Genomic DNA, 130,546 nt, shown 5'->3' on the forward strand with positions numbered 1-130,546 from the left:
TGCACAAAGGTCATGGGAATGCTCGTTGTTTATATGGACAAACTAAGGTTAAACTAAGGTTTTTTCATTGTTGTTTTTTGGATCTTTTGTCAAATACAAGCCAAAAGCATTAAAGGGATAGTTCACTTTGAAATTAAATTTTGGTATGTTTTAGCTTACCTCAAGGGCATCCAAGATGTAGGTGTCTTTGTTTCCGCAGTAGTTTCAATTTTGATATTTTTAAGTCAAACTGTTCTTGTCTGTCAGTCATATAATGCAGGTCTATGGTCACTATCTGAAAGAGCATGCACAGAGAAGTCCAAATTAAACAATTCCCCATTGTAAGTACACATTGATGGCCTAAGACATGAAACGAGCGGTTTGTGTGAGAAAACGAACAGTATTTATATCGTTTTTACCTCTTGTACACTTTCCGGCGCTTGCGCAGACTAAGCCAGAATGCGCGAACACGTCACACGCCAGGAAGCGCGCGCGCCCTCATATCACTTGGACGTAGTTGTGTAGAGGTAAAAACTATATAAATACTGTTTGTTTTCTCACACAAACCGCTTGTTTCGTGTCTTAGGCCATCAATGTGTACTTACAATGGGGAATTGTTTAATTTGGACTTCTCTGTGCATGCTCTTTCAGATAGTGACCATAGACCTGCATTATATGACTGACAGACAAGAATTGAAACTACTGCGGAAACAAAGACACCTACATCTTGGATGCCCTTGAGGTAAGCTAAAACATACCAAAATTTAATTTCAAAGTGAACTATCCCTTTAAGCCGCACTTAAAATGTATGAATTTCATTGCATTCCATAACAATATTTCAAGTGGCAGCTTCAAACAAATGATGCTAGAACTAACTTCACCTTTTACTGCTTTTTTTCTGGTTCTAAAGTCTCTTATGTTCAGCAAGGCTGCATTTATTTGATCAAAAATACAGGAGAAACAGCAATATTGTGAAATATTATTACTATTTAAAATAACTGTTTTCTATTTTTATATATTTTGAAATGTCATTCATTCCTGATGGCAAAGCTGAATTTTCAGCATCATTACTCCAGTCTTCAGTGTCACGTGATCCTTCAGAAATCATACGAACATCAAGAAACATTTCTTATTATTATCAATGTTGAAAACTGTTCCTTTTCACACAGATGTCCTACAGGTAACTACATATTTAGTTTAGCACATTATATGAACATGATCCACTAACATCTGACTACCGGAAAATGTCAGAATATTTCAAATTTTGAAAATGATATCTATTGGTTTGTAATTAAAACCAGTTTTTGTGAAATGTTTTGCTTCAAAAGTGTGTGCTGTCCGTCTTTAAAATAAAGGACACTTTGTATTATATTTTGTTATATATATATATATTGCAAAGAAATTTATACATTATTAAGTGACTTACATTACCAAATACATTCTCTGACCACTGTATTTTTCAAGGCTGTTTGATGGTCATGCATTTTAAAGAACATGAATTTTTTTATGAATTTCACTCCTGTGCACACACACACGTGTACAAAAATGCTTTTCCCCCCCCAGAGAGCCTCGCAGCAGAATTCCCAGCAAAAGTTAACAGGCAAATTCCAAGTACAGGCTGAATGAAATTCCCATGTCATGTCCTGTTCTCTACTAGTCGTCCAACCATCCCCCTCCTTCTCCTTCTTTTCCAGACTCCCTCTCTCTCTCTCTCTCTCTCTCTCTCGCTCTCTCTCTCTCTCTCTCTCTCTCACTCAGTCTCCCAGACCTCCCTCTTCCCCTTTCTTTCATACTCACTGCTCTCCAGAGTTTCATTCTGACTGGTCTGTGTCTGTCAGTGGTGAATATTTCTGCCTCCTGCCTTCTCCGTGTCACATTCCAGCTTCTAGGGCACAGCGTCCTCCTGACATGGGTTATAAAGAGAAGCACAGCTCTATGCATCTGCACTCGGCGCTATGACCACCTTTTGCCACCAGTGAAGTTTTTGAATTGTTTTGAATAGGCAAACAGACTCTCCAGGAGAGTTTACCTTCCTACTTTTTGCTCCCTTCTTTGAGACCTTTTGGACTTGTATGGATTCTCATTTATACAGAAAGCTCACTTATGCACAGTGGAATACTCAAATGAAACAGTATTTTACGGCTTCAGCTGAGATGTGTGCATGGACTGAATACAATGGGTGAGTTTGAGTGGAACTGTATGATGATCATGTTGCAATTGTGGGTTTGGCAGTTACTGTTTAAACAAAATTAAATGTCACACTTATTTAATGCTTATTAAATAGTTAAATAATTCATAATAAATAATAATTTAATAATTTGATTTAATAATAAAAAATAATACATATACTTATTTAATATATTCAATTATAATTGTTTAGTTTTACAATTAATATTATAATATTTAAGATATTAAATATTTTCTATTATTTTTTATAATTTTTTACAATTAAAGTAAATAATATATTTTTTATTATCAGATAATGTAATATGAGCTTATTTATAGGTGTTTCACTGCCCTTTTACTTGAATGTTTTTATTTCATGTTTTAAGTGAAATGGCAACTAGGTATTGACTATAACTGTAACATGAATATATAATCAGGTCATATTTCCCATGTCTATGGCCATGTATACAGATATGATCTATATCCTTTTATCTGCTGAATTAATATACTCTGCTAAAGCTATGAATTATGAAGGTTTGCATAATGTGGTTCCGAGCTCACTTTAAGGAAGACATAATAACACAACGCGTCATTGCAATTGAAATGACTATGCAACTAGTTTATCCACCCCTTCCAAAAAAAAAAAAAAAAAAAAAAGGGAACACCTTTGCTCTCTGTGTTAAATAAAAGCTGTTGAATGACTCGCAGGGGTTCTGGACTCTGTTTGAACAACAGCACCCTCGCAGGATTTCCTTTAACACTTCACATTAGATTGATGTCTTTTCTCTGCTCAGGAGGGCCAAACAGGGTCAACATCATCCCTCAAGCACAACCAGACACCCGCTGAGCCCAGAAACAAAACCTAAATGTTAATTATGGCTGTTTGACACAATTAAAGCAAGTTTAAGATTAATAATAAGGTTTGGTTTGTTATCAGTTAATGCATTAGGTATCATGCATTAACAATAAACACATTTTTTTTTTACATCACTTATTAATCCAGGTTAATATACAAATAAAATATTGTTCATTGTAATTCATGATTGTTCATAATATATTAACCAATGTTGATTTACACAACTTCAAATGTTAAGAATTTATTAGTATATGTAAAAAATAACATTAGGCTAGATTAAATGCTGTAAAGGTATTGCAATTTCATTTTAGCTAATGCAGTAACTAAACTTGACATACTGAACCCAACTGTAAAGTGTTAACACTTTTTGTTACTTGGTAGAGCACGCACAATTTCAGGCCCCAAATACCTCAATCAGGTTTCTTAGCATTATATTCTTATCTAATGGCATCATTAACAGGAGTTTCTCTGTGCTGAGTGAGGAGGAAGTGTCCTTTAGTCATACCTCTTATTTTATACATCCACCCTCAAATACACAAAGACCTCAATGTCTACACCATAATTGAACTATTAGCTAATAGCTACCTAGCCAATTGTTAGAGTGTGATATCCTTGTGGCCATAGACCTCATGACTAGAAACAATACTTTCCCTCACCTTTAGAGTCTGTCTCACTTTTAGAGCCTGCTGTCGCCTGCTCTGGTTCTCGAAGGTCTCTAATAGAAGGACCAGATGTTGGCAGGACTTCCTGCAACTCTAGTGGTCTTCGACAGCTGCTTTGTGTCAGCTCCTGTCCCGGTTCCCGCTCCTAGAGCAGTAACGGTGGGGCCGATGGCCCTGAACACACACAGGGCGGCATTGTTCAGTGAGACAGGCCGAACACACAGGATTCAAACAGGTCTTAGTTGAAGTAAGTGTAGTGGCCAGAGACTTCAAACTGAATGGCCATGTTGTTTCAAACCTGTATGAGTTTTCTTTCTCCTGTGGACACACAGCACAAAAAGCAGATATTTAGAAGAATGTTCTCGTTGCTTTTTTCCATTCATTGGAAGCATACAATAACTTGCGTCTCTCAAGATCCATAAAGGACAAAAAGCACCATAAAATTACATTCTCACTTGAAAAGTAGTGTCACAATGAATAACATTTTATCATCAGCACATGTATTTACATATTTCCTGAAATCTTTTAATGACCCTGCTGTTGTTCATTATGCTCCCTCACGTTTTTTTCTTTTTTTTTCTCCAGTTGTTCTCCAAACTTAATTTAATATTTTTGGTTTGGCTGGTTGAAGTCACAATGCACTGTTATAATGTAATTCCACAAAGTGGAAAAAAGCCTTCTGTCCGTATGATTCAAGCTCAAAAATACACAGGACCCTGGCAGGGAGCATGTGGTATTTTATGAGCCCCTGTGCCATTATACTCTGGGATTTGCCTATGTTTTGTATGAGATATGTGTTTTGTGCAGCATTACGGCCAGCCTATCACATGCTTTCATGATTCAGCATATATCAGCACTGCCAATGGGGTGCAGTTAAGCAATTAAAAAGAGAACAAGTGGCTATGGTTAAAAAGAAAAACGCAAGGAAACAAACTAAAAACAATGGGCCGTTGTGTTGTCTATTTTAGGGTTATGTCATTTTAAAGCAAGCCTGCCACAAAACTGCAATATTTACCATTTTCAAATTTAAAGTCATACTCTATAATGGTAATAAGGGGCCATTCACACAGAACACGTTTTGCATTAGTTTTTGCATTGTAAACATAAACTTTTTTTGAACCTCGCAGTTTTTTCAATTCCACTGCCCTTCATCTTGCATTTTTAAACTCAAAAACAAGTTTTTGCATTCTACTCCACTGCTTTTCCATTGTTTTTTAATGCAAAACACTCTAGATGGATGTAGTTGCGCATCTCATGTCATATTTAGAATGTAGAGTCATGTTAAAGGGATAGTTCACTCAAAAAATGAAAATTACCCCATGTTTTACTCATCTTCAAGACATCCTAGGTGTATATGACTTTCATATTTTAGACGAACACAATCTGAGATATATCAAAAAATGTCCTGGCTCTTCCAAGCTTTATAATGGCAGTGAATGGAGGATGAGATTTTGAAGCCCAAAAAAGGGCATACAATCCAAGTAATCCACACTGCTCCGGGGGGTTAATAAAGGCTGTCTGTCGGAAGTGTTAAATATGGATATTTTTCTTACTCGAAAGCATCGCTTCGCTTCAGAAGGCCTTTATTAACCCCCCGTAGCCGTGTGGAGTACGTTTATGGTGGATGGATGCACTTTTTTTGGGCTTCAAAATCTCATACTCCATTCACTGCCATTATAAAGCTTGGAAGAGCCAGGAACTTTTTTTAATATAACTCTGATTGTATTAGTCTGAAAGAAGAAAGTCATGTACAGATAGAATGGCTTGAGGGTGAATAAATCATGGGGTAATTTTCATTTTTGGATGAACTATCCCTTTAAAAGAGGTTCCTTTAAAAAAAAAAAACAATGGAGATCTTGCTTTTTTTTTTATTCCACTGCCCTGCATCTCAAAAAGGACACAAAGGGACTATAACTAGTACACCACAAAACAACAACACTGGATGCATTACAGCAAACATTCCAAATCCATTTGTCCTGTTGCCAGAATTGGCACAAACACAGGGAGTACCTCACAAATAGAACGGAGCATCCATTTACTGTTAGCCACTCAATGCATGATAAAGTGATGCATCTAGTGTGGACATCAGACAGTTTTTAACACAACACAACATGACGCGGTGCTTATATGCAAATATATTACAAGTCTTCTGAAGCCATTTGATAGTTCTATGTTCCATGGAAGAAAGAAATGTTTACAGGTTTGGAACAACATAAGTGTGAGTAAATGAAAGAATTTTTGGATTAACTAAACCTTTATATGCCTTTCATGCCTTTATATGCTTGTGTGGTGAACAAGTTCAGCATAATAAACCCAAAATACTTTTAACAGTTCTGTGGCAGCCATAAATTTTAATCTGCATTAGAAGCTTGATCTTGCATAAATATGGTAATAATTAGCATCTGTCCACACAGACGGTCTGTTTCTTTCTCAAATAAACTATTATACTGCAGATCAGTTAATGTCTTATGTTAATAGAGTTGACTCTTTGGCCTATAATTATGGAGTTGCTAACTGTTTAATTCTGAGCCAGGTGTGCGTGGCCTCAAGCAGATCAACTGAGAAGGCAACGTTTCAGCTGTTGCAGGCATGTAACCATTGCCATTACACAATGGCTTCCTTTTTTTTGTTGAGATTATTTTACACCCATGTAGCAAGTGACTTCGACCAGCTGTTTTGATTTGTTGGGTCTTAAAGGTTAATCAATATTTTTTGGAAGCAACTAAAATGTGAAGTGTATTTTGCTTTGTAAGACAGAAATGAAAATGAAATAAATGATCAAGTCTTCAGAATAGTCAAAAGGGCCTCTCAGGTACCTGATCAAAGATGATACTGTGTACCATGTGCGTTACGAAAGGCAAGAGGCCTGGCTGAATGCTTGTTTGTTTATCCTGTGGGGTCTGCTCTGAATGTGTGTGTGTGTGCTTCCATGTGTGTTAGTGTGATCTGTCAGTAAGAGCATAATCTGGCCTCCGGCTTGCTTACGTGGTAAAGCTAGGTCTGTGTTCTGAGAGACAGGACCTTTGTGAAGGACAGTGGAATGGCATGAATTTTACAAGGTTTCCATTAATACTTCAGTGTGAGTATTAATCTTTTTTTAAGGCAAGCATCACGTTTTAAAAAAGTACAATATGGCTCAAGAGCCTCTGGATATACGTTTCTGCCTGAGTTGTACATTCCAAGGATAATTACCCATGACCCCAAATTTAAAGAAATGTTCAATGGAGAATAGGATTCAAATGGGAATGCTATGCCAGCCAGTTACACTCTTAAAAATAAAGGTTCCTTATTGGCATTGATGGTTCCATGAAGAGAGTTTAACATGCATGGAACATTTCCATTTCCATTCAAAAGGTTCTTAAGATTATTAAAATGTTCTTCACAATAAGAAAAAAAGGTTATTTTAAGAACCGTTAACAGAACGGTTCTTCTGAGAAAGCAAAATGGTTCTTGGTATCGCTATGAAAATCCTCTTTTGGCATCTTTATTTTTAATGCACACAGACACACCAACATTGACATCCCTTGGGACATCCGTTTGAACATAGTTCTCCACTAAAGCGCTCAAAAAAGGTGATTCTACTAAAACATTCTTTAGCTGAAAGCTTCGTTCTGTTTCCAAGAAGCCAGACCTAAATAAACTCATCATGTTTTTCTTGCCGTGACAGCAAAAACCAGCAGCATGTTAAACATGGTTTTCGTAAGCATCCAAGCCTCTTTTCTCTCATGGTGGTTAAGGGTCAAAGAAACTGGTGCTAAATCAGTACAAAAGGGCAACATCCTTCAACAGCCCATTGTTTTTCATCCAAGTAAATCTCTCATCGTGACAATAAATGGTTAAATGTGGTATTATAAAAACATTTCTGAAAAATAAAAAAATGGCTATAGTGACGTTAAATAATAGTAGTCTCTCGTCTTGAGGCAGCTGAGGTATGGAAAAGCTTTAGTTTCCCCATCTGTGTGGGGTTAAGTACATTTAAGTCCTCCAGCTCCACTGTTCTGCTTCACTGAGCTAACTCTCACTGAGTTGGAGAGAGCCGAGACTGGCCCTGCATTCTGAAACCTAATATTAGAGAAGAAAAAAGCAGGGGAGAAAGAAAAAAGGAAGAAAAAAAAAAAAACACAAGGCAGAGAGGAAGTGTAGCATTAAGGTTGGCAAATGAATCTGCCCAAAGTCATGTTTTGTGATTATAATGAGGGTGAAGCGGTGTGGTGCAGGCAAATGAGAGTCAAATAAATCATGGCTGTATTTAGGATCTCAGGCTCTAACATGAAATGCTCAGTGATGCAAGATAATATCTGTTAGATCCTGTGAAATCGTAACTGGAGTTTAGTATTTGTAGTCTTTGGGTTTTTACTTTGGATATGTTAGTGTACTCCTGAAAGTTAATTCATGTTTGAATGAAAATGTCCCTCCCATAAACCATACAATATCACAGGGAATTCATTTATAAATGTACAATTTAAATAAAAAAAATATATTATGCCCAAAAAATATTAATGAAAAATTCATTGTTCAATAATGTAATATCTCCCGTGCAATCAATCAATCAATCAATCAATCAATCAATCAATCAATCAATCAATCAATCCATCAATCCATCCATCTCACAGTATGTTAAAAGCTTCTCATTCTGTTCTTTGTTAATGAAAGTGTTCCTGTAAATGTGCACTCAGTATGTCTATAAACCATGCAGGCTCATGTTGAATTAACTAAAATGGATTATTAGAAGAAGTCAAATGTGTATGTGGGATTATGTGATCAGACATAGACATCTTGAGCATTCATTATGCCATCTCTCCTAATCTTCCTTTATGAGGTGTGAGGAGATGGAGTGGTTTGTGGTTACAACCAACTCTGGATGGGATGAAAATTGCATGATACAAAAATAAAAGAGTCATAAGTAGAGGGAATTCAGTTTGCTTTGCGTCCGATCAAATGCTCATTTAAATCTGTTTATATTTGAGGGGTTTGATTATAGCAAAGACATGACTAGCTGAGGGATTCCATTGTTTTACACTCTCTCCGTCTTATTTTTCTGTATTGTCATGCACCTTCCTTATCTTTCTCTTAATGTTCTTTGACCATACTTCCATTTTGCCATTCCTTCTGATCAGAGACAGCTGCTGGAAAACTGCGTGCAGTCCTCTATTTTTAAACATTTCTTCTAAAAATAGAAATCTGAAACTCCCCAATGAATCTTTTTCTGTGATGTCTAGTATAATCTCTCTCTCTCTTATGAAAACAGTGATGAAGTCTTAATCATTCCCTCTGCTCTTTCGCTTCTCTTCTGAATCTCATGAGTTCACGATAAACAGACCCCTGTGAAAAGACATATTTTCATAAGGCCACTTGCAGTATCAGGCTCCCTCTGATATTTAACGACTTAAATGGTTTTGTGCTGGTATCCCAATCCTCTGACGAAAAAGTTTACGTAATGTTTTTTCACCCCCACAAAATGTGGCCCGTTCTTGTTTATTTTGATACTTGGAAGAAATGTTCGTAGGAAAGGGAGGCAGTTCATTCCTTTTAGCAGTCAACATTTATCACAGGGCTAAGCAGGTTTTTGTAAACAATCAATGTTCTTATAGTAAACTGCAAAATGTTTTTTTGTTCAGTGGAAGTCAATGGGGTCCAATGTTGTTTCGGACCTACTGACTTTCATCGTCTGGACAAAAACATAGGAAACATTCTACAAAATATCTTCTTCTGAGGAAAACATTCAGATTTCCAATGACATCAAAAAAACATCATTTTTTGACATTCAAAAAAGCACCTGTTTACCATTCCACCTGTTTGTTTGTTCTTGAGGAACTTACATAGATGGCACAGAAAAATGCCTGACCAGCTAAAAGTGACCTTCTTGGTCAACAATGCAGGCTGGTTGGGATGCTTGTGGGAGGTCTAGTTGACATTGACTCATTTTAACCCTGGCTGTGAATACTAATGACAGCAGATGTCCACCCATTATTGTCTCAACTTAAATATCATGTTATAGTTGAGAAACAGGTGCTTGAATTCCTGTTAAAATGATTAGATCCTGGAAACACTATGTAAGTTTGTTATTTGTGACTATGCGCTTAAAACGGGAGAACAGCCATGCTGCTTAACTTATTCGATGAGGAACAACATCATTTTAGAGTTACTCGTTTGCTGTACTTCTATTTGTGAAGTCAAATGAAAGGGTATTGGCTTGTGCCAGCTTTGAAGCTCAGGTTTGGGCTTAGTTTGGCTCGGTGTCTGATTAAAGCCAGGCTCCGTTGGTCCGGGCCTTCAAATACTACAGGCTTCTGGCTTCAATAAAGTCCTGCCAAAAATGAGCTGCCGCTTTCCTCTCTTGATTGCGGTGCATAACAGTGGTTCCATTTAGAGAACAACGCTGAAAACGTTCTCAAAATATTTGTAATAGACAATTCCAGGGAACATAGTAAGCATAATTCATTCAAGAATGTGATGGGCCTTATGACAAATCGGTGTTCTCATATTTACAACAACACATTTGACAATGTGTAGTTTCTGTATTTTGCCTTTGTAGGCTAATGCATTTCATTGTTATTATAGCCTGATAGAATTACATCTCACATTATTTTGTCTAATATATGCTGTGCTTAACTTAAACTTAAAAAAACCTTTACATCAGAGTTTTGAATTTTGAAGGACGTCATATAAATGTTTTTGTTTTCTTTGAATCTGAACATATTTACGGCATATAAGATAACCAATTTCAGTCATAACGTATTAATTATTTAAAGGATTAGTTCACATAAAACATTAGAATTCTGTCATTAATTACTCACCTTCGTGTCGTTCCAAACCCGTGAAACTTTCGTTCATCTTCGGAACAAAAATGAAGATATTTTTAATAAAATCTGAGCCACTTCTGTACTCTCCATTGACAGCTACGCAACTACCACTTTGATGAGACAAGAGATCGTAAAATGAATCCTAAAGCACTCAATTCATATGGATTAGTTTTACGATCTCTTTAGGGAACTTTTTGAAGCTTCAAAGTGTCAGTTGCGTAGCTGTCAATGGAGGGACAGAAATCGCTCAGATTTTATTAAAAAGATCTTCATTTGTGTTCCGAAGGTGAACGAAAGTCTTACGGGTTTGGAACGACATGAGGGTGAGTAATCAATGACAAAATTTCCATTTTTGGGTGAACTAGTTTAATAATATTTATTATTATTTATAATAATAACAAATTTAATACTTTTGACAATGTGTAGTTTGTGTATATTGCCTTGATGAATGATGGGATTAAATTGCTTTTCTGTGATCTCTCATTATTTTGTCCCATATATGATTTTTTAATGAAAAAAACTTCACTATTGAATTCATTTAAATAAGATGATGTAATCATCCTTTTCAAGCTTTAAGATTAAATTTCTGGCCTCTTTTAACCTTGTATTGACATTGGAAGAAGCTAAGCAATTTAGATCTATTTTAATATGATGACCGGTTAAAACCCATGAGATTTCTGTGGGAAAGAAGGACTTGTCCTGCATGGGAAAAGTCAAGTGAAGTTTTCCAAAAACATTATATACCACAAGAACAACAATTTACTGTTTTCCCAAAGTACAGATATGAAACCACTAAACAGATAATATTTTTTCACTCTGTTACATGCAAAATTAGAAAGGTATGATCACTGACTAATCATTTACCACCTACTGTATGTCATCTCTCTATATATTGCTCTCACACCAAATCCTGATATTCGCATTGTGACCAAGTTTCATTCTTAAAAAATCACGTCATAATTCAGTACGCAGAATTTGAGGTTTTACTCATTGTGCCTTTCAAATAGTAAGATAATTGGCCCGTCCCAAGCGAACTTTGTACAACTTCAACACGCATTATTTATTTTTTTGTCTAGTTAGGGAGGGTTTTGGTCCTGACTAATCACTGTGGTTGAATGGAGGAGTGTGTGTACAGGAAAAGGACTCATAGTGATACTATGTGATGTATGAACTCTAAGTTTGGGAAAAGAGCGTTTTTCCACTGAAGGTCTTATCATAGCACTGAGGGGGCTGCTCTGTTACATAGATCACTGTGACTCATACAGTAGCCCTACATTTTTTTTCTTTTGCTTTGTCCATCAGTTTTGAAGAGCCAAAGGGAGGATGCTGAAGTTTCTTTCTCATTGTGTCTTGCTTTCTTTTGTTCTCTGTTCTTTGCAGTGTGACCTTAAAGTTCGCATAGATGGACCACTATGTATCGACACACTCCAGGTAAGACTCTGCATATTAAACTTCTCATGCTATCCTGTGTTAAACAGGTAAAAAGAACCACAAACATGTCGCTGCAAAACAATAACATCAGCAGATCAAGAAAGACTTGAGCATCTGAGTATTAATAACAGTAATTCATTTGTGTTGCTGTAATTTTTGTAAAAGTACAAGCATCACAGACAGTAGCACTTTGCAAAAGGTTATGTGATTGTCTTGCATGGAGGCTTCACATAGCATTTGACTATTTACACCTGAAAATACTGTTTAAACATCCAAATTATGGTGCAGAGCCTGGGAGATATTCATAATTATAAGATAGTAATGAGGGTGAATGAAGAGCCTCATCAGACTGCACAGACTGAAAGACTCAACAGTTACATTTGCTTAGGAGTGCTGGGTATTTTTAACAAGTACTTTCCGTGTAAATGGTACCAATTAGGGCTTTAAAAACATGCAGTTAAAAATTAGATTCCCAAGAAATTAAACTGACTTTTATACAAGTGGTTTTATTGTGTATTAATTGTATTGTATTTTACTAAGTATGAGTATAAGTATATTTTACTAAGTATAAGTAACTATGCTTTTTTGTTTTTTGTAATTTTCTAGCAATACATTTTTAACAAATTTAGAAAATTTAAGTCCTAAAATTTAAGATTTTTGTTTTGAAATAAGTTACTTTTATTCCGAAAGGCGCATTCAATTCATTAAAAGTGACAGTGAAGACATTTATGATGTTAGAGACTTAAATTTAAAATAAATGCTGTTCTTCTGCACTTTCTATATATTAAAGAAGAATGTTAATTGTTTCATACATTGTTTTTATATTGTACGAATACATTTCTGAAGAATCATGTGACACTGAAGACTGGAATAATGAGCTGAAAATTCAGTTTTGCTATCACAGGAATTATCAAATTTTAAGATAAATTAAAATAGAAAACAATTATTTTAAAATGTGATAACATTTAATCATATTTCTGTTTTTGATCAAATAAATAAAGCCTTGGTGAATAGAGAGGCTAGAAATCTTACTGATCCTAAACTTTTGAATATCACCATATTAAGTAAAAATGATGACACTGTTGTCATGTAAATGCCTCTTCACACCAAGAACAAGTATAAAGACAACTATAAGATAACTATATTAGTGTCCACAACCAATACACAACATGTTTATTCTAAGCATGCGCTGCAGTTTTGTCGTCTGCCGCTTTAAATGCTCGAGCTCTATAAAGCAAGATGGATTCTGATTGGCTGTCAATGTTTCTATCGTTCATCAGCTGGAAAAAATTACCGCTCTGAAAGTGATTCCAATAATATCGTTTCTCTGTGCTGTTATCATTATAGTTGGGGTGTGGACTCTGCTATTCTTTTATATTTAGAACGATGTGAAAGGGCCTTGGTTTAATATGGATGCAGTCAAGAAGGTCAAGAACTCTTGAGGTGGGGCGAAATCACAATTTTAAGGATAACGTGCACCTATATCTGTGTAAAGTGTCAACATTCTGAAAGAGCAGCCTGTCTTCCTCTAAGTGAGACAGACCGAGACTCTACATTCCATTACACCCACGTGAATGACTGGCTCTGAGTGCCGTCTACCTTCAGCCCAGCCCCAGACTATACTGAAAAACATTTACTAACCCAAGCTTTCTGTCCAACCATCCTGCCACACTGACTCAGTGTTGTTTGTGTTCAACCACCTTTGTTTCATTACATTTGATTTCTTCTTTTTAGGATGAAAGACAAAAAACAGTCAATATGTCCTGGCAATTTGGCAACAATTTACGGGTAAATCTTCCCAGATGCCTAGAAATGGTTTTACGAGAGAGAATGAGAGAATGTCAGGGGTAGGATGGCATACTATAAATAAATCTTTCTTTGTGAAAGGTTATAATTTATATTATGATTGTCTCAAATGCAGTCATCAATCACCTTGTCAGTGAATAATAATGCATATGTTGGATCAGAATGTCTTTTTTGTCTGATCTTGTGTGACAGTTTGATGAGGAGAAATTAAATTTTAGGTTGTTACAATGTCTGTGGTTGCACAGTAATATAGCATGATTCTGGTGTTCGGAAATTTCCAGCCTGTCTGTAAAAATAGTTTTCTCAGCACATGAGGTTATGGTACAGCCTAAATGTAGGGAGAAATCCCAATATAATTACACTCTTTAAAACAACATCATTATAAGCTATGGTTCAGTGCTTCCCTTTATAGGGATTTTAAAAAATGAAGGTGGGTTCAGACTGGTTTTAACTTGCGGTATCTCCCTCTCTTTTTCTCTCTTTCAGTACCACAAAATAACTGATCCATAGAGTGTTCGTGTATGAAATGGTTACAGCTTTCCTCAATGAAAGGCAAGCCACTACCAAGGAGATGGCTTTAGTGAGCAATGCACTGGCTGCTTACTCCTTCATAGCAGGTAAAAACAAGTTTGGTACACTACTACTACCCTTACATCCCCACTATACCCTGTACAAAAACTGGCCGATTCATTTTTATTCTATTTCCAATTACAATTTTGGTTTCAAGCGATTATGAACACAAGATAATCATGTGCATAATTGCAATTTTTGCAACGGAACTCCAGCTTTTGTCTTGTTATAAATACACCCTTTTCCTTTACAGAGGCAAGTTTTTCTGCCCCTCCCTAAATGGATTTTTATATACTTTATATGCCAAAAATATTTTTATATTGAATACGTTTAGTACTTTTCAATGAAAACTGCTAATAATTCATTCTATATATAAAAATGAATTATACCAAAATAAGCTAGATCAAGGACTAAGGAAGTGCAATATAACAATTTATAGTTCTTAAGTATTTAAAGCTAATTTCTTTTCGTTTATTATTTATATTGTATGTATTATATGTTTTATTTTCTATTTTATTAAAATGTTCACCCATTTTAAATTGTTTTTCAATTATATTTAAAGTTCAACTGTTAAAAATTACTGCATGATGTTTCCAAAGTCAGTGAGTAATGGTGTTAAATAATCTAAAACCGCTGTATTATGCAGCCAGGCCAGTAGTTGATGCCACTTTGTGAAGAAACACTACACGCCTATAGACTGAACATCTAATAGAGTGGTGCAGGTATGACGTCACTTTGTAGGCCAACCGGGTTTAGGTTTGTAGGCCAACCTAAAAAATAAGGTCTGTGATCAACAAAAGTTTATGATACTTGCACGTTTTGTCCATCAAGATAATTATCACAGATGAACACAACTTTTATGAATTTTGAAGCCTAAAGGCCCTTGCACACTGAGTCCGAAATTCGCGTCCGAAATTTTCGCACGTTAAAAAATAAATACGACCTCACGTTATGTCATCACATTTGCACACTGCCTCCGAAACTTTCGTCCGTCAAAAAAAAATCTAATCGGGTTCGATTTTCTGCGTTTTTCGCATCCGTAACAAGGGTTTGAATGGTGTTTTGACAGTTTAGAGCCACAGAATGACGGACACGAAAAAACGCATGCGAAAATTTCGGATTCAGTGTGCAAGGACCTTAACTGCAGTCGGTAGAGTAGGTTATAAACGAACTACACCACAGTCCCATGACTTCAACATCACCTTCCAACAACTCTTTCAGTTTTTATCTAAAAACATTTTCCCAGAAAGTTTGAGTTAGAATAGTTTATAAGAGCATGATTATAAGCATAATGAGGCTGTAAAAGTGGACCGAATTTACCTGTTCGGTGTGATAACGATAACGTTTAATGTCGCGCCAACAGCCTCTGTCTGTAGTCCCATTTAGCCACTTGTTAGCAACCGCCTTTTTCAAGACGCGTAACAGCTTCAAAAAAATCACGAGACGGTAATATTTATGTATTTTATGTTGTAGAATAAAACGTGAAAGTGTCTTGAGCTTGTGTTAACCGCAGACCTTATTTCAGACATTTAACCAAAACCCCATTCAAAAAACCCATTGACTTCGGGACAATGGAACCGCTAAAATGTTAACTCTCTTCGCGTTTTGGCCTTTTTTTTTTACAGTCTATGGTTTTGGCCTAGAGTGATGTCATACCTGAACCACTATACGCACACATGCAACTGACATCACCGTTTTCCCAAAAATAAAATATGCTTTTGTGTATTTTACACGATAAAATAACGGTATCATTTTCAAAAACTTGCATTTTGAAACACGTTTTCAAAAGTGTTCTCGGGCCCCCAAAACACTGTTGTCGTGTAAAAAAAAATGGCCAAAATGCATGAAAAGTTCTCCATTTAATAGTTGAAATGCTTTCCAAAGCATATGGGGGGTAAAACAGATGAAACACACTGACATTTTTTACTTAATGTTTAAAAAAATATATATTATTTAGAAATTAAACATATCACCAGAAGCATAAACTGCATTTTAGATATTTTTTACTTTAATTTATCCGGACACAATCAATTACACCAAACGAATGCAAATGTTTCTAACCTTCTGAACTTTTCTGCAGATCACCCAGAACGGGCGGCACTGTATTTTGTGTGTGGAGTGTGTTTGGGACTGGTTCTCACTCTCATCGCGTTAGTGGTGCAGATCTCCTGTCGAACCGACTGCAAAAGGCAGCAAGCGCCCAGGAAAACAGGAAAGACTGCGGAGAGCACCAGTGACACGAGCGACAGCGATTCAGACTGGGACAATGCCTCCGACCTGTCAGCACGCCGCCACCGACGCTTTGAACGGACGCTCGGTAACGTGTTTACCTCCGCCGAAGAGCTGGAGCGCGCGCAGCGATTGGAAGAACGCGAGCGGATTATACGGGAGATCTGGATGAACGGACAGCCGGACATGCCGGGCACACGCAGCCTGAACCGCTACTATTGAAGTCGTTGTAGGTTTGAGGAAATATTGAACTGTATAATAGCTATTACACTTTTGGGGGATACAGTAAGGGACTGAGACATGAGCGTCGCCAACATTTACTAGACGTCTAGGAACATCTCTTCTGGTGGCACTGGCACTCGTGTTTTTAAAGGTGCACTTAGTATATTTTTTGTTTATGTTGCGCTGATATACTGACCATATGATACTGACACTTTTACTGACGCCTAGTGGCGTGGATGAAAAAGTTATGTTTTTAGTTACTGATGACAATGTAGAAATGTACACCACTTGGAGAAATTGGTAATTAATTACCCATTTATGCTTTGAAGTAGGCTATTCAAATAATGATCTGGTGATATTATTTTAAAACTCTTCAAATAACAAACAGGCATAAGTATTTAAACACAAATACAATAAATCCAAGCAGCATGCATTGAGGAAAAAAAAAAGGTTAATCAAGTAATTAAGACAGCTGCTTAAAGATTTTTATTTTTTTAAATGCCACACACTTGGAGCAACTTCAACAAATCTACATTTTGCCCAGCTCCAAGAAAAATTAAACAGCTATTCATTTCATAATGAGGAAAATTACTGAGTGCACCTTTAATGAAAACTTGTTTTAATGAAGAATTCACCATGAGATATAAAACAGGTGGAGGAATAATAATATGCTTGAGCTTTGACTATGCTTGCCTTGAAATATTGTGTTTTTAATTGGAATGAATTTTGTCTGAAATTAGTTTTAGTCACATGAATATTGGACAGTTCAGACACCTAATTTTATTAATATCTGAAACTTTAGTTGCCTGTAATATAATTTTTTTATTTAAGCAAAATGACTTTCTGTTACAAACACTTTTATTATACAAAAGCTTTGTCTTGGAGCTCAGGGTTTTCATGACCTCTGTGAAGGATTTCTTCTCATTTGTGAGATATTTTGTAAACTGACAAAACAAAATGATTGTCTGTGCCTTCATTTTCGAAAAATTTGTTGTAAAAGTAAAAAGATATTAAGGTGGAGGATTTACAGACATCTAACATAATCTCTTCATTTTTACAGTGTAGGGCTTTTTCAAGCAAGTATTAATTATGCATGGAAGACAATCACCTCTATTTGTACTATATTTTTCACAGGAATCAGGATAGTATGAATTTTCAACATGGTGCTATAGTTCAAATCCATCCATGCATGAGCGCAGTTGAGCAATCCAACTATGGTCCAGAAAGGTCAGATATGTCCTCAAATATGTCCCTGTCCTTATTTCACCCTTTGGTGTTCAACACATGCAGCATTTTAATAATGTAACAAAGAGGCTCACATGCTTCCACCGTCTCATTCCACATCGATTTAGTATAAGTGTTTCAAAAATATTTTCATTTTCATAAAAATATATGGATTTAGGCCTATTAGAAAATGATTTTGTGAGGAATTTGCATCTGGTTGTCTCTTCTTTTTTTTTTTTTTAACATGGTTGTTTTTAATGTGTTTGAGGGGGAGTAATGTGCCAAAAGTTTGTCTGTGGATCCAGTCAATACATCTTTCCATAAAATAAAAAACGAAGCTTTTAAAGCGATTTGTTCATGCCATTACTTCTGTAACCACACTCTGAATGTCTCTTTACACAAACTTTTACTGAATGTATTAGTGCCCTCTGTTGTCTGATGAGAACAGGTGTTATGACAGAATCCAATATACATTTGAAAGATTTTTATTCCAATATTAGGCCATGTAAATGAGTAGACGGACAAAAAGAACGAAGAAAGAGTAGGTACCTAAATAACCTTTTATAATATTAACTGTTTAGACTGAACAAAGAAACAATATGGAAATCTATGAAGTAGCATTTAATGGTACCATAATTTATATTAGTACAAATGAAAACAAGATAGGAAGTTCTGAAAAGCAAAAGGCAAATTTGTAGTTGTTTTAAAAGGTAGGCCTACACCACCTAACTTTTGGCCCTCTAGCGGTTAAAATAACTTAAGACATTTTGCGGAAGAACATTGTTTTGGCATATGGTTCTTGCTCTGTGACTGTGCGGATGAATATGGTTATACTGCTCACAAAACATTCACTAGCCTACTTGACTTAAGATGGAAACAATCTCAAGCTGACTAGCTGAAGAGTTAATGTAGCTATAGCCTACCTATTATTAATAGTAACTTACCTTGAAAATAAAATTCCAGCCACAGTGCTACAACCATAATAAAATGACCCCCTCACAATAGATAATGCTTGAACTCTGTTAGAGAGCTAAATATGGCAATACATCTGTTCAATAAAATACCTTACCTGTTGAGTAACAAAAACGCCATCTTTGTCATCATTGCCTTTAGAACATTTCAAATCCATCAGTTCTCCCAAGTCAAAAAATCTCTTTTAATTACTACTGTCCCTCAGATTGCGTTATCTATTTGCCAGAAGACTCTCCTCTGTTCTGCGTTTATTTTAAACGGGTGATTCCCGGAAGTTCGAGATTTAGCGTGTTCCATGTCAAGCTTTTTCTCGCTCGTTGTGAACCTATGCCACTCCCACACCATACACGCACGCAGTTTCCCGCGAAAACCATCCCGTCAGGTCAAATAATTAAACATTTATATTAAATGCCTTACCACAGAATCAGGCTGAGGCAAAAACATGTTTTGAAATAAGGATTGATAATGTATTGACTCATTATTTAAATGTTAATCTTGAACAAAACAAAAAAGTTACATATAGAGTACCTGGCTTTAACCAATTTTATAAATACTTATTTTGACAATGAACTATAAAATTATATTAAAACAAACTTTTTGTCTCCACAGATTAACCAAAAACACAACAATCTATATTATACCTGATAAAATATAGATATAGAAATGAGACAAAATATAAAAAATACATGAAATATAAAATTAGATGGTAAAAAAAACAACAACATAGAAATGTATCAAACATTATGGTACAACAGACAAAAAAAGAGCAGCAAGTAAAATTTGTCCATTTAACTTAATAGTAATAAAAGTAAACTGATTTTAATTCACTAAGCTTACAAGTAATGGTAACAAACTGCAGATAAATATAAGATGCAGCTTATAGTGGTTAATATGTGCTAATAATAAACAGATAATGTTTACTAGCTTTATCCCAAATAATTCACATATTTTTATGGTATGCCAGTTTTAATATTAAAACTGTACCTGTCTTCGAGCCCCTGCTAATCGAGGGCTTGTACTGTGCATTGTTTTGAGGTCTTGCATTGGAGTTGAGGTATAACATGGGTTCCTGTTCAACAGCTGTTTAGCAGTCAAGATCAGTTCAGCTCCATTCATAATGGGACTGATCACAGCCATATACTCTTTGTCTAAGGTAGAATCGCTGACACTATAGGAGGAGTGGGGTTCCGCACTAAAGTAAACAGTACTACTGCAGTCTGCGGGACAGGTGTTATACACCGCACCCTGCTGTCCGACTTCAGCACCAGAAAATCCCTCTCTGTTTTCAACCGGACAGCTTTCAGAACGTTCACCTGCTTCCACTGATGGCTGGTTACAAGGGTTCCCTTCAGCATCCGTGTCGGGTGCATCATCATTCCCCAGGAAGAATGAAAGCCCTCTGTCTCCATACAGGCAGTTGATCTTGTCTGTGTTTCCAGTTTTGAGAGCCAGGTGTATTAACATACGATGATGGTGCCAACCGCCCTCTAGAGGCTGAACAGAACAGCCTCCTGCATCCTTCACAGGAGCAAAATCGGTCACTGAGAAAGTGCCATGATTGTGTGTGGACGATTCAACTGTTGTGTCTTTGCAGTGTCCATCCGTTGTTCGGTCAATAGTTGTCAAGCTCATTTGGAGTTTCAGACTCTGGAGGATCTCAGTGGATTTTGGATGAAGAAATCGGTAGTAAAGAACCACAAAAATGACACCTAGAAAAATAGAGACCAGAGAACATTATAATTGTAATTTGCAACATGTTACATTACACTATGTGAGCTTTTTATGTTTTTATAAGAAAAAGTGATTTCTAGGAATGCAAAATACACTAAAGAAAGTGGCAAATGTAAAAAAGAAGCATAATATGACCCCTTTATCAGTATCTGGATATTTAATTGTACGTGCTCATTTCCCCTATTTTTCTATCCAGATCACCTTGCTGTCATCTAACGGCAATCTTTAAAAACATTAATAATTTAATAACAATGTTAAATAGAATCTTTAGTAAATCTTTTTTCATACTTTACATTATATGGTTGTGATGCCTAAATTCACTTGTAGCATTTTAAACAACTGATTTTTATTTTTAATTTAATTAGACAAAATAGTGTAACATTTGAATAATGGCCATTTAAAGGTTATTGGCCATAACATGAAAATAATTATCAATATCAGGATTTTTTAATATCAGTGAATCCATAATGTTTACCGATAAAGAAGCTGCATAAGACAGCCACAGGAATACTCATGCTGTCCCATGAAGGCCCTCTGAGTGAGTCTGACGCCAGAAGCAGAAGGAACGTGTTCTCCAGCAACATTAACTGTAAAATCAATCAATAAACAATAAAAAAAAAACAAAGATGTTAACAAAGCTATTATTCTTGAGAGAGGATTCACTAGATCTAAAATGGTCATCAGCATAAAAGTCAACACAACCTTGCAGCATTTCACACAATCTGGACACAAACAGTCCAGACAGTTTTCCAAATATTTTGCACAATGTTACAATATTCTGCTGATTTCCCCATTCACATTTATTACTGACAGAGGAGCAGTGTTTTTTTGTTACTAAAATTAAAACTATTACAAATTTATTAATTAAAAATGATTTTTTATTTTTATTTTTAATATCCTTTTTTTATTATTTTTTTTCAATTGAACAAAAATATGAATGAAATTAAATAAATTATTATATGAAAAACCTAATTAAAAAGTTCTAAAATGACAAACTAAAACTAAAAATTTAAATAAATTAAAGCTAAATAGAAATAAAAATGTACAAAAAAAATTACAAAAGCACATAAAATTACTAAAATACAAACTGAATATATAACGATAAAATCTCATATAATTCAAATTATATTTACTAAATATTATACGACTAATGCAGTAAAGTGTAAGTGTAAAATAACACTGCTGTGCAGAGAAACCTACCAAATAGAACCCAGTCATGCGGTACCGCGAGGGACTGTCTTTAACGTTAAAAAACAGGAAAATGTGCAGTGCCCCTAAGATGAAGTTGAAGAGACGCCAGGAACTCCGGTTAATGCAGATGTCTGTCTGCTGGGACACTTGCCAGAATGTCATAATGAGCCAGTGGAAACCTGAGCAGCGATTTAAAAAGACAATCACAAAGCAGCCATTTATTAACAAATCATCCTTTTCCAGGTAAGAGTTGGGCAATGACAAATTACCTTAAAGCCCTCAAGACTGTCACGCAAACTAACTGTGAAGACTTTTATGTGTAACACAATGTGTTTGTCTTTTATGTGTGTGGACACAAGGCTTGACTCACCCACGACTCCAGAGAACCACCAGTGAAACGTGCTGCAGAAGAACATGAGGCTGGCCACCCTGGCACCCAACATGCCCCCTCTCCATACGAGCTGGCACAGCATTGCAGCAGGAGTCATGTGCAGGTGACCAGGACGAAGCAGAAAGCATGAACGGCTGAACAGGACCAGAAACCAGGACACATTCAGTAGGCTCAGCCCGACACATAAGACCACTGTAGAAAGAGATTCAGGGAATAAACAGTTTATGTTCACACTTGGCAGGTTTGATTCGATTAAAACGAACTCTGGTGCGATTGCTCTGTTAGTGCGGGACATTTGAATAAGTGTGCATGCGATGCATTGATACTGTGGTGATGCGCATGTCAGGTGAGTAAATTTCCCTCTCCACTTCAAGTGAAGTATTGATTAGTCCCGTATTCCCGAATATGACGATGATTATGCGCCATCTACAGGTGTTTCCCTGAACAGCCACACAGCTCATATTTTATTTATTTTTGATAATTATTCTTTTATTTTAGTTCGTTTTTCAGTAACTGTTGTTAGTTTAGTTTTATTTTTTCATTTATTTGAATTCTTTTATTTTATTTCAGGTTACGAAAATGTTTTTTTGATTAATCGTTTTAGTCTTTGTTTCAGTTTTCGTTTACAAAAATAACCATGGTTCGATTGAAATATGAATGCAAAACGGACCAGACACCTAAACGAACCAAAAAAAAGGATGAGAAGATGCAACCCTATAAGGACAGAATGCTCAAGGATGCCTGCACTGTAAAAAATTATTGTTGATTTAGCTTTGAAAAAAAGAAACCTGGTTGCCATAAATTTTTAAGTTCATTGAAATAAATTTTTTTATTTAATACAATGAAGGAGATTAATCAACAGAAACTCAAAATAGTATGTTATCGGAACCACATAAATTATCTAAGTTGATTTGACAAACGAAAAAATGTTGTGATAAAACAAGAAAATATTTTTTTACAGGTTCTTCTCGACATATGCGCTATATTATCATTACAATTTGGTCCAGGCGTCAGAACCACGTCTACTTGCAGCAGGTCTTTGTTTGTGTGCAATAGAGGAATTCCTGGCACTGTTTTGACTACACATATATATGCACATACAACAAGCACAGCACACAGCATTGTTTTAGATGTTTGATATGTTCCATCTCAAATATATGTAGTCATAAAAGCTGTCCAATCAGGTTGTGACCTTATCCCTTTAGTTTCGTATCTTTAGGTTCTTTGTTAGAAATGACAGTGTGAATGCTAAGCGAACTAGGAGTAAATGTATAATTTTCTTTTTTGGTAGTGTGCACAGCAAAAATTATTAATGCTGTGTCTCATTTCGAAGGCTGCGTCCTCCGGAGGTCACATTTGTTGGCTGCATACGTCATTGAGACTGCTTCATTTCAGTAAACTGACTTATTTCATTACTGAAAACTGAAAACTGTTGATGTGAAGCTAGTTCTGTTCGTGCCAAAAGGGAAGTCACATACCTGGTGACAGAAAGCCGGGGTGAAGGGTGAATAAACTGTAGGTCTGCAGTAGACTTTGAGGCAGGCTGAGCGTCAGGGCCTCGATCAGACACAGAGCAGAAACATCAGCCTGTTGCATTAGTAATGCAACAAACTTCAGCTGCCCACCTTGAGACTTCATGCAGCGCCATAACCTGCAAATATAAAACATATACACACATCTTAGAAATCAACAGCAGCCTTTTGTGTAATAAATAATATTATTGGGTGAATCCAGCTGTCATGAACATGCAAAAGTCATATTTCACAAAATTAAAAGAAAGGAATAAGAAATTACGGTAACACTTTATTTTACAGTGTCCTTGTTACATGTACTTACCATAGTAATAACAGGAAATTATGCATAGTTACATGCAACTAACCCTCAACCAAACCTTAATCCTATAGTAAGTACATGTAGTTGCTTAATATTACTCAATACTTAAATATATAATTACACTGTAACAATGACACCTTAAAATAAAGTGTAACCGAAATTACATAACTGTACAATATTTTGAGATTATTATTACAATTTATAATAACTGTTATAAAGTTTTCAGCATCATTACTCCAGTCTTCAATGATTCTTCAGAAATCATTATTATATGACGATTTGATGCTAAAGAAATATTTTTTATCATTATCAATGTTGAAACCAGTTGTGCTGTTTAACATTTTTGTGGAAATCATGATACATTTTTTTCCAGGATTCTTTGATGAATAGGTCAAAAAAGTTATATTTATGCTTACATAACTTAAAATATCATTGTATTAATGTAATATAGTACAAACATACTGTATTACGGTAAGGAAAAGCAAAGTTGAGAATAAAGGAAATTACAAAAAAAAAAAGTTTAAAAACTAAACAATTTGAGGATGTGGGGGGAAATAAAAGCCTAAACTAAATCTGTTCATCATATAAAGCGATCGAGTCTCTTAAGAAAATTTTGACTAAAAACCCCTCAATTCATATTGATTACTTTTTATGATCTCTTTATTAACTTTTTGAAGAGTCAAAGTGGTAGTTGTGTGGACTGTCAATGGAGGGACAGAAATCCCTCAGATTTCATCAAAAAGATCGTCATTTGTGTTCCAAATATGAACGAAAGTCTTACAGGTTTGAAACGACATGAGTGTGAGTAATTAATGACAGAATTTATTTTTTTGGGTGAACTATCCCTTTTAAGTGTCACAAAGCATATTGTCACAATGCAAAAAAACAACAAATATAATAATATAATATAATATAAAAAAAAAAAATTTAAAACATCTTTAATGGTCCTAAAAATAGGCTTGATTTTATTTAAGCAAAGTACAACCTATACATTTTTTTTATGAATTCACCGGATTCTAGAGTATATTATACAGTTATTGTATTGTACAGTAATTTACTACAGTTTTCCACCTCACTCTTTATAACTGAATTACTGCAGTTCTGAATCTAAACGATATAGTGTTTTGACCTGTGATAGATGCCCAGATGAAGGCAGTGCACAAGGATGAGTGAGGGCTTGGATCTTTCTTCCTCATCAGTGATGTACCACCTCAGACTGAGCAGCTGCACAGCAGTGACAGAAGGCAAGCACAGACCCAGTGTCAACCAGGCCAGCAGCTCTTCTCCCATCCAGAGGTAGTGTGTGAAGCACAGTACAACTGATGACAGAAACGACAAAAAAAAGTTAAACAACAGAGTCCATTTCGATGTTGATTTGTTGGTGCCCTCTTTCTCTTCTTCTCGGGCTCTGTCTCTGATATGAAGCAGCTGTGTGACAGAACACGCCCCCTGCTCGCCTTTCATGAAAAAGGCGCTCAAATGCAGTGAGGAAACCATAGCAGCATTGTAGTAATAATGTGCAGTAACACAACTGAACTCATAATAAAACAAGCCCGAACTGGCAGAACCCACATCCACATGCCGAAGCAGCTGCCAAATATGTTTAGTAAGCACAGATAGCGGTTTGGGAAGGAATGATTCAACAGAAAATAACTTACGTGCCGCTTTCTCCAATAGAACAATGACTCCTGAAAAAGAGTAGAGACATACGTGACTCCATGTGACTGCACTTCCCTTTTGATTCTGCATCGTTGCACTATACTGTCTTTTTTCTAAGTTTGTGGTATTCCGTTATTTAAGGACTGAATGGGGTGCGCTTTGTGTGACTCTCTCTGAGTCGAGTCTTTCTGCTCAGTTTTTGGAGGCTGCCGCTCAATGTGACGTCACCCACCGAGCAAATCTGAAATAGTTCAAAACCATAGACATAATAAATGTTCAAAACAGCTTCGTTCATGTAACTAACACAAAATACTACTTGATAAACTAAATTGTTAAACACAACTGGAAAAATATCAGACATAAAAAAACTCTTTCATGACAAATAATCTAATTCTCAAAAAGGTTTCATTAATATTTAGACACAGGCCCATTTATGGTAGCTTATATTCACCATAAAATAAAAAGTAATTGTGACTTTTTATCTCACAATTATGACTTTTTTTCTTGCAATTGAGAGTTCACATTAATTCAGAATTGTGTAATATACGTAGCAATTGCGTGTTATAAAGTCGCGAGTTAAAGTCAGAATTGTAAACTTGCAATTGCAAGTTATAAAGTCAGTTTATTTCTCAGTTTATATCTCAGAATTCTGAGGTTTCTCGCAATTGCGAGTTTATATCTTGCAATTCTGACTTCTTTTCTCAGAATTGTGAGATATAAACTGTGAGAAATAAACTGATTTTATAACTTGCAATTGCAATTGTGTGATATAAACTTGTAATTGCAAGTTAAAGTCAGTTTATTTCTCACAGTTTATATCTCACAATTCTGAGAAAAGAAGTCAGAATTGCAAGATATAAACTCGCAATTGCGAGAAACCTTCAGAATTGCGAGAAAAAAGGCAGAATAGCGAATAGTTTTTTCTCGCAATTGCGAATTTATATCTCGTAATTCTGACTTATTTTTCTCAGAATTGTGAGATGTTTACAAACTCGCAATTGCAAGTTATGTCCAATTCTGGGTAATTTTCTTTTCTTCTCTTTTTTTCTCAGTATTGCGAGTTTATCTCACAATTCTGACTTTATAACTTGCAAATGCAAGTTTATATCACGCAACTCTGAGATAAAAAGTCAGAATTGCAAGATGTAACTCTCAATTACCTTTTTTTATTTTTTATCCTGTGGCGGAAACAAGCTTCCATGTATGACTTCAAAATAATGAGAGAAAGACAATTGTTATTAGATAAAAGTGGCACGAAATTATGACAGAAAAATTTGAAATTATTGCTGCGTTCCAGGCAGGTTTTTGAGCACGTAAATCACGACTTTAAACCACGACTCACGACTTTGTAGCGTTCCAGGCGACCTGTAACCCGTGTTTTTCCAACCTTATACCCGTGAAAGTGCACCGGAACGGCAGTCAAACCCATGACTTCCCACCCGTGAACTCGTAGCCTACTAGATCGATGTACTCCCAGTTATGAGTTGGAAAAACACGGGTTACAGGTTGCCTGGAACGCGGCATAGATACCAAAGTCATATTTGTGACATTATGAGATTTGTCAAAATTATGACAGAAAAAAAATCGAACCTTATGTTTAGGACTTTTATGATATAATTATGACCTTTTTATATCATGATTTACCAAGCATGATTTTCTTCTTATGTGGTGGAAATTGGTTTCCATACTATTCATCACATTTACATATGAAACTAACAAACAGTACTGTGATATAAACTGATTTGATCACGTCAGAGTCAGCAGACCCACGAGCACATGACTTATCATCACGTGATCTCTCTTTGCTTTATATAGCCATCGGCGTGTTCTCCGCCTTTTGTTTATTTCCGCCCAGTGGAAGTTTTGGGGAGCGAGACACACTTTCTAACAGCACAACTGTCAGCAGACAAACGACAGGTAAGACTGCTATATTGCTCAAATCTGAATTTAAATCACGAGACTGTCGATCATTTTTCTTTAATTTGAATACCAAAGAGATATTCAAAAAGGTCATGGTGATATAGCAGCGAATGATAACTTATCAAACGAAAATTATTGTTCAAAACAACATTTATCAAGGAATGACTTCATCTTTATCTGTGCAACGGCGCTTCCTGCTATCAAATCTAAGCTCAAATGCTTACAGGCTTCTTCATTTGACCTTAAAATATGGACTAACTGTTGGTTTATGTAAACAAGGCCTGCAGTTAAAAACGAAAGTATGAGGAATAGAAACCAGAGCTCGTCTTTAAACGCATGGGAATGCTTCAGTAGCTCAAGTTGACATTACACTGCTAGTTTACTTGCAGAGACACTATTGTGTTTCAAGCACGAACAGCATCAGGCAGTTAATGGTCTTGCACTTATCTTAAATGGCAACCCCCAAATGCAGCGAACAATATTTCATATTTGCATTCTTGACTACATAATTTGCTTCTGACGGGGTTCGTATCCCTCGTTTTTGACTACTAGTAATCGTCCAGGTTACCCCTGGGTTTGGGGTCGAAGTAGGTTGGGTTTCCATTAATCAGCAAGTTGTTCCTGTAAATTGCGCTGACTCACGCACACTTGATGTCATCATATGCCTATTAGAGGAAGTGCAACCCAACATTAGGATATTTGTCATGACTTTTCGCTAAGACTCTTATCGCATCTACAGATTTTTCAAAATTGCGTCTTAATAATTTGGTTATGTTTTAAAATAAAATTAGTTCCTTAACTACTGCTACACCACTGAGGTGGATGCCCCTTTTATAAATAAGATTCCTGAAACCTAAACCTCATACCTGAGTAGCCTAGTTGATCAAGGCTTGTTTGTCTTGTTCCATAACCGTTAAGAGGTTAAGTATGTACATCTTAAATGTCTAGAGCTTTCACTTTTGCATGACTGCAGCCTAAAGATGATACTACTGTAGGCAGTCAGTGAGCCGTTTCCCCTGAAGATTGAAGTGACCTTGATGTGCCACATGACTCTCTTTGGTGTTTCAGACTATGTCCTGGTTTCACAGACAGGGCTTAGATTAAGCCAGAATTAGGCCTTAGCTCAATTAGGACATTTAAGTAGCTTTTATAAGAGTGCCTTAGAAAAAAAAAACATTACTGGTGTACATCTTGAGACAAAACAATGGCACTGACATGTATTAAGATATATCAGAGATATCAGTATATATCAAACATGCATTTTAGTCTTGGTCTAGGCTTAAACCTTGTCTGATTTCAAGTGGGATTGATTGAGTTTTCTTGTTTTCAGAATGTGGCGACTGTCTTTCCTGTGCGTGATCTCGGCCCTTTCAGTTAGCTGGGCTCGACCTCGCCTCGCTCCCCTGTCCCATGAGATGATCAATTTCATCAATAAAGCAAACACTACTTGGATGGTAAGATGGTGTTCTACTCTGATGCTCTAAATTGCATTCTAGTGAGGATGACTGAGCTGGTATTGAGAAACCATTTGTAATGCTGTTTTCTTATGCTTCTTGATTGCTCTTTTTAATTTAAAATTGAATGCAAGAGTCTGGTGTTCTCCCCTGTAGGCTGGACACAACTTCCGTGATGTTGACTACAGCTATGCGAAGAGGTTGTGTGGGACCTTTCTGAAAGGACCCAGACTCCCTGTCATGTGAGTGTAATTGAATGTGGTTTGAGGAAAGAAATGATTGGAGAGTTTCATAGAGGAAGTGCAACTTGTTATCTTGGCAGTCATGTTGTACATATGACTTCTTTGTCATGTGATTTCGTGCTTTACGTAGGTTTCATCATACCTATTTTTTTCAGTTCTGCCTTTTAGGTCTAGTATACAATAGTTTGCTTTGTTTTTAACCAGGGCACAGTATGCGGGTGAACTCAGGCTCCCCACTAACTTTGATGCCAGAGAGCAGTGGCCCAACTGCCCCACTCTTAAAGAGATCCGAGACCAGGGTTCTTGTGGTTCATGCTGGGTGAGGTCTTCTCTCTGGTGCACACAGTATGAGTTTGGATTGCAATTTGTGTTCGTTTCATGTTTTTACTCATGGTTCCATTGTTTTACACAGGCATTTGGGGCTGCTGAAGCCATTTCTGACAGAGTATGTATCCACAGCAATGCCAAAGTGAGTGTGGAGATCTCTTCTCAGGACCTGCTTACCTGCTGTGACAGCTGTGGCATGGGGTAAGTTAGAGTGGGCTAGTGCCAGTCTATATGACAAGAACAAGACTTAACAAACCATTTGTTTGATTTCATCCTGCAGTGACTGAGATCTGTTTAGTTAATACCATTTCTTGAATAAAGTCTGGAATGCACTGCATGTTTTAAATTTCAAAACATGTTTTGGCGTCATATGCTTACTGACTTTGCTAATGGTTACAGAGGAAAAGCTGGGTATCATACACTAAATTACACACTGCCAGACTTTCTGGTTACAAAAACTCATGACAAAAGAATTTGTTCTAAAATTGGATTAATTTCAAAAATAGCCTTGATTTGTCCAGACAGCAAATTGGGGCAAACAGTTGTTCAGAGGTTGTAGTGTATTCCAGCCTTGATGTTTGCGTTTTTATGATGTTTTTAGATATTACAATACACAAGATGCTAAATCAGTGTGTTTTGATCTCAGATGTAATGGTGGATACCCCTCTGCTGCTTGGGACTACTGGAGCTCAGAGGGTCTGGTCACTGGTGGACTCTATAACTCCCATGTTGGTTAGTATCTACCTTTGTTTTTTTTGGTGAGCATTTTAAGTGAGCTTCAACTGTGTATTAACAAGATGAGTTTTTAGGCTGTCGTCCATACACCATTGAACCCTGTGAGCATCATGTGAATGGCAGTCGCCCTCCTTGTACCGGAGAGGGTGGTGACACTCCTAACTGCGAGATGTCCTGTGAACCTGGCTACAGCCCTTCTTACAAAGAGGACAAACACTTTGGTAAGAACTCAGGGAAACAAATTGGTTCAGGTCACATTTCAACCTCATTATTATAGACGTTCATATTCACTTAAGTAAATTTTGAATTAAGGGGGCCATCTTGAGGCCCCCTTGGAGGTTTGCTGAGCTGCTCTAGTGGGCCTCTGCCTCCTGGTTAAATGGGATGGTTTAGTTAGCATAGTTTTGAATCCTGCAAGATGTGAATTCTTTAATTGAACCGTTCTTGTTTGTCATTCTAGGAAAGACGTCCTATAGTGTCCCATCTAATCAGAATGCCATTATGCAAGAACTCTTTAAGAACGGCCCAGTTGAGGCAGCCTTCACGGTGTATGAGGACTTCCTGCTGTATAAATCTGGTTGGTTTCAGTCTATTCATGTGTCTTTCTAGAGTACTAATGCAGCATGGGACAGTTAAAATTATCTTTTTCTTTTAATAGGTGTTTATCAGCACATGACTGGATCTGCAGTAGGTGGTCATGCTATTAAGATCCTGGGCTGGGGAGAGGAGAAAAGTGTCCCCTACTGGCTTGCTGCTAACTCCTGGAACACTGACTGGGGTGATAATGGTGAGGGTCATTTATTTAGTATCAAGTCAAATTTTATTGTCTGCAGTTTGTAACCCAGCTGATTTTACACAACGTGCAGGCCTTTCCTTCATCTGCCCTATTTTCTTCTGTCGCCATTTCAGGATTTTTCAAGATTCTCCGAGGTGAGGACCACTGTGGCATTGAATCTGAAATTGTTGCTGGAATCCCAATGTAACCACAAAATGGCAAGAGCTGAAATGAGCGCACCGTTCAGAACGTGGACATTGAATGTCTTCAACTTAAGCTGGCTGCCATCTTCCATGGCCATGGTACAATAAGCATTGTTAATCAATGATTGAGTTTTATTAAGAGTCTTTTTAGACGGGGACCCCCAATCGATATGTTTTGGTGTATTTCGAATTGGGGAGTGACATTTTTATGCACCACAAAATGTGTAGTCCAGGTAATTGGAGTCAGTTTTAAACCACTGTCTATAAAGTTTTAGCACATCTTGATGCCTCAGCCACATTTTCAGTATGTTTGACTTTTAAGTTGCTTTTTAGGTTGAATGATTTTTACTTGATTGTGTTTTAATGCATTTTGTCAAAGTGTAATAAATATTAAAACCAAACTGTTTTGTCATGACTGCTTTTCACTTGCAACATCTTTATCCTTAAATGGTTTTCTTTCCACCTAGGTAGAAAGTGTAAAAGTATCGGACAAATTGTGGTTTCTCACATTGTATAGAAATTCTCAATGCTGAGGCTTGATGGTTCTGAGAAATCTCTACTGGAAATTGGGCATGAGTGAAGCTTTTGTCTCTAGAAGTGCAATACAGCACTTCACTAACTTAAGCTTTATTTATTTTTTTTAAAGTGGTAAAGCACTGTTAAATTGTTCACTTAAGCAGTCTATTCTGGTCCATCCAAATCCTCTTTTGCACTGAGGCAGAAAAATGAGAGCAGCTCAATTTTGAACTGTTTAATTCAAAGATACTTAACCCCCCAAAAAAGTGCAGTATAGAAATATGCCAAGAGTTGGGTACAAACCCTAATAATAATGGTTATTAGATCTTGGCTGTGACTAGATTTTTTTGCATCAAATTTTCAGTAAAGGTTTACCTTCTGAGTTTGCATAGTTTAAACGGCACAAAAAAAGATGAACCGATGGTTGTGTCTGAATTCCACATCTCTGGAAATTTCTGTACAGTTTAGTGGTTTCACAAACTGTACAATGATGCAAATATTAACATGTTTTTAGACTTTCAAAACAACTTTTAGTATCCAGCAATAAATGTGTCAGTCACAGTACTGTATACGCAGCAGATGAGGGGTTTCCTATGAATGGCTGATTTGTATCTGTTTGAGAGGTGTCTTCAAAAAAAGAAAATCAGTCAAATGTTGCACTTCATGCTTAATTTGGCATTACATCTCTGGTTGCTCCTGATGGACTGGCATGTTCTTCTGCTCCTGATGATCATTTTGCGGCTCCTGCTCTTCTGAAGGCAGCATTTCAGGTATCTGGTTATGATCTACAGGCTTCTCTTCCTGTGTGTGTTCTTTAGCTGGGTCTTGGGTCTCATTCTCATGTTCAGACTCTTGGTTGACTTCTGCATCTCCATCCTCTGATTTCGTATGTGTTTGCTCTTGTTTTAAGGCCTCGTCAGCTGGTGGATCAGGGAGAACAATATTGTTTTCTTGATGATGGTCAATCGTTGATGATAATAACAGCTCTGAAGGAGCCAGTAGTCCATCCTGGTTCAGATCCTGAGCTTGTAGCAGGTAATCCACCAAAGATACAACCTAAAATGTAAATGAGTTTAAGTCGTAAAAGAACTCGAGAGATTACTTTCAATGTTATGACAAAACTAAACAACACTCACAGAATCTGTTGACTTTGGCATAACTTCATGATAAGTCAGGAAATCTGTCAGAAGTTGCATCAGTTCAAGGCCATCCATCTGCCCACTTCTATCATAGTCATACAAGGAGAAAAGGAAGAACACTTCTGCGACAAGAGAACAAATCATTAATAAGCTTATAAAAAAGAGATATACACATATGCACACGATTATTATTATTTATTTTCTATATACAAATACATTTCAAAGCAAGGCATATACAGTAGTCCAGGGGTTCCCAAACTTTTTAGCCCGCGACCCCCATGATAAATGCGATGCTCCCCCGCGGAATTAGCTTAATAGAAAATAGAAAATCTATGCAAAAGCACAAAGGAGTGAAATAAAAGCAGTTCTTTGAGAGATCACATTCACAATGAACTATTAACCTTGTTCCCTGGTGTTCAGCTCTGGACTGTTCTGTCCTTCCTTTAGGCTGCTCTTGATGTAGCTTTGCAGGAGCCTGTCATAAAGAATCAAAGATCATTGCCCACTTTAGTTCTGCCTTATATGATTACAGTATTTATATAGGGAAATGAGCATGGGTCTGAATCCATTCAGTATTTTTCCATGTTGAGACATTAAAATTTACACTTTAAAAATAAATACTGGCATAATTGTGCTAAAAATGCACTGTATAGAAAACTGCATAGCTTTTCTCTAAAATATGTTACGACATTTTTTAAATAAGCAGGAAAGCACAATAAATAATTTTGTTTTTTATCACTTTTTTTATAGCTATTGCTTGTTCAGCATGTGTCAGCTGTGGATATCTCAGCATTATCTCTGATGTGAAAATGGACTCTGAACCTTGGGGCAACTGTGCTACCTTGTTTGATCAGGTAGGTTTACATACTGTAAAGTTAGATCAGGGAGATGTATTCAAAAGAGATAACCTGCGGTTTTCTTCGCTGGACCCAAAAGGATTAGCCAGGTCTGGTGCAATGATGCCGTCGCTAGAAAAACTGAACAAAGCATAAACATCAGAAGAAAAATAGGCCACGTTTATTATTTATTTCCAATGTCAAGAAAAAATATGTACAAATGTTTCACACCATCTTAATGCCAAGATTCTGAATCTTGACATGTTTTACAATTGGATAATCTATCCTAATCAAAATTATGTGGGTGGGTGTTTGGAGGGATGCTGTATAGTACAGTCATAATACAGAACAGTACACAAGCATGGCGTTACTGAGGCCTACCTGCGTGTTTTCTGGGCTTGTGGAGCACACAGACTCAGCGAAGGGAGGATGAGCAAGAACAGAAGCCGTGTTGTGATCATATTAACTGCTCCACTGGATCGCTTTGGCACACCTGTCACCACAATCAGTCCAGACGGTCAAAGAAACGACCCATGAATCATTAAAGAAAGCAAAAACGCCCTTTACAGGAATCGAACGTTCAAGAATGATACAGCAATTTAATGTAACGTTACTGTTTGAATTAAACACGGATATGAAGAATCTGACTGTTGACCCAACATCTTACACTGCAACAATGAAGTCTGTTCTTCTCTTGCCTTTCAATTTTATTTTATGCACTGTACTAATAAATGCTAGTATAATAAATGAATGACTAGCAATGCTAGGAGTGAATTGCGACTGTAACGTTACCTTTCGCAGCGGCTGTTAGCGGTCGCTCCATGATGAAACCCACCCCGGCAGAATCTGAGGAGAGCAGCACAGCCCCGTGTGTTTGCACCAGTGACGGGCTACACGTGGATTCCGTGGACGTGTCGTGTCCCGGATAAAATCAGCTCCTCCTCGAGCTCTCCACGTTCCGCCAATCCGCCTTCCTCCGGCATCCATCGTCGCCACGTAGAGTCGCTGACACTGCATTCACAACGTGCAATTCCTCCGCATGCACCACCTATTATGTGTGCAGTGTCTTATCCGTTACTGGGAAGATCCTATTAGCAAATATCCCGTGTATCTATAGGTAAGGGCTATTTCTTATCGTAGCTTTTCGAGAATATAAACACAGTACATCAGCAGAATAGGTCTGATTTATTTCTTGCGTTTAAAAGTGTGTATTGAGCAAATGTTTCTTACAGTTCTGCTGCTGACATGGCCATGCCCATTACTGTTTTTTTAAAAAAAAAAATCAATGTTTGTTTGTTTTTCCGTATAGGCTATCGCACTTACACATATTCACACCGATATGTGCAGTAGATGCATTACAGTGCCGTCAGACCATCAGACAACACGTCACGGTCCTTCAGTGACATTAATTCAAGTTTTGCACAATTTGGCCACAAGATGGCACGCAACTACAATGGTACAGTGAAACTCACTCACCGTCACTTATGCATAATAATAATAATACTGTTAGAGAGGGATACAAAAAATGGTAGGTTTACTGTAAATGAGACACAGAAATGTTTCACACAGTTTGGCCGCACGATGGCGTTCCTACCGCTTTAAATGCTGCGACAAAGTGGCCTACTACTACAATGAAAGCCAGTTTTCCCTTTGTTGAAAGTTTAGTTTTTCGCGTTGGTTATCCCCCCCCCCCCCCCCCCCCCCCAAACTCATTTAATTACTCTATGTAAATTAAATCAAAGTGTGCAGATATTAAGTCACATTGTGAATCAATCAGGCTACCTATGTCTGACAGCCTATCTATCTATATCTATCTATCTATCTATCTATCTGTCTGTCTGTCTGTCTGTCTGTCTGTCTGCCTGTCTATCTATCTATCTCCGTCTGTCCGTCCCAGACTTCCTTGTCTTTAAGCAAACTAGCCTAAGTTTGAAAAAGAAATCAAACCTGCTGCAGGTTATGGATTTTCTTCCTTTATCGGTTGAACTGGGAGAGCCATGATGTGTCTGAGCCAGCAAAACACAGCAATAGGATCACCTTGGCTTGTAGACACACACACACACACACACACACACACACACACACACACACACACCAATCATAAAAGTCCTCTTAGAGTTAGTTAATTAATCGATTCACTTGTTGTTGATCAACTCAAAGTGCATAAACCTAGTTTATAGAAAAGAAATCAATACCTGCCTCCCCCGTAGTCAGTCATACTGTAAGGTAAATCTAATGTTCATTGAATATTTCTTCTCATTGTATATCATCTGCCTAGTTCAACATTGATCTCTGTAGAGGACAGGGGTCCTTAGGAGTGTGTGTTCTGTCTGAAACACATGGATGTAAGTCTTTACATCTCTATCAGCCTATCTGCTCCATTTTCAGAATAAACATTAGATACGGTTGTTTTTCACAGGTTTGAAAAGATAGTTAGTTGCATGCATGATTATAAATCGATCAGCTTTCCTCTCATCCATATATGTAAATCTCACAAGTGTGTGTTGTGTGGACGGTGTTCCATTTCATAACAGCTGTGTCTGTTTCATGCATTTCTTTCGGTACCATCTGTTCTTTCCCACTGCCAGATCAGCCAAAACGCTATTGTGTCTTCACAAACATTACAAACATTTTTATGCTAATCCTGCTAATCCAGTGCTTTAGCAACCAAGCTTTCCCTTATAGTTATATTCTATTTGTTTATTAACCAACGGCTGTTGTTAGTAGGTCGTAGGGGCATCAGGTCAAAGGTCAATGCTGACATTGCTGATGTAGTGTCTAGTAAATGTATTTATGCTACACAGTGGCATATCTAGAATATATTTTGTTAACAGCTGCAGTACTCTGTATAAACAGTAATTTATGTTTGCAAAAATTTAAAGGATAATCTCATAGTTGAGATTAACCATGAACACTTGATTTTTTGTAAAGCCTAATACAGCAAAGTAATGTGACAAACAATGACAAAATAAACACAATTGCAAGGAATGATGAATTTATGCAAAGTTATAAGGTCAAACAAAGTGGTCTATACCTGGAGAAAGGTTTGCATTCTCCCTCATCTCATTGACACTTGTGTGTCTGGTGCAGGACCCCTGAGCTGTAAATGCCATGTGACTGATCAATCTATATAGTAGACACGGAAAACATGAGTCTATTTTAGACCAAGAGCCATCCAAAAATTATGAAAGTGTTACTTTAATATACTGTTAATAATGCTATTTTTATTTAAACCAGTAAACCTTAACACTTGAGGTCAAATAGAAGAGCTTACCCACTGTAACCAACTTAAGTCAGTGTGTAACTGTTTTCAGATTATTTTGGGCGGTTTGGGAAGTCATAGGAAGTTAGACGTGTTGTATGAAGACGAACCATGGGGTGCACAAGCTTACAGCAAGATTACAAGCAATTGAAACGTGCTTAAGTCATATTTAATTAAAAGCATTTCATCTTTATGCAATATGCTAGTTGATGATACTGAATCAGGCTATAAATAAAATTATTATCTATTCAATATGATACTAAATTAATGACGGCAATAAGATATGCAGATATGTTTTTAAAAGCCTGCGCAGAGAGGAGCACTAATGCACTCCTTGTTTCAAAAGGAAATTAGTGCCAGTGATAAGTAGAGCATGATAAAGATGATGAGTATATTCTCACTGTTCTGACGGGTGTGAACAGCCCTTCTGGATCCGTACACTATGCATGAGCTGCTCTTTTCTAAGCAGCATCAGTGGGTTGAGCCGCACAAACAGAACCCGTCAGAAAGTCCTGCCGGACTGGGACAGACGGGTTTCTCCCAGTCATGTCACCGTGTAATCGATGTTAACTGGGTTACAGTCAGGATCTTTTACAAAATGTAGTCATCCTGCTGAATAGGCACACCATTTTAAAAAACACATTGATTGCAGATTAAAGTGCTATGTTTAACAACAGTATAATCAATAATCGGGAAGTTTATTATCGAGGCGGCTACTATTTTTAGTCACATTGATGAATGATTAGATTATTAGAGATTCTTAGCTTAGACTTTCTCAGTCAACCGGTCTCAGTTGAAAGACTATACTTTTGTAAATTCAACCAGCTAAGATTTTACTGGTTAACATGATACTCAACCAGCACCTAACCAACACTAACCTAGCAATTCATGCTTATCTAAACAGTTATTTCAGCTTATTTTAAAAAGTCTATATATATATATATATATATATATATATATAATTTATGTTAGATTTTCATAAAAAAATGAAAAACTATTAAATAAAACTATTCAAAAAACTTTTTTATCAATAATAATTTATATATATATATTACAATATATTAACACACTAAATTAATATAACAAAATATGAATATTTTATAATAATAACAACAATGAAATAATAATTTCAAGTATTTAAAGGGAAAAAAGATCTATTTGCAGGTCTATTGTCACAATGGCTTTCCTCATGAAGCCAGTGTGTGAATGTTTTGCTTTCTCACCAGACATCACCTTTGGGAAAGTGAGCTGTGTGTGTGTGAGGAAGTGTGTCGCTTGGCTGTCACTCAGACTGTGGATTAACTGACAGCGGAGGTTTGCTGCATCATGGGAAGCTACTGTACAGGCTGTCTGCCTCAATGGGCATCAGCTCCCTTGAGAACCAAACGTTTAATGAACAGATCGACTAGTGGGAACTGCCGGAACTCAGCATTCTCTGGGCTCTCATTAAGGGAACCGCTCACTATAGAGGGAAAGTAATATTGGATTTTGTGTGTGTGTGTTTTATCGATCAAAACTGTATGTGTAAAGGGTTTCTGAATCTTAATATCTTATAATATTGCTGAAGTCAGATGATATGCGACTATTAATAACGTTTGCCAAGTTAGAAGCTACGACATCAGATTGAAAATATCAGGGAAATATTAAATTAAAAACTAGCAGTTTTTTTGAAAGACCTGGACACTATAACCCTCGGAGGCGTCCCATCGATGCTGCATAGAAATATCCACACTTTAACTCAAGAGGCTTTTTCCAGTGTGCAGTGTGCTGGGAAAATCAAACATGTAAAATCTTACATCTTATTACAATCTTGTAAATAAAAGTTCTCTCAACCTCATGACATGACCCAAGACTGCTCTTTTTTTTGTCAGCAAATTCACCATGGTAACAGTTAAAAATAGAGCAGTACAATAGAAGCAGAACAGACCAGTTAACAAAAGGTAGAAGGTACAGAGAACAACGTTGTGTAAGAAGCCAGCAATTAAAATTTTACGATGTAGCCTAGTATGCTAACTTCCACAGCCAAAAAAGGAATGTAAATCACAATGAATCTCCACTGGCCAATCAGAGATGCATCAATTGAAATAAAATAAAATACTTTATAAATAATATAAAATATTGGGGGTGAAGACGTTATGAACAGTTATGATTTTACTAGCCTTATGTAAGTGTGCATGTAAAAAAAAAAAAAAAAACATCCTTTATGGGAACCGCCAGTGTTTATTAAATAATATATTATGACATTTAGGCTACTTCCCATTCTGAATTATAAATGAGAACAAACACATGTTCAGTTTGATATTTAGCAACAAATTTCTCTCAATCTTCAGTCTTCAGCAAATATTTTTCCCTGTTACACGATATGATATTGTTCGAATAAACCCAAAAGTAAAATTATGTGAGATAGATGGATCAGTTGAATCTGAGTTCACACAGGTTGTGTTTACAGATATAAAGTCTGGTGTTGTTTTTGTTCGGGATGTCCTCTGCCGATTGACCCTGATGAGACTAGCAGGAGGATTTAATGAGTGGAAATGTTCTTTCACACAGCGGCTCTTGTTTTCTTTGGATGCTCAGACATGCTTACATAACATCTGCTCATGCTTGAAGTGCACAGTCCTGATTGGCTCTTGATGACGGCAAGATTTACCGTCAGCTTCCGACTGTATCAGCGGCAGAGTTATGGGAGAAGACTGAGAGCATATCAATCAGTGTATATGTGGCACATGTTTACGGTAGCATCGCCCTTTCCCACAAGGACTCGATCCAAGGGCCTAGTTTCCCACAAAGGCCTGATTAAAAGGTCTTCAATTCGGGAACAATAGAATTTTCTAAAAACAATATGGCAAGTTGCAATTCTATTACACATAAAAAAAACTCAATCTCCTGAAGAATAAGAATATCGGTTTGTTTATTCTGCTTATTTAAAAGCAAAGCACCGAGATGCAAAACTGTGTAGAAACATCACAAATAATGCTCATAAAAATGCTGTTGAAAAAAAAATAAAATACAAAGCTATTAGCATATGAAAGATCCAAGCTTAACAACCATGACTTCTAGCAGTTTTCAGTTTAAATGTTGAAGACAGAGCAAAGGCAAGACAAACATACTGTTACTACAGTTACATGGCACTGTTCTTTTGACAATCATCTGACAAGTGTTAAAATCTAGGCAAGAAGATTGTGAAAAATGTGTGATTTTCCAGTGTCTGTGTTCTTAAACCAGAAAATATCATGACACTGAAATGCATATATCTTGTTTGAATAAACCTCATTTTTACATTGAAAAAGTGTAATGAATTGGATGTTAGCTGGTGTTGAAAATCTTTCCATTCATACCCATCACTGCTAACCTCACAATACACTATGAGGAAATGCCAAAGGCTATTGTATGTTTCAGCTGATGCCAGTGTCAAAAAAATAAAGCTTTTACAATATTAATGATAATAATAATAATAATAATAAAAACCTGATGAGTTTGCTTTTCTCTCAGTCAGTCTACTGTAGGTTGTCTTATGCTTTTCTATCATTACGGTGTATCATCCACTCAGCATTGACACAAAGCCTACATGGATTTGACAGAACATTCATGGTAATTCTGTACATTTAGACCTCACAACTGCACATTTTGGCAAATGTATGCTATTATTAAAAACATATGAAAAAATAGTTGCTTATGACAAAATAGATTAAAACTGAACAGTCTGAAAAGTCATAGCTTTTTTTCTAAAAACACATTTCTCTTTGGCCATTCCTCTGTTTACTGGTTTCCACAGTCGTTACATTTGGCTTTAAATTATATGAGTTTAAAGGAAAATGTCTCACCCAAAAAAAAAAAAAAATCATTTAATCACCCTCATGCGGTTCCAGACTTTTGTGATTGAATCTTAAAACCGATTTACCAAGATCCAACTCAAATGAACTAAGATTTTCAGTGAATTTCCAACATTCTTTAAAATTTCCCCTTTTGAGTTACACTTAAGAAAACCATAGATTGGGAACGACATGGCGGTGAGTAAATGATGACAGAATTGTCATTTTTGGGTGAACTATCACTTTAAATCATGTGCAGGCTAAAGGAAAATATAATGCCATGTTACATTGCTAGAAATATATTAATGCATTGCATTACCACACAACTTCATTCAGCAGTCAACAAATGATTATTGATGTAGCTGTATGTCCACTTACGACCGGTTCTATCAGAAAATTTGTATTTGCTTACAGAATCATGCTATTGGTGCACATCACATCAAAAATTATACAATAAAACAATGTGAGATGCTTCGACCCTGACACTGTTTCATGTATTTTCGGTCACAATTGCTCTTAAACAGAATGTGAATGTAGATTTTTTAAAAATCAAGATATAAACAACTGGTGAGCCACCAATCACATCTGTCAGCATCATAAACGCTCAACCATTCTTGCCTGATATCCTGTAATAGTTTATTAACAAAATGCTTACACATGCTGGGTTTGCGATACGCATCAATAAAACAAATAAATTTGTCAGTGTTTGGACAAGATTGGTGGTTCATCATCTAAAATAATACATTTCAACTGTACGTACTGTATCAGAGTAGCAGCTTCTGGGAAGTCTATAAGGCACAAATATGATTAATTGGAAAGTAAAAGCTGTTGTCCTGTTCTGCTCAAGAACACACACTTCATCTTCATTCCACAGGATAATTTCGCTGGCACAAGGCATAAAGTCCCCTTCGCATTCCAGTACATTGAAAACTGTGATAAAAGCACATCCATATACATCCAGGAAAGATGTAGACACAAATGTATCTTCCTGTTCTTCTTTATCAGTGTTTTAGCATTTGAGATGTTCAATGATGGAGATCTCGCCGTGATCGTGGCAGTCCGGGGTAAGACCGTTCAGGTACAGACTGCCATTTTTGGTCAGGGTCGGGAGACCTTCTTTCTCTAGTTCATCTGTGTAGTTCACGGACAGGGTCCTCCTGCATGGCATGTCCTGACCTGGATTTTGTCCCAGCTCTGACGACAGCTTGCGCTTGATGTACGCCGCCCGCTGAAACTTGTCGTAAACTTCCACGCTCAGGCGGCGCCGCGTCTCTTTGAATTCCGCCGACACATTAGCCGTCCATTCTGCAGCGTGAGCGCGGAACTCTCCCACCTGGAACACAAGGGATTGTCAGTGGGACCAAACGCAGTCAACTGTCATTGTGTGTTTAGAAGCATTTAAGAGGTGTAAATCAGAACTTCGAAAATCTGTTTTCTGTGAAAATGTTTCAGCTCGAGGGAATGAGAGGCATGTGGGCTGACTCAGCTGGGAGTGTTAAAGAAAGTAATTCGGGCCTGGTGCTATAAGACTGTACAACTCAACCACAGTGTGGATCCGTGCTATAGATTTTTAGGACCCCCTCATCCCAATCCATAGCTGTTATTGGGCTTATCATGTGATACTTAAAAACATTTGTGCAATTTATTCCAGACCGCAACAGTGTCGGCCCAGATCCGGGCCACATCTGGTGTAACAATAGATTGGCATGTTGGTCAAACTATAATACAAACCGTAATACAATTTTTACTATTTTTGTGATTACTCTTTCCAATATTTGTGTATTGACTAAAGACTGTAAAGACTAAATTCTATGTCAAATAATCTTTCTATTCATCAAAGAATCCTGATTTTTTTTAAATCAAAGTTTCCACAAAAATACTAAGCAGCACAACTCCTTCAAACATTTACAACAATACAATGTTACTACTACTAAAAATATTTCTTGAGCAGCAAATCAGCATATTAGAATGATATCTGAAAGATCAAGTGACACTAAAGACTGGAGTAATGATGCTGTGAATTCAGCTGTGACAACAGGAATACAAAATTTTAAATATATTTAAAATAGAAAACATGAAACATTATTAATAATAATAATAATAATAATAATGTTTCAAAATACAAGAAAACTGATGAATGAAGTCCCATTTTCAGCAACCAATATTCCAGTCTACTGAATCCACAAGAAAAACCTGTTATATTAGAAATCATATAATGTGCTGATTTGGTACTTACATAGCCCATAATAGTATTACTATTATGATTATTATTATCACAGTTGAAAATGATTGTGCTGCCTGATAAAGTGTGGAAACAGTACAGTGTGTTTTTCCATTTTTAAAACCAATATTAGACTTGAAAGCGTACAGCGACCTGCAAATACTTCAGCAATTGAAAAAGACAAAGACATTTTGAAAGTGCTGCACTGTGGGAAACCACTTGGATGAATAAGCTGCCAATTCTGCACACAGACAGAGCGTTTAAATAAATACAGCATATTTTGAGAATATAAATAGTCATTTGTTACATTAAATATGTCTTTACAGTATTTTTGGATCAATTTAAAGCATCCTACAGTGTAACTGTCTGGCTGTTGATGCACTCCATCGGTTCCTACCTACCAAACCTCTAAAACATAGTACAGTTACACAAAAATTACAGTGTAAGACTATAGTCTCTAAATGTTCTCAGCCTTGTGCTTGAGATTCTCCGGATGCACTATTACCAGAAAGCCCCTTAAAATATATTCTAACTTACCACTTTAATTTATTCAGGAAGAAATAGTTCACTATAAGCCAAGACAATGTCAAGACAAATTGCATGGGTCGCCTTGTAGTAGGAGTTGTAGTAGGAAGAAAACTAATAAAAGAGTAACACCACTGAGAAAATCTGATACAAGTAAACAAGGAACATTTGCTTTCCTCTCTAATGAGGTCATTAGATGGTAAGTTGGTCACAGGACTCTTGAAAAGTTCTAATTTGAGATGATTATTCAGAAGAAAAGAAGATTGTGTGCGCTACACAACACCTTTACAGCACCTAAAGGAGAACTCCGGTCAATTTTAACATTGAGCTCATTTTTTTGTAAATTTGGAGTGCTGTCAGTACAGAGAACAACGACAAAAATCGGTGTTGCCTACACCGTGTTATCCTCTTTTTAAAATGTGCACCCTGTTGACTTAAATGGGGCAAGTTTTAAACCTGCTTTTAGCCTCTTAACATCCTTGATGTGTCATTACAAGTGCACAGCCAATGTGAGTGATTCCTTCAGAGTGAACACGGGTGAATCTGACTGCAGTAGATGTGAAAGATATGAATAAAAATGAAGTTAATTCGGCCAGCGCACATACCTGTATTTATTTCCTGTTTTCGGTCGAAGTCCATAGTAGTCGATTGTCGAGTTCACGCGCGTGATCATAGGTAACTAAGCAACAGTGGAGAATTCGACAATCGATTACTGTGGACTTCGCACTTGTAATGACACATCAAGGATGTTAAGAGGCTAAAAGCAGGTTTAAAACTTGCCCCATTGAAGTCAACAGGGTGCAAATTTTAAAAAGAGGATAACACGGTGTAGGCAACACCGATTTTTGTCGTTGTTCTCTGTACTGACAGCACTCCAAATTTACAAAAAAATGAGCTCAATGTTAAAATTGACTGGAGTTCTCCTTTAAAGGGACACCAGGCAAGTCTGAGTGTTTTTTCTCTACGAAGCTCCCCCTACTGTCTGGTAGTAAATGCTTTCAAACACTCTGTCGTAAAAACGAACTGTTGTCCCTCCCCCCTCGCCACGAGCAACCTAGCTGAGCAGAGGAACCGGCTATTTCAAAACCAGTTATGTCTACCGAGGCAAGTAAAGCAATATTTTATTTCCAACTGATGGCGATTTTTTTTTTTTTTTATTGTGTTGTCATGCATACTAACGTTAGTATTTTTACCGGGAACGAACGATATGAACGAGGCGAACTACTGCTTTCGTGTTTGTTTGTTTTTGGGAGAGTGGGCATGAGCATAAATATATATCGGAGGTTAATATTTGTCTAAAGTTATATTAGCAAGGTCTATAAGTTCATCTGGTAGAATGACGGTTTACCTTTGCTTGTCTAAGAAAACATCAGAACGTTTTTTCTAGCTCGATCATGATATGTGCAACATGTTTATTGCCTATTATCAGACGCGTTGACTTAGTGACATAAAATAAAAGTGCAAGTTACACAAATAAAACCGACAGAGGAACGGCCAAACAACTACAGAAATCAAACGTGTTTGCTAATGACAATGCTAACATCAAAGTTATAGTATCTAGCGTACTAGTAAGCCCGTAACAGACAGCGATCATAATAAAAACCTTTACAGACAATAGCAAACATCCTGAGGTCACAATTACTTGAAATTTAAATATTAAACAGTTTATTCCAAAGATACTTGCAACAGCAGCCATGTCAGCATCCGTTTTGCAGGCTTCTGTTTCTCTCAGTTCTCGCCATTCTGAAAAAGCCGGTCCAATATTTACTCGAGTCTGACTTCTTGCTCGGTCAGCCTCCCGTTTCCTCTTTCGTTGGTCCTCCGACAAAGATTTCCTAGCTTTCTGCTTCTTTTTTACAGGCTCAGCCATAACTCAATCTATCATTGCCCTTCGCTTATAGCTAGCCGGTGCTTGAATGGGGGCGTGTACGTGTGCAGTGCCGTCAAGCAATTCGTAACATTGCGAGACCTGATATCACGCGATACTTCCTGACGCCGACCCGCCGGCCCAAAGTTGCAAGTGAGTTTTTTCCGCTCTCGGGCACCAGGGGGGTGCGAAACCACCACCATTCAACCCGAAATACCGACTCCGAAGCTGTTCAGTTAAGGTAAAAAAGTTACCTAGTGTCCCTTTAAGAAACCCTGACAGGTGATGTATTATGGATGAGAATCAGGTAGCAGAACTGGGTCATTCAGACCTTTCATTCACATTAATCCTGCACTGCATTTGCCTTCTCCTTGATTTCCAGTAAGATGTGATAATGGACTTCAGTATATACATTTTCAGGTTTAGATTTACAGTTTTCTGCTGCTTCACACAGGGCTGAATAATACTGAGGCCTACATTCTGCTTTTTGTGAGAATTTCCGTACATGTTCTTGTAAAGGACGAATCCCAGCTCCTAAACATAAAACGAATTATGTCTTTTGTGATGCTATAGACTAGAGTATACCGTCATGGGCACTTTTATCATCTCATCATATGAGAAAATGTCTCATTATGTGTTTCAGAAAGAGCAAACCTGTTCCGGCTAATGCAAGCACATAATTCTCCAGGCTGAAGCTCATTCGTTTTATACACTAGAGTAAATGAAATCTAAACACAGCGCTGATCTGTGATTGGCCCCCGACACATTGGAACGTTCTGCTGTGAACTACATAGCAAACAAAGCCACGATAACACACAATGAACTCCTCGACATGACCTTGAAGATTTCACACAGGCCTCATAAAACATAATCTTTATAGAAATGCTATACAAGTAATAAAGTCAAATGCCTCTTTCATATTGTGGAGAATACAGCTCAGTAGACATTAAATCAACTGTACAGAATTTTGCAGGGTACAGTTGTGATGGAAAACTTTGTGATGTAACTACTCAGCAAATATTAATAAGTACAGTCAAGGGTTGCATTGCGTGTCATTCAGCATTTATTATGTTTGAACTGGGAATGCCCTCATCCACATTTCATTTCTGAATTGGAATTTAGGTTGCAAACAGAATGCATAATTGAAAGAAGTTTCAGCAACACTTTACCTAAAGCCCTTATGTATAATGCATTATATCTTTTCATAAATAATTGTAACCAAATTTAAAGTGCATTATAATATTTGCAGATTCTGAAATTGATTGTTTGCAATGCGATTTAACTTTCTAAAGGTGTATTCAATGATTAAATAACGATTATAACTGTGGTTACAATTATTCATGAGACTATACAATGCATTATAAGGTACATTACAACACAATTACTACATTAAAAATACCTTTATGTATAATGCATCATAAAAGTGTTACTGAAATTTCTTATGCTTACTAACCAAGGCTGCATTTATTTGATTAAAATATCCTGGTTTGGTGCTCAAGAAATATTTCTTATTATCATCAATGTTGGAAAAAGGTTGTGCTGCTTAAAATGAGGATTTTTTGTTTAATAGATGGTTCAAAAGAACTGCATTTATTTAAAATAGAAGTTATTTGATAGCCTGGTAATACCAAACTCTGCTAATTCGCTTTGCTTCGTAGACAGAGTCTGGAATGGCATAATTGAAAAGCGTTTTCTTTCTCGCGGGGGGCGCTTGTCTGAAGTTTAAAATCATTGGTTACCCGTAAGCCAATCACATAACGTTTGGTTATGGCGTGTGTTATGCGCATGCTCAGCCGCATCTAACTTCCACTGTAAACACATGTATGATGCGAAAACAAAACCATCGAGCGAAATACTGGAGTGAACATGGCTGTGAACGACTTTTGGAGATTATGTGAAGTAAATCTACGCATCCACGGTACAATCAGCGTCTACGTCACGGCTCTCAGCACGCCCTCTGTTCGTTGATTGGCCGGCTGTTTTGAGGCCGGAGGAAAACAGGGAAAACGGTCGCTATCTCAGACTGAGTACAGAAGCGAACTGAAATTGAGCGGAAGTACGAAGTCTGACGTAGTTATTTGAATCATTATAAATGTCTCAACTGTCCCTTTTGAATACAAGTATTATTTTATTTAAAAAGAAAAACCCTACTGACCCCCAAACATTTGAACAGTAGTTTATAGCTAAACATGTTTTCATGCACTCAGCATATGTATTTCCAAAAAAGGTTATAATATAATAATATATTATTAATATCACTGAAATTGATAACATACATGAAAACATAATTTCTGATGATAAAATGGGTAAATATAGCCATTATTTTTTAGAAGCCATCAGTTTTAACACCAGTTTAGGCTAAAACTGCAGATTATCAGATTTCTATTTGTTTATTTTTTGTTCTCAACAACTATTGTATAATTATAGTTAATAATTATTAACTAAGAGTAAATAATAGTAAAATGACTAGTTTAACCAACACTTAGAATCAAAATTTGTATGTGATACTGATCCTCCCAATACACCATCACTATCAAAAGTATTGATATTTATACTATGTGTTCATACTTAACAGGCTTACATGGTAGAGATTTTAAATAACACCATCTGTTCTAGCCCAGACAAATAAAACTCTTCTGCTGTGTGTCTGTATTGAAGTGCAATACAGTCAATTTCCTTTCTAATATATTTCCCAATTCAACATCCTGTGGTTCATAACCAATTCACACTGGAACTGAGAGGGAGCTAAAATTCTGAAATTCAGATTTTTGCTTAAAAAGCGTGGAACAGAAGTGCCGCTCTCACCGTGGGGTTGCCTGAAAGCATATCAATAAGCACATACCTCCTCTTTGGTTTTCTTGGAGATGACCCGGAGCCAGTCTCCAATCATGCTGAGAACTGCAGCGAAGTAGGCAAGACCCACCAGGATCCAGAACCACACCAAGGGCTTATAATAGTCCAGATACTCGATCTCAGAGCCTCCTGAATGAGATAAATGAACCCACATAAACCCACCGAACTCATGAATACACTCGACTACTTCAGTTTGAGTTGTTTTCAGGGTATTTGTTTGCTGTCAGAAACTAACACAAGTGCTTGAAATTGAGATTGAAGGAGCAAAATAGTGACTTCCTTCACCTGCCACAAAGTCTCCAAATCCAATAGTGGTTAAAGTGATGACGACAAAGTAGATGGCCTCCAGAGCGCTCCAGCCTTCAATGTGTTGGAAGATGAGAGCGGGGAGAGCCACAAACAGCAGGCACCCAAACAGGATGAACAGGACTGTGGATGTCACACGGATTTTAGTTTGGCTCACGTTCCATTTCTATAAGGAGAAACAGATGCGAAGGGAGGTTGAGAATGACGGGTGGAAAAGACAATTAAGCTCATTATAATCACTGTTGACAGACGTCCACTATACTTAACTAGAAACCGTCTGAAAACATTCATTCTTATGCAATGTCTGGCATCTAGTATACAATGTCACACATGAGACAGAGAAGCTACCACTACCAGTTTGGGATCGGTAAGATTTTAACGTTTTTTTAAAGTCTCTCTTGCTCACCAAGGATGCATTTATACGACTAAAAACAGTATAGACAGTAATATTGTGAAGAATTATGACTGTTTTCTATTTTTTATATATTTTAAACTGTAATTTATTGCTGAATTTTTTATCATCATTACTCTTCAGTGTCACATGATCCTTCAGAAATCATTCTAATATGCTGATTTGGTACTTATCAATGATCAGTTGCTTAATATTAATATGTATTAAAATCTTTTGTAACAAATGTAAATATCTTTACCATTACTTTTGATCAATTTAATGCATCCTTGTTAAATAAAAAACTATTAATTTCTTAAAAAAAAAAAAACTAAAACGTACAAACCCCAAACTTTTGAACGGTAGTCTACATACAAAGAAAATAAAGTAAATTAATAAATAAAAATTACAAACAAATAGATTTGAAATTTAGTGAAAGTTATGAAAATAATAAATCAACTTCCAATGACATTTCACACCGTTACCTGTCATTTGATACTCCCACACTCATGGAAAACCTGGAAATATCAGGCAATTTTAAAATGTAATCCAATCTTAAAATAAATTATTGTGAACATACATTTTTAGAATTGTTCAGCTGTAAAATACTTCATCTAGATAATTGATCTTGAGTAATGCCATAATGATGTCTATTTTCTGATAAAAAAAAGTGCAGTTGAATCATATGTTTGAATTAAATTAACATTTTTGTTTTACACATTTACTCAATTCACACAAAAATGTTTAGAAAGTATTAAGCGCTATTAATACTTATATCAGGCTTTATTAATAGACTGCATTAATATACATTAATTAGCCAAGCATGTACAGTTATTGCCTAATCTCAAGCCAAATATACTGTGACGAATGATCAGTCTGGCTGAAATACTGGCCAATCACTAGTTTAAAGACCCCCTCAAAATGAGAGCTTTATGGCCTTTAGTCAATTTGTGTTAGCTCTGAGTACACCTAGATGGTAGGGTACTACAAAATGTTGACATTTTTAGCATATATACACATTTAAAATGTGCAAAAATAGGAACAGGACCAAAATATAGATTATAAAGAATGGATGAAGGAAACTGATTTTTCTCCAATCAAACGCTGCAACCAACCGGCATCATGAATGATGATTCTTGATGTAACTCAAAGCAATAAAATGTGGAAATATGTCGTCACAGGACAGAAAGCTGCACTGGACAAGCAAATTCATTGATTAGAGTTTGTGAAATAAACACTTGCCCTTAGAAAAAGATATATTTTTTCTTTCAGCCTTCAGCCTAATTGTGTTTATTATGTGGTACACAAAAGAATGAATGCACCAGCAATAAATAATTCACTATGCTGTATTGACTTCTGACAAAAAATGCTCTTCATTGAACACGTCAATGTTCCAAATTGTTCCTGTGCCAAAACACAAAAGCTCAGCAGAAAAGAATGTTGGTGTATGTGCAACGAGTGCAAACAAGATGGCCACCAGAGGCACTTAAGTTATTACAGCGAATCATTAAAGTGGCCGAATGTTCTGCAGCACCAAACAAGGCTATTAGTAGCAAGCAAGCATTTCTTCAAAACAATCAGTATTTTATAGCTGAAGGGGATTTATTGAGCGAAGACAATAAAGTGCATTTCTGATAGAAGGGATTTGAGGTGCAAAGCCTTTTTTTTTCTAAATCATATAATATTGTTTAGATGTAATCTTTTGACTTGCCATGGTGGTTATTACACATTACGTTTTTATAAATATTTCACAGAATTGGTCTAATCTGTTGTTTTAACTTGAATAGCTATATACATTGTTCCAGGTCAACAGTTCTGGAAACAAGTTAGCATATATGTATGATTCTAGAAACTGCTGCACAAGTAAAATGATTATAATGATAGATTATAATGTGAATTAATGGTAATGGTTTTGCTAGTTTTATGTTCATGATTTTAGCTTAATTTTATCTCACCACAAACATCTTTTCCACTTTGGCGATTCCTTTGCCAAATATTGTTCCCAGCTGATCGCCCACTCCTGCCAAGAGGAACCCAAAGAGTGGGATCCCCAGTAGTGCGTAGATAATGCAAAAGATCCTGCCACCTTTTGTGTGTGGAGAGACATTTCCAAACCCTGCAGAAAGAGAAGTCCCAGACATTATGTGTAGGAATGATCTGCAAAAACATACAGGTCCCAGCTAACAGAGAATGTTCTTCAACGCTCTAGCAAGGTTCTCTTAAAGTTATGAACAAACGTTCTTTCAGTAACATTAATAGAATGTTTGTTCAAAGTTGTCAGGTCTTTAATTATGCTCTCAAAACATTAGCACCAAAACTTTATTTATACATCATTCATGAAATGTTTTTCTGAAACTTTTTAGTTGGATGTTAGTCTAATGTCTTTTAAAGGGTAAGTTCAGTATTTTACACTTAAAGCCCTGTTTACAGATCGTTTCTGATGAAATAGAACGGTTAAGATTAAAATTTGGACACATGCTGCTGTCCCGAGAATTTTAGGTTTATTTCGCTTTCCCCAAAACCTCTAGAATGGGTGTATAGGTGCACTCGAACAATCCTTCATAAAACGCATTAAACTTTCGTTTACAAAGACGTGAAACTCACCGAGTGGTCAGGGGTGTTCACTGATATGCTCACACAAAAATCGCTGCAAAAGATGCTTTCCAACAGGTGTTTTACCATTCGTTGTAAAACTGTGGACCTATTTTTCCAAACGTCTCACACCCGTAGATTCTTCCGTTGAGAGCTTGAATAATAGACTCCAGCCCAGTTGGTGGCGATAATGCACCTTTGCCAATTGCAAGCAAACCGCTGGCATTTGATTGAATACACAGAAGAAGCAAAAATAAAATTAACGAAATAAACCTAAAATTCTCGGGACAGCAGCATGTGTCCAAATTTTAATCTTAACCGTTCTATTTCATCAGAAACGATCTGTAAACAGGGCTTTAAGTGTAAAATACCGAACTTGTCCTTTAAATGTTACTACTCGCTACTTTTTCAGATAATTCAGAGAACATTCAAAGGTAACGTTCCCATAATACTTGCAAAGTGATAAATTAGAAAATACATTAACTTAACGGTCACCAAGAATCAAGAAAAGAAAAAGAAAAAAAAAAAACATTTTTAAAACATTTGAAAAAACTGCCCATTTTGAATGTTCAGAGAACATTCAGAAACAACGTTTTCATAATTTAATGGGAATGGTCACAAAATGTTCTTAGAACTCACTTTTATTAGCTGGAGTATTACTGTGCTTTCTGAAACATTTTGTTGTTTTCTAAAGCTTGTAAGATGTTTTGTTGACCATTTTCTTGAGTCAAACCGATAATTAAGAAAATTGAGAGGGCCTGCAAATCTCCAACCCTCTTAAAAAAAAAAGTTACTGGTATCAAGAGAGAAGAGAAGAGAAGCTTCTCTGAGGCTGTCTCAAAGGTTCCTCCCGACAACCCTAAAATAATATAGATCCCATGAAGGAACCCGTGGTCTGCAGACAGACCTGAGCCTTCTGACACCTCGTAGGATGCGGGAAACCAAGACATGCGACTTACAGAAGCCCCTTCAATGTGAATGTGGCAAGCCGAAATAGCAGCAACATACTCCGTGGTAGCAGGGGATAGTCCTGCTGAGAGATGCTCTTGAAGGAACTCCAGTACTGAACCAACCAGGCAGTTAACTGGGTTTAGATGACGCGGTTCACACGACGCGGTTCACACCATGATGAAAATATACCTGTCGAGAGACCAGAATCTATAGGCTGGTAACACTTGGAGGCCAGGAGCGGAGCTTTCTCACTGAAAAGCCATTGGAGTGAGAACAGTCAGCTCCCTCAAGAGCTGACCTAGCATGCACACAACACAAAATTATTGCCCGTCACCCTCAGAAATATATATTGGACATGGCAGAACAAATATCCTACACTTAAGCCCTATTCAGACAAGATTAACTTTACAAGGGTGGATGGAGTAATGTAATTTTACCACAGGACGTCTGTAATATTAATGGCCAATTCGCACAGGATAAGATATCTCAGTAAAACTAGCAGAAGTGGGAGAAGTAACTCGATTTACACAACGCCATTTTACATTGCTTCCTGATATCACGTGCGCAAACACATAACCTATTATGTCTGGTCAAACGATGTATCAATTAACTTCAGATTGGATTGTGTTGGTAATAGGCACTTACAGTACCTAACTCTAAAAGATGTTTCATGCCTCTAACAAGTGCTTTCGATCTTCTTTCTGATCTGAAGGGTATGTGGAAAACACTAGAGTTTTGCCACAGACTTGTCCCAGCATCTAGAACGCAACTGAATGCTTTTTCAAGCGTCTGCATACTTGGAAAAACAGTGGAAAACTACTTTTAAAAAGGAAATGACAAAATATTTACGTACATATTTACAGCGGGTCTATTCGCACGGGATTAGTATTACCTGAGGTCATTTTTCCGGACCTTTTTACTGAAGGTCAAAGTCGCCGTAATATTTACTAACATTGTCCATAATGATTACTGGCACATTCGGACGGGACTAAAATCACAGAGAAGCTCTGGTAATTATTACTTTACCCCACCTCTCCATGTTAAACTAGTCCCGTCCAAATAGGGCTTTATTCTCCGTTTTAAGTCAAACTCTTGCTCTAAAACACATACACTGTGACGAACTATACAGACAAGCGACTTCTAAACACAAGGAAGCTGGTGATGCTGTGTCAGGCGACATTTTATAGACACAACTCACGTAATGCGTAGCGTCACCTAACTTCATACATGGCCAATGACATTGGTGCATGTGTACACATGATTCAGACTCCGGTCACGCTGACAAAATTCCCATAGCGTCAACGCAATAACGCAGCGTCGAAGTTCGCTCGAAAAGGAACCGATTCGATTATTTTTTCACCTATTAAGCCCTGGTTCAAACCAAATCTACCAAATCCCTTGGTTATAACTCAGATTATGATTTTGCTCTAGGAGTATGAAGAGAATGTAGCATTTAGGAAATTTCCTTTTAAGTCTGAAATGCATTACATTATGCATTTACAAAGACATACAAAAACAAACAAGCTTTGAACAAATAATGATTAAAACGAAATTTATTATTTTTTTGACTCATTTTGTATATTAAAATGTGAGAATACAGCAAGAATACCAGTGGTTGTGGTGTGTGTAATACTACCACAACAGGAATTTAAGCAATTACAAGAGCAAAAAGCTAAGCCACTGGACAGGCCCACCCTGAGTGAAGCACATCAGTTGGGGGCATTTCCGCAAGAGCCTCCATCCAATTACCTTTCCTTTTTCCTTGAAACTCAATAACTGGGCTCAATCACTCCTCATGCCCTCTGTCCTCTTTTAAATCTAATTAAATCAAAAAACCTTGAAAGAGACATAAAATGGTTTCCTACGAGACAACCTTAATTACACACGGCACAATGGAGACGAATAACTGTAATGTCTTTACACATATCCTTTTGGAAGAATTATGCACATATGTTCATGGTTGGATAATATCATACTTGTTCCAGCAGATTAACTATGAGGATTTAAGTATATAAAAATTTATAATGCGTGTTAATGGCCTCAGCATTTCTATTTTCTCCTTATACAAAAAAATACTGTGGCCAGACACTTCATTGTTCAGATAGATAACATCATACTTCCTGACCTTAAATAGAAACAAACAACAAGTAATTACTGTAATTTGTCATAGACCTAGATAAGAACACATACTGGTGACCAGTGGGCCAAAACCACTCTGCCAATCTTTTTTTTTTTTTTTGCAGCCCTCAATTGATTGAATTGATTTTTATAAAATAGCTGCTCTAATAAAAACAAGTTTCCCAAACATAAACCAGCTCTGTTCCGATGCACATATAATATATTAATTGTGTCATATGTATACATTTATGCAAATTACTTTGATGCAAACAAATCTTCAGATGTAAGAAAACATTGATTGCATTTGATGCAGTGGTATGTCAGCACATGTGTCTTGATCAATGAAAGCGAAATCAATGATGAAAACAGTACCTTCATAGAAAAAAAAAATTTATATTCTCTTATTCTCTTTGCTTAACCAATATATCTTGTTTGTTCTGTCTGCCACATGCAAACAGTCTCACTTTGTTTTGTTCAACATACATTCTCAACCCTGAACATCGATTCAAGTTAAGTCTGTATTCACGCCAGTTGTCACAAAGTCTTACATTTGTTGATCACTTGTTGAATTTGTAAACAATAGCTTTGAAAATTTAAATAAAAACACAATGATAATGTTTATCAAAACATGTTACTTTAGGGCATCAAGTCATATTTGTTCTCCAGGTAGTCCTTTTGAAGAAATTTATGGACTGTACAATTTTTTACTGGATACCTACGACTATTTTAACACCAAGTTTTCATCTGAATAATAATCATAATGATAACAATGAAAATAAAAGTACCTAAAAGTATTGTACAAATGTACATAAAAAGTAGCTGTAGTCCCAGTATTGAAAAGCACCATGAACACATTCAGAACACCTAAATGACTGAAATTATGTGTTAAAGCAGGATAATATCTGTTCTCAAATCGGATGAGAAATGAATGTCATGTGCTGTCTTAGAGCACAACACAAGTCAGTTTGACACAGGGAACAAAACCATGTCGTGCCACCCTCATTAGAGAAGAAGCACTACTTACTGGAAGACTGACGCAAAAAGAGCTTAATGAGCACACAAGTGTGTCTTTTGAGGGCTTTAGCTTTGGCAAATACTCTGCACACATGTGCTGATGCCTGTTAGCGAATGTGATGCCCTCACCAACAGATGAACGCATAAGGACACTACAAAGTGAGTGCATCCTTGCTGATGGAGGTAGTCAGTAGGAGTTGAAAGGTTTTCGTCCAAATGGCAAAAAATAATAGGTTAAATAATAGGTCACCTATTGGAAAACAAATTAGCAGTTGGAGCTTTAAAGGCCAAGCCTATAAATTGACTCCCTTGGGTGACACAAACACATTATGGATGATGTTGATTCATGCAAAATAATACAACAACATTAATAAAATAACTCCAAGAAACCGGTTTTTAACAGAATTGTTAAAACAATCTAACTCCCGCACATGCACACACATGCTCATGAAGGCTGCATTTATTTTACCATAAAATGGGAAAATAATATATTTGATCAATTATTCCTGATGGCAAAGCTGAATTTTCAGCATCATTACTCCAGTGTCACATAATCCTTCAGAAATCATTCTAATATGCTGATTTACTACTCAAGAAACATTTCTTATTATTATCAATGTTGAAAACGGTCGTGCTGCTTAATATTTTTGTGGAAACGTGAAATTTTTTTCAGGATTCTTTGATGAATAGAGGACAGCATTTATTTAAAATAGAAATCTTTTGTAACATTATATATGTCTTTACTGTCACTTTTGTTCAATTTAATGCATCTTTGCTGAATAAAAGCATTAATTTCATTAAACAAACATTTTTAGGGCCCCCAAACTTTTTAACATGTACATAAAACATGCAGATGTGATGTGCAGCCCCAAGAAATCGGCCTCTTTCAACTGTATAAAAGGTCAAGCTGTCAGACCTGCTCAGTTCATTAATTGCAATTTATACTTCGCAACCTAAGTAGGGACACTGGGGGGATTGATGAAGGGGGGCTTGCTCTTTAATCCACTACTTGGCTCCGTTCCAGCAGGTTTCAAAGGTGTCTTACACATGTATTCAAGAACAGTCAAAGCTGTTGAAAGGATTAGTTAAGGTTCATTAATCAAGCTTATTAAATTACATTAATGCAATTTCCTACACATCCTTAGTGATGAAGTCAAAATGAAAAATGCAGCTGCTGATTATTTGCTAAGAAATGAAGGTTACATTTTATTTTAAGGTGTCATTGTTACAGTGTAATTATATATTTAAGTACTGAGTAATGTTAAGCAACTACATGTACTTACTAAAGGTTAGGGTAGGATTAGGATTTGGTTAAGGGGTTAGTTACATGTAATTATGCATACTTGACTGTTATTACTATGGTAAGTACATGTAACATATGTAACAAGGACACTGTAAAATAAAGTGTTACCGAAATGAATCGATAAAATGCTGAGTGTTCAGATCATATGTAAATATCCTTGTCGTGGTTAGGGGACAAAAATCATAAGTTGATTATTTCCCTTGATATTTTAATTGCAATTTAAATATTTTAATTAATAGAATTTACATTAAAGTGTTAATTTTAGTCGTTAATGTCGTTTCCTTTTCGTTTTCATGAACTTTTGTATGTTCCTGTTCTGATTTTCATCTAGCTTAATTTTTCCCTGCCGAAAACCTCTGCTAGGTCCTGGGATATGGACAGTTTTTTTAAGTTTGGAGCTTTGACCATTTGAGCTTTGAACAGAAGGTTGAATTCCAGAACCGGTGGGAAATGACTGAGATGCCCTTGAGCAAGGCACCTAACCCCTAATCACTCCCCGGGCGTCTGGCGCCACACAAAGGCTGCCCGCTGCTCTGGGTGTGTGTATCCACGTTTGCAGTGTGTGTGTGTGTGTGTGTGTGTTAACTACTCACTACTCTGCTCCTAATGTGTGCATTAACTTGGATGGGTTAAATGCAGAGGTCAAATTCCAAGTATGGGTTACCATACTTGACCGTCACGTGTCACTTTCACTTTCACTATGAGATCTGTGGGTCATGTTCTGACAGCCAGGCCCGGGGTGGGTAATCGGGAGAATTCCCGGTGGGCCGCTTCACTTTTGGGCCGGTCGAGGATTTTTTTTTCTTTCACATTTGTCATGTTAGTTACATTAGGCTACACACGTTCCGCATTCGTACACCGCAGCGTGCAGCCTCTGCATGGGTTGTACCATGTGAGGGAGTTCTCCCCTCCCCTCCTATAGAGTTGGTTGGGTCCATAGCCCGTCTTTTCCAAAACGTTTTCTCAGATGGCTACCTGATCGCTACCGATAGCTGGGCCGGCCCTACCGTAAGGGTACATGTCAGGGAGGATGGATGGGAGGAAGAGGCCAGGAGGTATGGAAGCTTGTTTCCGCCACAGAATAAAACATTTTAAAAGATAATTGCGACTTTTTATCTCACAATTGCGAGTTTACATCTCGCAATTCTGACTTTATTTCTCAGAATTGCGAGATATAAAGTCAGAATTGCGTGAAATAAAGTCGCAATTGCTTCTTATAAAGTCTAAGTGAATTATTATTTAACCTTTACATTATTTGTTGAACCATGGTATTAATACAAACTACACAATAGTAAGAGCTGAACTGTTGCTTCATTTATCCAATTTGGAAAAAGTGCTAATTTGGAATTCCACCATGGAAAAAGTGGGCCGGTCTTGGGCCTGAAACTCCCGGGCTGAAAAGTGGCCCCACTCCGGCCCTGCTGACATATAAGGATGCCCCAAGATGATGGGATGCAATGGTGAGGAGATGAAAAACAGGATAAGTTCCTCAGTATGAAAAGTCAGGAGCTTAATCAGACCCGTTTGATGAGTGATTTTTCCCTCCCAAAGGGTTTGTCATCAACTGCCGTGATATGTATGGTGGAAAGCATTGCACAGTCGGGAGTTGGAATTTATGAACCAGTTGCTGAAATATCAAATTTACTGCAGCTCCAGAATCCACTAGGGCTGTTACACAACAGGTCTGATTAGATATTAGTTAAATATTTTGACTGGTAGTGAGAAATTGAGGGAACATGAGATTAGGCTCGCTTTGGTTGTTCCACCCTTGTCTTTAATGGGCAGGAGACACACTGATGACCAGGTTATCCACAGTAGAAACATACTGTAGATGATTAAGTAATTGGCGCTGGCGTTCTTCGCCTAATTTGAATAGGTTCAGGAGATTCATGGGAAACATGACTGGATAGCTCAGTGGTGGGTTCAAATTAAACTGTCAAGCTTGATTGCCAGATAACTGTACTGTGAAAGAATTAAGGATTCGTCTTTACATGCCAGTTCCCCTTGTAGAACGGGATTTAATCCCTCACGGAAAACTGTTTTTAAAGGCACGCCGTTCCATCTGCTCTGTGGTGCTAATGTGCGTAATTTAGTGGCATTTTCAGCTGCACTGGATTGGCCCTGGCGTAGGTGTAATAATTGGAATGAAACATCTTTCCCACCGGCTGGATATTCAAACACATCTCGTATTTGTTGCACAAAATATGTGAATGAACTACGGATATGTAAATCATTATCCCAGACAGCAGACGCCCACTCTAGCGCTTTGCCTATGAGAAGTGACATGACGAAAGCACACTTGTTTGACTATGGTATGCATCAGGTTGATGTGAAAAAGAGACTGAGCATTGATGTAAAAAACCCAGACATTTATCTGCAGACCCAACAAACTTATCAGTTAAAACCAGCCTTACCGGTTCGGTTCTGGTTGACAGTAGAGCTTGAATATACTGAGTTAAATGTTCATTAGTAGCCAGTAGTGCAATTAGCTGTTCCTGGTAGCCCTTTAGCATCTCGCTCTGAAAAGCAAAAGCCACTGGTGGCTGTGAAACTCCTGTTGGATTCATGTCCAGCGAAGTATTCTGTAACAGATCCACTTCTGGAGGCATTTTAATATCCATTTGCTGGAGTTTATTAAACAAATCAACAAGTCCAGAGCATACAAACCAAACGTTAAACAGGTAACCATAATCAATGTCCAGGCAGAAATCCAAAAATCCAAATAGGCAGTCCAACAGCAAACAAATCCAAAAAAGATAACCCAGAGAACATTGAAAGGGTCATGCTCAAGAGACAAGATAGCAGTAATAGTAACACTTGGTATGCAGGTGAACTTGCAGTATTTCTCAAAGATGGCTACTGAGAGCATGGTTTAAATCAGAAATTTGGAGATATGAGGGTACGTGGCTCTACCATTGGAAAAAGAGTAACGGCTAACTTGGATTGCATGTGCCTTGATTCACAGCTTTACAGCTCAGTCACTGTTTGTGGATACCATAGAAATGAATTATAAGTGCCGTAAACTGAATCATGCCTGTCACGCCTGTCCGTGACTTCTCTTATTAAACAGGAAATTATTTTCAGTGTAAAATCTAAAAATAGATCAATACAAACAAATGTTAACCTTAAGAACAAAGATTAGACGAGGAGTTGTTGATTCATTAAATGATAATTTCCTCACAAAAGCAGTTTATTCAGAATAGTGAAGCCACTACTCCATTGAAACTCATTTAAAAAAATAAAAAACTGCCACTTGTCTCCTTCACTGCGTACCGCAGCGGTAGCAGGCATTACGCTTTTTTCGGCTAATGTGGCAGATTTGCCTTTAAGTGACTTTGGTTTAAATATCTACAAACAGGAAGTGAACTAGTGACAAAGGAAATGTAACTAGAATTCTGGTGATGGCTCCATATGGTGGAGGGATGTATGATCCATGGACGAAGACGCAACAGCATTACAGTTTCAGCGACAGCACAGATGTTCTTTAATTATAAAAAATGTGTCTTGAGCACCAAATCAGCATATTAGAATGATTTCTGATGGATCATGTAACACTGAAGACTGGAGTAATGGCTGCTGACAATGTAGCTTTGCCTTCACAGCAATAAATAACTAAACATATTGAAATATACAACAGTTAAATTGTAATAATATTTAACAATATTACTGTTTTTACTGTATTTTTTTATTGTAAAAAAAAAATCATACTGACCCACACATCCAATAGAAGCTGACAGACTCACAGGAGCACACCTAAAAATTAAGCTGTAACTGACACATTTCACAAATAATTAATTGTGAATTTTTCTTCATCAATTGTGCAGCCCTACTTGTGGTCTATTTATTTGACTTTTAAGTCCCTGAGTTAAACTCGTTTTACCAAGCACCTTTCCCCAAGTTGCTTTCATCACCTAAATGAAGTGATAATGAAGTTCAAAAAGTCACTAATCAATTAAAGAATCAATTAGGGGATTGATACCGAGTACAGCCGTTACCTATAGTGGTGATGACAGTCCCTGCAAAGAAGAAGGAGCTGCTGAGGTCCCACATGCTGCTCTCATTGGAGGGGTGACCCGAGGGATTGACCCCGGCCCGGATAGCAACCACCACTTGCTGCGAATGAGAGAACAGGTCTCAGGAATAATCTCCCAAAATTTTACGAATCACTCAAACCAAAAACGAGAGCAATGAACAGAGCAAACACACACAAAAAATAAATAAATAAAATAGTCCAAAAATGAAAAGTCATAATTTACTCCCTTCTCATACCTGTATTTTTTTTTCTTTGTGAAACAAAAATGTAGATACTATGCCATCCACAAAAGAAAGAAAATATTACAGTGTCAGAATGACATGAAGATTGAAAAAATGGCAAATTTTCATTAGGAAAAGTTGTTTAGAAAATGACAGCTATATTTCCAATTTACCTATGTTGAATCATATTCAGCCATGCTATTTCCAAGTATAACCCCATCTGCTATTGTGCGGAGAGATGTAACACGTTTAAATCTGAAGCAGACTGTCTCTGAATGAGCAGGATGGCTGGCTCCAATTGCCTACATTCAGGCCCTCAAACAAAGACACAGCTCTGTTCTTTATCAGTGTTCCACAGCATCTCTGGATTTTACGTCACACATTACAGTGTCAGCTGGGAGTTAAGACAGAATTTGTCCCGTAATTTCATTCACTGTCAAATCTGTTATAATATGGCTGCCTTATCAAATGTGTGGCCCTTTGTTTGTGCAGCAGGAATGATATTATACTTGTACTGTTTTTCAGACTGTGCCTCTTTCCTAAGAAGGGATCTTGGCATTATTGAGATCAATAATTTGCCTCTATGATCAGTGTGTTCCTTGAAGACCTAAAGTCACTTACTACAAGCTTGGATTGATTCCAAACTTAGGGAATGTGTAGTTCTTTAAATAGCTTTTCTTATTTTTACACTAGGTAAGTTAAAAAGCACTTTAAAAGGACACATTACTCAAAGAGTGAGTGGAAGGTCAAAGCTTTGCTGAAGTTGTTCTGTTCTCATTTCATATGTATGCAAACTTCAGAAACTAAAGTAAGTGAAGGGCAAAAGGTGGAGCTGTCCGTGGTCCTTAACTCATATCTCATTCAGTCTTTCTCTCATTACATGTAAACGAGGCAAGAAAGTAGTATGGCCATCTCTTATCACAACTGCGAGATAAAGTGAAAAGTTGCAACTACAAGATGTAGTCCAAATAATTAATTGGACTGCAATTTTTTTTTTTTTTTTTTTTTTTTGATGAGATTACAAGATGTTCAAATCTTGTTAAATGTCCAAATAATGGAAAATTGCCAATGCAAAAATACAATAAGTTGCAAATATAACATTTTTCAAAAACAAACGGAAAATTGAATTTAATAAAGTGGCAGTTATGAGATGTAATTTCCAAATAATGGAAAACTGCTTTGCAAAGATGAAAAATAAAGTTGCAATTACTGGTATACAATGTAAAAAAAAAAAAAAAAAAAAAGACTGCAGGAATTAAAAATAACTTTGCAAATAATGTCAAAATAACAAAAAATTGGTTTACAAAACTGAAAAATAGAGCTGCAATTAATGCCAAAATAACAAAGAAAAGCATTTCAAACATTAAAATTGAAGGGGCTGTTCACACAGAACGCACTTTTCCACTGTTCTACTTTTCTATTGTTTTTCAATGTAAAGGCGCTAGACGGACATCTTTAACTGCTGCACTCGCATCTCGCGTCTTTAGCAGCGTCTTGCGCATGACACGGCGTTCTAAAAATGCGGTGCTCAAGTTAAAATAAGTTCAACCTCCCCAAACAGTGATGAAGATGGGCCAAAAAAGACCCATCATTTCTTCATTTATGTCACACTGGGCCAATGTTTACTGCAAAACATTCAAGCACTAAGCATCCATCTCTTTTTTGAATCTGCAGTGGCTTGTGTCAGGTGTTGGGCCACCGGGGCCTCTGAGATAAAACAGTGGACCACAGTGGCCTGGTCCATTAAACAGCCTTGAGCTTCATCTTAAAGTCCAGAGAACTGTAGCGAAAAAAACAACAACAAAAAAACAAAAAAAAAACCTGGGCATGTTTTTACTAAGCAGTGAGTGAGCAGTGTAAACACTGTCAGAAACATCTGCAGGTTCTCCTGGCCTAAATATAGCAGGAGTCATGACGAGCCCTCAGTGTATCCCGGCTGCTCATCCATGCCTCCTCCCAGCTGGCAGAAGGAGAGCTCAGGCAAAAGCGAGAGGCCATTCTTTCCATGGGGAGGCTTTCCTGTTTGTGAACACCAACTAAGTGCCGTTACAATCACTACTGGGTTTAGGCTGTTGGCAGCAAAGCAGCTAGGCAGGAATAAACATTTGTTTAGAGGTGTGTGGATGTGAGCGTCAGAACAATAATCAAGAGATGGGAAGTAGATGAATGCAGTGTGTTGGGATGTAATTTATCGTAAAAGTTAAGGGGGAGGTGTACGAGTTGTCTCCTGGGGTTAGAAAATGTAGATTTATAGCCTGTCAGAGAACTACCGGAATATTTATAGGTAGGATGTTTAACACATCACAGCGCACAACAACCCAACCACACTAAAAGTGTGGAAATCAAATATTGAACTATTGTTCAAATTATTAAAATGATTATTTAAATAAAACAAAAGCAGAACTCCCATCCCATGTGTTCACAATTTTATGCATATTTAAAAAAAACTTTTTGCTGTTTTTTCCAGCATTTTAAAGCAATATCCTAAGATTGACATAATAATATGTGGATGAAAACACAGCTAATGACACACACAAGCATCCAGGACCTTTACACTGCTGCTAGAATTGCAGCAAACATTAATCTCTGAATAGAAAGTGACATTTCATAAGTGCAATCTACTTTTGCACAAAAGGTAAATACCATAGACTTCAGAAGGCACAGCTAGTGATGTAATGTCAAGAGCAGATGTTAACTGAACTCACTAAAACCAATTTCACGAGTTCACACTTGCATACAATTAGAGGGAGTAAAGTTTAATGCGTATTTGGCGTGCTGTCCGGGGGGAGGGCAAGAAGTGTGGAGAAGGGGTGGTGGAGGGATGCTGCTAAACTGTCAACAAATTGAGGTGAGACTGCTGAATATATATATATATACACATCTCTTATCGTTGACTGCCGAGTGCTCTCCGCTCGTGTTAATTACCTGAGCATGCGCCTCCCGAACTTTGTTAATAAAACATCATTTAAAAGAAATTACTGGCAGCAACCCCACTTTTAGGAGAGCAGATAAAGCGTATACAGTTATTAGCCATAAGAACATTTCATAAATACATTCAAGACAGAACAGACTGTTTATAATTTCAGCCAAGCAATCTTTTCCATCCCTCTTATTTCTAAGAAATATGGTTGCATCACACTTCAGAAACAGACCAGCATGTCTTCGGCTTATCAGTGTTTTCAGTGTCTCCAATTAATCAGATTGCACACTGTTTCTGACATCTTCAGAGCTGTCTGTATTGATTTTTGGCAAAGATTAGTCTATTCACTCAACGTACCTCACACAAAACCACTATGCTTTGAATCAAAATTAAAAAGGCTATTTTTACCTATACAAATAAATATTTTGAATTCCAATTTCAATCACACAGGTAAATGATTTTGTACCTTGACCAGGTCCTCCAGCTCAGAGGTGTTGACACAGGCATGTCTAGAGAGAAAGATCATTTTCTCCTGCAGGATGAGGTACTTCTGCGAGATCTCCTGGGGCTGTTCCAGAGCTTTGAACACCGTGGCTCCGATGATCAGGTACAGGACCACCAGCAGGAAGATCGCCAATACTGTTTTCCACTTCATCACGGTGGTTATGGTATCACAATCATCACCCGAGTTATACACAATGGGCTTGGAGGAGAACGACAGCCGTGGTTTGGTGTTGTGTGTGGCTGATTTAGGATCTAAAAGATCAGGTGCAGCCACTGGGGGGAACAAAGGGAGAGAGTAGGTAAGGGAGAGAGCGAGAGAGAGAGCGAGAGAGAGAGAGAGAGAGAGAGAGAGAGAGAGAGAGAGAGAGAGAGAGAGAGAGAGAGAGAGAGAGAGAGAGGGGGGTATAAAAGCCAGCAGTAATTCAAAAAACATAACTGCTGCTAAGGCTTCAGTAATTTTGTATTACAGTTTAAAGAATCCTGCTTGATTTCTAGATATCTATATTTATTTTTCCATGTGTCTTTGTACATGAACGAAAACGCATTCATGTTTTTTTACATGGAGCCATCAATAAATAATAGTCGCTATGAAAGGCACAGACAGCTGCAGGGTTTTAAAACGGCAATGAATTTGATTTAGATTATGGACATACATTTTATGGTTCAAAAAATTATTATTGTTATTATTCTGAATCTAAATCACTTTAAATTCTGTTCCCTGGGAACATGTGTTTATGAAAGGGTTATCATAACAGTGTTGAAATATTTGACTGATTATTTCTTAATACGAGCATTTACAATTTACTTTAAAGAGGACTTTCATAAAAGAGCATCATCGCAGGAATGGGGGAAAAAAATGTGAGTAAATTTCACAATAAATTACAAAGAAATGGCAAGTAACAGACTGAATTAAACCGAAAAAATCATTTTCAGGGTTGTAAAAAAAAAATCAAAAAAAAAAAAATCAGTGAATCTGGCCCTTCATCTGTGAGGATATTAATTTGGTTCTTTCTCAGCTGACTTCTGCAGTGTTCCAGCCAAGTGTGAAAACCCTCTCTAGCAAACCAGTGACAGTGGACGTAATGTTCTCCTCACTCGTGTCCAGTATGCAGCGTGTGGAACTACGTTATGCAAGACAGAACAAGTTTCAGCACTAATTTAGAGCTGTGCATAATACAGACCTCAATGCTTATTAAAGATATGTTAGTTATTGAAGCCCCAGAGGGTTCCAGCAATGCATGTGTCCACTTATGTGTAATATTTTTTATAAACTCCAACTGCCAAACTTAAAAGTATATCAATAATATTTTGACTTTTACATTAAAGCTATAGTTGATATGAGCAAGACAAGTCATTAGATCACATTAAAGAGTTTATATATGATTTTTTGATGTTGTAATGAAGTAAGCAAGCAAGCAAGCAGAAGAGGCATACTGTACTGCAAAATGTGATTTCAGTAATAATCCTCCTACAAATCTGGAAAAAGCATGTTAAGGCTGTGGGTGGTGTGGCGCTGTGATACATCATTTCAGCTGGTCACCTAAAGGTAAAAGGTTCAACCCCTGCAGAAGGCACTTCAGTAGCCATCACCACTGCAGCAAGTGTATTGTAGTGTTTACAGTTATATTTTACTTGTATCTGCTTTCAGTAATACTGAATTCCAGCTAATACTCTATATTTATCATTTAATTTCAGAAAAAAAAAACTTTTATTTTATTTTTAAAACGGAATCTACAGTGATTTTGCATTAACTTTGTCAAATTATTTTAATTTTACTAGTGTTCAGAACCAAATCAATTATTTTGACTGATTATCATTTATGGTCGCATCTCGAGTAGAATTAAAGCGTGATCATATTTGGATGTCCCTAGAACATAATTCGGGAGTGAATGGGTTAACCATTATGCCAAATTTACAACATAATTAACAATTCAATTATGCAAAAATACATCTCGCACTTACTACTTTGTCAAATCTCTTCTTCCTCATCGGCTGTCTTGAGTGTTGGACCTCTTGACTTGTCTTGCCGTTCTCAGGAGCACACTAGCAAAAACTGGATGTTAATCATGGCAGCAAACACACTCGCATCCCTCCGTGTTCTCTTCTGGACTATCATGCCTCTGTCCAGTTTTAAATCTCCATGCGAGCAGTATTTTGGAATCCAGCGGTGGATTTCGTGGTTGAGTAAGCACTGAAGTGAGAAGGGAGTGTCCAAAGGGGGCACACGGATAACTGGACGGGCTGTTCTCATCATGAGCGCGCGAGCTGTCCGTCTCCACGCTCACAAGCGCTCGAGCTCCTCGTTTGTTCGCAAACTGTGGGCAGGTTTCACGATTTCATGCGCGCCACATCCAGATTTAGGCTAAGTCTCACGAACATTACAGCGGCAGTTGTTTGTTTTGAAACGGAAACTGAACTTGTGGTTCAGTCAATTAAGTCTTTCTGATTAATTGACCCTTTTCAAATTTCCGGGTTTTTCTCAGAAGCGGAAGTCTTCATAGTTGGGTAAAGCTCTTTAGCGACGAATTAGAGAATACATTAAATATATATTTTTTTTGTGTGTTCCCATTTGCTCAAATAGAAAAAGAAAAACTCCAAAATAGTGATTTCACAACTTTTAAAAAGAGGGAAAAAAATAGAGAGAGATTGATAGGGGCAGTCAGAGGAGAGAAAGGCGTCAACCGTCACCACATCCTTAACTAGTTTTTTTGTAATTTGAGGCAAAGGTAATATACAAAGTACACTATAGTGTTATAAATATAGATGCATTTTTATAAAAAATTAAAATATAAAAAACGTTGCAGGATTTACGATGCTGATGACCATTTAACTGCATCATCAGTCTGTAAATAAGGGTCCATTTGGATTTGGTCTGTTTGATTCTTGAAAGTGTTTTGATGAGAATCGGACTACAATTGTGAATTTACAATAAAAAAAAGTAAAAAAAACAGCTCATAAGAGTAATTTGTTCAGGAATCGGACTGCATCGACAGACCGCGCTGTTTTTATTCATTAAAAAGGACCAACTTATAAGAGTCATTATTTCGGAATAGTAATGCATTGGTCACGCAGCTGCATGTTTGATTCATTAAAGAACCAGCTCATAATCATCGTTCAAGAATCGTACAGCATTGGTCACAAAATGCCTTATCTCCTTGTTTTAGTATCAATCTTGCGCTAATCAATCAATCAACCAATCAATGCCTTTAAGTGTCATGAATTTAAATGTTTCATGTCACATCTTTCTGTTGGCTAGTCGTGTATCTTTCTGGTAAGGTAGTTGTTTATTATTTATTTTAAAATTCAAAAAATTTTGGTTAGCCTAAAATTAGGCCCTATTTGGAGGTATTTTTACATCTTGTTCTAAAACATATAGCCCATTACAAGCGTCACTAAAAAGTGAACGTGCAGTTGTTGCTTTAAGGAGGTGTATCTACCTAATTCTACCTCTAAATTCTAATTTTGTTGTTGTAACCTAATTCAATCAGGTTTATGTAAACAAGGGAATGCAGTTTCAACTTAATTGAGTTACACTTACCCAATTAATTTCCAATAAAGCTCAGGAGTGACACATTCGACACATGTGCACTATTCTGCACCACACCTAAAGGCCTGTATAGTCTTGACTCATGTCAGCTAGGATCTGCTCTGAAGGACAAAGAAGAAAAGGTTTGTGTTTAGCTGCTCCTTGGCGAATTTTGCTTCAATAAGAAATTGTGATTTGGATTATTATACACATTATGTTGCATCAAAGAGAAAAATCACAATTGACATTATAAAACAAACACAATTATTTTTGCCTCTTGTTCAGTTTAATTAAAATGAGCCAAAGCAACTATTTAACATTGTCACAACTTAATTTGTTAATTCATTTTCTTGACGACTAACTGGGCTGCATTTCTCAAAAGCATTGTAAGCCTAAGTAGATCGTAAAGCCATTGCCACCAATGGGTCTCTACTACGATCAACTTAGCTCATGATGCTTTTTACGTTTACGACAATTACGTTTCAGTAAAACCATTTTTTTTTTCAGGTTGGTTGAATTCAATTTATCAGTCATTTTAAATAATTTCTTTCATTTCAACAAAACCAGCAGTTTAGATGTTACAACATGAAGTACATTTTTTTTTTCAGTGTACCCAAACTTGAATTTTAAAACTGCAGTGTTTTTCAAAAAACGTAAGGTGCATTTAAGACGAAGTAACATTTTTCCAACAAAAAAAGTAGACATTTTAAAACACTGTTCAAGGTTGCTTTTGGGCATGTTTCAAATATTTATACAGATTGCATTGTATAACATTCTTCTAAAGTGTCATTCTAGTTCAAATCATCTATCAACAAAATTTCCATAATGACTTTGGCAAAGTTCCAGCTGTGAACATATTAACGTTTTACATTCCCAAAACATCTCCCATTGAGATGAAAATGAAAAGGCTGAACGTATAACATTGCTTAAAGGAAGATTCATTGTATCTAATATATTTGTTTGAATATGAACAGAGAGGGGGTTGTCAATAGCAAATGACAATAACTGCACAGTCAATCTATGTGCATAGACAATGCATGTAATGTAGAAGTGATGTATTAGAGTAGACAGTCTCAAAGAGTTTAACTTTGCATGACCCCTTGCCTTATGTTAACTGCACAAACTGTAGAGATGATGTAGTGAATTATCATAGTTCATGTTGAGACATCATGATTTTAAAATACAGCTGTTAAGAGACACCATATTTTATTTCCCATATACACTAGCTTCTGTTTCCCTTTCCTTTTCCCCATTGTCTTTTCACCTTGGCAATCGTACTTTCTGTCACTGAGATGGCTAAAATTATGTGTCCTTTGGGCAATGACAGAAGTGCATCAAAGGCACATGTGCACTCACATTCCATGCTCACAGTGTTCATAAGCTTCCTCCATGGACCGTTGTTATCCTCTGCCAGTTTGATTTTGGAATCACAATACCAAACTTACCCATAATATTGGCATGGATCTTATTTCAAGCAAGATCATAAACAACATGGAAAATTTGGAAGTGTTGTGAACATAACTTTCATATCCAAAAAAACAACTCACTTTTATAGCTCAGTTACAAGCATCACATTTTTTGGCAAAATTTTTCTAAGAAAGAAATGATTCCAAAAACATGCAGAATAACTCAATAGGCCTGTAGATTATCCAATATATCATGAATATTTACATAATATCTTTATAAATGACTGGATTGCTCATGAAGTCATAAAAGGTAAAGCCACCACGCCACCATTTTGGTATTTCCTATAGTATTCCCTCACATTCAACTGAATTAATAGAAAATCATCTGATTTTAATGAGAAAACATTACCCTGCTTGTAATCATCTTCAAGAACTTATAATGCAGTGCTACTGTGTAGGAAGTGTATAAGACATTTGACTCTTGGCAATTTAGTTTACTGAGCAGCTATACACAAATTCTCATTAAACTAAAGGAAGTGATGTGACTCCTGCAGAGAATCGCTGTTTACACTCGATCAGGTTTCTAGTTAGATATCATTAATGACCAGAATTTGACCTATGACACATAAATCCGTTTTAACAGCCAGCGACCGGAAACATGCTAACTATGTGATTGCATTGAGACAGTAAGCCTCCCACAGGATGATAATTAGCAAAGATTAGCACACCTGGTCTTTTTCTACCACATAATGTGTAGTTTAGAGACTGTGTTTATGGTATAGCTCTTTAAAAAAAACATAAATGGAAATGACCTGAGCCTTGCTCCAGAACTTAAGCTAACCTGGTATATTTAAGCTATATTTCAGGTCAGAAGGGACATGGACATATTTTATATTTATAGCACATCCTTCCTTTCAGTGCACTGAAAATGAGAATCCTGCTATATCTCACATTAACTTTTTTATTTTCATTGTATGGATAAAAACATTAGCACTTACTCACCCTCATGTCATTCCAATACTGCTTAATTTCATTTTTGAGTGAACTTTAAGAACAAATTCATTCAATTTACACGTAATTTTCCTCATATTCCATGAATGGGGCCAAATAACCAATGCGGCAATCATCATTTTTAGGACATTTTTCCTTTAACATCGAAAACCTGTTAAACAAATAGTGTAAACATTACAGAATGTGTCTGTCAGTATTGTTATACCTTTAATCCTGCTGTCCCATCTTGCAGAATAAAAAAATGTTTATGTACAGCACATTTGGGCTTAAGCTCATGACTAGCATCTGTCCATTTATTGGCATTCACTCTTCACTTCAATTGACTACTTGAAAAAACACTTGGGTCAAATGTCAAACTGCTGACTCATTGTAAATCTCAGGGAGAACATCCACTGGCATTTGAAAGTTAAACAGTGGCCATTCTTTTTTAGGGGCTCACAGTATATAAATAGAGGGCCGTTTTCTTAGCAAGATAACGGTCTAATCCACGTTACATAACATTTTGAGAAGCAACCCCTTGACCCATGCAGTGTGAAAATATTTAGCTTGTGTTTGCCATGCACGTGAATGAGCTTATGCTATGCCTTAGAAAAACACTGACATTGCATGAAGTTTCACCATACAGTGTGGTCAGTGGGAAAGTTCTCATGAGCAAACGTTTACTTGGACCATTTTATCAGTCCATCTCCATGTCAAAAGACATTACATTGAAATAGCACTAACAAGAAAGTTCTTATGAAATTCTTAAATAATTTAGTAGTTGTTTTGAAATACATTTTTTTTTCACCATTAATGAATAGATGGCTGTTTTTATTTTTCACTTTTGCCCTTGAGGACTTATATGGTCATGAATGGAACCATATGGACACATACACTCACCTAAAGGATTATTAGGAACACCATACTAATACTGTGTTTGACCCCCTTTCGCCTTCAGAACTGCCTTAATTCTACGTGGCATTGATTCAACAAGGTGTTGAAAGCATTCTTTAGAAATGTTGGCCCATATTGATAGGATAGCATCTTGCAGTTGATGGAGATTTGTGGGATGCACATCCAGGGCACGAAGCTCCCGTTCCACCACATCCCAAAGATGCTATTGGGTTGAGATCTGGTGACTGTGGGGGCCATTTTAGTACAGTGAACTCATTGTCATGTTCAAGAAACCAATTTGAAATGATTCGAGCTTTGTGACATCCTGCATCCTGACATCCTGTTTTTATCCTGCTGGAAGTAGCCATCAGAGGATGGGTACATGGTGGTCATAAAGGGATGGACATGGTCAGAAACAATGCTCAGGTAGGCCGTGGCATTTAAACGATGCCCAATTGGCACTAAGGGGCCTAAAGTGTGCCAAGAAAACATCCACCACTCCATTACACCACCACCACCAGCCTGCACAGTGGTAACAAGGCATGATGGATCCATCTTCTCATTCTGTTTACGCCAAATTCTGACTCTACCATCTGAATGTCTCAACAGAAATCGAGACTCATCAGACCTGGCAACATTTTTCCAGTCTTCAACTGTCCAATTTTGGTGAGCTCGTGCAAATTGTAGCCTCTTTTTCCTATTTGTAGTGGAGATGAGTGGTACCCGGTGGGGTCTTCTGCTGTTGTAGCCCATCCGCCTCAAGGTTGTGCGTGTTGTGGCTTCACAAATGCTTTGCTGCATACCTCGGTTGTAACGAGTGGTTATTTCAGTCAAAGTTGCTCTTCTATCAGCTTGAATTAGTCGGCCCATTCTCCTCTGACCTCTAGCATCAACAAGGCATTTTCGCCCACAGGACTGCCGCATACTGGATGTTTTTCCCTTTTCACACCATTCTTTTTAAACCCTAGAAATGGTTGTGCGTGAAAATCCCAGTAACTGAGCAGATTGTGAAATACTCAGACCGGCCCGTCTGGCACCAACAACCATGCCACGCTCAAAATTGCTTAAATCACCTTTCTTTCCAATTCTGACATTCAGTTTGGAGTTCAGGATATTGTCTTGACCAGGACCACACCCCTAAATGCATTGAAGCAACTGCCATGTGATTGGTTGATTAGATAATTGCATTAATAAGAAATTGAACAGGTGTTCCTAATAATCCTTTAGGTGAGTGTATATGGTGTATTTAATAAAGGCATTGTAAAAGGGTAACACTTTACAATAAATTTAATTTGTTAACATTAGTTAACTACATTAGATAACAATGAACAATCATTTCATTAAGTTAATCTCAACATTTATTAATACATTAATCAAAAGTTGTATCTGTTAACATTAGTTAATGCACTGTGAATTAACATGAACACAAACATTTGTATTCACTAATATGTTAGTTAACACATTAACAAACGAGACCTTATAGTAAAGTGTTACCGTAAAAAGTTTCCAAGACTATACTTTATCTGTTAAAAAGGGACAAAAGTGTAACATGTCTTGTAAAGTGCTCTGCAATTAGAAGTACACAAACTTTTTTTTCATCCTAAAGAAAATCTCTAATGGGTGCATTCTTAGATTTGCAACATCAAACAAGATGACGCTTATAGAAGCAGCTTTCATACGTTTCACATGGCCATTATGCTCTTATACCAATTGCGTTGTACCACTTTAGCAAAGCGCTACAGCTGTGGAATATAAGTGTGCTTACATACAGAACCATTTAAAAGGTTTCATAGAGGTTAAGAGCCTCCTTCACTTTGCCAATACAAGTTACAATGGCTATAGTGGAGCATATTGCCTTCTAGAAAATGCAGGCCTGTTGAGCAAAACAAACCTCCAGAAAAGACCGTTGGTGCCTTGAACATGAAGTGGAAAATACAGTTAAAGAAAAATAGACTAGGTCTTAACTTTTAAAAGGGGTTTCTTTCTGTTTGTTTGTTGATAAGGAACAGATGGGAAGAAATATCTCATTTCACACAAATGTTGATTTGCTGTCACCTTTGCCTATTTCCGCCTGAGCTTAAAGAAATGAGACTTATCAGGAACTCACAGTTTTATGTCACTCTCTGCTTATGACTAGCTCCGCTGGGGAATTCTGAAGTCATAGGCAAGGATGAGGATAATCACGTTGTCACCTCTGGGATTGGAAAGAATGAGGAGTCAGCATGTGCTGTTTGACTGAATATCCCAAGTACAGTCAAGGATATGACTGGTACATCCTGAGAAAGCCTTCAGTTTCACACCTTCACCTGGTTCTTCACAAGTCCCAATCGTCAGAATAATGCCAATCACCTGTCCCTCATCATCACGTCAATCAAGGACTGTATATATACCCATTCTCTTTCCCCTCTTGTCTCGTTGGAGTATGACCCACATGCTTTGTTTGCTCTCATCTTTTTCACTTATAAGCCCGAGCAAGTATTGTTATTGTGGAGTGTGTTATATTATTGCTTTCTACTGAGCTTCTTTGTCTTCTGCCTCTTTGTGTATTGTCCCCGACTGGAATAAAGCATTTCATGGCAATCTCCTCTATATTGTCTTGTTCATCGCTTGATATTCAGAAAGATCTATACTGCATTCTTTTTTTATCCACTTCATATCTCACTTGGATGGCTACTCTCTATTTTGCTTCTTAAATTTATCTGACATTCACGCATGACCTTTTATTTATTTCTGTGTATGTGTGTGTTGTTACTTTGGCCAAGTGACTGGCAGGAATCCCAGGTTGAAGCAAGAGGTTGCAAGTGTTTTGATGAATTGAATATTTCACTGACCCATTAGAGTGAGATGTGTTCTATTTATAGGCTGGATGGATGAGTTGGCTTAGCATCAATCGTTTTTCCCCCCAGATCTTGCTGAGTGAGAGTGAGGTGAAGGGGAGCATTATAATGAGAGGCAGAAATAAAATATCAATGAGAACTCGAAACAGAGGCTGCAGCAATGGAAAAGGGGAGGGGATTTTCTTTCTATCTGGGATTTGAATTCAAACAACCAAATCTACTGTGGACCGAGTAGCCTCTTCATAGGTCCGACGCAGAATTCTGTAAATATTCATAAGTATAAATCAGCCTTAAAGGCGCCACACGTTTTTTGTCACAAACGGTGGGAACCATGTGAGACATATGCAAATATTTGTATTTGCTGCATTCTCGTTTTCTGCAGCGTTTTAGCAAAAGTATCTATTTTGCTGCTCGCAGTGTTTCTGTTGTCAAAATAACCATGTCTTAAAATAATTTCTTTAACGAGAGAGAGAAGCAACACGCACGGAGAGGAAAGAGCTTTAATGAAGCACGTTTGGCTCTAGATAAAAATATTAGAGGATGTAGCGCTGAAAGATTATTACTAGACCTGAGCGCTTGGTTTGGCTCTGGGTTCGGGCCAAATATCGAGCTCGTTGCCCTCTTCCACGGACAGCATGCCAAATATGCATACTCTTTGTAAGTGTGAACTCATGAATATGTAATTTTGTGTGTCTGCCGACCAACAGCATGCACATGAGTGGCATTGCTTTTATAAATTTGTCAACAAGAATTTTTTTTTTTTGCAACTTGCATATTAGATACAATATTGGACGAATTTCAAACAGGGTTTTGTGTGCTTGAAGGGCACTTCTGGAAAAGAACACTAGTGAACTAGTGAGCAAAAGTGAACAAATCAATCCCTTCACAAAAGGGCAATTTCACAAGCTCGTTAGTGAAGGGTACATGGCAAGCAATTATTACTTCAAGGAAGTAATTTGACAGTTTAGGGTAATGCGACCCAGGGTAGCCTCCTTGTGGTTAATTTTGAATGTATTTAAAGCATATTTCATAAACTTTTATTTGCAACAACTACATAAACAGAAATATTAAGAGCTAATTTGGTGATAGATGTCGTGGTGCATTTTCATGGTAACATTACAGGAGAAGATAATCTGCTCTGCTCTTAATCAGAGTAGTGCCATATTTAAGTTTCATTTTACAGGAATGAAAAAGAGGCTGTGAGAGATAAGCACAGTGTATTTAGCTGTTTGTATTGTTATTCAAAAACATACATTGTTCAGCTAATGAAATGTCTATAGAAAAAAAAAACCTTTTAGTATAGGCAAAACACCTAAATTGTCAAAGTTACATGAGGACCTTAATAGTGCCTGCCATTGTAAAGACTGTAAGTCTGTTCCCCACTGCTTCGTTTTCATCCGCCTTAAATTCATTATGACGTCTAACCTGATTAAAAAGGGATGCTCACTTCAATTGTAATTCAACCCTCGCCTGTTACTTTTTCTATTTTTGCCCGCCAATAAAAAGCATTCTAAACAAAGCCAAAGCAGAACCACGTTGCAGAGGAACACATGGTGGCTGTGTTTAACTCTATTTTTAGATACAGTTACGAACTTCCCTAAGCACTTCCCCTCGGGGGAATCTACTCATATGTACACATCAGGCAGATCCATAGACCACAATGCAACCCGATTGTGATAGCACAACAGGAACTCGCAGTGCTTGCAACTAATTTACCCACACACCTTATGATTCAAACAGAGGGAAAAGTACTTTGCAGCTTTAAGTTAGTTAAATTAAGCAGTTTAGAAAAGTTATACGGCATGGCTCCAGAGCAGATTCCAGGGCTTTGGGCGTTCCATTTAAACCCATAGCAAGGGTTCAGCCAGTGGTGGGCACTTGTGCAATATACCCAATGACATACATCCAAGTGAACAAGAAGTTAGAGAGGGAACGCCATAAAACGCAGGTCTTAAACACAGCATGTGAAGCAGCTTTTTTAATGAATTGGTTAAGTGAATGATTCAATGACTCACTCAAACGGCTCCTACTGTGTAACAATGTATAAAGAGTCACTGAAAAATGTCCACCTCTAATGCACAGACTGACAGTCTTTCTGGACCAGTGTTAATTTCGTTGCCAAATAATTTTTGTCATTATTTTCATCAACGACATTTTTTCACAGATGAAAACGAGACGATAACTAAATAAAAACCAGTTTTGAATGTCAAAAACTATGACGAAAACTATTGACATTTTCGTCAACGAATAAAAATTAGACGAAAATGTTAGGTAGGGACGATTTGGGAAGAGATCCAGTCAGTACTGATGTGATGTCCTGCGTTTGTGGTAGATGCGCATATAATAATTTGTTACATTTATGTAGCGCTTTTCTGGGTACTCAAAGCGCTTCACATATGGAAGGGGGGGATCTCCTCAACCACCACCAATGTACAGCATCCACCTGGATGATGCAACGGCAGCCATATTGTGCCAGAACGCCCACCACACACCAGCTTACTGGTGGAGAGGAGACAGAGTGATGAAGCCAAGTATATATGGGGGTGATTAGGAGGCCATGATGGACAGAGGCCAATGGGCAAATTTGGTCAGGATTCTGGGGATAAACCCCTACTCTGGACATCCTGGGATTTACGTTAAACGGATGAGATAATACTCATGTAAAGGATGATATTAATATTAATACATGTCCATTTTTCCTTCCTCAATAGATAGCATGTGTACAGTAGTCACAGTCCTTGACTTTGATCAAAATCATTTTCAGCAGAGTCAGCAGTCAGTCATATAATGGAATTTTCTTCAGCAGTACTAAAGCATAATTTTCTTCAATTACCAGGATCACAGTAGAAAGCTTTTTAAATCTGGAGTAGCCCATCTTAATATGATTATGATTTCATAGATTTTAGAAATACAAAGAAATCTTTTCATGTGCTTTTAGCATGCAAATTATAAATTCAATAGTTATTATGCACAGTGCTTGTTAGACAGAAAAAAAAAAGATACACCATCTGATATTTCCTAAACATACACCTTTAAAATTGTATCTATGTAATATATGTAACACCAAAATTCAAAACTCAGAAACAGAACCGCAGATGTGTATAGAATTTTTCTGTTGATATTAAATTCGATTGAATCGCCTTACATTTTATTGCACTGTACACAGAAGGAAGTGGATTTAATATGGCACCACATTCTAATTCTAAAAATGTCTCTGTGGACAGTCAAATTTATGTTTCTATTAAAGCTGTCTGTCCTGAAATATTGAACTATGATCTAATCCAAAGGGCAGCTCTTCAAACTCAAAATAGCTATAAATATCAGCTGGCAAATGGTGCAATTTAATATAATAATGTGATGTTGTGGAAGTGACATGCAATTTTGGTAGTGCAAGTTAGTATTATTAAAAATACATGTGTTCACATTTACTATTTACGATATATTAATGTTGAATTTTGTCTTGACTGGTAAAACACCACAATTTCCCTCATGGGATCAACTTAATAATGCACACATATTACATAGTAAGCATATCTGAGGAGTAATAAAGGCCCTATGTGGTAGCATTTTGCTGAAATGATTAAAAGATGACATGACATGATGTATTACTTTGCAGTGATACACCAGCAGAAACTTCAGTGCACTGGAGGATTTGTTCTTGCTTCGCACTGCAAGAGAAAAGCGGGCATTATACATTTATTTCCGACAACAAAGATACTTCATGAATACATCATATCCAGTGCTGTTACTGTTAACTAAAGCTACTAAAATTAGTTTTACAGTTATAAATAAGCTGCCATCAAATAAACATTACATGAAAAACTTAAAACGGAAATTTGAAATGTTTCCTAATATTTATTTAAATAAAAAGTTTAAATAGAAGTACTAAGATTATTATAACTAAAAATAAATATAAATTAAAGCCAAAAAGGCATTTTCTAAAAAAAAAAAAAAAAAAAAAAAAAATTATCTATAACAATTACTAAAACTTAAAAAATAAAAATAAACAAAAGCTAATTAAAATTTTAATTATATAAACAATTCATTATTGTTAGAATAAACTCAACATCAAAACAGCTTTTGGTGTCAAATAATTTAAGTAAAAGGACTGACCAATAATGAGGATGCAGTGTTTCAGGGAACACATTTCAAGGTTGTCATGATGAAACATTCATTGTATCATCACATAAGCTTTTTCTTTTTCTTCCCAAATCCTCTCAACTAGACCTTAACCAAACCTCAGGGGAGATCTTCTGAGTGAATTTAAAAGCAAAGGTATTGATTTAAGAGCCAAGTAGACCTGTATTGAGTCAGAACCTGAACTAAGAATTAGATCCCTGTTGTTGTGTGTTCATTAATAATAGACTGTATTAGACAGTCTGCAAATAAATCTTTACATATTACACAGCTCAATGCATTCAGGGCTGGAATTTATCATTGCCTAACAATACAATCTGTTGTATTTCTTGCGTGCGAGTAAACAGCCAAAAGGCCACTTCCAGAAAACAGAAGTACACAAACAAACATATTTGTAAGGCAGAGTGAAGTTTAGTAAAGCAGTCAGAAAAAACAATGACATACGGTAAAATGGAGTGATTCGTTGTAATGTTTCTATTTATAAAAATACAAAAGGATATAAGAAATCAGGTCAATAAAATACATACACTAAAACGATACCGCTATTCGGTGTTAATGATAACACATCAGATGTTTTGAAATAGTAAAAAAAGAACGAAAATATGAGATGAACGAAACAAGAAATAGAAAATATTATAAAAAACAAATACAGATACGGCTTCTTGAATATTATTTACAAAGCTAAAAAGACAGTGTATAAACATTCTGCAAATTTGCATGGCATCCCACTAATCACTGAACTTGGCAGTTGTCGTTTTGTTTTGGAGAAGCGCTGAGCCATTCCTGTTTCTCAGGGGTCTTCTTGAAGCCGCGAGAGCGCCTGCTAGTTTTCTGCACAGGGCTTCCACAGCTGTTTTCCCGTGGACTGTTGGCGAGTGGAGATAGTAAAGCCGCACTGCTCTGGATGGCCTTAGGAGCCTGGACCTGAAAGTACATGAATAATGTCAGAAGAGAGCAACGCTGAGCTGTCAAGAATGCCCAGCAACAATGTTCATCAATCAATCAATGTTCAAAACAACTCATACTGTATCTTTCTTTGGGTGAAGTGCCAAGCTGAGGACAAGTGCAAAATGTATAATTATAAGATGTTGCAATCAATCAATCTTCTGTTCTCCCCCTAACCCTTGACTTATACCCAGCATGTACTTTCTGGAGAAGAACCAGTGCTGAATAGTACTTGAAAATTGGCTGTGCTGGAAGCTGACTAATGGTTTGCTCATCTCGGCTCGCATCTGTTTCATTCAAAGTTCAGTTGTTGGTTTTTCTGTCATGTCATCTATTAATAAAGGCTGTCAATTGTATCCTAATCTTTAGAGGGAATTAATGAATGATTTATTATTTAAATAAAGTGTATACTGTGTGTATATATAATTAGATAATATAGATAGACAATTAAGGTCATAGTCACAATGATTTGAGACACTAAAGAGACCTGCCCAGTTCAAGAGTCCATAAAAAAGACTGATATAGTAAAAAGTGCTAAAACTTTGGCTTTTTTTATGGCAGTACATCATATTTCAAGGCCGTATATGTGCTTTAATGAATTTTACTCCCGGCCAAGGAACCGCACCACATAATGGGCTGATGGTGCAATAGGTGGCTCAGTGTTCATTGTCCTAGATGCTAAGTTTAATTGTTCCTAAAAAAAAAACATTGGCATAGTAAAAAGTAATCAAAATTTAGTATTATATTTATATAGTCCTATATAAAATTTTAACAGCCAATTAAAATAAATATTCATTGAGTAAAATGTGCTAAAAATTTGTATTTCACAAGGTCAAAACACCCTTTATTATACCACTTTCAAATTTAACGCATCCTTACAGAATTAATCTTTATTAATTCATGCACATCCATACTCTCGTTTTCTTCATAGTAAAATGACAGTGACACACAAAGGAAGTTAGAGTATATAAGAAGTGATTATTTTAATTGTTACACATTGCAATTGCCTCACTATAACTCACAATCTTGCTTCTTTTTTTTATCAAAATGAGTGTCAAGTAAAAAAAATTATTTGTTAATCAATATTATACCACAAGTGCTAATGACCTCGCTTAACTTGTACTGAACCTGGATATTTCCTTTAAATTGACACATGGAAGCAGGAATGCAGAACTTTTGCCTCCATAAACTATGTCTTGAATCAGGTATTCAAGGTGGTGAAGGGTATTTCTGGGACATAAGAGTAACTCTGCAGCATGTGGTCTCCACTTCCCTTTGAATTCTTGAAGAATAAAAGGGAAAATCTCCAGGAAATGGTGACCTGGGGTAAGGTGACATGATCCGAGCTACGGAGGGAGTTAAAAGCTGACAGGAGAGCTTTAATGCCTCAGAGCACTTAAGGCTTTCCATCTAATCTGAAATGTCAAGCACAGTTTCATCTGGAAATGCTTTCATGGTCAGTAACTTTAAGAGTGACATGAGTTGACTACAGACTGCAGGTACATTTTCTGAGGGTCTATGATGCCCTCCTGTGGTTAAAGACTGAGGAATGCCTAAATATTTTCAGCTACACAATGAGAGTTAATGACATATAAAACACCTCTCATGTTTGTATTCCCCATTTTTGTTCTTAAAATAACAGAACATTTATCAAAATATCATATTACATATTCAACTATTTTGGTCTACTCTTAAAATTTGGTATAACTGCACTGCTAATACTGTTGGATACTTTATGACAAATTACTTGTGTTTTTCCAAATGTGTAAGTTGATTTAAATAAATTCATTTACTAATTGACTATTGTAGGAGACAAACAGCCCATCTGAACTGTTAATGAATATAATTTAAGTAGAATTATTAGATCTGGCCATTTACAAGTTACAAATGGAAGGTTAATATATATAGCCTATATAGTTTTTAATATTTTCACCAAAGATTCAAACAAACTTTCATGGAATCAATACTATCATCATCACCATTTTGCGAGTAAATAGTTTACTTTGAAAGATGTAGGTTGTTGTGGTTGCAGGAAATACACACAGGTAGTTCTACTCACTGTGTTTGATTTCCTGCCCTCTGCTGTCTGTTTGGAGAGTTGCACAGGATGTTCTGCTAAAATGGAGCTCTGCTGAGCCGCAGTTGTTCGGACGGCCAGACGAGGGCTGCAGCGCTGCACTGCAGTTCTGCGAATGATGAATGGGCTCATCTCTCCCATTGGAATATCTGCAAAACCTGTGCAGAAAGAGGTGATGTTGATCAGTGACTTCACTTGTTCCTTCAATTGTGAAAGTTTGATTGAGCACAACTCACATATGAACGTGAAGGCTGTACCATGAGGACGTATAACAAATTGTGATAACCTCTCACCTTTCTGAACAAGTTCAGGCAAACCCTCTGGTCTGTAATCCTCATCGTCTTGTGTGGCTTTAGGTGTGGCAGCCGCAGCTTTCAGTCTCTTGGTGATACTGTGCAGGGCTTCCTGTGCTTTGCTGGGGGTGTCATCCGCTGCTCTCTGTCTCTTTCCTGCTGGCACGCTCTTAGTGTCTTCCACTGGCTTATTGTTCTCCATGTCACTCTTCTCAGACCTCAGGGACCTCCTGCTCTTGGGTGTCTTTGTCTGGGTGCTCATCTGATTGAGCTGGTTCTTGAGGCTTTCATTGGTCTCTTCCAGCTTGTGAACTTTGACCATGAGGCTGCAGTATCGGTCCATGTTGTCATCCGCCTCAAGGCTCTTTTCCTCCAGAGCTTCCTTCAGCTCCTGTAGTTCTTCCTGCAGGCCGTCACTGCTGCCATCACCTGTTAACATGACAGATGCTGTAAAACAGATTTTTTACAAAAAAGGGAATCTCTGTACATCTATCTGATATGCTTTAAATTGATATACTGTGTCCAAAAGTCTGAGATCACCAGTAATATGCTGGTACTCTGAATTTTTTAAATTTATAAACTGTGTCCAAAAGTCTGAGATCACCAGTAAATATGCTGGTACTTTGAATTTTTTTTTTTATAAACATTAAAGTAGTTTTGTATTAATATAACATTAGCATATATTACATATTATTATTATTAAACATATCATTTTTTAATGTAATATATATTATTTAAAAAACAAATGAAATGCACAGAGAGCAAAATCCTAAATATATCTTACTAAATTTCCATCATGTTTCTTTGTTTAACATTTGTCAAAATCCAAAAACTGATTATTTCAGTTTAAAACAAGATGGACAAATTTTAAATATGGCCGATATGAAATCACTTGACAAAAAAAAGAAAGAAGAAAAAAAGAGACAGTCCTATGCAAGTTAAGTTTTCTATATAGTGTGTTATGTTCTCTTGAGTTTTGTCTATACCTTTTTTCTGTGAGGCCTGCAGTGCTGTTATCTGTTGTCCCTGCTGCTGAAGTTCTTCCTGAAGTGCTTGCTTCTCACGTTCCAGCTGTTTGCATGACTTCATCCACAAATTGATCTTACTCATAGCACTGTCCTTCTCTTTGGACAAGCGCACAACCTTAGAGTCAAACTCTGCCTACAGGGACAAAGACCAATAAATAAAAAAAGTTAATTACTTTACTAAATATAGAATGAAAGTTGTGTCCAAAATAATGAAGAATGAACAGAAAAACAACAAAAACAATACCTTTTCATTTTCACAATATACCAATTTATTTTGTAATTCCTTTAAGGCAGACTCCACATCTGAATTTTGAGACTTGAAGCTATTGAGGTCAGAGAGATACTGTGCAGCCTTTTCTTCAAACATCATAATTTCTTCCTTCAGTTTATTAATGTCCATCTCATGCTGTAGAACATAACAAAACATTTTTTTTTTTTACTGAACTCGATAAAAAATATATATATTTTAAAAACAGTATTATTGTGAAATATTATTACAATTTAAAATAATAAAATATTTTAAAATGAAAATATAAAACAGTTAATTCAAATTATAAAATAAAATTTCTTCCTGTGATGGCAAAGCTGAATTTTACTCCATTATTCAGTCTTCAATGCCAAATGATTCTTCAGAAATTATTTTAATTGATGATTTGGTGCTCAAGAAATATTTCTAATTATAACAGCAAAAAAAGTGATCATTTTTTTCAGGATTCTCTGATAAAAAGAATAAAAGAACATGATTTATTTAAAATATAACTTTTTTTGTAATGATGATAAAGTATTTTGCATCCTTGACTACTTGCTGAATAAATGTAAAAAAATAAATAAATGCATTGTTATCATAATACTATGCTAGAATGCACAGCACTAACTTTATTAAAAATAAAAAAAAACACACACACACACACACACTGTTACAATATTACATCTACCCACCTGCTGCTGTACATGTTTCAGGTTCTCCTCATGCCTCCTGTTATTTTCCTTCATCTGAACATCATGACTTTCTTGAATATCAGATACATTTTTCTGCAGGCCATCTTTCTCTATCGTCAGTGCTTCCAAGCCAAGCTGAAAGGTGCAATGAAAATTTGTGTAGAGTAAGCAGAGACTAAACATCAATGAAGCCAGTGTAAAACATGGTGAAGGACAAATTCTTACCTTGTATGTTTCGATTTGTTTTTGAGACTCCTGCAGTTGACAAGTCAATTGATTATGATTAATCTCCAATATATTATGCTTTTCCCTTGCCTCACACAGTTCTTGCTGATGTTGCGTATGGAGGTGCAAACTGCTCTCATGTAGTGCATTTAACTGAAAGTGAATGCAAATAAATGAATATGTGAAATGAGAACAAGGAGAAAAAAGAAACTGCTAAAGGTAATGCAAAATACCTTTTCTGTTAGTTCGGAGTTCATGAGCTTCATAGCATCAAGTTGGCTCTCTAGCTGTTGGACACTGTTCTCTAGAGAAGTGACACTTTTCTGCATGACCTCTATCTTGGAAGACTGCATATGCGTCTTCTCCTCCAACTGTGCAATAGTACACTGTAACTCGACCTTGTCCTTTTGCAATTCATCTCGCTCAACCTGAATTGAAGATAGCGCCTGCAGCTCATCTATTTGTGACTGAAGTCGGGCATTTTCTTTGAGAAGCTCCTGCTGCCTGTTTTCGAAGTCTTTCAAGACTGACTGGTTGGTTGAACAAAGCTCTGCCTGACACCTTTCATATTCGAGAACTCTCTGGGCAAACTCTTCGTTTTCAGACTGCAAAGACAGCAACTGAGAGGTCAAATCCTGTGTGATCAGTTCTTTCGATTCTACTTCTGTTCGACAGAGTTGAAGTTCCTCCTCCATGGCACCCACTTTAAATTGGAAGTCCGTGATCATTTGTTGCTGATTCACTGTTGCCTCTTCCACAGATTTAAGCTTTTCAGAAGCTGCTTGATTGGACAACTGCAATTCATCAATTAGGCTGTTCTTTTGCTCAAGTTCTTGCTCAAGTTTATACTTCTCCTCCTTGAGATCCTTTAGCTCAGTGACCATCTCTTCGATTTTCTTGGTAAGCTCTTGCGATTCAGCCTGTATTTCCTCAAGCTCGGCTTTGGCACTCTCTGCTTGAAGAATGGCGTCCTCCAGATTCTGGTCAGAAAGTTCTTTTTCTCTCTCAAGCTTTTCAATGTTGTCCTGAAGAACATCTGCCTTCCTCTGTGCAGCTTTGAGCAGCTGACTCATGTGGTTCTTTTTCCGTTCGTCAGATTCAATTCGTACCTTCAGTTTTTCAATGCCCTGTCTCATCTGAGCTACTTCCTCCTGAGTCGAAATCAACCTGGAGGCTATTTCACCTTTCTCCAAGAGAGATGATTCAAGGGACTGGGACAGCCTGATGTTCTCATTCTCAAGTGATTGGATTTTGGAAGACATGTTTTCAGACTCTCTTGAAGCAAAATTCTCATTGTTCTTTAAACAGTTTAATTCCCTGAACAAATTTGTATTGTCTTCATTCAAAAGAGCCACTGTATTCTCAAGGTTTTGAGACTGTTGAATTAGTTGCTCTTTTTCTTTCCTCAGGACATCAATTTGGTTAGATGCAGCCTCGATTTGTCTTTTCCCTGCCCTAATGTCCTCTTCTAGTTCTTTTATAAGTTCTCGTGTATTGCTCTCTCTCTTCTCCAGAAGCTCAGCCTTTTCTTTCAACTTCATTAAGGAGTGGTTTTCACTTTCCCTTACATCAGTACACAAAATAAGCTCTTCTTTAAGTCGCCCACCTTCTGCCATAGTTGTATTAAGTTGTTGTTCAAGGCTGTAATTTGTCTTCCTAGCTGCATCAAGCTCTACTGCTTGCCTTTGTTTCTGTTCTTGTATCTCCTCTATGTCAGCCTCCATGGAAAGGATGTGCTTTTCTAAATTGGCCTTTTCAGAACGTACTCTTTTTAGTTCACTCTCAATCTGGAAATATTTCTCATCCCACTCACCTTTTGCCATCTCTAAGCTTTCCATCATCTCTATAACATCTGAGAGCTGGCATTTGGAGGTCTGTAGCTGTAGTTTCAATGAATTGATCTCTTCTATCAACTCTCCAATGTGGTTGCTCAGTTTCTGGTTTTCTTGAGTGACAGACATCAATTTGTCTGTGCTGTTTGTCTTTTCTATTTCCATTTCACGAACTTTACCCTCCAAGTCAGAGCACAAATGTTTTCTAATTGCCATTTCAGATTCCAAGACTTCAAACTGGGATTGCAAATGTTGAACCTCCTTTTCGCGTGTCCTTAGAGATTCCTTAAGTGCTTCAAGTTCCACAAGTATTTTTTCACTTTCCTGGCTAATATCTGGAGTGGAGTCTGACTCTTCAGGATGATGGATTATGTTCTTCTGTGCATTGGATGTCATTTCCTGATCAAGATGAAAAAAATAAATAAAAAATAGTTATGAATACAAATCAAGAGAAATTAAATGAAATAGTTTTTTGATATCAGCAGAGCTTTAAACCTATATATCACCCAGTTACAATTGCATTTAAATGCAATGATTTAAGCTGCACTCTTTAATTTTCAGGTTTATGTCCTACGGGCGGCCTGAATGTAACATCACGCTAAAGGAAATTTTCAGTTCACTGATGCAATTGCAAAAATGTGCAGGTCAAAGTCATGATTAATTTATTTCACAAGTGAAATACACCTTTAAGTCAGCACTTTAACTGATATAGTGCATAACATCTGACATTACATTGTGAAATACATAGGTTACCTGTGAAGTTTCAGTAGCCAGCAAGGAGGAGGATGCAAGGTCCAATTCCTGCAGTTGCTGCATTGTCTCCAGTTGTGAGGACAAGTTCTCTGCGTGTTGTTTTTCTTCTCGGAGTTTGGCCTCCAACTCATTTTTGATATTGAGCATTTGCTCCTCCATGCTCTGGAGCTCTTTAGCATGCTGTAATTTGATTTGATCTATTTGAACCCTAGTTTGCTCCTCCATGGTTCTGACATTCTCCTTAAGAACATGAGATATCTCCTCAAGCTCCCTGGATTGATTTTGCATTAGCTCCTTCAGTGGTAACTGTTTGATATCCTCATCTGATGACAAGGATGTTTGGGCCACTTCTTGTGTATTAAGCTGCTCTCCAGGTGATGAAATACTCAGAACAGCAGTATCTTCTTCAAAGGGCAAAATAGATGTGTTGGCAAATGCCATTTCGGAAATATCTTCGTCATTCTCATATGCGGCTTGCTCTTTATTCATTGTGTCTGCATCAGAGTGACCCTCTGCATCAAGATTCTTCTCAGACAGAAGCTGTTCCATGCGAGTTTGCTGTTCAACTATCTGAGACAGCAGATAATCATGTGCCTGCTTTAATTTATCTGCTTGCTCCTGGGAATTCTGAGCATCTGCTTTCAATACCTGGATATCAGATTCCAACTTTAGTTTTTGTTCCATAAGATTGTTGTACATTGCTTCAAGGTTTGTCTGCTTGCAATTCTCTTGCTCTAGGGAAACTTTAAGATTTTCATGGGTTACATGGAGAGACTCCAACTCTTTGACTAATGCAGAACTAGATTGTTGTTCCTTTTGTGTTTCCTCCAAACATGCAGATAGCAGGGACACTTCAAGGACACTCTTTTTATAGTCATCTTTGACAGACTCGAGCTCTGCTTGTAGGGTGGACCTCTGAGCCTCACTATCACTTAACTTTGCTTCAAGAACACTGATGTTGCCTTGTAACTCCTCTACCTGTGTTTCATTATCTTCAAGATCCATCTGCAACATTTCAAGCTGTACTTCAATTTTGCTCACATTAATCTTTTTTTCATTCAATGTCTCTAATGCTTTAGCTTTCTCAGACTGAGCTTCCTGAAGTTTGTTTCTCAAAGATTCAATCTCACAGGATTGTGTGGCTTCTTGGCTTTTCAGAATGGTCAAAGCAGCTCTGAGACTTTCTATCTCCTGCTCATGAGGAAATGCATTTTGTTTCAAGTCTTCAAGTTCCTTTGCAACTCTCTGATAGGAATCAGTGTCCTCCTTATGTTGGTCCTTTGATAAGTCAAGATCTTGCTTCAGCTTTTCCTTTTCGAGTGCAGCCTCCTTCAGTTTTTCTGAAGCATTTCTGACCTCCAAACATTTGCTCTGTAACTCTGCCTCAAGAACACTGATGCACTCCTCTAAACTATTTTGTTTTTTAAAATGAGTTTCCTTTTCAGAGACATAAACTTCAGATTCCCTGTTATGTCTCTCAGTGAGCTCCTTGATACTTGTCTCTAATAAAGCTTTTTCTTCAGATCTGTCCAGTAAATTTTTTTCCAGACACAGATTCAGCTCTACAGTAGAGTCAAACTGTTTCTGAAGACTTTCTAGTGAATTCTTTAGTGTGGCTGACAAATGATTTGAGGCCTCAAGCTCACTTTGTATTAAAACAATCTTTTCTGCCATGACATCTTTTTCAGCAAGTGCTTCCGTCATTATGGAAAGCTGTTTAAGATGTTCTTCTTTCTCTTGGCAAACAACATCATTGAGCTTTTGAAGGCTTTCATACTTCTCAGATAGTTCATTTGCTTTATTTTCAAGCTCTTCTTGTTTTACTTTGAGTTGTGCATTATCCTGCTCCATGCTTGATGCTTTCCTTCTTTCTTCATCTATTTCTTTTGCAAGATTTTCAGCTATTGTCTTCTGATTTTCCAACTCAGTGGCGGTCTGAACTTGTAGCTCCTTTACTTTTTCTAAGGAACTTCTTGTTTCTTCTGCTTCAGAAACAAGACAATTAAACTGCTCTTCAAGAGACTTATTCTTTTGTAACATTGATTCAACTTCATGAATAAGATCTTTTTCCCTCTTTTCCACCAAAGACACTTTCTCTACTAGATCTTCTTTGACTTTAGAAAGATCATCATATTTTTCCTGAACATCAGCATTTAAATCTTTTTGAGACTTTAGGTCTGATTCTAAGAAGGCAATATTCTCAAGAACATCCTGCAGAGATGTTTCCACATTGAGTTTTTCTTGTTCCAACTCTTTGTTTTGTGCAAGGCGGACTTCACATTCTTTAGCCAACATGTCTTTCTCTTCTTTGAATTTATCTAGCTCCTGCTCTCGCAAGGCAAATGATCCCTGAAGATGCTCAATCTCAGTTCTGTTCATTTCAATAATGGAGTCCTTTGATTTAGCCAGGTCACAAGCACTATCATATTCTTCAAGGAGCTGACCATGGGCCTGCTCCATTCCTTCAACCTTACTTGTTTCTTGATGCAGTTTAGTTTCAAGCTCACTCACCTGCTCCTGCATTAGAGTGATTTGTTGCTTCAAATTGTCCATCTCCTTATTATGTTTTTGATGTGTCTCACTAAACTGCTGTTGAAGCTCCTCATACACTCTACCTTTTTCCTCCAGCTCCACACATTTTACAAGCAGCTCACCTTTGAGTGAATCAATCTGACCAGATAAGCAAATCTTCTCATTTTCTAAATCTTGCATCTTTTTCTGAAAGCCATCATGAGCATCACTGAGTTTGGCCTTGTCTTTCTCCAGATCTGCAATTTTACTCAGCATTTCCTCACGGTTGGATTCAGTGTTGTTAATCAACTGTTCCTTTTCGTTTTTCCACTCCAGAAGAGCTTCATACTCTTTCTTCATTTCAGCAACTTCTTTCTGACAGGAGTTTGAGGTCATTTTGAGGTCTTCATTTTCTTTCTCCACAGCACAAATCTTATTAACTTTGAGTTCAACTTCATGAACTAGTTTTTGCAACTCAGCCTGAGTCTTTATATTCTTTGCTTCTGTTTCAGCCAAAGTTTTCTTGGCATTTTCCAATTCTTGAGATGATGATGCACTTTGACGTTCCATTTTTTTGCGAAGTTCAGTCAGTTCTTCACTCTGGGTTTGTGTCTTCACTGAAGGTAATGAGTAAAAATGATTAGATAAAGCATTACTTTAGATTTTCCTTGAATTTTTTTGAGATTTATTACACTTTAAAAACATACTTTTTAAATCATCCACCATCGTACGGCTTTTGGCAAGGTTTTGCTCAATATTTTGTTTTTCCTCTTCAAGTTGTTTGACCCTCTTCATTCCTTGGTCTAACTGACAACTGAGAGTGTTCTTCTCTCTCTGCATCTCCTAGGATAAGCAGAAACAAGCCATTTACATGCTTTTGTACTACAAACTTTAGTCCACATACTCCATAAAGTAAAATCTATTATTATTAAATTAAAACAAGCCAACTAATACCTTTTATTTAACAGATACACAAAGAACTTACATCAAATTTCTTCTTCAACTCTGCCTCCTTCACTTGACTGGCCTGTAACCCCTGCTCAGACCTGAGAAGTTTCTGTTTCAGCTCTTCCAAATCTTTCTCCAGTCGATTCTTTAGAGCAGTTACCTTTAAAACCAATGGCATTCTGTTGTGATTAACTTAGCCAAATGTGTATAAAGAAATTGAAAAGAAACAAAATAAAAAGAAAATATACTGAACAGAAATGTGTTATTCATAACATTTATAAAACAATAGTCATAGTTGAATTTTCAAATTACCTTATCCATATCTGATTGCAAAACATTGTAGTCTTTTTTGGCTTGCTGGATCTCCATACTCGTTTTATTTTTTACCTGGTTAAATTGCAGCTCAAGAGCTTGATGGGAGCTTTGAAGTTGTGCAAGTTCCTGAAATGAGTGAGAAGACAAACATTTGTAAATTTCAGCTCATCCAATATTCAGAAATATATTTAAAAAAAAACTTAAATTATATTTGACAGTAAGGAGACAAGACCTTCTGACTCGCTCTCTCCTGGTCTTTGATTTTCTGCTCCAGAGATCTATGCACGCTTTCAGAATTATGTCTCTGACAGTTCATCTCCTCTGTTACCTGCTTCAGCTTCATTTCAACTGAAGAACACTGAGGAGCCAAAATCAACCAAAGATGAACTACTACATTCACATGATAACTCATTGTTTAGAAATTTTGAGTTTCTAAACAATGAACCCCGCCCCCCTCCCCTCAACCAAATGACTGCAACATGAAAATACATATAGACGACACTTAATGTTTTAATATCTTCATACATTATACATAACATATAATCATGATAAAATATAAAGTAAAGTGGCAATTATTTTAAAGAAACAAACACACTTTTGAAGCAAAATAGTTACATTTTTTGCATTGATTTTCTTGAAAGTTTGCTTGTGTTAGCTTTAAAATAAATGTTACTTGCTATAATTAAATTTATATATTTGAAGTGTGTTTTAAATACTTTCTGGGGCCACTGTATGTAAGATAATTTATCTTCTATAACTTAAATAATATATATGCAGTAGTATAATGTATTAAACAGGTCTACATTACCTTAGAAACTGACTGCTCATACTGGCCTGTAGTCTTTGTGAGTTCATCTCTGGACTTGCTCAGGAGTTTGTCCTTGTCTGCCAGATCTTTCCTGGCCATTTCCAGTTGAGTTTGAATTTCACTGAATTTATTGATCTGATTCTTCATATCCTTCTCTTGAGCCTGAAGACGGAGCTCTAACTCAGAAACCCTGGACCTCAGATCTGATCAGTATAAGAAAGCAAAAAACAGCAACAAAATGTGTTACCTCAAGGCATATGAAGATTATCACTGCAGTGCTGTATTCATTACGTAATAAAAAAATAAAATCCATCTGTAAGGTCAGACCAACCTTGATTTATATTCTTAAGCTGTTCCATCTGCTGTGATCCAGCTGTGTCACTTTGAGTGCCTGATGTGAACTGCTGGTGTGGCTTTACTGGTGTGTCATCACAAGACCATGACATCCCAGAGGGTCCGTTTCTTCTCCTAGATGGTGTCTCCATCACAGTCTGAGACTGATGACTGTGTATTTTTTGGTCTTGCTGCCAAGGGAAAATTGAGGACCCTGTCTGCTGTCTTGCAATGTCTTTATGGCTCACTGCAGACTGGTTCAGAAGCTTCAGGTGTTACAAAAGAGAGATGCATTATTACTATTTAGTAAATTAAAGGGTTAGTTCTCCCAAAAACAGAAATTCTGTCATCATTTACTCACCTTCATGTCGTTTCAAAACAGTAAGACTTTTGTTCATCTTCGGAACACAAATTAAGACATTTTTAATAGTCTGCGCAACTACCAATTTGACACTTCGAAAAATTTTGCCAATTTGAAAAAGTTCATAAAGAGACTGTAAAACTAATCCATATGCTTAAAGCGTTTTAGTCCAAATTTTTGCTTTATATGATGTACAGATTAAATGTAACTTTTATTCACAAATAAAGATTGATCAGCGACCACAAACAAAAGCTCAACCGAACCTGCTTAATGCGAGAACAAACCTCATTGGTCCTTGTGGAGGCTCAAACATGCTGTGTAACACAGGAGAATAAACCTCATTGGTTCTTGTGGAGGCTCAAACGTGCTGTGTAACACACAAGAGTGAACCTTGTTGATTTTTGCACGTCAAGCAAACATGCTTGAGCTTCAGTTTACCATATCCAATGTGTGCGTTGATTAATGTTTATATGTGAATAAACGCCTAAATTAAATCTGTTCATCATAAAGCGATCATGCGTTTCTCTTTAGAAAATTTGGACTAAACCGCTCAATTCAAAATGTATTAGTTTATGTAATTTTTATAAGCATCAAAGTTGTAGTTGTGCAGACTGTCAACTCTGGGACAAAAATCTCCCAGATTTCATTAAAAATATCTTAATTTGTCTTCCGAAGATGAAGAAAAGTCTTATGGGTTTGGAACGACATGAGGGAGAGTAAATTACATAATTTTCATTTAATATATCATCTAGCTACAAGGCTCTTTTCACCAAAATTGTATGTATTTTACTTACTTTTACATGCATGACTTTGATTTCAGCTTCCAACCTTTTCCGCTCCTCAACCTCTCGATTGTACTTTTCCTGTAGGTCACTTATTTTTGAGTCTGAAGATGCAATATTATCATGTTTAAGTATGTTGCATACATTCTGAATTGCATTTTTATTTTCTATACAATTCATATCTTACCTTGTTGCCAATGATTAGGTGTTGCAGGGGTTGCAAAAGTTTTCTGCGGTGTACTCAACTGCTGGATTTCTGAAGAATGTGAAGTTTGGGATCGTTCCAATTCATGCTTATATCTGAATAAAATCAAATTAAAAATTAAGCCAAGCCCAAGACGAGTCATTTTTGGCTAGTTTAGAATATGTTCTTACACAAAGTTTTTATATATATTAGGCTATATAATAATATTATATAAAAGTTAGTTACACATTTAAAAATAATAATGATATTATACTGAAAACTTTGTCACAACTCACAACAAAAGCCCTGTTCGCACTGGATTAGTATTATCTGGGGACCTCGTGTGATTTAGAAATGACCCACCCACATCTGAATTTCGTGTGGCGCATTCGCACGGGATAAGCGAAGCCTGTGATTTTACTCGAATTTACAGACTTATCTCCCGGATATGATGTCAATAGGCTATTGCTTGGAAATAACTTGTTTTTAGGTCTAGCAGTATGATATATCATAAACAGAATAAAGTTCCTTACCGCATGCTGCTATAGATGTAATTCATCTCCATCTAATCATTCTTTTTGTTTTTGCTCTTCTGATGGTTTTCAACTTTCTCTTTCTGCAAATCGTATAGCTGTATGGTATATAGCGAAATGACCCAGCACCCAAAATACTATCAAAACACTCCAGTGCAGCCTCCATTCTTCGCGAAAGATGGATAAAAAAGCGCACAGGAAACAAATTTTTTTTGAAAAAATTATAAACGAACCCGCCAAATCACAGAGATGCCGATTCTCACGGGACTAATATTATCACAGGACCTCAGTGTTCGGCGAAATATGGTAGGTCATTTGCCGGGGAATTTTTACTTTACAAATTACAGACATGGCCGATTTGCACGGGATTAAGATCACAGACAGCCTCCGCAATTATTAAAAATGACTAGAGGTCACCAGGTAATACTTATCCTGTGCAAATAGGGCTAAAGTATTAAACACAGTCCACTTACTTTTTGACCTCTTGCTCTAGTCTATCAGTCTGCTTCTTGCACAAGTTTAGTTGCCCCTCCAGATAATTCACCTGTTGCTCCTTCGTGTGGATGTCATGTGCAAGTTTCTGTCTAGTCTTTTCCAGACTTTCACAAGACTCTACCAAAGACTGGTTCTCCCTCTTAAGGGCAGACGCTTCACTTTTCTCACTGTCCATCTGTAGGGAAATACAATACACAAATAATGGAGATATTTAAATCTGCTCAAATCTGAGGAAATCTACTCTGAAACTTCTCAGGTAACTGACCTTTTGCCTCTGTTTCTGTAAAGTAGCTTCAAGGGAATCCATCTGAAACTGTTTCTGTTGTCTTTCCTTCTTTAACTTGTCAAGCTGCCCTTCAATCTCTTGGATCTTTTGTAAGGCCTTTGCAGGAAGGCCATCCTTCCACTCTTCTACAGCCCAGCTCATACTTACTGAAGATGCTGTGTTGCTCCTCAAAGAAAAACTGGCATGCTCTGAAGAATACAATGAGCAACATTTGCTTTATAAAACTCCCGGTCAAGATGAAATATTACAGAATTATATGCATAACCTAACACTGAGATAAAACAGGCTACATATTGGCAAAATTGATTGTATACAATAAAATAAATAATTTAACATTGAATTATTAAACACTGTCGGATACAACAACAAAAAAATCTCACATTTATTATAATTGACTTCACTTAATGAATGGATGGTTTCAAACTTATTTTCAACTTCATCTACTGCAGTCACCAGTCTGACAGAATATATTACGATGTTGACAAATTACTGTTCACAAAATAATAACATTTTGCATTTCACACATGCATTAAATGCTGAAGGATCTACTTAAAATGAGGGATTATATTAGATTTTACATGTCAAAGGTGTTTACAAGTACATCAGGACATGTGTCACATTTTTAGACTCATATGAAGTGAAATATTGAAAGGGGACCTCCAGGATGAAAACCGAGTTTAATATTACCTAATTTCACTAATATTTTAGGGGCACAGCTGTGAGACATAAGAGGTGCAACGTTATGTAATAAATATAACTTCTTCACCCTATTAGTTTCTTTAAAAGAATAAATATTTAGATTTCGGTAAATATATTGCAAGTAACTTAACGTTAGGCTAACTTAGTTATGATCGGAGGTGGTTTTAGGTTTAGTTAATGTTATATTTTTATAGAACAAAAAATAAAAATGTTTAAATATTATATGTTTTAAAGGCAGGTAACGTTAACGTAAAGTTGTGAAAAAAATGTTTCATATATGAGTCGGCTAACGTTAGTATGACACGCGGATGGTTTTAAGACATCAAATTACTTTATAACGGCTTTTAACATTCCACTCTCAACAATGAAATACTACATTCTACAAAAATATATTATCTTACCAGAAATAAAGAAAGAACCCCTTACGGTTACTCTCCGTAGGTTGTTCCCTTATGTCCTTCTTCAGTTACTAAAGTGGAAAATTCAAAAAAAGGTTTAAAATTGTTGGTGACTGAATGCAGCGTCGTCATTGGCGCGTTTGGCATAAGACGTAAGAACATATCGGCCTCTGATTGGTCATCCCTATCCATTCGAATTTAACTCCACCCACCCATTTTTTAAAAACATTATTTTATTTCAGAATTTAAATGAATAGCCGCCGGGTTAACCAGTAAACTCTCATCCAAAAGTCCATATAAACAACCGACGACTTGCAGAAAATAACACTTTTAAAAAACACCAGAATACAAATAAAGACTAAAAAAAAAAAAAAAATCTGCTTCCTTAATATCCATATTAAAAGAAAACTATAATCATGTTTGTCTTTATAATTAGTGACATCTGAAACTGGGCTTTGAGCAAACCCGATGACCATAGTTAATACACCACATATGATTTGTGTTTATGTGTAATGATTTCTAATCCCTTGCTGCTATACACTTCTGAATGGTTACTCTTCTGTTCGTGTTTGTCTTCCTGAATGCAGTGCTCTGTAGAGAGATGAATGGCACCATACTGCTTCCAAAGGGCTCTGCCAAACACGTGCTCTGGGTCATAGCAGATGGTATGAGAGCCATATATGGATCTCATCACCATGGTTACTGCCAGGGATGCAACACAGCTTATGAAGAGACTTATGACAAAAACAATAGCAGATGATGATGATTACAAGTCGCTGAATGTATTTAGTGATACAATTCACAGATAAATGTGTTATTTTGATGCTGGTGGCACATCTTAAATAGCATTCCACTAAAAAAATGTAATCCATAAAGTCAGTGTTTGTCATAAGGAATTTATTACTTTAGTGTTGTCACATTAAATGTAATGTATTTTGCATGTGGCAGTCTGCATCTTTTTTTTAATTTAATTTTTCTTTAGCCCATACGATGTCAAAATAGCACAATACTAAACAAACAAGAAACGTTCAACAAATAAGCAACAATGATAGTAACACTATGAAATGCACTGATTGATTGGAAGTCCAATATCTTAACAGTATCCATGATATATTTTGATCAGTGCAAAAACAATAACCATGCAAACAGACAAGTAAAACAGAATCAGAGTCTTTCGCCTTATTGAGAATATATAAATGATTTACATTCGTTAGCTATTGAAAACAATAATATTGTGTTGCTACATGAGGGGGCAAAATGTTGTTAAAAACCTGGTATATATGATATGATTCTTAATTCTTAGCCCTTCTTCTCAGAAAACAGTATAGCACATTTGTTCAAAGTGCAGACAATACAAGCAACAAAGTATCTCAGACTCAGGCCATCTATTTACAAAACCAAAAATCATTTAAATGACATCTCAGATAAACAGGTAATTTTGACATCACTTTGTTTTTATATTCCCAGGAGAGGTATAAGACACATGCCAGTGTTTGATGCATATTCCTCCACGTGTTCCCATTATGTCTGGTCTTCTATTTCCTTTTTAATCTCAGCGATGTACGGGTGGTCCTTACCATGGGCAATGTCCATGATTGCAAGAGCCTGTGATAAATTCAGCAACAACAATTTATAAGCCTAGATGGGTCCAAAAATATTTCGTTTTTTTTTTTTCTTTTAGATTTCAAAAGGACGCCCACATCCAATATTACATTATTATTACATTAGCACTGCTAACACCTTACCTTCTTTAAAGCTTTAACTCCTTGTGTACTCCTCTCAAGTCCTAGGTACAATCTTCCAAGTTTCAGGTACATAGAAGCCACATTCAGTGAGTAAGGAGGATAGTGCACACTAGAAGGATATGTGCATTGGACACTATTAGTAAAGTGGATACACTGTAACTCTTTATTATTTGAATTTTAAATTAAAATAAGTTAGAAAGACAGGAATCACACTGGATTACCTGTAGGGCTGGACAATTTTCTCGCCATATTTCATTGCTCCGTCCCAATCCTGCATATAGAGACAGACACCCATTGCCTGATACATCATATGCAGCATGTACACATTGGTTTCGGCAAAGATTGAACCCATTTTCTCCAGGCTTAGTTCACAGATTTCCAGCAGCTCACTGGGGGGTACTTAGCGGTCAAGGAACTTTTAGTCAAAACCACAACTTCAGGATATATACACTTCCGTTCGAAAGTTTGGGGTCTGTGAAAAAAGTGTCTTGTGCTCACCAAGGCTGCATTTATTTGATTCTGAATACAGTAAAAATAGTAATAATGTGAAATATCACTACAATTTTAAAAAGAACTCATTTTCTCTGGTTTTTTTATTTTATTTTTTTACAAATTTCATTTATTCCTGTGATGGCAAAGCTGAATTTTCAGCATCATTACTCCAGTCTTCAGTGTCACATGATCCTTCTGAAATCATTCTAATATTCTTCGGTGGTCAAGAAACATAACTTATTATCAATGTTGAAAACAGTCAAAAATATATAATTTTAACGCATAACTGCTGAATAAAAGCAAGAAAAAGAAAATATTTGACCCAAAACTTTTCAATGGTAGTGTATATTGTCTGACAAAGGGAGCTTGGTCTGATCTGCTCAGTCTACATTTTCTCAGACTTTTCAAGCAATTGTTTTTTTTTTTAAAAAACACTAGTGTATGTTTTGTGGCACAATATATCCCAAAGGTTAGTATGGCTTCAAATGTGGAGACTAAATATATCCCAGTGCCTCTGGATTGCTCTATATTCAAAATATTCCCCATTATCACAGAGAAAACTATAAAGATAAAAAAGAAAAGAAAAGGCCAATGAAGGATATTTTTGTAGTGCTTTGCTCTCCTGAACTCCTCAATGACATTTCTGGCATACATGACCATCTGTGTGATTTCCTCATCCTCTGGAGGTGTGCTAAGCTTCTGACGGATCTCCATTTTGGCTTTGTCCTAAATAAAAAAGAAGGTGTTATTCCACATATATCGACTTGAGTTCCCTTATTCATGTTAATTTTTATTCATACTGTTATTACATATAAAAAGATGGGTCTCGGTCCGCTTTCAAACGAACTCTGGTGCGTTTCGACAGAAATATGAACGCAACAAGGACCAAAGACATATAAACGAACCAAAAACATGACGTGATATCACCAGATGCGACCTTAAAAAGGACAGAATGCTGAAGCATACCTGATTTTTTCCCGTCATGGGAGCCATAATTCGGTACAGGCGTCAGAAACGCCTTCTCCTTCGATCTTCGTTTGTGTGCAACAGAGGAATTCCCGACGCTGTTTTGACTCCTTTTTACACATTTTATAAACTCTTCACGAGTTCTCAGCTGGACAAAATGCCATCATATGTACACACATATAACGAGCACATTTATCCAAGCACACTGCATTGTTTTGGATATTCGGTAAGTTCAGTCGCAAAATACGTTTTTTTTGTTGTTTTTGTTTTTTTGTATCTTTAGGCTCGGTCTTAAAAATGACAGTGTGAACGCTAAGCAAACAGGACTAAATGTATTATTATCTTTTTTTGGGTTGGACACACCCGTATATGAAAAGTCGTTTATTAAAGGATTAAAATGACACTCACCTTTGATTTAGAGGTGCATTCTTTACAGTCACAGGTGAAGAAGTAAGAATCTTTCAACCGTTCAATTCTATCCTCTGTTGGATACAGGAGGTCAATGTAACTGTTGAAGATCTATTCCAGAGAAACAAAGAGGACGGTCACACAATATACAACAATTAAATTAGTAATGAGATGATTATGCAATACTATAATAGATGTCAGAATTCAATACTGACTTGTCAGATAATTCTGCATTTTACATTACAATTTAATGACAATGATTATAATGCTAAATAACAAACAACAAAGGTTTCCTGAATGTGACAATAAAAATCATGTGAGGTCTGGCCAGTCAGTGAAGATAACAACATTTTGCATTACCGTAAGTGTAATATTTTAGTCAATATTTAGTCTCAAACAATGACAAGACATGCTGCAATACAACAAGCATAACGTGGTCCTGTCTCACCTCATCTTCAGGGTTGATCTCCTGCACCGCTCTCACTTCGGCTACTGTACCTTTATACGTCACAATCACATTTGGACTACAACTGTGGTTCATCAGAGCAACACTACCATGGAAAGACATTCAATTACTATCAAGTACTTCATATATTTTGGTCAAGGCAGTGGTTTTGATTCTAGTATGAGACTTACTCTTGAAAAACAGCAGAACCCAAATGAGACAGCTCTTCATCTTCAATGGTGAAGCCATTACAATTCACCTGTGATGTAAAAAGGAGGAATTAGCATGGACACACAGATTTGGAACTATCCACAAATAGGGTACAAGGTTTTGGAACAAGTCTTATGCTTTCTGAAGTGAGAACTATTAGATATGCTAGACTAAACTAGGATCACTTAAAAGGATAATTTTTTCAAAACCCATAATAATTTCATTCTTTCATGGAACATAAAAGAGATGCTAGACAGAATGAAAGCCAAGGTCACAATTCACTTTCTTCGCATCTTTTATTTCCAAGTCTGTCATTCTCCTTATTTTTCACACAAAAAATGAGAATTCATGTCATTCTAAACATGACTTTCTTTCTTCAGCAGTTATTTTGAAGAATGTTGGTAAGCAACTAAACATTTTAGATACCATTGACATTGAAAACACTAATATATTTCCAAAATATCTTCTATTATGTTCCACAAAAAGATTTTACAGCGTGAGTAAACAGTGACAATTTTCATTTTTGGGTGAACTATCCCTTTAAAATAAACATAGTAAACTTAATTTATATTTTATAAAACTATATTGTATTTATATTTCATAGATACGCATTCATACTTTATAAAGTGATTAGAATATAATCAGCTCTTCTAATACTTAGTTTGCATGATTTTGCTGGCAATATAAAATAAAGCAATCCTGTAAATATTATGATTGTTTTAATTCGGCTTTTTATTTAGAAGCAAAAAAAAAAAAAAAAAAAAAAACATGGTGAGTTAATTTCTGCAAATATATCTTCAAACTGTCATTTTCAATCACTTGATTACAACATTTTATTGAGTTATTAAAATGTTGCAGTAAAAAATATAAGATAATACTTCAATTATTCCTTGCTTTACTGCATTTCTTCACTGATGCATGAAATTGATTAAATAGAATTTATCCGTGTTCATTTAGTGAAAAACATGCAGAGCCCCGAACTTTACCTGAGCAAAGAGTTCGGTAAGTGCTGCATTATCAGGAAAATCGAGATGGCGGGAGTAAAAGTGATGTAGTGCAGCAATGTCTGTATCGTTCATCTCATTCTTCTCATCATCCATCTTGTCCAGATCTGACAAACATTGTACAGAAAAGGAAATTAGCATTTCATCTTCAAAAAGACTCCAGTCTTACATTGTTAAGGCTATGCCACAAATTAGACAGAATGTTAATATATAATTGAGTATCAGGACAATAGCAGTAATAGCTCTCTTTTCATCAAACATGCAATGTCTGACTCTTTTTTTTTTTTTAAACACCAGTTACAATTTCAGACACAGACGAAGACTTCAAGTCCTACTCTAGGCGTCATATATCTGTAAGAGCCAACAGGGCAGATGGTAAGGGTCATTAAACAGGTGTGGAAAGTCACCAGCCTTTTACTGACTTCAACTTCAAACCCTCTTTTAAGCAAAAGAAACAGACTTTGCATTTTTCAACCTTTTTTTTAAACCCTAAACACTTACGTGCTTCTAATTCTCTAAGAGTCAACACTCTTTCTGAAGGAGTCCTTTCTGTCTGGCTTTTCTGGAAAACAAGAAAATGTTTAAAAGTTAGATGTGACAATCCTCGCAAACTGTCAAACATGCAAAACAAAACCTTGTTTCAGTGTTTGATGAGACCGAACAGTTTTCTGGCCAACTGTCTAACGGGCACATGCTGTGTGACACAAAGCGCCATGTGCCGGCAGAGTGAGTCACGGAGAGCTGCCGGCCCTGACGCATTCAGGAAAAACACATCCATAAAAAACACATGGTAGCACCATATGTGCCAGAGCAGCACTGGAAATTCTACATCTAATTCTAAACTAAATCATCAGCTGTGCACTGGATTGTACCGATTCTTAAATGACTGAATATTACTATTGGTGAACTTTGCATCAGTGTGTTCAGAAAAAGAAAAGCCGTCCGTGTTTTCACACCTGTGAAGGTTAATCATCTTAACAGGTGCAGCAGAAAGAGCTGAGTTCCTTCAGACTCACTCTAGATGTGTCTGAAACCTGATAAATGCTGCCTTCACAAGCAACATATGGAGGTAGGAAGGCAACAAGGCACATCTAAATCCAATGTTTGTGTAACAGCCTGTCTGCTGAAACTCCTTGATCTGGTTGGATTTAGAAGACAACAGAGATGTGTGCTGTCTTCGCTGCCTATAATCTCACGATCAGGCGCATTAATAATAATAGCATCGAATGAAGTGGCTAAAAGGAGGAAACTAATGTCTGTTTTATTAGTTTCTAAAACAATTTCCATCATTGAAATTTTTAAGAACTTAAATGACTGCCCAAGTTTGGTTTCAGTAAGTTTTTATTTATTTAAAGAAATGAATGCTTTTATTCAGCAAGGAAGGACTCGTTACATGGATCAAGAGTGACAAGTCATTCATAATGTTACAAAAGATTTCTATTTCAAATAAATGCTGTTCTTTTAAACATTCTATTAATCAAAGAAACCTGAAAAAAACATATTGTTTCCACAAAAATATTAAGCAGCACAACGGTTTTCAACACACCTAAATATTTCTTGAGCACTAAATTACACACAAAAAAATTACATTTTAAAATATAGAAAACCATTTTTGATCAAATAAATGCATCCTTGATGAGCATAAGAGACATATTTTAAAAACATTACAAAAATCTTACAAAACCTGAGCAAGCCGCCTCTTCTCTAACCCTCTATAACACATTTTTTTTCCCTCAATGCATTCAGACATGTACAGTTGCAGGGTCTGAAGGCATTGCGAACTTAAAACTGCATTGCACAACATCAGGAAGATCAGGCCTTTCCTAACTGAGCATGCAGCACAACTTCTCGTCCAGGCCCTGGTCATATCTAGGCTTGACTACAGCAATGCTCTTCTGGCTGGACTTCCATCATGTGCAACTAAATCTCTACAAATGATTCAGAATGCTGCAGCTCGTCTCGTCTTCAACGAGCCCAAGAGGGCCCACGTCACTCCTCTGTTCATCTCTCTGCACTGGCTTCAAGTTCAAGGCATTGACGCTTGCTTACAGATCTATCACAGGCTCAGCTCCCTCCTACTTTCACTCACTCCTACGAGCCTACATCCCTACCAGAAGCCTATGATCGGTCAACGAGCGACGTCTCGTGGTTCCATCACAGAGAGCCACAAAATCACTTTCCAGAACATTCTCATTCACAGTTCCATGCTGGTGGAATGCTCTCCCCACCCTCATCCGGAATGCAGAATCCCTGACAACATTCAAAAGACAGCTGAAAACCCATCTCTTCCGTGAGCACTTAACCTCATAAAAAAAAAAAAAAATTTCCTTCTTCCTTTAAATCCTCGCTTATCGGTCTTATGCTACTCTGAACAATGCCTGAACTTCGCATTTTGAGCACTTCTTGCGTTGTTTCTTGCCTCTTCACGATGACTCACTTAATTTAGTCCTAATTTGTAAGTCGCTTTGGTCTGCTAAATGACTAAATGTAAATGTAAAACTACATTCAAACTACAAAAAAAAAAACCCAAAAAACTAATTGGCAGGTGAGGAATGTGAAAGCACTAGACCTCTCTTACTCTCTGAACTGAAGTACTCGTGAGTAGAGTGGCTGTAGCTATAGACATTATTACAGCAGAGCAGCTGAAGAGCTGCCTCCTCAACATACTTCCACAGCCAAAAAAACATTTAAGATCTAACAGGAAATATAGTTCTAGCAGAGAATAAAATGTACTGCAACTACTACTCTGCAGTAAATTCACTGTAAATATTCACCTAGGCAAAGACTGTTAGCAAGCAAAATATCATTAAGTGTAATAATAATTGCATTTAGTACATGCATGAAAAGTTACCCGGAAATAGGCGTCTTTAGAGCACTGTTGTTATTGGTAACTAAAACTATTAAAATCATATTAGTTCATTGAAATAAAACTGATATAAAATAAAAATAATATTTGATGAAAAACTTCATATTAGAAATGCTGAAATACTAAAACTGAAATAAAAATAAAATCTAAATAGACAAGTTACTAATAAAATAGCTAATTCAAAATAAAAAATAGCATTCAATAGTAAAATAAACTGAAAACAAAAAGTTATACCGCATGCCAAAAAACCTGGTTGTCCTCACCTGTTTGAGTATTATTCTGGCGACCAGTCGTACGGTTTCTGATGGACACCAGTTCTCTCCGTATGAGCACATGGCTGAGCACTCCAGCTTGTGCATGGGCCAGTCTCCTCTCTGAGGAAAGGACAAGGCCATTGTTTATTTTCACACAAACTGGAAACATATAGCATATTTTCACATGAAGGGTCACAGCTCTTCTTTTTGAGATGATATGCTTTTGATATAACCAATCGCATGTCGGCTCGCTTCCGTTTGATGAGTCATGCTTTCAAATGGAACGGAACCTCAAGGCGAATACGAGAATTCCTGAGAGATAAGACTTTGAATTAGTCTCAGCCTGCCTCACAGGCTACTGGGCGACGAATAAACTAAATCCTGTGTTCTGGCGAGCAAACAGAAACCGATCCCTAATGCATTTGAGACGGATTGTCATAGCAACAGCGTGGCCAGAACGCCTTTCAGCTCAATTTAGGAATAGAGCAACAACCAAATCGCTTAAAATAAACAGGCTACCCAGATTTTCTCCATGATCGCTGCTTTAATTATATTGGTCTGCTGTTCTTTTTTTTTGTACTTTTGCTTTATATATTTAAATGGACAACAGTGTGTAATTTCTTTGCCAGAGACAACCATTTGTAGCTTCCCTTTCCGCAGTATAAACACTGAAGTGCTATCAAATCATTGTTCTGCTGCAAGTCTTAGATCATTGGTGTGATTTTGAGGCGGGACTTCCTGTATGTCATTTAGCAGGGAATAGAGTGTTGCATTTGGGATGAAGTAAAAATGCTTGTCATTTTCATGTGGGAGGAACTGATTTGAATGATAATGCATAAACTTTACATTTTTACATATTACCTTACATTATGACTTTACGTTAAAGGGTTAGTTCACCCAAAATTCTGTCATCATCTTGACGTTCCAAACCTGTTTGATTTTCGTTCATCCTCAAAACACGGTCTCTTCATTGAGTCCGTGAAATTACCACTTTGATGCTTCAAAAAATTAATAAAGAGATTGTAAAACTAATCCATATGAATTGAGAGGTGTAGTCCACATTTTCTGAAGAGACATGTTCGCTTTTTATATGATGAACAGATTGAATTTAGGCTTTTATTCACAAATAAACAATCAACGGACACATCAGTTATGGTAAACGGAAGCTCACGCATGTTTGCTTGATGTGCGAGAACCAATGAGGTTCATTCTTGTTACGCAGCACGTTTGAGCTTCCACTAAAACCAATGAGGTTTGTTCTCGCGCGTCAAGTACGGTTGAGCTTCTGTTTATGTAGGCTGATCAACATTTATATGTGAATAAAAGCCTAAATTCAGAGCAAGGATCCACACAGGAACAAGCCTGAACTGGAACAGCTTAAAACCGTATGATGATGGATAGGCTGATTCTAATGCCACAACTTGTAGGGCGCAGAAAAACAGCAGGGACTAGAGAGAAGGGCCTTGTGGTAGAGTGCAAATGGATTATTGATGATCTTTATTTTCTGTGCTGGATTTTCGACTCTGCTTGGCACTCACCCGTAATGATCAATTACAGAGCTGTCATTCCGGCTGTGGTTTCTACAGAGAACGATCCCTGTTTCTCATCCTGGAGGAACTCATTAATGAGGAACTGAGTCAACTGTGCTTTGTCTTATACAAAGTTGATGAGATGAAATAAATATTTTAAAGCCTTTTAGAACAGTAAAAAGTAAATATATGAATTAAAAATTACAATTCAAATGTTTGGGGCTGGTAAGATTGTTTTTAAGTCTCTTATGCTTTATATTTCCACAGCATCCAGGTAAGATCTTACGGATTTATCTTCCCAGTCTACTGACATTTGTTATGATATCCACTTTAAACATTTGTTATGATATCCGCTTTCGTTAACGCTACAATAAGTAAATCCACTACACCAGCAAATTACTTTGACAGCAATGCCATAGAATTATACAGAGCTACTGGGAAAACGGAAGTTAAAAAACTAAATTCTAAAGTTGGCTGGGCGCTTGTTTCTCTAGCACATAAAGGGCCCTACACACCGGGACGAATATCGGCGCGCGTTATTCGCCAGCGTTTTTCAACGCGTTTTTTGTGTTCACACCCAAGCGATTTTCGCTGACGATGAGCCGAGTGAACATGCAAATTCATTCCCTGACATTAGATGGCGCTTAATGTAAAACAGAAACCACTCCATAACAGTTCTCTTTTATCAAGATTTTTGTAGTCGCTGTCGCGTTTGTCATATAGTTCTTTATGTTCCGACACCAATGAGAGCAGCAGCTCTACAATCATCTTCCCTTGCATCTTCCTCGTCTTATTTCTTCCCGGCAGTGTAGATGCTACTTGGTGTATATCTTCTTCGCCGTTAGGTATGTGTGCTCGGCAAGATCGTTTTGTGTTTGAGCGCCCCCAAGTTGTGTTTTACTGTAACTTCAGAAGCTCCAGACACGTGAACAAAAGCGCCAATCTCATTGGTCGGATAGTTTTTGACGCGGTGCGTCAAACCAAAAAAACGAACCCGAGGCGTTTTTAAAAAAATGACGCTTTTACGCGTAGCGTTTTTCGCGCCGGTGTGCATACTCACATTGGCGCCCTTTGTTTAGTCACGAGGCGTTAAATGTCGGCGAATATCGCGCACGAAATTCGTCCCGGTGTGAACAGGCCTTAAGGTCTATAGACTGACGTCACCGTTTTCACAAATTCGCGCTTTTGTATTTCACACGGAGATGATAACGGTATCGTTTTCAAAAACGTGCACTTTGAAACCCAAGTTTGCGTTTTCAGGCCCCGAAAAATGAACGGCCAAAATGCGTAAGGTTTCCGTTTTTAGTTGAAAATGGTGTTGTGTATATTTCTTAAAAATTATACAATGATTTATTAATTTATAAACTGTCCAGCATCCCTACGACCCTACATTTGATTAGAATGGATGGATCAAAATTTGTCTCAGATATGTAGCAAAGGGTGGTTGAGTTGTTGAGGTACTGCGCTGCTAACACAAAGGCTGCAGGTTTGATTCCAGGTAAAGTGAGTACATTAACTATGGAGTTCATTCTGAGACTATGCTACTCTGGCTCAAACACAGGAAAAGCACTTCAACAAGCGTTGCTCCAGTGGGACCATCCTCACAATTAGAGCACTGTAGTGTAAGTACTAAGCATTGGGAAAAAAAGCTCTGATATATGCTGACAGAGCAAAATGAACTTTATGAAACAGGTCGTTATGGCCGTGGTTTCTGATTGGTCAATACAGTGTGTCAGCGTTACATTCCACAGTACTGTATGTCTCTGTGTTCCACAGCATATAGGCAATATGATGTGTAAGTAAATAATGACAGAATTTTCGGTTACACTTTATTTTAAGGTGTCATCGTTACAGTGTAATTATATATTTAAGTACTGAGTAATATTAAGCAACTATATGTACTTACTAAAGGTTAGGGTAGGATTAGGATTTGGTTAAGGGGTTACTTGCATGTAATTATGCATAATTGATTGTAATCACTATGGTAAGTACATGTAACAAGGACACATATATAACACTATTTTTGTAATATGGACAGTGGAGCAAATCCACACATAGAGAGACTATGATATCGTTTCCCTCAACAAAAAGCACAAACACAGACTTACCTGACACTCAACATTGCAGTAATAGGCCTGTTTACATTTTCCACACTTCGACAGCCCTTCTTTCCTGTGAATAAAGTGACAAAAAAAGTAACAAATGTTTTAGATGATCCTCAATTCACACTTCAGCATGCCACTATTTCCCTCTATGTAAAAATGAATGAAAATCCTGTCATTATTTACCCTTATGCCTTTTAAAAAGCATAACCATATAGCTAAAAGTTCACACAAAAATAAAAATCATGTCATCTTTTCCTCACCCGTTCCAACCATATACGACTTTATCCTGCAGAACATAAGATAAGCTGTTTTGAAGAATGTTGGTAATAACTATACAGTTTTGGTTAATATTGACCATGAAAACATTTCTCAAAATATCTTCTTTTTTACATTCCACAGAAATATGTAATTCTTACAGTTTTAAAAAGTTGAGTAAACGATGACAGATTGATAATTTTAGCTAAACTATCCCTTAAAACCTTGGATTAAATCACTTGTTTCACATGGATGTCTTAATGAACATTTTGAAGCATCAATGGTTACCTGGACTTTCAATACAGAGAGAAATTTTTAAGTGATCATTAAAAATATCTTAATTTGCATTTCGAAGATGAACAAAAGTCTTATAGTTGTGGAGGGTGGGCTAATGATAAAATGATTGGAAACGTCCTGCATCCATCACCACAGAGAAGATTTCACCAGAAGGTCCAGTTATGACATTTTGATGAAACATTACAAAGTTTCATTAAAAATGAAACACATGCAAGAATAAATCACTCACAATAAGATCTATAACAAGCATTTAGAAAACAGATAAGGTGAATTTTTCTTGCATACCAACTTTAACATCTCCATTCTTGTTCAATGGAACAAAGTCATACATCACCTTCATTGTAACAATACAAAAGTATAAAAATTCACCATTGACAAATGCATCAATCACACCAAAAGCTCTCATTTAAGCCCATAAAATAATAATTTACATTGTCTTGTGTTTACATATGCTTATGACAGATGTATTGCCATTGTATCTAGTGGATTTATGCAGTCTAGATCACATCACACACGTCTCCTGTAAAAATCTACAGACTGACTGCCTGAAAAGAAAGATTTCACTAAACATTCATGCACAGCACTCATTGTCCGTGTTGGAGGTGTGTATAAAGTGGGTCACCCTTCACACTCACAGTGCATGACCCAGCAGCATTTAAACGCAGAAAAAATAGAAAGCATGTGCCAGCCATCTTTAAGAGGGACCAGCCTTGCAGTGAATGCAGATTAGCTTCCTGTCAAATATGGCATGACCAAAACAAAGTTGATCAAGAACTATTATAAAAGTTAACAATTATTATTATTATTATTCTAAAGCTCTTGATGTACGTGCATGCATTGTCAAATGAAACATCCGTGTGCACAGCAAGTCAGGAGGATCTAGTCTCGTACACAAAGACACAAAGTGTCAGACGTGGACTTAAAAGGAGCGCTGACCTGGTAAAGCAGTATTCGCAGTGTCCGCCTCTCTCGTTCACTGTCAGCACGTAAGCATACGCCGGACAGGCGAACACTAGATCACCAACTTTGAACTGCTTAGTGGCTTTGAGTCCCCGGCCTTTACCGGGGCTCAGAAATCTTTCAGTACCCTCAATTCCCTCGGTTTTCATTGCTCTTGACCTGCTGCTCGCGTGTCACACTTCCTTGCACTCGTCAGAAAGCGGTGCCTCGGTCTCAATCGGTTTTGTTAGTGACTGCGGCAAGTGTAGTGACGCCACTACCACACCACATGTTCGGCGAAAAGACTCCGAACGAGCTGCACCAGAAGACAGGAGGCTTACGGCAATGCCCCACACACCCAGCGGTCCTAAAGCCCGTCCGCGAGTGGCGTCCACTACCGGCCTACCTCGATATTTGGCTTCATGGCGCCATCGCGTGGTCTCTAGGGGAAAGTGAGGCGTTTGAGATTATGAAACAATCAAACTGATCTCCTAAATTAAAACAAACAAACAACCAAAAAACTGAAAAAAGAATTGAATTTCAAAAATGAAAATTAATATTCTCTAATTTCAGTGTTTATTATAAATGCTTTATCCATTCACATCATTATTTTTTAAATACATATGTGCTTGCAATCTTTAATCAAATTAACTTCCTTTCCTCTTGCAGAGTCCTTTTTTTATACAAACATAGGTACTATACGGTTATCCGGACCACACGTGACCACACGTAAATGTACTATACTAACCCTAGCCCTAACCCTAACCCTACCCAACCCTACCTAAATAGGTGTGGTCCGGATAACCGTATAGTTCCCAAACATAATTATTATTATTATGCATTTTTAAATATTTTATGATAGTTTTTTTTTTTTTTTTTTTTTTATCAATAGGTGTTTTCGAAACAACCAGTGGATCGGAGCTTGAATCGAGTTTTCAACAGTGTTCAAAGTACAGCGAGCGATTCGATCCAATACGACATTCGAATTTCGAATCATCTCAAAATGGATGGCGTTGATCTGGTGAACCCATGAAGTGATTCTAAAGGTTGTCTCAGTCAGTTTTTTTTAGTTATTTTTAATTAATTTAACTAAGTTTGTACAGTGATACATTTCGTGCTGCAAATCCCAGATAGCAAGCCAACATTGAATAAACATTGTTTTTCCATCTGAATCATCATTATGGTTGATATTGAAATTTCAATGCAAAATAAATGTTGAATCACCATTACCATATCGATGAAAACCTGATGTTATTAATGTTGATGGCAACAATATTGGAACAACATTGATCTATAGTTATCTTTATGATTGATTAAGCATTGATATTTGGTTTACCGGGCGATCGCTGAATGTGTTGAAAAGTCATTGATTTATAGTTGTTGAAGAGTCATCGGCATATAGTTGACCGGGAAATATGATTGAAAATGCATCGATATATAGTTGACCGGGAAATATGATTGAAAATCCATCGATTTTTGGTTGACCGGAAGATCAACACCAACGTACTGCATCGGACACAGCTCATTTCTGGACCTTGGCACAAGCGTACAGGTAACTGTTAAGCTTGCTTAATGTTCGATATGAATTAATTGTACCAAATCAAATACTGTTAGGTTGATCGTTAACATGATGGTTAGTGTAGTAACCGACGCAGTGCTGCTGTCACTGAAATTTTTGTTTTGTTTTACCAATGTGTCAAAATCTGCCAAAAGTAGGCCTACTTCACGGTTCTCTTCTAGGTTATAAAGTTAGCAAACCCTCCGAGTCCCGTCTATTTTTGTGATAGCTAGCTCAAACTACATGTCTGCTGTACCCATTGCTAGTGTCGTGAAATCTATTAACACAGCACCGCTATTTCTTCTGTTCTGACCGTCGGAGAACACCGGCGGAACCAACGCTAGCATACTGCTCTACCTAGCGCTACCCACAGAAGTGACCGCGGCGGGCCAGAATTACACAGAAGACATGTAAGTTACCTTTACTTTATTCAATGCAGAACTGTCTCGAGTTGTAACGTTAGCTGGAAATGCCGATTAGACCATCTCGTCGTAATACAAATCCAAAATATTAATAATCCTCAAGCAGGGCTGCGATATGCGTGCGATACAGTTTTATAACTCCATTGTGTTTGTTTTCAGAAATGATAACAGTCGGTTTATACTAGTGCTTATGCGATATCACGATTTTTGATGATCTGCACCTTTTCTGAGCGCGGGGAAGCGCGCGCGCCGTGCGCGCACTGTTATTACAGCGCCTGACAACCAGGCCTGGCGTCAAGGGGGGGCTTGGCCCCACATACTTCATATAGAAACAATTAAATGCCTCGTTAATTTTAAAGACATAGCCTATTATTATTAGCCTGTTTTTGCGGTGAGATTTATGCATATTCCTATGTGTACTGTGTTCGTGCCATGTTCTGCTCCCAATCCTTGACGACAGCTTGATTGAACAAATCATTGACTAAATCACATAACATACTTTTACTTGTATTCTAGATGCCTTGACTCAACGTCTTACAACGGCAAACACCTATGACTTCGCTCAAGCTGTACAGAAGTGGCTGCGCTACGCCCCAGACCGAGCGGGAGGAGCTGGAAGACAGACGCAGCAGGAGTTAACATGTAAAAAAAAAAAAAAAAAGAAAAAAAAGAAATATTACAATAAAAATGATTGTTTAATTTTTAAAGAATGCGTGGGGTGTCATTTGTGCTAGTCTAGGTTATAGCCTAAAGGTATAGTTTCTATTTTCTATATTTTGCTAGCCCATCCTGGCTGTCGATAAAGCAGAATTATAGCCTAATAATAATGTTTTTAATATTATATTAAAATTACATACCTTCAGATTAAACCTGTGGTATACTAAAACACCATTGAAGTTTTGTTGATATGCTGGGATTTCAACATTGTTTCAATATCCATTGTAATCGAAATACCATTGAAATTCTGTTGATCTCTAGGTATGATTTAAACGTTGTTTCAATGATAATAGAGGGTGCAACATGATGAAGAATCAACATCAGAGTTCGACGTTGATTCAATTACTTTATCGTTGACAGCGGGATGTTGATTTAACATCGTTTCAATTACTATTTGCTATCTGGGATATGATCAGATCAATTAATCTTTTGCTTGGATCCACAACATCGTTGTTCTCTTTATACCAAAGTATGCAAGTTGCGTAGGGCTTCCGAAACACCAGGGGGCCCTCTTTCTTTCAAAGATAATTTAAGTAGTGTATCACTGTAAAATGGCGGTAATTTACTGTAGGTAAATGTTTAAACTTTAGATGAGTCATAGGCCTATGTATTTTTTAGGCTATATTTATTACTGACTATACTAGGCTATATTTATTCGGACATCATGCAGTGCAGCAACGTCTTGACATAATGGCAATTGCTTCCCAACCAATCTGAGCAGAAAAAAGAAAGAAAACCCGCCAAGAACGTGAAGAAAAAGAGCAAGAAGAAGGTATGTTTTTGTAATATTTTATGGTACGTTTCCACGGCAACGATATGCTTAGAATAGAGATGTGTGAGTTTTCCGCCTACAGACGACACCTGTCAAAATGATCCCCATTCACACGGATCCGCGAAAACGACTAAAAACCCTGTATTCTGCTGCCAGGCCATTAGATGGCGACTGAACACATGACGTCATCGTCTTCAGAGATTCGCGTTTTTGTTGTTTATGCAGAGACAGTTTTACAAAAACTTTGCAATTTGAAACCCGTTTTAAAAAGTTTGCGTTTTCAGGCTCCCAAAATGCCGTTGCCGTTTAAATGATCGGCAAAAACGCATAAAAAGTTTTACGTTTTTAGTTGAAAATGGTGTTGTGTAAACAGCCCCTTAGATTCTTATTTAGAGTAAGTTATGTTTGCACGACACCGTTTTTAACTGAAAACTGAAAACTTTTATGTGTTTTAGCCATTCATTTACACGACATTGGCGTTTTGGGGGCCTGAAAATGCAAGCTTTTTAAAATGGATTTAAAGTGCTAGGTTTTGAAAACAATGCCATACGTCTCCATATTTAAACAACAAAAAGTGAATTTGTGAAAACGTGACGTCATGCGCATCATTTGCATACGTGTTCTAGGGGTGTTTCTTGACAAATTGATATCGCCAACTTCCTGGCAGCAGCTCCTGCAGGCCCGCCGTGACCTCACTGTCTGTGTTTCCGGTCTCACACAAACAGCAACCAAACAACCTTTTTAGTCATTTTTTTGCATATCCGCATGAACGGGGATTGTTTTGACAAAGTTGTTGTCTGTTTTGAGTATTTTGTTGTCGTGTAAACATATTGTTAGGGGATTTACAGTTAAAGACCCAAGGACCAGATATGAATAATTAAGACCAGGAGTTAGAAGTGCAGTCAATTTAAGACAAGAGTCAGAATTATAATAAATTAAAGATTTTTTTACTGAGGATAGTTTGCAGTTTCATCAGGCAGAAGTCAGCTTCAAGACTCACAAGAAGTTCGTAGGCCTCCCCCCGCTTGCTAATATCACAGCACTTATACCCTTCACCAAGGTCTAAGCTACGTCCTTGCTTCAGGTTGAATGGTTCTGATTGGCTAAGAAATAGATAAACACACATTTTCCACACATAAACAGATAGACTGAAGCATATCTCCATCGATTATGCTGCTGACACTCGGACCCTGAATTTAGGCACGGCGTGACCTTCCAGGTCGCAGATCTGGGTTGCTGCCACGTATTCCTTAACCTGTAACCAAGAATACTAACAAACACACAGACACACAGCTTCTTCAAGGTTGGATTTGGCTTGGCTATAATTATAAACAGGGAAGTCTTCTCAAAACATCAAGATAACATGTTCTTTCTCTCAATGAGAGGACACTTTAATCTAACAGTAAAGTAAAGACTTTAACTAAGAAATGGTCACTCATCTATAGGTTTCAATGACCCTTGTGACCTATAGTTGTCATGGTGAGGTAAAATCTCATAAGCTTAGAGAAGTCATTCCACTAATTTGATATTTAGAAGGAAAAATGTTTTACCTTGATTATAATCACTTATTAGATATACATTGAAGCAGCATTGGATTCCAGAATCCACTCTTTCAATAGAGCCTTGAACAACCATTCAATTAATTCATAAAAAACAATACTCCAGTCCAGATCTCCAGATTCAACATTGTCCACTGTTTGCCCCATGATGAAATGTAATCAGTTTATGTTAGTGAACATCAAAACCAAAGTCTTTGTCAAACTTGTACTATTTTTAATTTTTAGTATAATAATTGTAATGCATTTAAATGTATTAACAATAACACATTCTTGTTCAATTAGTAATGCAAGTCTGAGAAAGCATTTATTTAGCTGTCAACCAAAATTTTTATTTAATTTGACTTAATTGTTCTTACTGCCAGCTTAATGTGTTTTGTCTTTAATCATTCATTTAGACTTGTTAATTGATTAATTATATTTTATTTCTCATAGCCTAGGTTATGTTTGTATTTTTTATGTAAATTCTATTTCTGATCTTCTATATAACAATAGATTTTTTTTGTGTTATACTTTCAACTGCCTTCAGATAAAGCACATGTTTGTTTACTTGAATATTATATTATAATATTAGGGCTGTACATTTCTGATGCGTTAAAATGGCAAAATGTAATTTAAGGGTGGTTAATCATGGCCCATTACAGGAACCTGCGTAAATAGCTGTTTTTAATCACAGCCGTAATAAATATGTATTTGTTTCGCAGCTGCCTGGAATACTTAATTCTAATTGATCAATCATTCAGCAGGCAGATATTTCCTAAAATTCCCTGTTGTCAGCAATGCTGTGTAGCAGGTAACACTCTTCCCGGTAACTGAATATGGGGCCACAATCATGACTCTTGAATGAAACCCTGGACTTGCTCTCTCTTTTTGATATCAACAATTGATTTCTTACTAGTTGAAATTCCCAATTTCACATATCAGAAATACAGTTCTTACTACTAAATCCTTTATTATCGATATCAAGAATTCAATTGTCACTAGTTGAAATGTCTATTCTTGATATCAACAATTGAATTGCTACTAGTAACAATGTTAATTTTTTATATCAATAATTAGTTTTTCATAATTTGAGACGTTGGTGTCCGTGCCAGAGACGGTGGTGTCTGTGCTGGTGTCTGTTCCGAAGAAGTTGGTGTCCATTCCGGAGACGGTGGTCTCCGTTCCGGAGACGGTGGTGTCCTTGCCGGAGGCGTTGGTGTCCGTGCCAGAGAAGGTGGTGTTTGTTCCGGAGACGTTGGTGTCCGTGCCGGAGACATTGGTGTCCGTGCTGGAGACGTTGGTGTCCGTTCCGGAGACTTTGGTGTCCGTGCCGGAGATGGTGATGTCCGTGCCGGTGTCCGTGCCGGCGGAGACATGCCAGAGTCATTGGTGTCTGTTCTGGAGTGGTGTCCATGCTGGTGTCCTTGCCGGAGACGGTGGTGTCCTTTCCGGAGACTTTGGTGTCCGTGCCAGAGATGGCGGTGTCCGTGCACTTGTCCGTGCCGGAGACGTTGGAGACGTGCCAGAGTCGTTGGTGTCTGTTCTGGAGACGGTGGTGTCCGTTCCGGATACATTGGTGTCCGTGCCGGAAAGGGGGGTGTCCGTGCCGGAGACGATGGTGTACTTTCCGGAGATGGTGGTGTCCGTTCCAGAGAGGGTGGTGTCCATTCCGGAGATGGTGGTGTCCGTGCTGGACACGGTGGGTGGTGTCCGTGCCGGAGACGTTGGTGTCTGTGCCGGAGATGATGGTGTTCATGCCGGAGATGATGGTGTCTGTGCCAGAGACTTTGGTGTCCGTTCAGGAGACGTTGGTGTCCGTGCCGGAGATGTTGGAGTCTGTGGTGGAGATGTGCCAGAGACGTTGGTGTCCGTGCCTGAGACGGTGGGTGGTGTCCGTGCCGGAGCCAATGGTGTCCGTGCCGGAGACGTTGGTGTCCGTGCCGGAGACGGTGGTGTCGGTTCCGGAGATGGTGGGTGGTGTCCGTTCCGGAGACGGTGGGTGGTGTCTGTGCCGTAGACGTTGGTGTCCGTTCCGGAGACTGCGGTGTCCTTGCTGGAGATGGTGGTGTCCGTTCCAGAGACGTTGGTGTCCGTGCCGGAGACGGTGATGTCCGTGCCAGAGACGGTGATGTCCGTGCCGGAGACGGTGATGTCCGTGCCGGAGTCGTTGGTGTCTGTTCTGGATTCATTGGTGTCCGTGCCGGAGACGGTGGTGTCCTTTCCGGAGACGGTGATGTACGTGCCGGCTTTTAGGCTTTTTGAGGATTAAAAAAAATGAGTGAATGGATTTGTTTCATTGTATGGTGGTTGTGTCCACACACTGCAAAGACACATTTAAATGCATACACCATATAAAAGTGAATTTTGCATCCGATGACCCCTTTAAGTAAAAGTTACAGAAGTACCCGTTTTTAAAAGTACTTAAGTATCAAAAGTAAAAAGTAAATGTCAATGCATTGTTTTATTATTGTTGCATTGTTGTATGTAATACTTACAGTACCTTATGCCTCTGAATCTATGCCTGCCTACCTTGAAAATGAAAATCAGGTTGATGTTAGAATCCAACGTCAGATTGACGTTAATCTCCAACGTTGGACAGACGTTGTATTGTGATTTATCGGGTTCTGACGTCAACCCGACTTTCATTTCCAACCAAAATCCAACGTCTGTCCAGCGTAGGAGGTTGACGTCAATCCGATGTCGGGTTCTGATGTCAAACCGACTTTCATTTCCAACCAAAATGCAACCAAAATCATCCCCTGACTGACGTTACTGCTTTCTACTCAAGGACCTTGACAGAAATGTAGTGGAGTAAAAATTACTATATTTGTCTTTCAAATGTAGTGAAGTTAAAGTAAAAAGTTTCCAGATAAAATAATACTCAAGGACAGATACTCAAAAAGTGTACTGAAGTGTACTTAAGTAATAATATCAGAGGTGGGCAGTAACAAAGTACATTTACTTGAGTACTGTACTCAAGTAAATGTACTTTGTTATTATGTCCACCTCTGATATTAAGCAGCCCTTTGAGTATTAACCACGTAAAGTCTAGAAAAAATAGTCAGAAAAATAAATATATATTTAAATGGATCCGTTTATTGAACCTTTAAAAAAAAAATCTAAAAAAGTTTGAGTACATTTTATGTTTTGTATAAATTGGATACATCACGCTTTAATGGCTCATATAGGATAGAGTGAAAATGTGTAGCTTACACTCAAAGATGCAAAAACACCTACATTTTCACCTCAGAAGACCTAAACTCTTCAAAAATATGTAATTTGGTGCAGATGTTATTGTCAAAAAGTAAGATTGTAATGTTAATCAATAAGATTTTAACAACAACAAACCACTTGCATAAAAAGCATATAAATATCAGTCGCCACTCTACATCTGCCAATAATATGTATTATAATAAGATGTGTTTAAATGCTTAGTTTTATAATTAAAGTTTTGAAGTTTTGATTCTGGGAACAAAACATATAATGCAATGCTATTCAATGATGGTTGAGATTTTAACACGATTTTTCGAATAAATGATGTATGGATAAGTAAACCTAAGTTGCTTTAGTCCAGTAAATGTTCATTTTGAAAAATTATTAATAAGTATTAATTAATATTAAATATGATAAATATTATTTCTTTCCTTACACTGTAAAAAATTTCTAACCTCCCTAACTCAAAATTTTCTAGTGACTGGTCACATCTACATTTTTCAATTGTCCCAAGTGAAATTCTGTAAATTATAAAATTAAATTTACAGATTTTCACTTGGGCCAATTGAAATTTACAGAATTTCACTTGGGCCAATTGAAAAATTTAGATGTGACCAGTCACTAGAAAATTTTGAGTTAGGGAGGTTAGAATTTTTTTTACAGTGTACAGTTTTTTTTCTTTTTTTCAGACAGACAAAGAAGTGAGCTGATTTCCCCACATAATACAGTGGTTCTTTGATGTCTGCTTCCATCTGCTGACCATAGTGCACTGCTACTGTAACTCTTGAAACACGCTCTCCAATACCTCCATCTGCTGGTAAGAGCGAGTTACACTCAACGATAATTTATTGCTTTGGTCCCACTGGGATTGTTGTTTTTCTGATGTCCTGGATGTTGTACCTAATAATTATTGAATTATAATTATGTTTGCCACATCAGAAGAAAATTAAAGCCTGAAAGAATTTATCTGCTCAGGCAGAGGAGTTTCTGTTGTGAACGTGGATGTTGTTTTCCAGTATCGATCTGAATATATTTTGGCAAAGACTTGTGTGTGGAAAAATGATTTCAATAATAATAAGGAGAAGGAGCCAAATGGTCAATACCTGAATGACAAACAAAAAATAACCACCGCATCAATTAGGTATTTTTTACAAAAGCAACCCTAAAAACAAAGATGTTTGAGCTTTTCATTTCAAAATGGTTCTAGCTGATCCTACATTAAAGGGTGGATAATGTTAGACCAGTATTCACATGCAAATCATCAATTAGTCCAATTGGCAAAGTTACAGAACAGCTCTTTGTGTTAAGTTATCATCAGAGTTGAATAATTCATTACAATTGTTCATCATGTAATAAAAGCAATAGCTTTTGGCCCCTAAATCAATATAATATATATATATATATATATATATATATATATATATATATATATATATATATATATATATATATATATATACACACTGTGTACTGTATATAGTGCTGGGTAGATTCCTTACAAACAGTAATTCAGTACTGATTACATATTACATGAGAATTGTATTAGTAATGTAATCTATTATGTTACACATTTTAGTCAATATAATCTGATTACTTTTTGATTACTTTTGATACTCGTTTATCATATTGATTTGAATACCATAAGCTTGTAACATATTGATATAAAAATGCATAGAGAAAGAACATTTATTCCAATTTATCAACAACGTGAAATGCATTAAGCATACGTCAGGCGTTCTCAAACTGGGGTTTGTGTAGGAACTACAGGGGGTTTGGAAATTGATGAAATGCTAATGATTAATTAAATCTTTAAAAAAAATGTTTAAAAATACTTTTTAAAATAAAACAATCAAAATAAAACGCTTACAAAAATATAAATATTTTACTTATTTATGCTGATCTCTCAATTCTCCATGTAATTATAGCTGCCTAACTAATGACCGTTCTTGTGTAATTCCACAAAACTGGAAGACTTTCCGAACATGTAAAAGCAATAGGCTTTTGTTTTTAGAAAGGAAAATGAAAATAAAAAGAATTTTCAAGATAATCAGTGATAATTATGAATCATTTGGAGCCATTTTGTGAACATTAAGTAGTCATGTAATAAATAAAAAAGTAACTGAAGTCTGATTACAAGTATTTTAAAATGTAATCTAATAACAAGTATTTAATATTAGGAATCGGTTTGGATATGGCAGTATCTCAGACTATGAATGTGCTCAATTATTTTTCTTGGCCAGTTTATTTACCTTTGGTTGTTTTTTATTTTGTATTTTAAGGGAATACTTTTAAACATTTCAACACAATGTAGAGGCATTTATAACAGCATTTCTGTTTCACATATTATGACTGGGCATTTGTGTTGCAATTTGACTTGGGAATCCTGTGGGACTCCAACATACCTTAGTTTCATCTCATGAAGCAGTCAGATACATTTGTAATACATTTACAAGTTATTCCAAGCTCTTTGGGAAGGATCAAAGATTAAGAAATAACTCACGAAAATTCCCTATTCTTCTCGGTATTAAAATGTCATAAAATCACCCTTCAGATAAATACAAGGATCTGACACAAACATGCACCTAAAGGATTTATCCAACCCTGCAGACCAATCAAAATGTTTTTTCTTAGTAGTTCTAATCTAAAGACACAACCCTTTATAATACAATCAAGGCAAAGAAGAATACACCTATCCATTTGTGAATAATGCTATCATTTTCGTTTATTTTCTTGATTAATGTGTAACCCAATGTTTCTTGGGATATAACCCCCCCCCACCCCACCCCCACCCTCTGTTTGGCATTCCCCCAGTCGTCATGTCCCAAATACTAAATCAGTTTTCATATTAGCAAGGGCAGAGCCTATGGGAATAATAATAATAATATTTTTTTCTAATAAAAGGAAGATGGATTAGATAGTCCAGATTGTCATTTTGAATTAAAGAAAATGATAAGGAATGAAAAAAAAATATATAAGTAGATTTAGTTCTGAAGGAGACTCAGATATGATAAAATGCTTCAATCTGTGCAGATGACAGAGAAAAGTCTGAACCCTTAAATCTCCCCATAACAAACATGTAGGGCTTAATGCTACACTCTGATCTCATTTAGTTTGGACCCTGAATGCAGAAATGTTTTTTTCTTGTGTTGTCTGCAGTTTCTTTCTCAACCTTGTAAATGTTGTTCAGGTACACCCCTTGTATGGGAATATAGGTACTTTATTTTACAGTACATGCACTTAAATGTAGCCTATTTACAGTGTACTTGCCTAAGAAAGTAATATAAGGTAACTACATGGGTTAAGGTTAGGTTTAGGAGTAGGTTCAGGGTTAGTAGCTATTTATTACCCAGTTTTTGTGACTACTATAATAAGTACATAGTATGTACGTGGGCACAGGACTTATAAAATAAAGTGCTACCATAATGGATTTTCAGCGTCTTCTGTAAAGGAATCACTGTTCACAAACGTACTTGCAAAAATTCCTGTCTTCATTTCACACACTGTTCCTCCACGTTCCCTTTAGGGCACATCTTAGTTTCACATAATTCTAACAGCAGCTGTTGCAGACATGAGTAATGTGCGATTGTTGGCCCATAACGTGCTTTAAGAAAATTCCCCGCAGTTGTAGGCGCTGCTGTGTTATTATGCCGCTCAGATTGAGTGCCAAATCTGTGGCCTCGTATCACCACGCTGATCTTTGTGTTGACTATGGAGCTTTGAATTCAACTGTTTCCCTCAAAACAGGTGCACATCTGACCTCAGTTGAAGTTAGTGATGGTCTCACTTCTGCTTTGAATGACAAAATTAGCATGATACTGTTAAGCACCTTTACACCTGCTCTGAAATGGGTGCTGCACATCATATCCAAAGGTGTTTAAACCTTTAAACAAGCTCTAAGCTAAGTTTTGGTTTGTGCTTTTTTTTTTAAACATAGACTTTTTGTTTATTTTATTTAATCATCAAATTATTTATTTGACTAGAGCATCATTGGGTACAAGAAAAAATATATTTGTGCCAACAGTAAAGTATCAATCTATTTACATTGAGAAAATAATACTATTTAATTGAAACCAGTGTAAAATCGTAATCTAATACAAGAAATAAGAATGTGGAAGCTGGGGGCAATTGTAACACTTGCAAAATATATGAACCCACTGTATTTCAAATATGATCATGCTTCAAATATCATTGCTTTAATACTAAATATTATAAATGAATATGAATTAAAAATGTGCTAATTCTTTTAGCTGTGAAGACTGTTTTGATGATAATAATAATAAGTGATCATTTAAAATGGGTTAAATCCTTTTGTTAAAATATTTTTATCAATGTATGATTCAATAGTAGTCTTGAAATAATGTTCATTAAATATTTTAAAGATTCAATGTTTCAAGTAACAATTCTTTTGCTATTTGTATTTCATAACATTTATATAACAATGTTGCCGTTGTCACAGACATAAAATCTTGTATGGTAGCTACTAGTGACAGCGTGAGCTCCTGTCATTCATGTTATTCATGTTAGCTTTTAACTAATAACTCAAGGCTATAAATTCAATTCATATGTATATAACTTTATATAGGACATTGAAATGACACTTTTTAGTCATCAAAAAGTGATGCTGACATACATGTAAGAAATCATTTTAACTAAGGGTAGATAAATTCATTTCTGATCTCAAATAAGAAAATTTTATGTAGGCCCTGCTGTGCTTCTACAAGCCCACAGTCTCTCTTGAGCTGATGAGAGCAGTTTTCTTTAATTCCTCCACCACAATCATTTTATTAATATGGGACATCTGGACATTTAAATGCGAGCCATTATGTGTGCTAAACAGATGCTGTTTTATGGCCATTTACAGATGTTCCGATGACCTGTTTCATATGGATGAGGACATTTCTTGTTTAACAAGATCTACATTGGAAATAAATAATTTCTAACGATTAAGATGCCGTATTTCTGTCTTAGTTATATATTTTTTATAGTTAAAATGGCAAGTTTCTCTATCAAGCATTTTCTGCAGATTTTTCTGGCTCATCTTGGCTTCTGAATATCTCTCAGTTGACGATAGGAATAGACTCAAGCATGATTTGTTGTGCTTGCCTTTGTATAAGCGTTTGGATTGTTCCAAAAAAATCATCCCATCATGGAGTAGAAGGACCTAATATTATTGAACTGGTCCTAGAGTACAGATTTGATGAATTGACCATGTTCTTGCGTGCTTATCTTTTGATTGAATGAAAAGGATGAGATTGTCTGGAGAGAGGGGGGAGGCTTCTTTGTGGATTAAACACAAAGACCGAAGCATCCTCGTCAGAAAATATTACATTTACCAAATGTCTTCATTGCGCCTGGATAGATTGCATTTAGTTTATTGCTGTTACATGATGAAATCCTTTCAAGTCCTCCTGGGATAGGTGATGTTCATAAGGGAAGGTTGTGTAACCCCTTATACTGTTTATCAAAAATTCAATTGCTTCTATATTGTTTTTTTGGCATGAGTTTACCTAATAGCATCTGAATTTTCAGCATCATTACTCCAGTCTTTAGTGTCACATGATCCTTCAGAAATCATTCTAATATGCTGATTTGTTGCTCAAGTAACCTTTCTAGTTCTCTCATCAATACAATTTTAAAAGTTTTTTTGACAGAAATATTTAAGTAAAAGCATTTTCGAACCAGAGGAACATGTTTTATATTAAAATATAAATCTTCTCATAAGTGTCCTAACATTATTGGGGTCACCGTAGATGAATTCCATTGGTAGACCTGAGCCTAATCTTGGGTTAGATTAGTGCTTCAATCTTGGGCTTATGAGATAAGAAGATCATTTGATTAGAAAATACAAAAACAATATGTCTCACAATATGTAAATTCTGAAGTCTCTTAATCCAGTCATTGACTTTCTTTTACTGTATCTCCCAAAGCATCCACAAATACAATGGAAAGTATTAAACTGCTTTGTTATGGGTCCAGACAATAATCTGGTAAGAACCAGGCGAGAAAGGCAAATGGAGAATATAAATAATTGACGTGAACTTACGTTCGGTGTAATGTGTACGGTGTAATGATCTGTCTGAAATCTCACTTAGAAAAAAGCTTCATGAGCATCTAGAGATGTTTAATTCAGGCTAAAGTTGCATGAAGGAGAAGTGTGACACCTTTCTGACTTCCTCTAGCGGATTCTTGCGGACATATCATGTCATGTCAACACGCTGATAGTGATTGAGAATGTGCTTTGCCGCGGTGCCAGTTGGCATGCTTTTGTGTTCTTTCCATGTTGCTTATGCCTCCACAACAAGAGCTCTCCTTCTGCTGACCTTCTCATAGCCCAGACGTTCATGGTTTCAAGGGAACAATGTGTCATTGTCTTATTTATGGTGTGTGTGTAAGCGCGTGCACCCATGTGTGTTTGCGCGGCACCATCTTCCTGGCATCCCAAGAAGCAAGGAGGAAAAAAAAGAACTGCATTGTCCATCTCCCTCAATAGCCATCCTAAATTGGACTTTGATGGACATAGCCCAAGTGACAACTGGGAAAGGGGGCTGACTAAATGCTGTATGCTGTAACTTCTTCCATGGCTGCCTCCCCTCTTCCATTTATTGTTGGCTAACAGCTGTCGGATACCTGGGCTTGATCTGCATTGTCTCTTAACTAGCTTGACAACAGTTGTTGAGGAACACAAGCCACGGATGCCTTAGTGAGTCTCTTCTCAAAGATAACATTTACGTCCAATGCCATCACCCTCGCTGATCCTTTCTCCTGAGCACACTTTGATCCAAGGAGTCCTGGTTCACCCCAAGCATTAGCGTATTACTGGGATCGTCTCTGTTTATATAATTATTACCTCCGGTGATCCTCTAAAATACGATTAAACAATGACAGATGGCGCGTCCATCACTTGGTACCACCACTCTTCCATTCTCAAATAACATTTGGGAGTTTACAAGTATAGTTGAAAGATAGTCGAGATTAATGTGATCTAATCTGTTCAATTAGTCCTTTAACACCCCCGATAATTCCCCCCTGCCGCACCCCCCCCCCCCTTTTTTTTTTTACCTGGAATGGTGTGTCTCTGATGTTACGTGCTGTTTTTCTACTGCAGGAAAAATGGAGGTTATTTATAGTGAGTACAGAGGAGAGTTCTTGGAGGGGGTGTCTATTTCATGATAAATGAAATTCCTTGGCCATGCCCGCAACAATTGGACTGAGAGAGCCAGGCAGCTTAAAGATTAGAGTTTGCAGTCTGCAGCTGTCCAGCTTGTCATCCCTTGTCTTATGGCACCTCAGCCTTCACACATTTATCCCACAAACAAAGGTTACAAAGAGCACAGATAGTTGATGTCGGGCACCTCAAAGACCTTTTGTCAAGCTCAGTGACATGTGAGCTGGAAAAGGAGTTAAGTTTGTAGTTTCTTTGGCGGCTACCTTCTATTACGCTTTGTCACAAGAGGCAGTACCATTAAACTGGAAAAATAATGAAGCTGGGAAACCATATTTCAGATGCGAAATGGTGCTTTGTCCAATGTTGGGGTTCCTTAAAAGGATAGTTCACTCAAAAATGAAAATACTGTCATCATTTACTGTTGTTTCAAACTTGTATGACTGACTGACTCTCATCTTTTAAACACTAAAGGCCAATTTTTTTTTAAGGCAAACTTTTCTAATGAAAGTGGATGAAGATTGGGGTTGTCAAACTTCAAAAAGGATGCAAAAACATCATAAAAATGTAAAAGTGATTCATACAACTCACACAACTATTCAGAAGCAATATCATAGCTATGTTTGACAAAAAAGACCAAAAAGGGTAACACATTTGTTAACATTAGTTAATGCATTAACTAATGTGAACTATTAATCTTTGATAATGTTAGTTGATAAAATACAGTAGTTTGTTATTTGTTCATGTTAGTTCACAGTGCATTAACTAATGTTAAGAAATACAACAAGAAATCTTAGTTCATGTTAACTGAGGTAGTTAACTACCTAACCTTATTGTAAAGTGTTCATCACCTGTGCAATCAAATGAGTTTTCAAATCTCAGATTCTCGCATGAATGTGCTAATTGTTGGTCTGGTGTTAACACAAGCTGTCAAATGGAAATATTTTTGTTAGTCATTATACAAAAAAGTGATCAGGATATTCTTAAAAAAATTTTTTTTGTTGTTTTCCACAGAAGAAAGTCATACAGGATGTGAATGAGATGTGGGTGAGTAAATGATGACAGAATTTTTATTTTTGGGTGAACCATCTCTTGTTTACTTCCTTGGTCTTTCTGATAAATGGGTTCAGAACCTTACAAAGAGGGATGTAGGTCACAGTATCGTCAAAGACACGAAACCTTGCCATGCCAAGTCTAGCTCTCTTCTATTTGGTCACCCTGTCCTGCTTACATTAGAATATAATCATACCCAGAAATAGTTCCTGGGAAGAAGACAGGTTTGTAATAATCCCTCCTCTGTAAGGTAAGCATTAACCTGCAAGGTTAAAAAGATATTAATCTTTTTAGCTTACTCGTAAGAAGATTTCAAATAGATTTGATTGTGGCATTTCAAAATGCAGAAGGAGATTGGCAAAGTCTGAGGCGTGGGTTCAGAGTACCATGATGCCAGTCGTTTCATAGATAATCACTAGACATCTCAGCATAGTCTGTATCCCACAAACTACAGGCTTATAATACTCTGAGTTTTGTCTGTACAGACATCTTTAAATTTAGATGAATTAGCTTGGTTTCTCGAGGAAAGTGGAACATGTCTAGCAAAATTGATTTACTATACAACAGCCTTGTCTGAATTGATATTGAATATCCAGTTACTCTCCAAGTAGATTTAATCGGACTATCTTGGACCTAATGAAATTTCCCCACATTAATACTTTATGATCATTTAATCTTCAGTAGGTAGATTCCCAATTGATCTAGAATTATTGGGGTTGACTCGAGTGTGAGTGCGTGTTACGGTATTACAGTCTCTCTGGGTCTTCCACTCTAATATCACAATATGCTAATCTTCAGAAACACCCATAGAAAATATAATTAGGGGAGCTAATCACAGTACATTCACTTCGAGAGAGAGACCATTTGGCAATGCTTCACATAGCAGAAAAAGAGCTCCAGAGTGCAAATAATTTTGTCGCAAATATGATGACAAAAAAAAAATCTATTTTGTGACAATAGTTTAAAATGTAGATTGGAAGACTATGTAGAAATGTAGATTGCATTCATGGGAGATTTTGTCTGATGTCTTGTTAAGGTGCTTTAGCGAAATATCAGCAACTGTTGATTTGTGAGACTTATATCAGTCTATTTACTGACTTAATTGCACTTAAAGACACATCAAAATATTATTGGTTCATTTGTTGCATATAAAATCCAGTTTTTAGGTTGAATTGAAGTTTGGTTGGTGGCATGTTGGAATCATTACATAATTATATAACAACATACATTTTTAAACACTGTGGCTTCCCTCGTTTCTCTCTCTCTCTTTTTTTTTTTTTTTTTTTGTCTGGAGTCCTGAAAATGCCCGTTTTCTATGAATGTTTTTATTGCTTAATACAAGTATCAGTGTATAATCTGTTATTAATTTGTATCTCATAACCTCATTTTTGGTCCGATAACGTGAAATGGTAAGGTGGCATTGCCCATTGTGTGTCAACCTGTGGTTGTCTAACATGTATAAATATCAGCCATATCAATGCATCACTCATGAGAAGCTCAGACTAAGGGGGCTGTAACCCAAGCGTTAAAAGAGGACCATGGAGTGTTTTAGGAATGAGAGGCCTCCTCTGTCAAGAGGATATCTCCTTCTAAGGCATGCCTTGCCTTGACACGAGCAGGGCAAGGTTATTCCTTAGGAGCACCAGAACTAAATTGTAAAAGTTGAAAATAAAACACACACTTCTTGTGCACATTGCAAGCATGCCATTCCTCATCTTCAAAGACAGCCTGTGTCTTTCTTATCTATTGTCTGAGAAACTTAATGCATGGCATGACAATTAGGAGGAATGAGAGTTGATGGTTCTTCAAACGCTACACAGCTGTCCCTTACTTTTGATAGGTTTTACCAAAGTGTTTTAATGAATTCCTAAAAGAAATGTCAGTGTTTGCATGACAGTGAACAAGTGAACATGACAGTGAGCTATTTTGCCATTGTTATGATACTGAGCAGCTAGGGATGCATGATCTATCGTTAAATTGATTCATTTTTTTAATATTGGTAAATATTGGATTTTTAACATACTTTGAAATCAATGCGATTTACACTGCAATAAAGTCAAAGCACACAACAGAAAACTTCAAATATAGCTGGTATGTCCAGAAGTCTTCACATCAGAAGGTCTTTGCTCAAATAAAACAACACAGACAAGTAGTCATGGCGCACTCTAAGGCCGTGCACACTTATAAATATCATACATCAAGAAAACAAGAGTCACCCTTAGAGAATCCCGCTGAGGCAGAATATCAAATATGAAATGGTCTTTGCAGAAGAAAACTCTGGAAATGCTAATGGAGGAGGACTTGGAAGTGAAACAGAAGCCAGTTGAAAGCGAAATGCTTGTGGCTATTCTCGCTCTCTGATTTAAAAGGTCCGGCTTTGAGTTGGCATGCTGAAAACGCTCACAGACTTGAAAGGCCCTATTGACTTTTTAATGATCTTATGTGGCTCTTAATTAATGACGGGCTTGTGGTCTGTCCTCCCCCCAACATTGGAGGAGTGGGAACTGACTCTATTAGCTGAGATCAGAGTAATGAATCTGCCACCAGGTGTCACTAAGTCATCTGAAACATTAGCCTTTTCTGAAAGGCCACAGAGGGAGAAAAAGTTTTTTTTTCTTCTGCTGCACATATTTAAATGCACCAAATTGATCAGAATCAAATGCTACAAAACAAACGTTTGATTTAGATTCTGTTAAATGGGTCAACAACAATGATACTATGATAATATATATATATATATTATTACATAAAACACAAAATTATAAAGACCCCTGCTGGTCCTCACGTGTGTCAAGGTCATAAAATCTCTTAAAATATCATATTCAACCTTTTATGACAAGGCAAAGTTAGTTCAGGTTGAAAAATGTCATTTGGTGTGACTCCCCCAAAAATTTACTAATGATAATCTTTCCTTAAAAATACATTTTTAAACTTTGAAAATAATGATTTGTAACGATATCCCTCATGTCACGATTCGATACATATCACGATACTGAACTCACGATACGATATTATTGCGATACTCCAAGACATATGATAAAAGGGTATTTTTTTTTTATACTGTTGATTAAAATGCTAAATTTGATATTACATTGTGGTGTAAATGAATAGGCTTGGACTTGGTGTTGGTAACCCAATGCACAGGATAATGGTGACACTAGAATAAAAATATTCATGATTCTGAAGATGAAAATACAGAATTATTTTAGACGAATATGCTTGCACTCTGTCACTGACTAGATTTATTTCAAATAATGTAGGCCACTTTTTACACAAATATTCCCCCATTGCATTATTATACATTATATTCAACATTATATATAGTAGTTTAATGTTGTACTGACACTAAAACTCTGAAAACTTGAATTCCTTCTCACACAGTAATTTTTAACTTTACACAATACATATTGATGCATTTTATGTATTGCGATATATTGTGACACCCCTAGTTCAAGGTGTGAGGAAAATGTCATTATTTTTCACTTGATGGTTACACCGCATGACATTTCTATTGATTTTTTTAAAGAAAAATGATATAAAAGTTTTTTGAAACCATATGAACCCAACATGAATACAAAGCGTACATTTTTGAGAACTTGATACATATATCTGAAACTAAAGTTTTAAAAATAACTTTTTACTTGGTGACACTCTTGTTTGTCCTTGACCCATAAAATTTGCACAAGAGTTAGAGAGAAAAACTGCCAACCAATGGCATTTTGGCATACCTTTTTATGTGGTTTTGTTTCATATCATCTCATTTCTATGGTTCGTTTTGATATGAGAACACAAATTGAACAGAGAGATTGCTGTTTTGCTCAACATGTAGCAAATATGAGACACAGCGAATAGAAACCATCGGCCTGACGTCTACTTTTGACTTTGCAGAAACGAACCATCATGTTTTCTGGAACCCTCTCCGGTAACATCTGCCGGCGAATGGGTTTGAAGTTGTAGAAGACACTCTGCAGATTCCTCGGCATGGCGAGGTGACAGACCGAACTGTCCTCAGAGGGACCTTTCACTTACCCATTTACCCAGAACACACTTCTGCTCCACGCTCCTGATTCTCCCCTTGGTTGCCATTCGGCCTGCAGTGCCATTTCCAGTAATAGGGCTTCAAGCGTGATCAACTCCAAGCCTCCTCATCGGAGGGGCAAATGGACAAAACTTGTTTTGGCAAAAGGTGTTCATTCTCTCATCGGGGCACATTTCGCCTTGTTTTCCCTTCCTCCGCCTCACTCCTTTCCCTCTGTGACCCGGTGTGCGGCAGTGCTCTGCACTTGGCTACTCGTGGCGGGCCAGTTGGTACTTAAGCAAGGCAGTATCAGCCTACCAGCAGCCCTCCTAACAGCCCCCCAGCTGGGAGAGAGCCGAGCCCTCGTAAAAGTAGCAGAAAGATGTATTAAAAGTAGTAAATATACACATCCAGCCCAGTGAGCTGTGAAAGTTGTGAATTGGTTTTTAAAGCTTTGTTAAGACCAGAAAGCACAGATGTTAAAAACAGGTTCAGATGTAGCGACAGATGGTATTTGATTATGAAGCAGACTGTTCGTGTAATGCAAGGATGCTGCTTCAGCCCAACTGCAAGGAGCCTGTCGGCTCTGAGCTGAGGCGGGAAGCCCCAGAGGTTCGTCCTCCGTAAAAAAAAGAAGGAAGAAACGAGCCTGGCGCGTTTGACCGCGTCTGTCCATGTCGTTTGGATCCAGCCATGAGCTCTGGATCCAAACCGATGCAGCTGCATCTGAAGTTGCATGTAATGCCAGAAGGAGTGATGAGGTCATTGTCTTCTTGATAAAGGGAAGGTCACACACGCCTGTTAGTGTTAGCTCTACATAACCAAAACAAAATGCCCCGATCTGACAGAGGTCAGCCGGTGCGCTGCTTACACAAGCTTTAGTGTTACATTTTGAACTGGGAGAAGAAAAAAAAAAAAACAAGTTTTATTTTTTCCAATCTGAAAAAAAAAAAAAAAAAATGTTGCCAGATAATTAACCGTTATTCATGAGGAAAAACCTCACACGCTTATTGCAACGTTGCTACAAAAGCCATCAAAATTCATTCTGCCTTACGGACAGGCCTGTGAGAACGTCGAACAAAACCTTTATCCCCCTCTGCTTTAATAACAACCAATTAATAACAGCGATCTTTCCTTTCTCTTTTCTGAGAGAGCATCACGGTAGCGACATTATTCTCGTGTTATCTCTTTAGGGAGGGGAGAGAAGAGGGGATGGTGGTAAAATTTTCAACAATGAATGGGCCAACACAAACACAGCTGTTTTATTGTTGTGCTGTTAAG

At 36.9% G+C, this 130,546-nt stretch overlaps 7 protein-coding genes across 9 annotated transcripts; 2 read left to right on the top strand and 5 right to left on the bottom strand.

Moving 5' to 3' along the window:
- Positions 1-1,774: 1,774 nt before the first annotated feature.
- Positions 1,775-19,026, top strand: eva1ab (eva-1 homolog A, regulator of programmed cell death b). The gene is made up of 4 exons (XM_079852948.1): positions 1,775-2,158; positions 11,847-11,897; positions 14,190-14,320; positions 16,354-19,026. Exons 3-4 carry the CDS (start codon positions 14,230-14,232, stop codon positions 16,722-16,724), a joined length of 462 nt encoding a protein of 153 aa, XP_079709074.1. The 5' UTR covers positions 1,775-2,158; positions 11,847-11,897; positions 14,190-14,229; the 3' UTR covers positions 16,725-19,026.
- Positions 19,027-19,381: 355 nt separating this feature from the next.
- On the bottom strand, positions 19,382-25,855 carry xkr5b (XK related 5b). Its single transcript, XM_079854156.1, has 7 exons — positions 25,725-25,855; positions 25,196-25,385; positions 23,712-23,884; positions 22,213-22,425; positions 21,852-22,021; positions 21,127-21,238; positions 19,382-20,629 (listed from the first exon to the last, which is right to left on the bottom strand). Exons 1-7 carry the CDS (start codon positions 25,813-25,815, stop codon positions 19,893-19,895), a joined length of 1,686 nt encoding a protein of 561 aa, XP_079710282.1. The 5' UTR covers positions 25,816-25,855; the 3' UTR covers positions 19,382-19,892.
- A 1,659-nt stretch (positions 25,856-27,514) lies between these two features.
- Positions 27,515-31,782, top strand: ctsba (cathepsin Ba). The gene is made up of 10 exons (XM_079853144.1): positions 27,515-27,642; positions 28,976-29,099; positions 29,256-29,341; positions 29,546-29,660; positions 29,754-29,869; positions 30,315-30,400; positions 30,478-30,624; positions 30,864-30,980; positions 31,062-31,190; positions 31,313-31,782. The coding sequence occupies exons 2-10, from the start codon at positions 28,977-28,979 to the stop codon at positions 31,384-31,386; spliced, it is 993 nt and encodes a 330-aa protein (XP_079709270.1). The 5' UTR covers positions 27,515-27,642; position 28,976; the 3' UTR covers positions 31,387-31,782.
- Positions 31,783-32,532: 750 nt separating this feature from the next.
- On the bottom strand, positions 32,533-34,931 carry cgref1 (cell growth regulator with EF-hand domain 1). Its single transcript, XM_079853145.1, has 6 exons — positions 34,665-34,931; positions 34,254-34,365; positions 33,945-34,013; positions 33,438-33,511; positions 33,034-33,158; positions 32,533-32,953 (listed from the first exon to the last, which is right to left on the bottom strand). The coding sequence occupies exons 1-6, from the start codon at positions 34,693-34,695 to the stop codon at positions 32,576-32,578; spliced, it is 789 nt and encodes a 262-aa protein (XP_079709271.1). The 5' UTR covers positions 34,696-34,931; the 3' UTR covers positions 32,533-32,575.
- Positions 34,932-41,097: 6,166 nt separating this feature from the next.
- kcnk2a (potassium channel, subfamily K, member 2a) lies at positions 41,098-73,851 on the bottom strand. 3 transcript variants are annotated; one of them, XM_079853689.1, is made up of 9 exons: positions 73,686-73,851; positions 68,301-68,410; positions 66,725-66,805; positions 64,725-65,035; positions 61,080-61,197; positions 51,062-51,222; positions 48,698-48,884; positions 48,402-48,541; positions 41,098-42,279 (listed from the first exon to the last, which is right to left on the bottom strand). In XM_079853689.1, coding segments are annotated over exons 3-9 (1,242 nt in total). In that variant the 5' UTR covers positions 66,726-66,805; positions 68,301-68,410; positions 73,686-73,851; the 3' UTR covers positions 41,098-41,955. The 3 variants fall into 3 exon arrangements, with proteins under 3 accessions (XP_079709815.1, XP_079709816.1, XP_079709817.1); XM_079853690.1 differs by lacking the exon at positions 66,725-66,805; XM_079853691.1 differs by lacking the exons at positions 66,725-66,805; positions 68,301-68,410.
- Positions 73,852-78,945: 5,094 nt separating this feature from the next.
- cenpf (centromere protein F) lies at positions 78,946-95,412 on the bottom strand. Its single transcript, XM_079852816.1, has 20 exons — positions 95,301-95,412; positions 94,180-94,388; positions 93,893-94,089; positions 92,890-93,002; positions 92,715-92,806; positions 91,558-91,825; positions 91,227-91,429; positions 90,651-90,776; positions 90,416-90,544; positions 90,141-90,263; positions 89,863-89,998; positions 86,645-89,772; positions 84,293-86,290; positions 84,060-84,212; positions 83,835-83,969; positions 83,140-83,301; positions 82,854-83,028; positions 81,868-82,296; positions 81,557-81,732; positions 78,946-79,476 (listed from the first exon to the last, which is right to left on the bottom strand). Exons 2-20 carry the CDS (start codon positions 94,339-94,341, stop codon positions 79,285-79,287), a joined length of 8,097 nt encoding a protein of 2,698 aa, XP_079708942.1. The 5' UTR covers positions 94,342-94,388; positions 95,301-95,412; the 3' UTR covers positions 78,946-79,284.
- Positions 95,413-96,179: 767 nt separating this feature from the next.
- Positions 96,180-109,198, bottom strand: smyd2a (SET and MYND domain containing 2a). The gene is made up of 12 exons (XM_079852949.1): positions 108,810-109,198; positions 107,325-107,388; positions 103,697-103,807; positions 101,069-101,129; positions 100,550-100,674; positions 99,545-99,612; positions 99,357-99,459; positions 98,909-99,019; positions 98,137-98,260; positions 97,264-97,438; positions 97,043-97,151; positions 96,180-96,902 (listed from the first exon to the last, which is right to left on the bottom strand). Exons 1-12 carry the CDS (start codon positions 108,980-108,982, stop codon positions 96,819-96,821), a joined length of 1,308 nt encoding a protein of 435 aa, XP_079709075.1. The 5' UTR covers positions 108,983-109,198; the 3' UTR covers positions 96,180-96,818.
- Between the last annotated feature and the right edge of the window lie 21,348 nt (positions 109,199-130,546).

The sequence above is a fragment of the Squalius cephalus genome (assembly GCF_949319135.1).
Source record: "Squalius cephalus genome assembly, chromosome: 20".
Classification (NCBI taxonomy): Eukaryota; Metazoa; Chordata; class Actinopteri; order Cypriniformes; family Leuciscidae; genus Squalius; species Squalius cephalus.

Excerpts from the sequence above, each read along its gene's own strand:
- eva1ab (XM_079852948.1), top strand. The coding sequence starts at position 14,230 with ATGGTTACAGCTTTCCTCAATGAAAGGCAAGCCACTACCAAGGAGATG. Across the intron at positions 14,321-16,353 it reads TGCTTACTCCTTCATAGCAG|ATCACCCAGAACGGGCGGCA; the intron begins GTAAAAACAAGT and ends ACTTTTCTGCAG.
- xkr5b (XM_079854156.1), bottom strand. The coding sequence starts at position 25,815 with ATGCAGAATCAAAAGGGAAGTGCAGTCACATGGAGTCACGTATGTCTC. Across the intron at positions 25,386-25,724 it reads TCTATTGGAGAAAGCGGCAC|TTGTACTGTGCTTCACACAC; the intron begins GTAAGTTATTTT and ends TTCTGTCATCAG. Across the intron at positions 22,426-23,711 it reads CCCCGGCTTTCTGTCACCAG|TGGTCTTATGTGTCGGGCTG; the intron begins GTATGTGACTTC and ends CTCTTTCTACAG.
- ctsba (XM_079853144.1), top strand. The coding sequence starts at position 28,977 with ATGTGGCGACTGTCTTTCCTGTGCGTGATCTCGGCCCTTTCAGTTAGC. Across the intron at positions 29,100-29,255 it reads AAGCAAACACTACTTGGATG|GCTGGACACAACTTCCGTGA; the intron begins GTAAGATGGTGT and ends TCTCCCCTGTAG. Across the intron at positions 31,191-31,312 it reads CACTGACTGGGGTGATAATG|GATTTTTCAAGATTCTCCGA; the intron begins GTGAGGGTCATT and ends TCGCCATTTCAG.
- cgref1 (XM_079853145.1), bottom strand. The coding sequence starts at position 34,695 with ATGGAGCGACCGCTAACAGCCGCTGCGAAAG. Across the intron at positions 33,159-33,437 it reads GCTGAACACCAGGGAACAAG|AAGTGTTCTTCCTTTTCTCC; the intron begins GTTAATAGTTCA and ends CTCTTGTCGCAG. Across the intron at positions 32,954-33,033 it reads TGCCAAAGTCAACAGATTCT|GTTGTATCTTTGGTGGATTA; the intron begins GTGAGTGTTGTT and ends TTTACATTTTAG.
- kcnk2a (XM_079853689.1), bottom strand. Across the intron at positions 61,198-64,724 it reads AGCTGGAGGACCTGGTCAAG|CAAGTGGTGGTTGCTATCCG; the intron begins GTACAAAATCAT and ends TCTCATTCGCAG. Across the intron at positions 48,542-48,697 it reads ATTTGGAGACTTTGTGGCAG|GAGGCTCTGAGATCGAGTAT; the intron begins GTGAAGGAAGTC and ends TATCTCATTCAG.
- cenpf (XM_079852816.1), bottom strand. The coding sequence starts at position 94,341 with ATGAGCTGGGCTGTAGAAGAGTGGAAGGATGGCCTTCCTGCAAAGGCC. Across the intron at positions 93,003-93,892 it reads CTAGAGCAAGAGGTCAAAAA|ATATAAGCATGAATTGGAAC; the intron begins GTAAGTGGACTG and ends GATTTTATTCAG. Across the intron at positions 89,999-90,140 it reads AGTTGAAGAAGAAATTTGAT|GAGATGCAGAGAGAGAAGAA; the intron begins GTAAGTTCTTTG and ends TGCTTATCCTAG.
- smyd2a (XM_079852949.1), bottom strand. The coding sequence starts at position 108,982 with ATGAAAACCGAGGGAATTGAGGGTACTGAAAGATTTCTGAGCCCCGGT. Across the intron at positions 107,389-108,809 it reads TGCGAATACTGCTTTACCAG|GAAAGAAGGGCTGTCGAAGT; the intron begins GTCAGCGCTCCT and ends CTTTATTCACAG. Across the intron at positions 99,020-99,356 it reads AGATCAACCCTGAAGATGAG|ATCTTCAACAGTTACATTGA; the intron begins GTGAGACAGGAC and ends TCTCTGGAATAG.